Here is a 107,733-nt window from a genome sequence, read left to right on the forward strand (position 1 = left end):
GAGGTTTTTATTTTTTTAAAGATTGATTTATTTATGCATACAAGAACTGGGGCACAGGCCAGAGGTGCGGGGGGTGAGAGGATTCACCAGAGACAGAGTGGGGAACAGAACAGGCGGATGGACTGAAATCCACTGCTGAGGGGAGCAGCGGGCGCGGCAGGAGAGGTCTGCTGCGCCATGTGGGTTGCTCCCTGGCCGGGGATTGAACTCGTGCTGCAGAGGCTGTGGATTGCTCCACAGTGTGGTGCTTAACCCCTTGTGCCACCAGGGAGGCCTGACAATGAGGTTTTACCCCAAATCGCTGCAGCCAGGATGCGCAAGTTGTGGGTGTGGAGGTCACCTCTGGAAGGACCGGGGCTCACTCTGCAGCCCTGAGTTCCCCTGGGGAGGTGGGATGGTGTCTAACCAGCTCACAAAGGCCTGAGCAAGACGAGACACATAAGCCGTCAGGGCTCTGGCGGAGACGAGGGAACTGGAACGCTGACTTGGAGACAGCGGCCAGGAGGATGGGGGAAGCGGGGACCGAGCCGGCTGGCTGTGCTGCTGCCGGGCGGGGGCCTTGCTCCTCTCAGTGCTCTGCGGCTGTGTTCCAGCAGGAATGTTCTAGATGCGGGCTCGCTGTCTCCCTTGCCTTGGCCTGTGTGCTACGCTGGGGCCCCTTCCCACCACAGAAGGTGTCCAGTCTGTGAAGGTCACCGGGCCCTGCCGACCTGGGCCTGGACGGTGGTTTCCCCAGCATCCCAGATCCAGGGGCTGTGTCATTCCCGGAAGGCCCTCCCACCGCGCTGCCCCCACCTGCCCCCTCCGGGGAGGAAAGGTCCCCGTACCCAGCCCCAGCCACCTGCGCGGTATGGAGGTGCTAGGCTGAGACCTCTCGGTCCTCCCCAAATGTGCATCCCCGCTGCCTGGGACTTGGGAACCAGCCAGGGTGGGGCCTTGTCCCAGACAGTGAGGGAGGCTGGAGCGACCTTGTCCTTCCACCGGCTGCCTCTGCTGGCCGGGACCTCAGCCTGCCGACCTCCCGGGGCCCTGTCCCTCTTCAACTTCTGTCCCTAGAGATGGGCTGTTCAGGGAGTGCCCTGTAACCCCCACCCCACCCCCTCAGTCAGAGTTTGGTTGTTTCCATGTTGAGCTCAAACAAACAGAATCCGCAACAGAAACACCAACAGAATCAGCAACCAACAAACGAGTTTATCGGGAAGAGAGAGAGGGCGGAGGGGAGAGCCGTCCCCATGCACCTTCCCCGAGCCAAGGCCAGCAAGCCCCGCGCCAACCTCAGCAAGGCCCGGGCCGGCAGGGACTCCCACACTTCCCTGAGGCAGCGTACCCAGAAGGGGCCCCGGCCCAGAGGGCCTGGGAGGCCCTGGATCTGCGTTTTGACCGCAAGCTGCAGCCCCGTGAGACCAGAGGGCTCATGTCCAGCTGACCAGGCCAAATGCGCCTGCACCCCCTTCACCGCACACCCACTCGCCCTGGAGGGAGACGCCAGGCTGGGGCCGTGGGCGCCACGGGTGAGGGCCTGGGGTGCTGCCGGCTCTGCATGTTTGCCTTGCACGGATGTGAGGAAACAGACCGCGTGTTTACTGGCCCCGAGCTCCTAAGACCCTGGAGACTCTCCAAGCTGGTAAGACGCGGGAGCACCCTTATTCTGACGGCTGGCCTTGGAGCCCAGAGCCTGAGGCCGTCCCCCAATCCCTTGGCACTTCCAGGGCGGCAGGAGGCCTTTTGTTCTGATGGCTTCTAGATGGGGGCTGGTCACAGGGGCCCATCAGGCACTGAATGGCCTCAGCGCCCCCCTCTCTGGAGAGGGGTGAGGGGCTGGAAATGGAGCTAATGACTGACCATGTCCATGTGACGGAGCCCCCAGAAACATCCCCGAGCACGGAGCTTGGAGAGCCTCCGGGCTGGTGGACACGTGGAGGCGCTGGGAGGGGCCCAGGATGGCCTGAGGCCCTGCTCCCTTCCACGGCCTTGCCCTGCTCGCCTCCCTGCAGACCCTCCTCTGCACCCCCAAGCAGGCAAACCACCGTGGTCGCCCCAGACGTCAAGAAGCCCAGTTGGGGGTCCCAGGAACCTCGGATGTGTGAGAATCCAGGGTACCCCAGCTGGAAATTGGGGGCCCAGCTGGGGGCAAGGCTTCTAGACCCCACCAGGTACCTCCCAGGGCTCCCACATGGGGGGCGGGAGGGCTGAGCTCGGAGCAGCTGCCAGCAGCCTGGAACATGCCCCTGGGGCTTCTCCTTCTGCGGGAGCTGGTGGTTCCTGCAGCCTGGGACCTAGGTTGAGAGGCGCCTCCTGTCTGAGGACGCCTCGCAATTAAAGACAGGGGGGCTCACCGGTGCCCAGCCAGGCTCCCGAGCAGACGGTCGCGTGGGGCTGGCCGCTGCCGCTCGGCTGCCCTCCCTCAAGCACAAATGGCCGGTGGCCGGGAAAGCCTCCCCTGGAGCCTCGGCTCTGGCCCTCAGCTTCCATCTGGGGTCTTGGAAAACCTTTATTTCTGGAAGGTGCACATTGTTTGCGTGGAGCAGGGTCCTGGGGAGGCCAAAGCGGGGGGATGGTGGCTTCAGAACCAGAGTGGTGCCGGCCCTGCGTGCCCCAGCATGGGCCTGGTCCTCATGGAGAGTGGGCAACACCCTGAGTCCCCACTGTCACCCCAGTGTGTGGTGGTGGCGGCAGGTGGTGGCAGGTGACGCGGTCCCGCCCGCCCCATGTCGGAAGGGGGTTCCTGCTCCGTGACCCAGGGGAGGGCCGGGCTGGGGCGCCTGGTCCCCGGGCAGACTGGACCCCGTCGCCGTCACAAGGTTACTCGGAGGAAGGGCCGCTGAGGCTGGGCTGGTGGCGCCCCCAGGACGGGTTCCAGAGACGGGGACGAGACCCGCTGTCGCTGGGGACGCCTTGTCCGGAGCCTGGGGCTGTCGCCGGGCTGTGCGCGCGATAATGATTCTCCTTCAAAACAGAAGATGTTCCCTCGCGCCCCTTAATTCCAAGACGTTCGGAATTGTCCATGCTCGGGGACGGGCCTGGCTGCTCCCCGGGCCCCAGCCACGCGCCCCCCAGCGGCCCGGCTCCCGCTTCCCAGGAGGGGAAGAACTTGCAACACAGAGGCCCAGCTCCTGGCCAGGGCCTGGGGCGGTGCGGGGAGCTGCCCAGGGGAGGGGGCTGTGCCCTCCCGGCGGGGCCCAAGGCTGCCTGCTTCACACCAGCGGACACCCCCCAGGACGAGTCTCCCGCCCCGGTCTCTCCCCAGGGACCCCGTCCGCAGCCCACACCCTCAGAGAGGCAGTGGGGAGACATGGCGGGTATGTGGTGTTTAGTTGTGGCTGTTAAAAGAATCCATTTAAAGTATTTCTTCATAGAGGACAGAAGTTAGCAAACAGGCTTTGAAAAGTGAGAGACAACACCGATGTGTGGACAGGAAAACGCGCATTTCTTCTCTCCCGGACCCCGCGGCGGGCCGGGAACACGTCTTTGCTGTGCGAAGGAAAAGGGCCGCGGGCCCAGCCGCCACCAAGGAGCACCAGCTTCGGGGCAGCCCGGTCCTCTGGCGGCCGACGCGGTGATTCCCTCAGCCAGGGTGTCGGGCTGAGCACTGCGGCCCCGGGGCGGGGGGGGGGGGGGACCCTGCTGGGTGCCCCAGCTCCCCGCTGGGCACACGCGCCCCGCAGCGGAAGGCCTGCTCCGCCCCGTGGGGCTGCCGGGTGACCCCAGCCCTTCCTTCCCGGAAGCCTTTCCTCTCCCGGACCCTGACCCGCCTGTGGCCTCGGTCAAAGCTTCATTCCGCAGTCCCCATCTGGAAAGTTCCCATCTGGAAGACTGGATCCAAGAAGTGATGTCACCAGACCTGACATGGGCATTAAATGGGTCAAAGGTGAGGTGAGCGGGCTCAAGAAGGGCCTTCTGGAACCTAAAAGGAGCCGCTCTTAAAAACAACAACAAAAAAGGGAAGCGATATTGGACACAGCAGGAAGCCGCTGTGCAGATTTTGCTACTGCCCCAGCAACCGGTTTTTAAAAGGTTGGGGCAAATCGAATCAAAACGCTGACTATGTGCTCAACGCTGAGAAGGGCACAGAGAACTGTAGACCTTGGTCTTGCCCTTCGAGGAACTGTAAAGTCGTGCCTTGGCTGTCATTTGATCCTGTGGTCGTGAGTTCTCGTGGCTTTTAGCTCCTCAGCCCTTGTCCTCATGGCCCGAGGTGGCTGCTGGGACGTGGCCATTGTGATGACCTCCCAGCCGCCCAGGAGGAGGCAGGAGATGGGACAGAACGCCCCCTCCTCAGGGAATATTGCCTCCCAGGAGCGCCGCTGGTCACTTGGGCTCACGTCCCTTGCCAAGAACTTAGTGACTTGTCCTCTCCCGCGCCAGGAAGCTGCAGTCTTTGTCCTCGTGGCCACATGCTCATGTCTGGGATTTCTGTGGCAGGAAGGGGAGAACTGGTTTGGGGCATAATGAGCATTTAGAAGCATAAATGATGTAAAGAATGTTAAGGAAATGTTGGTGCTTGGGAGGCAGCTGGCATCAGGTTGGAGCTCGGCCATGGCGGATGCCCCGATACCACCTCTGATGTCGTCCAGTTAGGAAGAGTCTTGGGCTCTCGGGCTAAAAGGCCCTCGCGGTCGACTGGGTCCCGTATCCCCTCGCCAACGCCTGGGGTGTACTGGACCCCACACACAGGAAGCGACCCACACCTGTGGGTGTCACAGGGTTGTTGCTAGTGGGTGTCAGCTGTCACCACGCCCAGGTCTGCTTTGTTGCTTTGGCTGCAACAGAACTTCTTATAAAGAACCCCCTGCTGTGAGGCACACTGCATGAGGGCCTGTGCTGGGCAGGGAGGACTCAGGGGCACGGCGGGGGCTCCCCGGGGGTGCACTATCTTGCTGGATCTGGAGGGTCCCGGAGCGTGCTCCGTGGGTGCCCGGGGCAGATGCCCCCAGGGGTTTCCATACACCTTCTGCCGTGGGCCCCTTCGCGGCCCCCAGTAAACCGTGTGGAAGCCCACCGTGCAGCTCTGTCATGGGGGATGGGGGCAGTGGGCATCCCCTGCTCGGCTCCCCATGCACCCTCATCCCTCCCACCTGCAGCTCCTCCCCAGATCCCACATTGCTGTGGACAATGCGGAAATAGCTCCATCCTTGCCCTGCCATCTTAACTGGCCATCCTGATGACAAGGCCTGGGGGTCCGGGGAGAGACACCCCAATATCATGAGAGGAGAGGAGGGTTCCCCCGATGTTCTGGAGCCGGAGGCTGCTCGGGGCCAGTGGCAGGGCAGGCCTCCCCTCCCAGGGTCACCCCCCCATACACACTCCATGGGCTTTTTCCATATTTACCCCTGAGGTTTCCTTCAAACAATTAAAAGGAAATACTCTCCACCCCAGCTGTGCAGGATGCACGTGTCTGCAGCCTTTCCAGGGAGGGGCTGCTGCTTCGGGGTGCTGCCCCAGGAAGGAAGCCCGACCCCACACGCAGGAAGCAATAATCGCACGGCTGTTTCTGGCTGCTTCCCTCTGCTGCCTCGGGGAAGCGCTTCGCGGGCGCCCGGTCTCAGATGGCGGGCCCGGGTGGCCGTCCACAGCAGGCAAGGCCCAAGAGGGCTCTGTGCCCCAGGCCGCGCCAGGCTCCCCTTTGCAGGCATGCACAGACTCCCACCTTTGGGGGGGTCAGGCTCCCTCTCATCTGGGGACCCGCTTTTCCCGCCTGACTTGGAAGGAAGCCTCATTCAGCCACACACGATCCTTCCTTCCCCTGACCCGAGGGCCGCTAGAAAGATCATGAAATGCCACCCGAGCCTGGAGGGCATCCCTGTGCAGGCCCTGGCCCAGGGAGGGAGGGCAGGATGAGAAGCCCCTCCTCGGGGCCCCCCGCCCCACTTTCCCAGACTGAGGAGGCTCTGATTGGGGCTGCCTGCTGCAGGGGCCGAGGCCTGCCCTGGGGTACACTTGCCGCGAGCCCTGCGTGGAAAGTCAGCGGCTGGAGGGTCAGGAGGAGGCAGGACCTGTTCCCTCTGAGGCCGAGAGGGAGGCTCCAGCCCTGGCCTCTCCCCAGACCTCCGCTGCTTTGCCGGTGCCTCTGGCCCTCCCCTGGCCTCGGGCACACGCATCGCCAGCTCAGCTCAGCTCCGTGATGGGACCAGCTGCATCTGCCCGACGGCCTTTTAACTTGATCATCTGCTGCCACCCCATTTCCAAATAAGGTCCACTCCCAGATATGGGGGCTCGGGACGCCAGCATGTGGATTCAGGGGGCGCAGTTCAGGCCTTAACAGCAGCCGAACTCGCCAGCCATGTGGGGCTCCGCGCAAGCAGCCGGGACCTACTTATGCCGCAGAAGCCCTTGCTGTCTGAAGCTCAGATTTAACCTTTTTTTCCTATTGCAATCCCGCTTCAGGCGAATCTCCCTCGTGGCCCCTCAGGCGCCCCGGCAGAAGCTGGGGTGACTGTGTCCTGGTCAGCTGCTGGGTGCCTTCACACAGCAGCCCGGGAGGCATCAGGGCGTCAGAGCCAGGGCCAACACCGCACACAAGTGTCTCCTACATTCCTGTAGTCAAAGCAGGAAGTCCTGCAGGACGCCCCCCAGCTCCCTAATTCTTCAGGGTCCCCCTCCTGTCCTCGGGTCAGGGAAGTGCCCTCTGCTGCCAGGCCCTAAGGACCCACTGGGGAGTCACTGCTGGGTCAGATGAGGTTTTGGCCTTGAGAATGCAGTTTGCTCTGCTGGGGGAGATAGGAAGCACCCCACCCCCAGCCTGCACCGCCTCTGGGACCCTGGACTGCGGGTCCAGGCACTGAGGTCACAGCTGTCCTCAGAACAAGGACTGGGCCAGCCATGCCAGGCTGTTGCGATTCTAAGACAGGACTCCCCACGGCAAGCCAAGGAACTTGCCGCTCCTCAGAAGGCTGAGCAGGAGCAGGTAACACCCCTCCTCACTGGCTGGAGCGGGTAACACCCCTCCTCACTGGCTGGGGAGTGGCTTTTACCTGCGCGGCCATGAGATTCTGCCCCACGACCGAGGGCCAGACCCAAACCCTAATACAAAGACTGGGGGGAGGCGGCGAGGTCCTGTCGGCTCACCTGTGTCTTCAGAGATCAGCTATTGGAGGCCAGACCTTTAAGAGAACTGGCTGAGGAGCCCTCACCCCATCTGTCCACTTCCAGTCTGGCTCCTCAAGATGCTGGTCCTCACAGACACCCATTTCCTGGGGTGTGGAATGCTGAGAGCCCTTCCTCACCCATCCACAAGCTCAGTGCACTGTCTGCTCACAGGTGTACGTGCACAGACAGATAGAAATCAAATTGAATAAAGGTGCTACTATCCAGAATATATAAGGCACTCCTATAACGCAACAACTAGAATACAATTCGGTTAAAAAATGGGCAAAGGATTGAAGAGACTTGTCTCCAGAGAAGAGAGGCAGCAGGTCACACGCGCAGGAAAAGATGCTCAGCAGCAGCACTCGCCAGGGAAATGCAAAGCAGAATCCCAGTGAGACACACACAGGCTAGCTGGCCTCAGATGATACCACCACCACTACTACTACTACTACTACTACTACTACTACTACTACTGAAATGATAATAAACAGAAAATACGGGGTGTTGGTGAGGATATGGGGGAAATTACAAGCCCGTGCATTACAGGGAAGGATGCAAAGTATAACAGCCGCTGTAGAAAATAGTGGAAAATAGTTTAGTAATTCATCAAAAGATACACACAAAATTACCGTGTGAGCCAGTAACTCCACTCCGGGGTATGCGCCCGAAAGAATTGAAAACAGGAACTCAGACAGATACTTGTGCAGCAATATTCACAGCAGCATTCTTCTTAATAACCAAGAGGTGTACGTAATCCCAGTGGCCACCCATGATGAATGAATAAACAGAACATGGTCTATTTCTGCCGTGGAATAGTACTCAGCCATGAAAAAGAATGAAATTCTGACATTGGCTGCTACCACAGAGGGGAGCTTTGAAAACATTATGGTAAGTGAAAGAGGTCAGGAAAACAAAAGCAAATAGGATAGAATTCCACTTCTGAGTGACATCTGAAATTGGAATTTAATTCACAGAGCGGAAGGTGGATTTTCCAGGGGCTGAGAGTGGTTGGGGGAGCTGGAAGTTAGTGCTTAGTGAGGCACAGCGTTCCTGCTTGGGATGATGAGCAGCTCTGGATGGCGGTGCCAGTAGCCCAGTACTGTTAACACGTTCACCACCACTGAGCTGTGCACTCGAACCCAGTTAGAATTGCAGGGCCCCCCACCCCCCGCCCCACCCGGGGAAGGACAGGCCTTTCCCTCTTGGGCAAAAGCCCCAGTTAGCCGAGAGAGGCCAGCTCGGCTCTGGGGGATTGTAGGGGAGCATGTGGCCGGCCCGGGGGCCCCACCTGCCCCTCCCCCAGGTGCTGGCCTCCACGCAAGAGTGCAGACGGGAGGGAAATTCGAGTCGAGCCATCTGCAGGATGTGTGAATCCGCGCGGACCTCCGAACTTGGCAACTGCAGAGGAAATGATTTTAATTTTTTCTTAAGACTCTCATGTAACCTAGACACTCAGCTGGGGCTCTGTTTCCTATTTCAAGACTTTTCCAAACACTTCTGTTTGCAGAGACCTTCACAAACACACGTCCAGGGGAAGGAGTCAGAAGGAAGATGCTTTTCTGGGCCTGTGGCCCAATCCCCCGGGCTCCCCACACCTCCCAAGCGTTGGAACAGGAAGGCGGGAGCAGAGGACCAGCCCCGGCGGGAAGCGCGGGCGTCTCGGAATGGGCTTCTGGGTCTGACCCCAGGAGCGCGGGCGGGGAACAGAGGGGGCGCTCCAACCGGAAGGCCTCCGGCCACTCGGCCACTCGCGCTTGCTGGCCGTGGGGAGCCTTCACGCGGCTCTTTTTGGAACGCGAAAGGCGCGCGTCGCCCGTCCGTGTGCCTGTGCCCCGCGAGGGGCCGGCGAGGGCACCTGGAACCCGAGGGCCTCTGCCTCCAAGCAGCCACCAGCTGGGGCGTTTCCAGGGCGAGGGAGGCCACCCTGACTGGAAAGGGGCGACACGCTGTCCAGAAGGGGCCTCTGACCCTCTCCCCAGGTGGAGGCCACACAGGCGAAACCTCAGCTTCAGCCCCGATGAATCGCTCGCGCCCTGTTTTGTGTTGTTTCATGCTTTGATTTTGCCTTTTAGTAGACTTCATTTTTTCAAACTTTGGGTTTACAGAAACACGGAGGCTGCAGCACAGGGCACCCCCCTGCCTGTGTCCCTGCCAGGGGCGTCTCCCATTTGTGGGGCGTGTCTGTCACCACCTTGGCACCGAGTCCACAGTGTACCCAGACTCCCTTGGATTGGGCCTAGAGTCCTCCTGTCCCAGGACCTGCTAGGACACGGCGTGTCTGCTCGTCACGTCTGCTGAGGCTCCGTGTGGCCAGGACAGTGACTCTGGGTGTCTGTCCCCTCACTGGACCGGGAGCCCCTCTGGGCACCCTGCCCCTCACTGTGCTAAAACACTTTCCATCTGGCAGGTCCTCGCGTGGGGGGTGAGGGTGGCAGCTTCAGCTCGTCGCTGCTTTCTCCCCACAAATGTCCAGAGCAAGAGAGCAAACCAGCGGGTCTTGGGGGGCCAGGGCCCGGGACCCCACGTCTGTGCCGCAGCTCTCTGGCGCCTGAGTCGTTAATGTCACCAGCATGCATTTTTCCTCGAATTATAACAATGAAATGCAATCAGCTGTGAGCTGGGCCTGGAGGCTCCGGAACGTGGGTGGGCACGTCGCCGGGTGCTGAGGGGTGGCACCTGAGTGTGAGTGGCCCCTTGAAGCGATCCATGTTGCTCCAAGGGCCAGAGCCCCGTTCACTGCCCCTCCCCAAACCACCCATTAGGGTGTCAGAAAAGAGCAAGGGCTTTAAAGCCAGCAGTATAGATGCCACCCAACACAAGTGCCTGCACCCCAGTTTCCTCCTAAGGCTTTGGGGCACCCAGACCCCCTCTAGAAAGCTTTGTGTTTGGAATGAGCAGTGCTCCAGAAAGATGGGGGGCAGGCAGCTGGCAGCAGGGCTCTTTGGAGGCAGCACGATGATCCGCTGGCAAAGAGCAACAGGCATGGAGCCCGCCAGGCCTCCCCAGAGAGGAGCGAGGACTAGACGTGGGGTCTGTCCCGAGGCCTCTGTGCCCCACAGCTCCAGGGGCCCTGAGGGCCGGGTGCCAAGGCGTCCCGCACAGGCGGGGAAGCAGACGGAGGGCTGCATGGGGTGGGGCGGGGGGGGGGGGGCTCGGAGGCTGTCGGGGCTGCTGCCTCCTCAGCCCCAGCGGCGGGGCCCTGGGCGGCCCTGGCTTCCAAGTTTTCGAGAGAGACAGGAAATCTGGTTTTTATGTGAAATGCATCACGTTTTAAAGGTTGACAACTAACTCAAGCAAAAAATAGTCCTGGCTAGGCCAGACAGGTCTGCGGCCCGTCGTGACCTCGAAGGAGGAGGACAGGTAGGGCGGCTGCGTCCATGTGATTCTGAGTCACGAGGCGCAGGGGGAGCACACCGTAAGAAAGGGGGCGGGGAGTGGTGGGGTGCAGCCACAGGCCAAGGCAGGCAAGGATTACACAGCCCCCAGAAGCTGGGCCTCGGGGAGCAGCCCTCACACCTGGAGTCCCGACCGCTGGCCTCCAGAACCTTCCTAGTGTTTTAAGTTGTCTGACTTGTGTACCTTGTCTCAGTGGCCAGGTGCCGAGCCCTCCCGTCCCTGGCGCCATCTTTGCTGTGCCTGGTGCTGTAGCAGAGGACGGCTGGCCCCTCACCTCCAGCCCCAAAGCCACGAGGAACCATCTGCTGCGCCGGCCTGCTGGACTGTGGTGCTTTGCCGGCGGCCCTGGCAGCTGACACAGGCCCGTGGGGCAGAGGCCTGAGCAGGCTCCAGGGCTCCACCTGCATGGGGTCCTACTTCCTGTACCCCAGCCAGGTGGCCCTGGCCAGGACAAAGCCCTTCCAAAGGCTCCAAGTCTGCTCGAGACCCAGAGCAATGGCAGCAGGGAGCAGGCCTGATCACCACCAGGGGCGTGTGGTCCTGAGGGCCCAGGGCTGGCTCACAGGGCCCGACTGGCCAGCTAGAGAGGGGCGGCCGGCTCGTGTTGGCCACTGACCCTACTTGTTAAGTAATTCAGCCTCCCTGGACCTCCCATGCCAGCTGACATGGCACTTATGGGGAAACTGAGGCATAGGAGGTGTGTGACTTGCCCATCACGTAGCTGTCAAGAGCTGGAGTTCATTTACCCAGCTTGGTGCCGGCCCCGACCGTGCCCCAGGCTGCAGCCTGGCCTTTGGGAGAGCGCTCAGCCCTCCGCCTTTCTGCAGACTCGAGCTGGCTGCTCGGCCTCCCGTCCTCACCCTCTGCACCTCCTGGCACAGAGGCAGACTTGTCGCAGCCCCCGTGCCATCCAGCTGCACCGCCTGCTTCTCAGCTGCACTGGGCCCCTGTGCAGACAAGCAGAGAGGGCCTGTCCCGTCCGCCTCTGCCCGTGCAGCCCCCGCCCCGTGACTGTGCACACGCGGAGGCTCAGAGCCATTTTGTTTGTACAATTTGCAAAGCTGCAGATAGAACGCATGTTTTCAAGTGTGATGGACAAGACTCTGCTTCCCGTGTCTCCCTCCTTCCTGGCTGATGCGGCCGTGGGCTCTGCCCTCTGGGGACTGGCTTCTCAGAGGCCCCAGGAACGGACGCCCAAAGGCCGGGGCAGAGGCGCTGGGGGAGCCCGCGGTGGGCCTGCCGCGGGGGCTGGGGACGGTGCCGCGAGGACTCGTAATCAGACGCGCCAGCGAGTTGTGATCATCCAGGCGGCAGATTGTGGGGAGACTCGTGACGCTCCAGCCTGGCCTGTGCCGGCCGCTGTGGGTCTCGGGGTGTCCCGAGCACGGGGAGAGGCGAGTCTCCTGCTTCTCACCCACGGCACCTCTCGAGCTGCGTCTGTGGGGCTGGACTGTGGGAGGGGGTGTCAGGAGGAGGAGGGACCCCGTGCTGGAGGTTTGCGCTCAGCAGTGAGGGGTGGTGGTGCCCCAGGCTGGCATGGGCAGGAACCTCACCTTGGCAGGGTCCCCACCGCGGGGCCGTCTCATGACAGTGACTGGCCGTGGGTGGGCCCCGCCAGCCGCTCCTGTAGCATCCAACCTGTGGTCACGTGGGGTGCATGCCAGACCCTCGGCCCGAGGAGTGGGGAGACAGCAGTAGGACCCCAACTCCTGTCGGCATCCAGGGCTTCATCACACGCAGTATCTTGTTCGATGCCCCCAGCAGCTTTTGAGTAGAAACACTGACGCCAACGACATGCGAGGGAAGCCAAGATCCTGCGGCTGGCAGGCGGCTGCGGGCTGTCTGCCCAGGCCTGTGGCCTCTGGGCCTCGGGATCTGGTACCTGGAGCCCTGCAGGGGGCGGCGTGGCGAGCGGAGGGCCCTTGTCACTGGGTGGTTGCCAGCGTTCCTGGACACCCCAGGGACCTCAGCCCCCACCAGGGCGCAGGCCTCACGAAAGGCACTGTCCCTCCCCGAGTAAGCTGCAGCCTGGCCTCGCCCGGTGACACTGCTGTCCCCACAGGGTGCAGCAGGACTCGGGGCTGCCCAGCCCCCCTTCCTCTGTATCTTGAGCCAGGGCTGGCGAGGTGAATGTGGGGATAAGGATACAGACTGCGGCCAGGACCTGAAGGTCTAAGGTAAGCGCCCAAGAAGTGGAGAGCAGAGGGGACAGAAGTGTGGCTGGGGGCCCTGAGGACTGCCCGGCCAGGGCGCACGCAGGCCTCAGCCCCACCCTGAGCTCGCTGCCGCTACACCCACCCCCCACCCCCCCCACCCCCGCCCACGCCAGGGGCATTTGCTGCTCTTCCTTCTTGAGGCGGTGTTTGACCTGGAAGGCGTGACCTTCCCTGCTGGGCCAAACCCTGAGGGAAAACTGATTTTCCACCAGGCAGGCGTTTCTGAAATTGTTACAGCGCAGCCCTGACAGAACACGGGTCCCCTGACTGTAGGTCCTCACCCGCCTGCTTGAAAGGACTTACTCCTCCACTGCAGGCGCACACAATAGGTTAATAAAAGGTTTATTCACAAGGGAAATGAGGAAATGGACAGCTCAGGGAGAAACGTGGGAGATGAAGTCTTAACCGTCCTACTCCCTCTGCCCTGGGATCCTGATGGCGCTCTGAGGGCGGGCCAAGGGCCAGGAGCTGTGAAGCCACGAAGAGAGCCCCAAGGCCCACGTGTCTGGTTTTATACCCACCTGGCTGCTGAACCCCACCCTCAGGTCCCAGCCACCTTCCCTTGGGTGGTGACGGGATTTTCTTTCCCAGTGTCCTGATGGCTTTGGTCTGGGGTGGGGGTGGGGTCCACAAAGCCTGCATGGAATTAGCTCAGGACAACCTTTCCTCCTAACAAAATGATTCTTCAAAGGCCACCCCCACACACCTTCGGCTACAGGGATCCCCCTAATGGACCCGGAGAAGCCCAAGTTCTGGAAGGATCTAGCCCTTATGAGAGCGAGCAAGGCCCACGTGTTTGGTTTTTATACCCAACCTGGCTGCCCAACTCCACCCTCAGGTCCCAGCCACCCTCCCCTTGGTGGTGATGGGATTTGTCTTCCCCAATGTCCTGATGGCTTTAGTCTGGAGTGGGGGTGGAGTCCACAAAGCCTGTATGAGATTATCTCAGGACATCCTTTCCCCCTAACACTTAGAGAGCTGCCGGGTCAGCCCGGCTCTGCTGACCGGGAACCCTGGCCGAGGGGGCTCTCGCTGCCTTTCTGCTTGACCCCTCTGGAACCACGTTCCCCTCCACCTCTCCCCCACCCCAGCATGCTCTCTCACTCCTGTTGCCGTAGCTGCTTCTCACCTGCCAGAAGACTGCTGGGAACCCAGCGTCCTTCAGCCCAAATGCTCTCTCCCCACACCCCCCCATCCCTCCTACCCCCAGCCCCTGGGGGCCTTGTGGCCTTTGCTGAATCCCCAGCACAACCCAGCGAGGCAGACCCAAGGACGGGCTGGTGAGCCTCACTGTCGTCAAGTCCTGTCTCTGCCACTTGCCAGCAGTCCTGTCCCGCTGGGACCTGTTTCCCCACTAGCACTGCCTTCCTGGGTTGGCATCAGGTGCCCTGTGGCAGTACCCCAGCACAGGTGATCCCAGCTCAGCACCAGTCTGCACGGGTCCCCTGCCCCATGTCACCGCCCCCCACCACCCCCGCTTTGTCCTTCCTCCGCTATTTCACTCTCCAAAGCTTCATCTCCGGAACCCGGCCCTTTCTGACAGTCGGTGCGTATCCCCAGGAGCATATGTGGTCCCAGGCTACCTGCAGGGAGGCTATAGTCGCCCCCTCCTCACAGGGCTGCTGTGTGCGGGCATACCTGAGGACTCCAGACTCCAGACTCCGGAGGGGGGTGGGCTTTCAGGTGGTCGTGCACAGTGCACCAGCCTGGCATGCCCCTGACAACCGTGGCCAGGGAGGAGGGTGTGGGAGCAGCCCAGGAGCCAGCGTGCCTGCAGGGGGTGGTCCTGAAGGCAGTTCTGGACACACCGGAGCCTAGCAGTCTGCCCAGGAGGCCACGGGGACCCAGATCCGCTCTCTCCAAGTGCGTGGACAGACAGCTCACGTCTCGTTCAAGAAGGGGAGTGACACCCACCAACACGGAGTCAGATTCTGGGGTCAGAATGCCTCTTGGCCTCTGCTCCCCTCAAACCCAAATCTCATGGACTTAGTCTCATCTACTCAGCTGCATACAAAGAAATCGGACCCGGTGCTTGACTCTCGGTACTAAATTAACTTCTGCTCCCGAGGTTCTTAGCTGGCCCCCAGCCTGGCTGATGCCCTGCGGTAACCTGATACCTGCAAAGCGCTCGGCTGAACCTGGGGCTTCTCCATTCCACTTGCTCATCAGCCTGTTGATTTAGCCAAGCAGGCCGAACCGAGAGCTCACTGCGTGCGCTGAGACCCACGCTGGGCACACAGTAAGCGCTCAGCAAGGAGCAGTGTGGCCCTAAGCACCCATGTCCACCTGGCCGGAGCACGGGCTGCCCAGACATCAGGTAAAACATTCTGGTGTCTTGGACCTCCCTGGTGGCGCAGGGGATTAAGCACCACACTGTGGGGCAGAACGCAGCCTCTGCAGCACGAGTTCAAGCCCCGGCTGGCCGGAAAGAAACACACACGGCGAAGCGGAACTCTCCTGTCTCGCCCGCTGCTCCCCTCAGCAGTGTATTTCGTCAGTCTGCCTGTTCTGTTCCCTGCTCTGTCTCTGGTGAGTCCTCTCAACCCCCTGCATCTCTGGCCTGTGCCCCAGCTCTTGTATGCATAGGCGAATAAATCTTTAAAAACAAAAACAAACAAACAAACATTCTGGTGTGTGGATGATGTTATCCGAATCAGCAGTAGGCCGAATAAAGCAGACTGCCCTCTTGGGCATGGGTGGGCCTCGTCCAATCAGTTGAAGACTGGAACAGAACGAAAAGGCTGCGTCAGAGGAATTCTTACCTCACTGTGAGCGGGGCCATCCCTCTTTTCTGGCCTCCAAACAGAAAAACTACTCTTCCTGAGTCTCACGTCTGCCGGGTCTGAATGGAACTTGTGCTGTTGGGCCTCCTGGGTCTCCACCTTGCCTGAAGCAGCTCTTGGGAGATGGCAGCCTCCATAGCCACTTCCTTGGAGTACATCTCCACCTATCACTTACCTGTCAGTCAGTCAGCTATCTATCACGCTCTCATGCAGATTCTGTTACCTGAACAGCCTGATACACTCAGTGTTACTGGTACTACAGTCTCACCTTCCTTCTGTGCAGGCAGTGGAATGCCAGGCACTGGGGGTTCATTAATTCAGACTCATGTGTTAAGTGCCCACGAGAAACCCTGTGTGGTGCCGGCACCATGGTGGACAGGACGCAGGGCCGCCCGCTGCAGGGAAGGCTGGCAGCCATCCAGCTAGATGGCTCTTCATTACAATAGAAACCAGCAAAATAAAATTTACTTCTTATTGTGAGATTTAAGGCCACACCTTTTTTAAAGTGTGTTTTTCAAACAAACCTGTCGTCATGGTAACCCTCTTAAAACAAGATTCGACCTGGTTTAAAGAAGCTGAAGCTAATTACAATAGCGCTTTATATTTACTTACACCTTTCTTCTCAGGGGGTTAATGGCCCTCACTCATTAAGCCCCACAAACACCCTCTGAAGTCTTCAGGGGACAGATACTAGTAAACCCATTTCACAGACGTAGACACCCAGGCACGGACGGGGCGACTTGGCCACTGGCAGCAGCTTAGCCAGGAGCAAGTCTGGGCCGGGTCAGGCCTCCTGTTTCCTTGTCTCAGCTCATCAACTCCATCCCGGCTTCTGAAAGCCCTTCATCATTACAGGCTGAGCGTTTCCCACAGCGTGGTCTGCGGACCCGTCCTGCTGTCCGTCCACTTGAGCAGGAGGATCCACTCGGCCTGGGGGCCCCTGGAGGTCCGGAGGGCGGGGGTCCTGCTCCCCTGGTGGCAGTGCCTGGCGGGGCCTCAGCTGCAGAGCCAGGTGCCAGGGCTTGGGTGCCTCGTCCTCAGCCTGAGGTGAGGGTGGTCACCGGGGCACAAACTGGCACCAAGTTGCTCCCACCCGCACCAGGAACGCCGGCGTGTCCTGGCCAGTGAGAACACAAAGGCTCTGTCTGCCTCCAAGACCCAGACCAAACCCCACGAGGGCCTCATTCAGTGGTTCTCAAAGTGGGTCCGAGTGGTGGCAGCTGTGATGTTAAACCAGATCAGACACTCTCCGCAGCCCTCCAGGGCCTTCCCGAGGAGTGTCCCCCCAGACTGACTGACCAACTCCCCTTCTCACGTCTTTTCTCAAATCCCCACAGGCCTCTGGGCGCGCAGCCTGGCTGTGCAGTGCTGGGCCATCCACGGGGCCATCCCTTCAGCCCTCACGCTGGTTCCCAAGGTCCAAGGTCTTCAGGGAAGACCCGAGCAGGGCCCTTTGCCGTGTCCCTTGCACAGAGCAGGCCATATATATTGGTTGAACGAACCTCAGTTTTCGCCTCAGGTCACTGGACAGCCACAAGCAGGCCCAGCGCCTGGGTGGCAGGGCTCAGTGAATTTTGTTTGGGGCACACAGACGGAGCAGAGCTGGTGGGCAGGGGCTGTGTATCAGGGAGGAGGAGGAAAGTCAGGTTCAGAGATGCCCGGTGCATGCCAGCCTCTGTCAGGTGGGGAGGGTGAGGAGCCGGCAGGAGACCCCGCTGACAGGGCCTCAGGGAAAAGCAGTGAAGCCCATAAGGAGCCGGCCGGCAGGTGCTTCTGAGAAACCTGGCGTGGCAGCCAGGGTGGGGGCGGGAACAGCAAGCGGCCTCAGCTCCTGTGTTAACTCAAGTGCTGCGCCGAACCGGAGGGAAGGGCTCTTAACCGTTGGGCGTGTGGCAGGCAGGACGGAGGCTAAAGAAAGGTACCCTGTGGCAGCGGGGGTTCAGCTACCTGAGCAACCTGAGTCCTCAGAGTCCAGGAGCCACGAGCCAGCGTCCTGAGACTGAAGAGCACAGGGCGGGGCGCCCAAGTGGCCTCCACCCACTCCCCCCGCCCCTCCCCCCGCCAGGGAGAGCCTAGCAAGACAGACGCCTGCGCTGTGACCTCCTGAAATTGGTTCTGGGCCCTCTGGGCGAGGACAGGAGCCTCCGTTCACCCCGCTGTGCTCATGACGAGCCAAACGTGAAGCTGCTGGGCTTCTTGACGGTGTGAACACTTGGGTAAGTGTCTACATGTGTAAGAGCCGATTTCCAGAATAAAAACCATCATCAGGACTGAAGATTTCAGCAGCACAGCAAGAGAGACATGCAGTGTCTTAAACGATGTTATCATAAAGGCCCAAATATAAGGAACCTCCCAAGAGAAGGAAAGTCCAAATTTTCCTGAGGAAATAAAACTTAAGCCAAACACTTCTAGTTCTGTTGAAGAAATAAAATATCTACTTACAGCATTTATTGTACACTTTAAAAATCACTTCTCCTAATACACTGCTGACCAACATACTCACTCACCGTGGACTTCTTCTGGACAAAAGTATGTGTTTTAAGGGTTCTTAAATGCGGAGAGGAGTCTCCCTTGATGAGGAGATCATGGAGACGGGTTTTTGAAGTAAAACCAGGTCAGGTAACTGCCAACACCCATGTTTGCTTAAAACAACGTAGAGTAAACTTCAGGCTACAGGTCAAGTTCCCGGCTACAGGTAAAATGAGGTTTGCAAATCATTTCGAAACCAAATCAGTCAAATAAAAGCCCAGATATTTAACACATTAAGTTTACCTAGAAACCACAAAACCTTCTGTTATTAATCCCCTACAGCTGTTTTGCTGTAACATCCACTTGCATTTAATTTATGCTGAGGATAGTTATTCAACACACCAGTAAAACATTCACCTTGTGGCTTCAGTTAAACTCACAGAGGCTCCAGCAAGATGTTTCAGGCCCCACTCACTTGGGAATCGGGACAAGGCCGGCGGGCGGGGGCTACTCAACATACTACAGGTCAAAAAAGCAACAATCACAGGCCCGAGGGACAGAGTTTGGAGGCTCTGCAGCCCCCCCCCCCCGCCCCCCGCAGCACACAGGCACACTGGCGGGGGGTGGGGGGCAGGCAGCCGATCCATCAGTGGGTCCTGGAATCAATCCAATGGGTGTCACCGGGGGGAGGCAGAAGGGGCAAAGGACCAGGACTCAGGATGGGATAGAAAACACAGCAAGCCTTGTGGCTGCGAGGCGGCCTGTGGCACTCTGGGCGCCGTGTCTGCTGTCACGACGCCGGTGAATTTCTCACTGTGGGACAGAGCATGAAGACAGAGTGTGAAGAGCACGCGGGGGAGAGGGTTTTGGAAACCCAGCGAGGCAATGGGACGAAGGTGAAGAAAAAGCAGAGCCCAGGCTCAACTTTATTCTCGAAGGAAGCACTTGGTGTTCTCCGAAGCCAGCCGCGGAAGCAGGACGCAGACGAGGGGACCGGAAGGGTAGCTGCTGCGCTGAGGTTCAGCCAGAACAAAGGCTCTGATTTCAGGGGAGCTCGCTGAGCAACCGGGGAAGTGGGACAAGGCGAGGCCGGGAAGGAGACTCACCTTGGGCCATGACCTTGCTCCGACTCCAGGGAGAAAGCAGAAGCAATCAGCGGAGTGCGCTGCCACCTCCGCAGCGGGCGACCACCCTCGCCGCCCACCCTCACACGCCTGCGCTCTGCCTTCTCGCCCAGCACCTGCCGGTGCTCAGGAAGCTGTTCCCGCAGTGGCAGGGCTGGTATGGGCTGAGCGGAGGGAGAAGCCCCGAGAAAGGACCAGGCACCTACATGGTCAGCAAGTTTCTCTCTAATGTCTGCCCCAGAGTCACCCCAGGCCCCCCCCCAGCTGCCCTTTCAGGAAGCCTGTTGCACCAGCACGCATGGGCCAGGTTGGAGGCGGACTCGGGCAGACGGAGAGCCCAGAGCCCTCACTGCATTTTCAGAGCTGTAACGCTGAATCCAGGCAACCAGGCACAAAGGGAAGCAGGGCCGGGCCGGGCAGGGGGGCAGGCAACAACCCCCAGCCACCCACGGGTCTTTGCACCTCTTGCTCGCTTGCCTCGCGCAGGCGTTCTATCTCGTAGTCCTCCTGCCTCAGTGTCCTCCTCGCTGTGCCCCGCCGCCTCCGTCCTGCAAGAGCAGCATCCACACACGCCGCACCGTGCTCTGGGCCCTGGCGCCTGTCACCGTGGAAGGCGTGCAAGACCGCAGGTGTCCCTCACAGGGGCTAGCATGCGAGGGCGCAAAAAAGCCCGATCACTTCATTTACCCTCCAAACCCCAACACAAAAGCGGAGGGGTGGCCCCTGCTCTCGGAACCCTCGGTGTTGGAGACGGGCATGGTCAGAGGCGCCTGCATGGCCGAGGGGAGCCGGCGAGAGCAGCCCACCCAGCACCAGGAGGCTCATGGCCCGGCTCAAGGTTAGCGCCTCCTCACAGAAACCACAGAGGAGGCTTTTATAGGAGAAAACGAGACTCGAAGCGGTTCAATAAATGGCCCACAGACGGAGCTGAAAGCGAGCAGGCTGGCTCCGCAGCCAGCAGCCAGCGTCCAGATGGGCCCAGTGTCCTTGTCGACATGGAGATGCTGCTGCCAGTCTCGGAAGCCCGGCATTTCAGAGCAGTGCACCACCACAGCGGCAGGGGCTCGGTATTTAATTGTGATGTACTGTCTCCCACCTGCCACACGGAGGTACCCCCAAAGGAAGGGCGAGGAAGAGCGGGCTCTCAGGAGGCAGTCCCAAGCACCGTCTTCCAGGGAAGGACTCCAGCCAGGCACGGCCGCAGCCCCTGGGAGGAGGCGTGGGGACCGGAGTCAGGGCACAGGAGCAGAAAAGCCCTTGGGACCGGGACCAAAAGAGGTGGAGGGTCCTCTGACACAGGCTGGGGGCGCCGCCCAGAGGACGAAGGTCTCTCTTTGGTGACTGCCTGTCTCCACTACACAACCCTAGTGCCCCAACCCCCACAAGTTTTTCCTGGAAGCAGATTCCCCCCCAGACAACAGACGTGGACTCACGGCCCATGCTGGCCCCTGCCGGCTGCAGCAGGTCGGCCTGCACAGAGAAACGGCGGTGTGGGGAGAGTGCCAAGGGGAGAGGGAAGGGGAAGCTGAGGAGAAAGGGACACGCTGGAACCAGAGCCTGAAAAGAAAGGGGAGTGAGGCCTGACAACCTGGGGCCTGGACCCAGGTGCTCCTGTGGCCCGTCCCTGTTCGCCGCCTCTTCCCGACAGCCAGTCAGCAGAAGCTGGTCTGCCATTCATGGTCCAAAGCGCCACCGCTCCCGCTGTGCACCAAGCAACTGTAAAGGCCCCTCCAACATCACATTAATATCTGAACGTGAAGGACACACCAACGTAGACTTTCAAATTCACTCAAGGAACGGTCTTTCTTAAAAAAGATGTTCAAATGACAGTGTTTATTTATAAATGTTCCCGGGCCCGCTTGTCTCTACTGGCACTTAAACAAAAAGAGGTGTATTTAATCTTGTTCCAAGCTAAAAGGTAAATCAGTGGCTTCTATTTCTTGTTTTAAATTATATTCTTTTAGTATAAAAGTAGGTTTTAAAAAAACCCAAACACACATAAATAAGCAACGCACACAACACGCCAGCACGGCCGCGCCGCGCCGCGCCGCAGACGGGAGGGGCTCCCGGCGGCCTGGCCCAGCCGGCGACAGGCGCTGCAGGACCAGCCCTCACGCTTCGCGCAGGACGACCTTCCCCTTCCCGGCAGGCGTTTCCCAATGTCAGGAACAACAACCTGGTTTACTTGATTTCAACCAGGGCAAAAGGACAACGCTTAGAGGGAGAGGTGACGGAGCACTCTGGGGGCGGGGTGGGGGACACAGCGGCTAGTTTGGGGTGGACGGACAAGTTTCAAAGTCTGACCCATGAGGCACAGGACAAACCCCCACATCGCTGCCTCTGGAGCTGAATCAGGAATCATCTGGAACTTCACAGATGTGTGTGCTGACGGTGTCATGTGCCTGAGGGGCGGCCAGCACGGTGGCACCTCAGTGGAAGGGCCGCCCTTGCCTGGGTCTGGACTTGAGGTGCCCGGCTGGGCGTCGGAGGCGTTTCCTCTCTTGCCGGTGCAGCTTCTCAGCCTCTTGCTGCTGCTTCTGCTGCTCAGACTAAAAGAGAAGCATGAGTGAGGCGTAAGGGGACAGGGAGCCCCACAGCCCTTTCGCGGCCACCAGAATGCTGAGGGCAGGAGGTGGCCACACCGCCCAGGCCGCGGGCCAAGCCTTCCCCACTGCACACCTGGGGCATCTAACCCAGGGTGAGAGCAGCACCGACATCCCATCTGAACCCCAAAGCACAGACTGGCTTCTTAGCACGCACGACGCCAGAGATATTTTTCAAGGACACGCGCCCCTCTCCCCCGGAGGTGTGGGCACCCCCAGGTGCACGAGCTCCTGCACACGCATCTCTGTCTCTCTGTCCTTGCCTCAGCCACACTGAGCAAGCGCTGCTGTTCCGCGAGTATACCAGACGCGCTCGCGGTCAACCCACCCCCCAGGGCTGGCTTTGGGGACTTTTCCAAAAAATCAAATTCCCCTCCAGAGCCAAGACCTGCGGCCCCTCCGCACCGAGAGGGGTGGGCAGACAAGGGCAGGGGCGGTTGGAGGGGTATGTGGGCTGCTGGCAGGCTGCGCCCCTCAGGCTCAGCGCCACCTGCTGCGCCGGAAGCTGACCGTTCTCCCCTCCGGCCCCAAAGCTTCCGACTGCGGCTCAGGGTTAGAGGAGGATCCACACAGACTCAGGGGTTAGAGGAGGATCCACACAGACTCCGGGGTTAGAGGAGGATCCACACAGACTCCGGGGGGAGGCAAGAGGTGCGGGTTTTAAAAACACACTTTTAATAATACACATGCTCCAGAACAATCCGTAGTGGGTGGAACTACAAGAAGGTAAAACGAGGAGGCGCTGCGGGGCATACGTTTTAAAAGCTGACAAGCAGCGCTGCAGGCCCCCAGGAGGCCTGCCTGCCACCTCTACTTTTTCTACGCTCCTAAAAATACTCTTTCAGGAGCATTTTACTCTTGAAAAAAAAGCCCATCGCTGCCGGCTGGGATTACTCAATATTCCAAAGTTAAAGGACTGGGGAGGTGGGAACAGGGAGAGAGGAGCTGATGTCTAAGGCTGGAAGAAGATGTGTTTCTGCCATTCTAGCAGGAGCCCGAAGTGATTCTGAATCATTTTTTTCCTCATCAACACCGCGTCCAGCTTGCTGCACCCAGGTGCTGTCTCCTCGCTGGCCCAGCTCCGTCTCTGCCACTGGCCCAGCGGGAACGGGGCAGCAGCACCCCGGCTGTGCCTCCCCTCCCCACTCGCCAGCCTCCGCCAGCTGCCAGAGCACTCACCCCCTTCGAATAATCTAACCACAGACTGAGGGCTGGCGGCAAGGCCATGGCCAAGGCCGAAGCGCCCTGTTTGACCCTGGCCCGCGCACGCATAGAGCAGACATCCCCCACACTGACAGGCGGGCAACCAGAAACCACAAGGGACACTGCACGCTCCCTGCAGGCCAAACAGAGTGTTGCCGGGACAGGCCAAGTCAACACACACTGACTATCCAGCAATTTGTTTCTTCATGTGGAAAAGCATCCCTAGAGAAAGTGTTTCTTACCCAAGTCACTTTGGAAAACGAGGTACTAGTTTTCCATAGTAAACAGGGCAGACAGACACTCCTAGGGTGCGTCCATCATTGTGGACCTTTGCTTTGGCGTCCCCCCACAAAGCAGTCCCCAGGCGCGCCCAGGGCTCTGCCATACCTTCCTGAAGGCAGGAGCCGCAGAGGCGCCTGGGAGCGGCAGAGCCGCTCTGCTGAGGCCCTGCCCCAGTTAGAGACCACACTCGGCCTCCAGAGGCCGCGCCGGCCAGCCTGAACACACTTGCTCTGAAGGAGGGGCTGGGAGCTCATCTCCGAGCTGCTTCCCAGTCTCCCCTTGCTCTGTCCCTGACCCCTCTCCTAGAGCCCAGTGCGTGGGGAAGCTGACAGCACAGACCCCCCCTATTTTAGAGAACAGGAGGAAAACTCAAGAGTTTATCTGGATGTATCACACATGTAGTTTAAAGATTTCTACCAAAGCCACACAAATCCCTCGATATTCTTAAATAAAATTGAGATTTAATAAACCATCAATTACCTAAATTATCAAATGATTAAACAGGCATAAGTCAAGCACTGACTTTTGTTTCCTCAAAGCCTCTGCTTGACTCAACCAACGCGGAGCGTGGACGCAGAGGCGGGGCAGGAGCGGCGCCTGGGCATCCTCACAAGGGAGCAGAGCCACCAGCACCAGAGCAACTAGAGGTGGTGAGGAGGCAGGACATGAGGCTCACGCCCCCCCCCCTTCCCTCCCCCACCCGCCGGGGAGCGCGGTCACCAAGTGACCTGCTGACTCCCCTCTGAGGCATGTGCCCACGGACTGCAGGGAACTCAAAGGGGATCTACACAGCAGCGTTTCACAACAGCCCCTCCAGAGAAAGGCCAGCAGCCCTGGAGCAAAGCGTGGCCGTATCCCCATGAGGAGATACTATTCAGCCCTGGCAAGGCTGCCCATGGGTTCACCTCGAAATCTCGCCAGGCACACGCAGCCAGCCACACACAGGAGAACACAGCGTCTGGCCCACCTATGATACCAAACGTCCAGAACAGGCAAATCTAGACAAAAAGCAGCTGAGGCGTTGCCCGGGCGGAGGGGGGGGGGTGGGAGGGTGGGGGGGGAGAGCGGGATTCGGTAGGGGTGGGCTTGTGGGGTGGCTGCTAAAGAGAACAGGGCTTCTTTTTGGGGATGAGAAGGCCCTGGAATTAGTGGCGACAGTTACATGACTCAGCAAATGTACTAACAGCCCTAAATTGTACACTTTCAAAGGGTGAATTTTCATGGGTACAATTTTAGGAACTGTAGCTCAATTAAAAAAAAAATTCTGAGGTGGTGTTTTTGGGGGAACCGACTGTGAATGAGAAAAAGTTTTTTTGAAAAATAAAACCATGCAGTTTTGCTCATGAGATGAGTTACAGGAAATATTAAAGCAGCTCATGCCCCCATAATGCATGCCAGGCGTTACTAAAGTCAGTTAGGATACGGCTCTTACCATCAGCTCAGAACAGTGACCCACTTTCTGAACCCACGGCATCCTGGAGACAGCCACGCGTGTCTTAGAGCTCACCAATTCTTGGTCCTCCAAGTTCATGGAAGTGTTAAGGATTTTTTATAGCCTCGGATGGCCAGGCTTTCCCTTCACAAGGCTGCATCTCTGGCTCCCAGGACCAGAAACCACCAGCTGGTTCCGCACCAGCAGTGCCAACTCTCTGGCCCCCCAGCCTCTGCCTTCCTGGACCCCAGAAACATGCCTGGCCCGACCAAAGACTGGCGCTCCGCTCTCAACCCAGGGGCGGGCTGGGCTAGAGGGAAGGTGCTAGAACAAGGGGAAAGCTTGGGAAGGTTGTTTGGAGGTCATTGTTAGAAGTCCATTCTTCTGTGAAATATAACAAAAACAACTCACCCTCTTTAACGTGAACGTCAACTGTTTGCTGCCAACGGTGGTGTCTGATACACTCAATGTGCCACTCCTTGCTTCCAGTTTCAAACGATCCTCAAGGGTTTTACTAGAGGAAAGTGAAGAGAATGACACATTCATTCATCTTCTATTTTGATTTACCGTTTAAGACAAGTTTTAATTAGGATTGGCCACATGAAGACAAAATTCACTCGTGGTAAAGACAGAACATGATTCACGTCACAGTCCGTGGCAGCATCTGGGTGCGTGCCCTCACCCAGGCCCACTGGCTGCGCAGTAAAAGCAGTTCAGTCTTCTGAATGGCAGCACCAAGTACTTCTACGCTGCTACTTAATCCTGTTTCTGAAGAAATTATTGCCACTGGCCACTAGGCCTCTAAAGCATTTTGTATTACAATGAAACTTAAAATATTATGAAGTAAAAATGTAATAAATCAGGCATTTTCTACTTCAGCTAGGTGGGGGTTAGCGAGCATCTCAGCAACTTCACCTTCAACAGAGGAGTCAAGATAACGAAGCCCTCAGGGCCACGCCCAGGGCAGGGTGAAGCACCAGTGAGCAGGTGCGGCCTTCCCACCAGCTTCCAGACAGGGCACATCCCGAGTGCAAACGACCGCACACATGAACGCGGCTGATCAGAGAAAACGAGCAATTTCCCTGTGGGTCTCTGGCTCAGTCCCGCTCACGGCTACATCTCCGGGCATGTTCGTCCTTTCTATTTCTTCCTTGAATCACCCTTTACATTTTATTTCATTTCTTGTTCATATTTTCCAAGCCCTTCTAGGGTCTCTTGGTATCAGCTGTGTCCTGGCTGTGGGCTGCTGTGCCCTGCAATTCCGTGTCACCTCATCACGGACACCCCCTACGCCCCTCCCAACAGAGACGCGACGCTAGAATCCCGTGCCGACGCGCTCTGCTTCACTGCATGTTGTCACAGTGGCGTTGCATTATAAAATCTGAACACTGGCCCTTTTTGCGAATTTGGTTTGGAGGGAAAAAAAAAAATGGAATTAAGCCTAAAATACGTACTTTCAATTTAAGTTTTAACTAGAAAAGGCTGAAGCAACATCCATGCATCCCTGTGATGAAAGTAGAAGCAAAAAGGACAGGAAGGAAAAAACAAAGAATATGCTTCTTTCTTCTATTCTGCTTCCTCTTCAAAATAAACACACTTCCTTTTTTTAACCCTCTTTTCACAAAGTAATACTGTACTCTTTTAAACTTAATTCTAAAAAAACTGGTTAAGGAAAGCGGGGGGGAGGGGGGTGGGATCGTGTACAGGGGTCTGCTTTCTCCTGAAATAAGATCTTCACAACTAATTACCGAGCAGAACCAGCTCCTAAATGATCCATGAGACAGTGGTGCGCCTTTGAAATTCTGAAGCTGATGTTTGATGTTCACACAGGAGAGATTCACCTCTGGTTTATGGCCACTAGTGACTTACTAAACACACCTTCTGTGTATAATTTGAGACATAAAGTGGTTAGCATAAAAGTGGTGCTCTTTTCTAAGCAATAATGTTATTAAGAAGCACTTTTAAAGTACTTTTCATCTTCAAAGTTCTTTACAGACTAACTAATTAATCCTTTCAACATCCCTGAGACAGAAGTATTTATCCTTTATAGATGGCAAAAAGGGAGGTAGGGTGTTAAATGGCTCGCCCCAGGCCACATAAGGGTTCCAGGAGAAGACCAGGATTCCAATTTAAGAAGTGCTGGTTTCCAGGCGTGTGTCAGACCCTGCTTGATTTATATAAAGTTTTCTTCAGGAAATGTGTCCAGTAAGTATTCTAAGGGACAAGCTTGCACATGATAAACTGAAGGAAATTAAGACTTAGTTTAACTTTTTTTCTTTTAACCAGAATTCAGAAATGAAGTGGGAACGGTCTCCAGCACGCTCGGGCATTGTCAGCCTAAGCAAATTCCCCAACCTGTTCATTTCACTTCTGTTCTTGTCTTTCATAGCCATAAACGCTGAGCTTTCCAAGCGAACAGGACTCCTGAATAACCGTGGAGCCACTGAGACAAGGTGGTACACAGAAGACACTCATTTGGGAAGAAAAAGCCTTCTCAAGCAAATTGTGGGAAATTACTACTCTTTTAAGAATGACCTTATTTCCTCCATGATAGGGTATATAAATTCTGGTTTTTGCTCAATGTACTCTCGACGTGCACTTGTAAAAACTTGTTCTGTCTAGGCTACTTGGAGAGACAAGCTGAGTTTTAGAACGAGCCATGGCAGAAGATCAGACACAGGGACTGAGTGTGGAGATTTCTACATTAAAGCAAGTTCCACTTCCCCCCCTTTGAAAGTCGGCTTAGGGAATGTGGCTGTGAACCAGCACCTCCAAAGCCTGTTACTCCGGGTGGCGGCGGGGAGATGATTTAAGGAGACAGGCACCTGAACATTGCCTGCTGCAACAGGAGGACAGCGGCAGACCCTGCCCCAGCACTGCAGGGTTCTCAGCAGGGACCTCAGCCTGCACCCCCGACTCCCAGTCCTGCTTCTTTCCCAACTAGACTTCAGGTTTTTGGGGCTTCAGGGTATTTTGTAATTAAAAGTTAAAAGTTTTAGTGAAAAATCTCATTGTCACAAAATGAACAGCTGACCAACCCTCCCATTTGGGGAGACTGCTGAGAAGATGGTATGTGGAGAGGGAGCCGGGGGTGGATACAGTATACAAAAGGCATTTATGCTAAGACAGCCTTTAGAAGAGTTAAATGTACTCTAACTAAAATAAAAAAATCAAAAAATAAAGGAATTACCCCCCCCCCCAGTCAATGTCAAGGGAATACAGAGAGAAAGGAGAAATGGATCCACACATCAGCAGTGAATTCAAGTATTTAAACTTTAAAATACGTTGTTTTAAGTGAATGGCTTTATAAACGACAAGTACCGGTAAGGCTACCGGAAACTATGTCCATGCGATGCTGCCTCAAAGCCCTGGGTCGCGCCACAGGTGGAGGACCTCATCTCTGGGCTCAGCTAAACCTGCAGGGCCTTTACCCTGCATGGGTGCGAGCAGGGGAAGCAGGCCCGGGAGGAGGCCAAGAGCTCAGAGCCTTCTGGAGGGCAACATGCTGCGTCTCTCACACCAGCCCTTTGATCCAGCAAGTTCCACCACTAGGTGATAGATTCTAGAGAAATTCCGGCACGTGTGTACGTATTAGTAGCTGTGAAAAAGGCAGGAAAAGGTAAGAAGAAAAGGTAAGAGAGAAAGGTGACAAGAAATAATCCAAACATGTAAACTTAGGGACATGACATAGTCCAACCCATCTGCCCTGTGACACGTGCGCAGCCGCAGGGTGGGCCTTACCAACTCGTACCCACAAAGAACAAATTTCAAAACTTAACATCGAATGAAAAAAGCACGTTAATCAGCAATATGGCTGGAGGACGCCCTCACGTCACAGAAGACTTACAACTACACCCACGTGAGTGTGGACACATACGGGAAAACGGTGCACAGCAGCTACCCGGGGGTGTGTGTGTGGGGGGAGGTGGGGCAAGAGACATTTTCACCTTTTATTCTAAATTATTAATATAATGAAACATGCTTGTATTACTTGAGTAATAAAGTATTATCTTTTTTAAGTAAAAGTTTGGAATAAAATTGCTCTCAAAAACAGATCCGAAAAATGCTTAGACTGGAACAAGACCGCGCTCCTCAGCCCCTGCCGCACCCTCACTGTCTCGAGGGGAGAACGCGCTGCCATTCGCTGGCCAGAGTCTTGCAAGCGGCGACAGCTGCAGAGGCGACAAGCCACTCGCAGGCGCTCCTACCGCCAGGTAAAGACGACGAGTTGTTCAAAGGCGGGAAACACCTAAAAATCTTTGAATTTCCAGGACCTACCACAGGTAGGCACTTCAAAGAATACGTCCACAAACCGAACGGAAAGGCCACCCAGCAGGTAGAATTTATTACTCAAGAAGAGGCGCGAGGCGCAGCTATGGGGATGTGTCACTCCAGCCCGCCGCCCGAGGTCAGCTGTCTGGCAGGGCTGTGTTTAGCCCCAGACAACAGAAGAGGCTGCTGTGCCCGCCTCCGGCTGAGGCCGGCAAGCATGGCCACCCCGGCTTCTTCCTGAGTGTTCCTGATCATGCTCCCACCCCCTTTCTGAAGCTATGTCCTTACCAACGCGTCTCTGCCCCATTTCCTGCTCATGCCCCAGTAAATCCGGCTGCCCATCCAGTTCATTCTCGCCTTTCCTCGCTGCCCCTCCGCCCCTGCCGGCTAGCAGCCACACCCCCGCGCCTAGGAAACCATTCCTATCAAGCTCCCGGTTTTGACTCATTTCCCTCACCGCCAAACTTCGGGAAGAATCACCCGCACTGATGCTCACAGTATTTTTTTGTCTCCTCACTCTTGGATCCATCACAGCAGACAGGCCAAGCGCCCAAAAACCAGTCTGGGAAAGACCACTCCAGCGGCCTCCTCTGCCACGCGACACCTGGACCCGCCCAGTTCAGGCCCTTCTCGCCACACCTGCTCTTTCCAGTGCTCCTCCTAGCTTTCTGACAGCTGGTTAGTAACTCACTGTCCACCGGAGCCCTGTCACCGAGTACCTGGGACAGCCCTACGATTACATGCCTTACTTTGCACAGGGGTACAAAGAAAGGGGTACAAGAAAAATACTTGCTGATTCAAGGACTCCCTTCTTAGTCCTCACACACTTAGACTAAGCCTCCTTCCTTCAGTTACAGCTCAACAGCTCGAAGCTCCAAAGCCAGCGTCTCCGCCCCAACACCTCCCTCCGCTACCCAACACGAATCACAGGCCGTGTGGGCACATTTGGTGCTTCATTCCACTTGTCCGCACCCTGTCCTTTTTTTTTAAATCTCAGTGGCAACACGGCCAGACATTTCCACACCACCCCGGCTCTTCCTTTCTCCTTTGAAATTAAATTAGTACCCAGACAATGTGGTAGTGCAGGCCTATGTTTCCTTCTTCTTAGACGGGCTAATGAATAATGTGCTTCTAAGGCTGGCTGTGCCGCGCCACCCCACAGTGCAGCCTCGCATTGCTTCCAGGAGACCATGGTATAGCTTGTTAGCTGATCTCAGGGGTCCGGTTTCTCTCTGCATTTTGTCTCTAAAACTGAGACATTTTAACAGATTTCTGGAAAATAGAGACTTTATGCCTAGATGTTTTTGTTTTCTCCCACACGTGCTTTTACTAGAAGGGTCCTCACCTTACTTGGGGTGGGCATTGGAACAGATTTAATCATGTTCCCCTTCGCTGACAGCCTTCCCTGGCTCCCAGGCTGGGGCTCACCTCGCCTTCTGGCTCCTTTCCGAGGCGTCCAGAGAGCGACGTTCCCGCTCCCACTCCCCTCAGCCTCCAAGTGTCCTTCGTGCGCACCAGGGCCTCTGCCATCCTTCCCACTCTGCTTTCAGCACTCAAGGAAAGTTTCGTGAATAAGTGGGTGGGTGGAGAGGTTGGCAGTGGGTGGGCAAACTTACAAATATAAAAGATGCAAGGCATGTACATAGGTGCTGACAGACGTGACTATTGAAAGCTGCATCACTGTGCCAGGCCAAGAGAACTCCCCCAAGAACTGGGCGATGATTCATGAGTCACTTTTCCCTTTACCGGAGAGCTTTAAAGCAGGGCACATCCAAGTGAACATGTGAACAATACAGTCACTCTCGATGCTGGGCTTTACTGACTGCCATGTGGCAACTCCCAGAGTAAACATAAGGAGTCACTTCAGTGAATCTCTGAAGGATAATAGTTCAATGCTTCATTAAATAATGTGAGATATTGCAAGTTTGGGATTTGCCAAAACAATCCAGTCAAGACTAGAATTCAATAAGCTGCTTGTGCCAAAATGCCAGTCAAGTGCAGGCTATTCATGCCAAGGGCTTGTACATTAAGCAACAAGATTTTTCTTTTTAAGTTTATGTAAGTATTATGACTTACATAGTTCATTTCAAAAAGAGTATTTAATTTAGTGATGTTTTACTTAGTAAAACTGTTTTACTTAGTAAAAAAAGGCACTAACTTAGTCATTTTCATTAAATACTAAATGTTTATCCCTTTGTCCATTACACTAATGGCCGGCTGTAACCCACAGGCAGGGAGATGGGTCTTGTCTCCCACCCCCAGTCAAGGCGTCCTATTACCATGGCTATACTACCAACAACTGCTCCCAGATTTTCCCGTCAAGGGGTTATGGGGTGAGTGAGTTCTCTTCCAGTAGGTCCCGAAAGGCTAGTTTCCGGAGCTGCCTGACCGTTTTTTCCGCTCTCTCACTGTTCCTGCAGAGGGCTTAAATCTCCTGGCAAATTTTCCAAGCGACCTTTTCAATAACCAGATACGTGAGATGATGGAGATGTAACTGAAACTCTAAGTTCTAAAAATAATACTTTGCCAAGTGACAAAGAACACGCGGCCTGCTATTTACCACTGTACAGAGGCTGCTGCTCTGTAGGGCACAGAGCGAGATAAGAGATCTGTAACTCAGGGAGCCACCGGGGAAGAACAGGACAGCAAACGGGTTTTGCAGTTTCAGCGTTCTAACGCACATCTACCAGTTCTGGTCGGGCCAGCCCCGGACCTGACTGTATGAAAACTACAGCGCAAAAGCTGTTAAAATACTCATCACGGAGCCGGTGTGGTGCTTCCCTCACATTAACTGCAAAGATCAAAATTCCAGCCCAGGGCAATGTGCCAGGACAGAAAGTGCAGACGTCCCTGCGTGCAGGGTACTCACTTCATCAGCTTCTGCTTGGTGGCAGAATCTTTGAAGCTCCTGAATTCTTCTCCTGCTTTGATCTCGTAGAACTGGGGCTTGAGGACCGTCTGCCGGTCCTCTCTGAGCTGCTCCTGCCGCTTCGCTCTTTCCTCCTGGTGGAGAAGCCTGCGCTGTTTCCTGACCTCTTCAACCCAGCCCTTTTCATCATCCGAACTCTCAGAACTTTCAGCATCACTTGGTTTTCCTTCCGGTTCTTCCTCCTCTTCCTGAAATAAAAACAGTAGCAGCAACTCCTTTCCCTCAGACCCACCACTGACCCACGATTCTCTTTTAAGTGGCAAGGACCCTTGGAGCACGTGCCATGGCGTGCTGGGAAATGCCTTTCATGAAAGATGTATTCTAAGCTGAAGGTCAGACAAATGACATCTTAAGTGTACTCAAGGCTCTTCTAACTTACACAGAAATCTTCACATTAAAGAAACAGCAAAATCTACATAATGATGAAGACATCACCTTTTCATGACGTTCCTGTTGTTCTAAGAGTCTTAGTTTCTTCTTCCTTTTTTCACCAATTTTCGAAACAAGAGGATTCAAAAGCCTAAATTCTTCGCTTTCTTCATCCACTTGGAAATCGGGGTTCTCAAACATAACTTTAAATCGATCATCAGTGAGAATATTAGGAAGGCTCTGTAAGAAAAAGTATAAAATTTTAAAGTTAATATTTGATTAAAATCTGATGAGAAAGATGATTGAAAAATATCTTACTGTTATAAATAAGCCGCACAAAACATAAATTATTAAGCCATTATGAAATTTCTTTTATAACTAGTTTCTAAACCTTTGATAGCGCTTAGGTTTTATCTTCTATCTGCACAACTAATGCCATTACTTTATTTTGCAGACAATTTATAGTACTTGGTCCTTATACATCATGAGCTAAGACTGAGTCTTTTTGGTTACCTTTATGCTTAATATATTAGAAAGAATTTTATTCAACTAACACTGTTAATGCAAAAACACTTCTCAAGGAAATATGTCAGTCTCTCAAACAGTATTTAAAGCATTGCAACTACACGGAATTAAAATTACCACGTCTTTAAACTTCATATTCCAAAACCAGGAGAGGACGTAAACATTAATAGCAAGTCAAGAATTACCATGGCAGGGAGCTGGTGGTGGAATGTTAACTCCATCTAAATTCTCTGGAATCATAAGGATAGTCCCGTGCCTGATAGGGTAGCCTCATTAAATTTTTCTCCTAATACGCTTAGCAGTTCTCAAAGGAAATAGCCTCAAGGTCATTTTGACATAATACACTTTGCTACTGAGGCTCACATGGATAACTCAGGACTGACACTAAATTCTTTTTCATTTGTACCCATTTTTGAATAGAATGTGTCCTAGTAGTATTTTAAACTTCTCTGTTCAAATAAACAGATAATCTTACACACTCGGGTCTCTCTTATACCTTACCTGCGATAAGCTTGGAAACCATATAAATCAACTAAATGGTTTGATATGTCACAAAAATGGTTTGTAGAATAAACAGCCTGAAAAAAAGGCTGAAAATGCTAGGTAGTTTGTGGGGGACTCTACTCCATGGACTTGATTTTACTGACTGTTTCTCTGCCACTGAGAGCAAGTGAGCTTGCGGACGGCAGTTCTGACTGCTGCACTTGCGCAGCTCTGACTGCTGCACTTGCCTAACAGAGCTACACAGAAGTTTGGTAAATAATGTGATGTTAAGGAACTGGCTTATTTATCTGCACCGAAAATGCTATGACATGAATTCAAATCTTGAACACACTGACTACATTCCAGATACATCGACGTCCCTGATTAACTTTTACTTCTAAGACAGATGTAGGTTCTAGGGAGAAACGAAGACAAGAGAAAGTTCCTGACCCCAAAATGCTCACTCAAAATCTAGTGATAAAGAAAAAAGTAATTGTTTGCCACAAGGCTCCTTCTGGAAGATGGTGACAGAGTTCACAGCACCCTAGAGCAAAGAGGGAAGAAGCAATTCCAACAAGGGAGATTGAGAAAGGTTCTAACATCTGGCAGGAGGCTTGAAAGATGAGTAGATTTCAAAAAGCTGGAAATCTGAAGAGCATTTCCAGCCAGTGAGAAGGGCTGAACAATCTGATGACACAGAATAATGGCACAATTTGAAAAAACATTTTTGATCATGCCAAATTGTAAAGGATTTTAAAAACAATGACTTTTATGTGGAAGGTTAAGGGGGATGGGCCAGGGAGGAAGAAACGAGAGGAGATGATAAAGAAAAGTGTACCCTGAGAGGCCCTAGGATGGAGAGAGGCGGACTCACTATAAGCCCTTCGGGAAGTCAGGAAAAGAGACCGGGCCTGGATTAGGCCAAGGGAATAGAAAGGCTGGAATACATAATTTTTAAGCAAAAGGTTATTGTGTGCGTTATCACTGAATTAGAACTGTTAAGATACTGCTGTGGGAGACATGGGAGGGCTAGAGTGAAAAAGTTAAACATTTGTCTGGAGTGTCTGGCTCATGAGAATAGAAAGCTGGCAGCACCATGAGTTAGGACCTGGCACTGAAGAAGCCAAGCAGAGAGGCGCAAGTGGCATAAAGGGCAGGAAATCATGTTTCTAGAGCCGAGCGTCCCCCTGCGGGTGAGGAAAGCGAGCTGTGGTGCATTCAGACGTGGGGCACCACCAGCACGATGACGAGGCAGCGACGCGGCGGAAACGCAGATGCCGCCCAACAGCACTGGTGTGGCACTGGCAGGCCTGCCCCTGCCAAACCCACCTATGAACTTTAGCAAGGGAGAGCCCTCGTGCAAACTCTGGCCTTGGGTGGTGGTGATGTGTCCATGGAGGTTCATCAGTTCTAACAAATGTACCCTTAGGTGGGGGCTATAAGTAGTGGGGGAGACTGTGCATTCAGGGGGCCCGGGTTCTATGGGGAAATCTCTGAACCACCCCTCAATTTTGCTGTGAACCTAAAGGTGCTCTAAGAAACAATAAAGTCTTTAAAAAAAAAAAAAAAGTAAGGAAAATAAGAAAAATTAATGTTCCATGGAAGACTGACTACATCTATGATGTAAGGAAAGCCTTATTTGGGTTTGGACAGACCTTGCAAGATGCTTGGGAACAAAATACCAGGTCTCAGGGGAAAAGAGAGAGCTAGAATTGTAAATTTCGGAGCAATCTTTAAACATAGGATAGGTGGTATTGCCAAAGATTCAGATATTTTCAAATTAATAGCCATTTGCCTGTTACACATTGTTAGGTTAAAAAAGCAACCAAAGGAAATTCTTTTCTTTTCATCTTACTGTATTTATTAAACAACCATATTTAATAAATAACAGAGAAGTTTGTTTAAAAGGAATGTGTTGCTAGTAATTGAAGTTTTTTTTCCCTAATTTTAAACAAATAAACTTGCCTAAAGTAAGCTTTCGATGAACAATTATGAAATAAAAACCCTTTAACCCAGCTGTAAAAATATTTCCCCCCGAGATTTCTCCTAGTCTGTTTTCATAACTGTCTTTTTTTTTTTAAGGGAGGGGGTAGGATAAGATGTACTTAGTGATGTTCTACAGTAGTTTACAACAGTCTGGCTAGCGATCTGCCTGTGTTAAGTTCCAAATACTTGTCATCGAATATAAAAAACATCTTCAAGTTCCGCTCATGCCATAGCCCTGGTGGAAGAAGTCCATGTAGATTCAGGCCCCAGTAGGATGCTTGCTATTACTCTGTCCCAACAAAGGAACACATATTAGGGTGACTGATATAAAAAACATTCTTCCAATGCTCTTTGAAATGAAACTGTGCAGACAGCTGAGTAAAGTGGCTGGAACGCCTCGCCTCTGCTAAGCCACTATAACATCAGAAAAGGGGCTTAAAAAAAAAAAAAAAAAGACTAGGCCTTAAGGGTGAGGAAGACAGGAAAGAGCGACTCACCCATTATACATCTGGAAGCAGGAAAGGAAGGCTGAGTTCTTGCCTGAGGCTTCAATGGCAGAAGGAAGACAAAGAGGCTGGGGCAAGGGCTGCCCAAGGGCAAGAGAAACAGGCGGCATCTGATGAGCATTCACCTGCTAGGGTGGAAGAGCCACCTTGGCCTGTATCCCAAAGCTCCCACGACAGCGCCCAGTTCTGAGTGCAGAGGAGGCCAAAGATACGGCGTCCAGTGTGTCACCCAGTGAGCGCCTGGCTAGGTCACCATGCAGGACTGATGAGCCCGGGCCCCACCTCGGAGCTCCCATTCTGCTTTTTGAGACCCTCTCTATTAAACATGAACAACTGAGGATTGCAGTGAGGAAAGACTTCTTTCAGACTAAAAGGACCCACCAAGCGGCCAGCACTGTGGGGTGATTTCTGGATAGAAAACAGCCCAGCGCCTTCTGCAGAGACTCCCCAGCACTCTTCCTCTTTCCTGCACACTCTCTTATTTTGCAGGAGCAAATAAATTCTAAGGAACTTCCAGAAGAAAAGAAGCACACAAGAAAATATGCTGTCGCTGGGAACATGCGTGTCCAAAAATCTCTACACTATGCCTTCACACGGTGCATGCCCTACTGGCCTCTACTCAAGCCAGCAGCAGCTCTATTCTCCTGCCTGCATCCGTGAAGCTGCACAGGGGCCAAAGCAGAAGGTAACTACATCACATTGACTCCAAAAAAAAACAACAACAACAACAAAAAAACCACGAAGATTCTTCTAATTCTGTATCCAGGCAGCTCAGGGCTGAGGCAGAGTGAATCCTTAGGGTGATGGCTGTGGACCTGAAGGTTCTGAAAGGAGCAGAAGGCTGTAGAAGAGGCTTCTTCAGGGAAGTACAGTGATGAGATAACTGATCTTCAGTATCCTGAGATGAGATTGAGACAACTGTCTAGAACTGAGGGTTATTTGATAACTACATGGAAAGCAAACAAAAAAGCCCAGGGAAGAGAAAGGTTGTGCAGGAAATGTGACCGCTCTGCCTTGCTGTGAAGAGCATTTGCAGTTACAGCAGCGCAAATGCCGAACACGGACTGGGTCCAAACTATGACTTCATCGAAGGAAGGTCACCAAAGACAACATCTGTCATGTAAAAGTCAAGGAGGGCTTTTGAGACAGCTTTGCCCTCCAAAGGCCAACATATCTCAAGAGAGGTGAAAAGTTGAGGGGGAGCAGCAAGGAGGAGCCATGGCTTCTGCCTTAGGGATTTATTTGTTTTAAAACTAATGAAAAAGAAAGCCACCATTTTTCAGTGGGTACTAAAAAGCTTTAAAAGTATTATTTTGATCCAAGTCAGAGAGTCTATGTGTGACTATACCTTTTCCCTAGAAAGATGAACTACTGCTCTAGTGCAAATCCGTAAGGGTATGGAACAATCCCTGTGGCTCTGAAGATGCCTCGTCCAGTCTCCAGGCCACAGAATACACTTGGCCTAAAGATGCCAAGCAGGACCACACTCAGCTGAGCTGCTGCAGAATCTAAGGACATGAAGCGTGCCTAGGAAACTTTAAGGCGGTAACAAAAAACTGGCAGAAAAGGCTAACAGGCAGGAAATGACACGTCGTGAAAACTGGCATCACCAACACTCAAATCTTTACGACTCCAACGGATCACTGACACCTCTCAAAGCCGCCTGGGTACACCGGAGCTCAAGACATATTTGCTGGAAGAATTAATGAATTAACTATAAACTAGTATTAATGCCTTGGACAAGGTCCAGGTAACACTTTAGACATTACCCGGTGCGTCACATCCATGGCAGTTCACCGCCAGCCTGGCGCGTGCCCTACTACCCTCTAGTCAAGTCGGCAGCAGCTCTACTCTCCCACCTGCCTCCGTGAAGCTGCACAGGGGCTAAAGCAGAAGGTAACAATACCACACTGACTCCCAATCAGGAGTTATCAGAGCCATTAAATGCTGAGGGTCTGAAGATCCAAGTTCAATGGCAAGTCAAATCGTCTACTGCTGATGGAGCTAACAGATCTTTTGCGCATTCTTTACGATTATAATGAAGGATTCGTCACATCATGAATGATTTTTAAGGCCTTCAATTTAATTAGATAAAACTATTAAATAACAAATCATACAAACTTTGTCTTAACAAGTCTCAAGCTTTTAGAAGACGGAGTATTTCTAGAAATAACTGAGCTCTGATCTGGGTCAGCAAGCCACCAAAAAGCCAATTAGGGCAACTTCACAAACGCCACTTTCTAGTAGCACTTCATCAGGTGACATGGCTGCAAAGATGGCGCCTGGTGCTTCCAGCTTGAAGGAAACTTGTCTCGTGACAGAAGACCAGGACTTCTCAGGTTCTTCCTCTGTTTGTGCTGTTTAAACAGCACAGAGCCTGATTATTCTTCACAGGGTGACCCCATTAATGCTCTGACAAAAACACCTTAAGGGGCAGGGTAAGCACGATTTCCCCGTTGGCCAGGGAGATAGTTTTGCCTGCGCGTGGTCATTTTTACCCACCTGCTTTGCAGTGCACACGGGACTGCCAGGTTATAAACCCTCTGGCTGCTCCCGCATCAACAGAAGTCCATGCAAGAAAGGTAATGGGTTCCAGGGAAGGGGACTTTCCCACATCTTTATAGAACAGCCTCACAAAAAAAGGCTCCTGTGCTATCTATGCTATGCTGCACCGAGTAACAAAATTTAATTTTAACTTGTGTCCCAGGATCCATAACAGGAAACATGATGAGAAGGACTCTGCACAGAACACAGATCGAAGGCTTTTATCTGGAGCCTGGATAGTGCCGCTCTGCCCACTGTAGCAGATGGCGCGGGCTCCAGACTGCTTCCATGAAGCTCATAAAATGACATCATGGAGCTGGAAAGGCATCTCTCTAATCACCTCACCCTCGGCCGACAGGAGCAGCAACATGAGTCCGTGCGGGAAGGAGTCAACACAGCCAAGATGGACTTAAGCGTTCACAGAGACCAAGTCCTCGCTGGCTACCATCAACGGGTTCTTAGAAACTGCAACATTAGTGAAATGACGGATACCAAAGCCAACGTGATCATAGCTGGCTGACATTCGCTAAGAGTTAAGTTCTTCTAAGTACATTTCAGGTCACAGAAACACGACCAACCTTCTAAATAAAGACCACACACATTCTAAACAGTAACTTGCACGCGATCATTGTCACCACTTACTCCAGTTCAGAAACCATGGCGGCCAGAGCCATCCTGGCTGTTCTGGGTCAAGGGGGTAGCCCCGGAGGGGCGGCCCTTCCGTCTAAGGGTGAATACACACACCCTCACTCACTTCGATGGGGACCTCTGAGACATGCAAGTGACCAGCATGCATATCTCTGAAACACCCAGAGAAAACCCCACAGCCTCGGGGAGAACTGCAAACCACACAGTGACCCTGGCCAGAACTAACCGTTTTTCCCTCATCAACATTTATAACCAAACGGCACTATTACAAAATGACGTTATTATGAAACAGCGTCATCTAGGGGATCCACTGAGCCCTGAGATGTGAATGAGGCTGGTGGGTGTGCAACTATTTTGACAGGGTATTTAACTCACATAATGTAAAGAGAGACAAAGTCATCGTGCATTTACCTGAGGAAGGCGTCCAAAAGTTAAGATTTCAGTAGTTATTTACGGAAGATAATAGACCTGGCTGCGAGGATGCAGAAAGGATGAGGGGCAGAGGGTAACAGGGAAAGCGTGAACCCATTAGCAATCGCAGCAGCAAGAATGCCCTTACTGGGACTATCCTTGCATATTATACAAGGAAAAAACCATGATCCAATGAAGACAGCGGTTACCCACGATGACACAGTCAGTGAGCGAGGAGGCCAGAAACAAGACTCCTGAGTTGCAATCCCTTGGCATCTCTGGAGAGGATGGAACAAAACTAAGGACATGAAGCACCCACCCGCATCCACATGGCTTTAACTCTCCGGCTGGAAACCAGAGAGACAACAGAGTGAGAACAGACACACAAACAAAAATCACCCGAGTGCTCAATACCGCTGGCCCAAAGTTGTATGATCAGGCTGCTGCCTCATCATGTTCGGCAGGCTTTGTGGAGAAAACTGATCTTTACAACCTCTTCCAGAAAACAAACACATGTGGTTATCTGCCTGCCAGAGTCAAGCAGATGAGAAAACAGGACTGGTAAGAATGGGGACGTCCACATGTATCTGAGAAAATAAGAAAAATCTCTCTTGACAGTATCAGCTAAATGAAGCACTAACCCTCATTCATTTTATGACTGTGTAGTTTCCTATCAGTAAAATAAGGCAGGTAGCAGTTACAAGCCAGCATGCATACGCCCAATCGTGCTAAATCTAAATAAAAATTGATCACGTCTGGAATTATAGGCAAATCTAGTTAGCACAAAGAAATAACTAGTAATGTAAATGTTAATAAAAGGATCAATAAGTTCTAATACATCCATAAGAATGTGCAGCTATCAAAAATACTTGCAAAGAAATTTTTAATGAAATAGGAAACCCAGTGTGATATTTTATTAAACCAGAATACTTTCCATTGCAATATTATCTTGCTATTAGAGTTTATGATTTTAAGAGAAGACAGGAAGGAAATGCACTAAAATATTAATGATGCCTTCCTCTATTAGAATAATATGGGTGCCTTTTTTTTTTCCTATTCTTTTCTGTTTTCCAAACTTCCCCTATCAAGGATATAGATCTTATAAGCGGGTGGGTGTAGAGGAACTACATGTATTTTTACATAAAATGAAAAAATAAAGATACAAGTTACTATCAAGAAAATGTAGATGCCATTTATCAATATTTTTTCAGCCATATAAAAACTTACCTTAACTTTCTTTTTCCATGTAGATTTTTGCTTCTCCTCTTCTTCCTCAATTAATTTAAGTGCCAGTTCTTTGTTAACTTTTGGCAATTTCTGGTAGAGGGGAAAAAAATGCTAGATTTTAGCTTCAAAACAGTGGCGCTATAAGGAGTGTAACTTCACAAATAGAAGATACCCCAATTTTAAAATTTCACTATTCCCAGAGAAGGACACAGCATGGATGGAGGGATGCCACTGGGGGTCACCAGTGTAGGAACCCTACTGCTGGCAGGGTCACAGGGCTGGCTGAGGTCACAGGGGTTAGGCCCCTGACTAATGCCAGGAGGCCAGATGTTGTAATCTCTGGTTGGAGTAGCAGGGAATCCCTAAAATTCTATTAATAATACTAACTGTACTATTTCCTACTCCTAACAAGGCAAATATCTCCATGTAGGAATGACAACCCTCAGGATAAAGCCATAAGCTGTTTATGTTCTTCTCCACCCAGTGCTTCATGTTCCAGGGTAAAGCAAGTAAGATGCAACCTGACAAGTTCTTCAAGAGCCGGAACAAAAGTGGTCCACGCCCCAGACTCCCTGCAGTTGACACACATTCACCATTTGTAAAACTTAACAATCTGGAAAAGGAACAACAGCCACTTTCTTTGTACTAACGACTGTGTGTATATCTATGCCTCCCCCTGCCCCCACATGGGGGTGAGGATAGTATTTACCTTTAATTGAACTCTCTGCGCACGCGTTTCTTCTATCTTCTGTCGGATCTTATCTTTCCTATATTCTTCATAAGCAAATGGATTTACCATCAATTTCACCTTTTCAAAGTGAAGAAAATAACTGTATTTAGTACCATGTTTCATAGAAACCATGACTGTGAGGCAAAAGAATAGACAGATCTCTTACGATCACCTGCATGTTTTATGAGAATTCGAGCAAGCAGACAAAGAAATGGGTACAGGTCGCTTAGTCACCTAAAACGACTGCCGTCTGTGTGTACCTTGTGGTAGAGCCTTATGTCCATGAAGTAGCCATGCATGTATGCCCGGAGGAAAGGCGATCCAACGAGATGGGTGAGCCCTACGGAAAAGTTAATCAGAAGAGGGCAGGGCCTTATGAAATCTTGATTAAAATTTTAAGGATTAAAATTACTGATTTTTAATAATGGCAACATTTTAATCTACTGCAGCAATGTCTTCACTTATTTTGAAGACAATTACTTGACGTAAAAACGATCAGAAAGTCTTTATGAACTATGACAAAGTGGTAAAGGAAGGCTCCTTATAACAGGCTCTCAGATTTTTGAATTCATGAACCAGTTTGATTTAAAAAATAATAATTTGCTAACTTTTATATTACCAAATAGGGGCAGTCGTTGTGGGTTGGGGGGCATCCAAAAACAAAGGACACTGTCATAACAACAAGACACAGGGGCATGTTCTATCCCGAGGAAGAACAGCTGAAAATTTATACCCATGGCTATAGACACGTGCACGTTAACAGAAATACCGCGGACACACATACTCCACCGTGGCTAAATAATGAGGTCACCACAATCAGTGTGGGGAGTCATGCCCTGAAAAATATATTTCCTAGGGACACTGCAGGTTATATCAACAGGGAGTGGTGCTGGTGACCACACAAGGATGCTCTGCCTATGTCTGAGAAGTTGAGTCTATTCACTGGCTGTTGACTAGTCACAGAGAATGGGCACGAGACTTTCTTCAAAACAGCCTCCAGGCTCTGTGTGATATACCAAGTGAAGAACAGTTCAGGCTGGTATAATACTTTGTGATTGTACATCTAAGGAAAACATTACCCTGATTTCCAAAATTCAAACAGCCGTCCAGATCTGACATTAGGCACTAGGCAAAAATCACAAGGCTATATAAAATACATCACTGAATGACATCAAAAGGCAAAATTAAACAGAAAATCTCAGTACATGTTAGGTTAGCAAAACAACAGCATGTGGATCTCCACAGCGGAATCTGGACGTGGGGGCTGCACGGTAACAGAATGCGCCAGCTCACAACAATGTGCACTGAGGTAGCGGCACAGGTGGTTTTGTCATTTCTGCTCCCTCTAGTAAGTGTCAAATTTACGTTTATGTCACACATTATTCCCATTCCAAGTTAGGCTATAAATAAAAGCCAGGAGAAAGCTTTTCACATTAAAACAGTTCTAGACAAAAGTCTGACAACAGCAGCACTTCCCATAGTGAGCTCCACAGAAAGTCCCGGGAGGCCTTCAGAAGAAGAAAAGGTTCTGTGAGCAATTAAGCTTGGGAAATGTTTCATCCTTTCCTCTCCTTCCTGGAAACAGAGTTTGTGATGATGTTAAAGGCTCAACAAAGTCCATAAAGAAGTGTATTTAACTTTGCTTGACCTAGCGTTTCCCAAACTTTGTTTTTTTGGTGGTTGTTGTTGTTTTTTGCCACAAGTCTCTTAAAATAACAGTTGACATTCACTGGTTACGTTGGACTTGTACTGCACTCTTGGCAATATCTGGTTCATTCTCCAAGCAATCCTACAGGTAGGTACTGATGTTATTTCCATCTTAGAGATGAGGAACACAAGGCAGGAGGTGGTGAAGTAAACAGAGCCACACAGCTACTATGTGGCAAGGGTGGGCTGTGCCTCTAATGCCCGCAGACCAGCCAAGGGGGCTCTCCATCTGCCACTTTGGCACAAGTAATATTCCATGAACCTGTTCTGGGAAAATCTAGGCAAGAGGTTCTGCTAAGAGCCACAGCTGGGAAAAGTTGCAACTTGCAAGAATTTAATGTTAATAAACTTAAGAAATAAGGGAAGTTTATTGAAGAAGGTATTTCAGTAGGTAGAGTCTATCCACAAGGAATTTCTAAAAGGTTGGATATAATTCTTTCCTTTTTAAGGAGAGTACATTAAATTTAAAGAACTATTTTGGTGATGATTTGGTAGAAAATAATTCTGCCTGAACTAATGAGATACAGGTTAAAAATAAAGTTTAAGAATCTCTACTCATAGAATCTCTACTCATAGAATCTTACTACTGATTCTATGTGTTTGGAACATTCAACTGCTATTGTATATATCTGTTCCAAATACAACTAAGTTGCCTGTAAGTTTTCCCACTTTTAACAATTTGCCACGGATCCTTTCTCAAGAAAAAGATGAGCAAAGTGCGTTCTCTTTTTCCTCCCCGCCCATGCCGGGCAGCTGGGGTAGTCAGGCTTTCCCAAGGGGCTGGTGGGGCTTAAAGACCATGGACTCGAGGTTTGAATTCTGACCCTCACATTTACTACCATGAAGCCTCTGGCAAGGTGCTTTACTATCCCCGTGCTTCTGCTTCTTTATCTGAGCCTTTCTTTCCGCCGCAACAAGATATCCTATGCTTAGCATCTCACTCAGCAGAAAGAGGAGATCTGGAAAATCTGTGTGGTGACTCCACCACCTCAATGTTCAAAATTAAAAACAAAAAACCAAGTAGAGATAAAATAACCCCAGACACATTTTATCACCTTTTCTTACCGAGGTTTTCGAGGTCTGTCTTGGTGACGAATTTGTAATCGTCATACACTGTACTCTCCGGGTTCTCCTCCAGCTCCTCCGTCAGGCTGTCCAGGAAGGAGCACCACCGCGGGGCCGGGCCCAAGACCTGCGGGCGGTCAGAGGGTCAGCGACTGGCAGGCTGACGCCGCGTGACTTTGCAGTCTGTTTCCACCACACGCAGGGAAAACTAACCGCCATGCGTCTAACCCGCAAGTGTATGAAATGGAAGAGCATCCACAAAGTAGGAGGAATTTAGGCTTACAAAGGAAAACTCAGTCTTGGATACAAAGATAGTAATGAATAGTCTTACAGTCCTATTATTTAAATACAAATAAATAATTCAGGTCCTTAAATACCATCTATCCATTTATCCATAATCTCTTTCATTCAAAACAGCACCAGAACCTACAAAGGCGTATTTGGTATACAGGATTTAAAAAATTCTGCCATTCATGACAAACAAAAGTCTAAAGTGATTAATCTGTTTCTTTTTAACACTCACTTTCTAATTATACTCAAGCTTGTATGGTTCACTTTAATTCACCCAACTCATTTAAAATTAAAATTCTGTATCTAGAATTCTTCAGACTCTATCTAAAGTGAGTCACCAGGAACAACAGAGGGAATAAAATTTATAACCAACCAACAAAATGTGAATGGTGCAGTTTGACTCCAACTACTTCCCTAAAATCCGGCGACTGCTTTTTTTTACTTTTCTTGCTGTGGACAAAATTCTCCCCCTGCATGTCTCACCCCCCCGAAGCCAATGCTTATTCCTTGGGAAGCTGAGCTGCTGAAGTCCTCCCTTACTGGGGTTTCAGACAGAGACACTGGGTCTGACGAAATGGAAGTTCCAGTGACACCTACTTGTTTATTTTGGTAGTCATAGATTATACAAGAAAAAAAACTTAATGAAAATTATTGAATCTAGTTTAAACTTTTTGGAGAAGGGGGCTAGGAGGGAAAGAGTTATGATGAGGAAAAACGGCCGGGAATATTCTTTTCTATTGGAAAAAAAAGATAATGTCAAACAATTTACTCATATCATTTTGCCTGATTAGAAAGGTGACTCCACCCCTCCCACCAAAGGCTGTGGGGTTAATGAACATGAAAAGCAACTCACTGAGCATAAAAGGAGCTCCCCAGAGAAGTTTCACATAAGGACAATCAATACAATTTTTAAAAACAGAAGTAAAGGGTTTGATATGCTAAGTAGTTTGATTCTAACCACAAAAGACCATTCTTCAAGAAATGCAAGGCATTTTTTTAAAATTCAACGTGGAGCACTTTTCAAAGGAATTGATGATTTTATGAAATTTTAAGACAATAGCTTTAAGCCAACAAAAATTGATACTAAATGCTACTACATGTAAGGCACTGTGCTAGGCCAGACACAGCTGTGGCCTGAGGCATCTAAGCCCAGCCGGAGCAGAAGGCACAGATGTGTGCACATGCGCACACAGAGCTGTGGCGAGCAATGGCGTCCACAGGAAAGGCCAGGAGGGCTGGAGAAACCAGGACAGGGTGGGGGCACCGAAGGTACACACTAGAAAGGACTAGAGGTTGCAGTGAGTACACGAGCAAGCTGGGAAAATCACAGGGTCCCCCTCTGAGAGACTGAGGCACTGGCAGCCGCAGGGTATGTGCTTCCCCAGTCACAGGTCTGGAAATGAGAAGCTCTACCACATAAAGTGCACAACCTCAGGCCAGTCTTCTTTTAGACAGGAGAAAAAGGCACCTTTATCATTTTTCTAGAATGTAAGATCCAAGATACTACCCTTTTGGGAGAGTAGGAATTTCGTCTGTTTTAAATGCTGAACTGCCAGGGCCTAGAAGAGTGCCTGCTAAGTAGAGCGGGCAGAGCTTGGCAGATGCCTCATGAATAAATCTGTTCATAGGTAAAGTACACATGAACGCATTCATGGATTTCATGTATTCAAGGTAGCAGACTTAAGGGTCCTGTGGGGCAAAAGAAATTTTAAAATTAATTCTCCTTATCCAGACAAAAACACTCAAACACCTGACCATAAGACTAGAGGGCAAAGAAACACTCCACTGATGAAAGCCCAGTCTCCTCCGCTTCCTATGCCAGGGGCACTGCCTACCAAAGGAACCTAAAGTAGCTTCCCTTGAAAGCTATACATCAGTTATCAACATGGACTTAAACAACAATGAGAAGAGAATACAGTGTTTACTGATACGTCGTGGGGCGTGAAGGGTAGGAATGCAAAAATTTCTGACCAGATCTGAACTTACATTCACATAGCTTTCCTTTTTTGTTTTTTAAATAATTTTCCATAATTTTCTTTTCAATTAGTTATCTGTACTCTAATGGAACTGTTTTAAACTGCCTCTTGGGGGACAGGTCTGGTTATGGTAAACAATCTCTGCAATCAAATTCAGGGTCATTAAATTTTATAGGAGGAAATATTTCTATCAAAAACAAAATCAAATCTAGTGGGTTGGTTCAGGAAAAAAAAAATCAGAATAACCATAACAAAGTAAAAATAACCGATTTAACTGGTATGAACTTCAGGTTTTATTCATAATAGAGCTTTCCTCAAAGGTCTACCATTTAGTTAGCTGCCCGAGCAGAAGTCAGCTAGCCAAGGAGGGTTTCCCCCTCACCCCCACATCTCAGATGTGCCCATAATGTCTGCGATATTAACTATTGTCTAAATTCTCTTGCTACCAGCATACCCAGAACCTGTGTTAAGCCTTCAACTAATCCTCAAAACTATATTAATTTATTTTCATAATTTCAGGCTTCACAACTTGAGGAAGACCTCTTCACCCACTGGCGCACTGCTCCGCTCATCACAAGTCCCCAGGCTCTGCTCTGCCATCACAGAGCCGCATTCTTGACTTCAGGCAAGACTGATCATGGCTTAGCTGTGTTTCTCAGCACGTGAAAAGTTTTGTTTGTTTCAGGAAACTGGTGAAGACTGTTCTACTTTTAACTTCTGTTCTCTGTTAATGACCTTCCACTTTCAATTCTTAAGCACTTCCTATAAAGATAGTGCGGATTCTTTAGCGACTTTAATGACACTCATATCAAACAATCTAAGTGGAAACACTTGCTCTTCCAAGATATGACAGAATCTTTATCAACAAGCTATGGGAAGGCCCCCACTCATGACCCAAATGCAGTCAAGCACCTGCTTGCTCTAATCCGCCGGCGCAGAAGGACCAATCTTAAGGTGTATGAAAGTACACACCACGTGCCTGAGATCATCCGCCTCTAGGAACACCACCGGTCTGCAGCATGCTAATTTCACGTGCCGAGCTTTAAAACTAAGAATTGTCATATATCCTGGTAATGGACTAAAATGACTAAGAGTGGGGAGGAAATAATATTAATACTAAAATTTTTAGGGGAGCTGACAGAAAAGGGTGCTCCTTCTCCCACTCTACTTTTGAAGAGTCACTGTGACATCTCCCAAAGCTGTGATAAGGCAAACACTATAGAAAGCTTGAGGACTACAGGATGGTTTCAAAAGATCAAAGATGCTTAGTATAAATGCCTACATTTTTCCATTTATTACTGAGCATGACAAAATAATTTCATTATGTTCCTACCATTAATAGAAAAAGTGTAACAGAATAGCAGTTAAACGTGAAATTATCTTGACTTTTAACTAATGATTTAAAAAACAATTAAAAAACTTGTAAGAAAATTCTTAATTACTCCATTTATTACAATTGTACTGACAGACAATATATAACTCTGAACCAAAATGGGCCTATGCATGTGAAACATAAAAATATAACGATATTAGAACACAGAGATGTGTGTAACATGTCCAAGTACAGGTTTCCCTGCCACTGAAAATACTACGTTCCTATTCTTGGAATGCTAAAATTTTCTCTGTACAAATTGATGATAACCATGTTCCCCAAGCTAAAAAATAATCTGCCAAATAGGAAGTTCTACCTTAGGTTAACAGGGAAAACCTACATATGCGTTGATTTTTTAAAGATAGATTGATCTATCTATCTATCTATCTATCTATCTATCTATCTATCTATCTATCTATCTATCTATCTATAAAAGCACTGGGTACAGTCAAAAGCACGGGAGGGTGAGAGAATTCACCAGAGCCAGAGCGGGGAGCAGAGCAGGCAGAAGGACCGAGGTACACTGCTGAGGGGAGCAGCGGGCGGCAGGAGAGGTCTGCGCGCCATGAGGGACCCTCCTCCAGTGGCTGGGGAGCAGCCAGGGATTGAACCGGCGCTGCAGAGGCTGCTTAACCGCTGCGCCACCAGGGAGGCCCTGCATTGATTTTTTAAAGCACCCTTCTACAAAATTCTCAGAATGCACTACAGTACAGCGCCAAGTGTACACGATAACTGGGAAGAACGGTGATGATGAAAGAGAGCACATCATCACAGGGGAAGAGCTCAAGTCATTCTTTTTAATTCTTTTTAACTTCAGAGACTGAAACTAGACCCATTAAATGTTAGGAAGTAGATTTTAATTCAATTCTCATCCATCACCATTTACTGAATCAGATATTGATGAAGTCACAGGTAGAGTATATGCTATAAAAATAGGTAGTAGAACAAAAACCCAACAGGAAATCAGCACCAATTTACTAAAAAGAAAACAGCTCCCAATAGGAAGACCTGTTTCACATGCGGTAACACTTGCATGGAAGGACAAAATGATTCTTAATTTCTTCAGCTTCATTCATTCATTCAAAAATGTTATCTAAGCATTTATTACAAGCAAACTGCTTACTGTCAATTGTAAGTATAACAAAGTTTGGAAAACAAGTAAACAATATATTGTGATTAGTGCCAGAGCAGACAAACTTTAAGTGATTCTGGGGGGGTCCTTTACGCTGAGGTAAGACATCAAAATTGATTTGGATGACACATCTGAAATATCTTTGCTTGAGGTAGGCCTTGAAAAACTCTAGAAGAATTCATATTCCGTAAAATTTTATTGGCACACTACATAGAGTTTAATGCTACATAAAATTAATATATATTTATTATTAATTATAAAGAAGATGCTTGGTTAGAATAATTACTATTTTACCTTTTACTGATCTCTTATTATTATAATCTTAGAAACCCAATGTAACATTATTTATGTTATAATAATACCACTGGGCAGCTAAGAACTACACTTACTAACAAGCCACAATGAAGAGTTTGAATATAAAAGCTTTATCACCTAGCAATTGTATAAATTACCTAATTCTTTTGTGATAGAACTATTTTCAAAAAATTCGAAAGGAGATGTAAACATCAGTTCTGAAATTAGATCAACAGTAAACAGTAACAGAATAAAAAATAGTAACAGCAGTGGCAACCCACACTCTCGAGGTACTGGGTCTTCTCTATGAGAGCTGTACCCACATCTGACTGCAGTCTGTTGCTCTTACCATGAGGCCCTAACTCTTTACCAGGAGCTGTTAGGGCCAGAAAAAGGTTCAAGTCAGAATTTTTTGCATTTCAAAAATGTCACACAGTCTGAATGCTCTGCAGTACCTAAATGTCAGTGGGGTCTGGTCAGTGGGCCATAATCAAGCTCATTAATATCTCTGCAGAAAATCCACACATATTCATGCCAGTGATTTGGGATAAATAAACACTCGCAAGTGTCTCATTGCGTCATGTCAGATTTCAGCCCAAATGAAGCAATTATGCTTATTCAGCCCAAATGAAGCAATTATGCTAATACATAATAAAAAAATTTTAAGGCTCTTCTGACTTCAGAACCGCAGGTAAAAGATGATGTAGATATGCCAGACTGCAAATATCACTGCCACCAGGCCCACGCACGATGACTGCTGCAATCACACAGCCTGTGTCCCGCCAGACTCAGGCCGCTCTGAAGGCCAGTGTGCAGCACACACACACTCAAAGGAAATGCCTTTCCAAACTTCCCCTCCGCTGCTGCTTCAGAGGTTCCCCCGACCCGCATCCTCAAATCCTGACAGCGGGGCCTTAAGAATGATGATCATTAGCCTGGGTGAGAGCTCAAAGCAGTGGAGCCCAGGGTGCAGCATGCATCTAAGCATGTGCCTGTACCCCAACTTAGTGAGCTGCCTAACTGCGCACCCAAGTTTATGTGCATTTTCCTGAGTAACTGTGAGTCATTTGGAGTTGCTCTGCTTGTAACGCTTCTTGTCCCTAAAAATCAAATCAGCAAAGGAGCAATTTAATTTCAACATTTTGAAAGATTTATTTAAAAAGGAAAAAATGATTGCCTGCCATTATGCCAACTCTGATTTAGTTTTTGTAAAAGTAGTTCAGACACTGAAATGAAATAAAAAACAAGACCCAAATAAAAAAAAAAAAAAACCCCAAAACTGAAATAAATATCTAAGCTGATTATGCACTGGCTACTCACTATCAGTTGATCAACACAGCAGTGGCTCTACCCAAGGGGTGAGCGCCTGCATCGAAGGGCCAGGGCCCTGGGCCAACCAAACAAACACGTAAATACAAATTATCTCTTCAGGACAGAGAACTGAAAACACATGTCTGCACGAAAACATGCACAAAAGTTTCCAGCAGCAAATAATCTGTAAAAGCCAAAAGTGGGAAGGACCCAGAGTGTGCCGAAGGCTGAGAGGGTGAGGGCGGGCGTGCGTCCCACCGACCGACTGTCACTCAGCAGCAGCGGATGAAGTGCTCATGGGCAACGCGGGCTGAGCAGGCTGTGGAGAGTGGCCAGGCGAAAAGGCCAAACACAAAGGCCACATACTGTACTCCCCCATTTACGTGAAAGGTCTAGAATAAGCAAATCCACGGAAACAGAGTGTACGCGACCAGCTGCCAGGGGCTGGGAGGAGGAGGAGGTGGGCAAAACCGGCATGAGCTTCCTCGGGGTGATAGATGTTTTGGAGTGAGCCCTCTCCCCTAGTCTGAGAATATTAGAAATTGAATTTTACCATTTAAAAGGGTTAACTTTACGGCATGTAGAGTGTATCTTAACAAAGAAGTTCTTTAGAAGAATCCACAAGGAGTCCACAAGGATCCACAAGCGTCCACAAGGATCACACACTGCGCGGGGTTACTAAGTCTCTCCAGTGTCCTTTCCCCTGGAAGCGCTGCTCCCACCCAAACTGCCTTCCAGGATGCTGCAGTTTTCTAAGGGCGCAGGTCAGATGGTGCACAGGGGCTCCTGCCATCCTCCTCTGCTAAGCGCCCTGGGGTCAGACTCAGTCAGCGCTCCTGGCCGGAATGCACAGGCGAGGGGCTCTCAGGCTGCGTCCGCCTGAGGCAGCGGCCTGCGCAAGAGGAATGTGCTCAGAATGTTTTATCTTCATGCACCATCGTGTTCTGTATTTTGTCCCGCTGGGGAAGGCCTCCGGAGAAGTGGGCCAGGGAGGGTCTGCCTGGAGACGCCTCCCAGGGGCCAATAAGGCCGTCATTTCTGACAACACTGCCTGGGCTTTAGAAAGAGGCCAGCAGAGGGGTGGGCATCCCGCAGTTCTTTTCAGGAGCTGATGTCATGAAATTATAGATACCTTTCCGCAAACTGGCCTGGAAACCCACGCCACAGATACGCCAGCCTGTCTCCCTGTCTCACCCGGTGGAAGACACCCGAGACCACACCACTCTTCTCCTTTTTTAAACTTGCAACATGTACCTGAGGCACTGGAATGTCAGGAAATTTCTGGGAAACCAAAAATAGTTTCACTGAAAACTAGAGGCATAACATTCCCTGGGGAGGTACTAACTTTGAGTTTGGCAGCGCCCAGATCATGCAAGCTGAGGGAGGACCAAGCAGTCCTGCAGGATGAGGAAGGGGGAAACAGAATCAGTCTCCAATGAGCCACTGCAATTTCAGCCAGCAAAATCTTTTCTCAACACCTTGCCATTCCTTCATATAACAAATCTCTTAAAATTCTCTCTTCAGTACTCAAAACTGCATGACGCCTAACCTAAGCCATTCTAATTTGAGGAGGAATGAAGAGCTTTACATTTCTGTCTGTTGTTCATGAAAATGACAACCACCACATTAAATGACTTGAAAAACCCTCAGTTTCCATCTTCCTTCAATTCTCAAGGAAAAAAAACTGAACATGGCCTCAATCTTCTTCAAAGTCCAGTCAGTTAAGCAGGAAAAACACGTTTCCTTCAGGCACCCATTCATTCCCTCCTGAAGAGCCCGGCCTGGCCGCTCTGCTTGTCCTCTCCAATTTCCTAGGCCTGGAGCTCTGTCTGTGCCAGCCTCCCCCACACTCCCCAGGGTGTGCTGAGGCACCCAGCCAGTTTCATCAGATGAGGAGGGGTCTATCCTTTTGATCATGCACCTGGCAATGAGCACTCTTCCAGATCTTGTTTTGCCATTTGATTCCTGCCAAGAGCTCCACAGATGGCTTCAGTGTATTATCCTAGTTACCACATCAGTGGCTTCCTGGCTCTGGTCTATTTCCTTGCAGGCAAAGGTATTTACTAATAATTTTCCAGCACAGTCTTATGCCTTCCAGTTCTGAATTCCATCTGAAAACTAAAGCTATCCTAGTGTTTCAAAATATCCAGGGATAGAAACTTCACAGAAAGAATGGAAGAGTAATATTTTTAAAAACTGTATCTTTTGCTGAGGCTTATACACTGTACTAGTGCTATTTTAGGAGGAGCAGAAACGCATTCTGCCACCAGTTAGCAGTGTTCACCTGCAGGGTGCTCTGCACAGAACTAAGAAATCCTGAAGAATATGCTTCAAAGACAAGCAAAGTAAGACCATCTATACATCCCAGAGCGAGCCAAAGACTGTTAGAGTCACAAAGCAAAAGAAGAGGGTAAAAGAACCCATCTTGGACTTACAATTGAATAAGATGTGCCATGAAGTAAAAGCCCTCGGCGGAACGTCCACCTTACAGCTCTGGGCACACACATCCCCACTGAGTGTGGACGGGAGTCCCCCGCAGGTGACCACGCGAAGGTCGCAGCGAGATCTAGGGCATGTGTGTGAGCAGGGCTGTGGGAGACAACAAACACACATCTCCCTCCCGCCCCCCAGACTCCTCCTCAATCACAACCCTAGGTCCTGCTTCCAAGGCCACCCCACCCGCAGGCGAACAATCCAACACACATCTGGTCGTGCTCCCCTGTGTGTGACCATCAAAGGCACGCATGCTACTTAAAATTAAAAACCAGGCTATGATATAGATTTAGATTTAGGCTCTGAGTCTTCTCCAGCTGTTTCTCTCCTCCCTGCCTGCCCTGGGGAAAGTGCCCCTCTTCCCAGACAGACTGAACAGATGGAGGCCGAGTGTCTTGTCAGAAGCGCCTGTGCAGCCCTCCCTCCTCCACGCCACTGTGGCGCCCCGATCGGTGCTCCCTCTGGCCCTCTCATCTGTGGGAAAGGGACATCTCTCCGTGCCCCTTTAAGACCTTGCACGTACGAGTCCCATATAAAACAAGGAGGAGGCACCCCGGCCCACTTCTTAAATAGTCTTTGCTACCCCAGGACTGAGCACAGGCACGTGAAAGGTGACAAGTGTCTGTTTAATGAATGATGCTCTCCCAAAATGCTCTAAGTAAAAACCAGTCAACTGAACAATCGTGTCCAGCCCATAAGGACACAGTAATAATAAGCGTGTCACCAGGTCTTGGGGAGCGGGGTGAAATATGAGCATGAGAGAATTTTTAGGGCAGCGAAACTGTTCTGCCTAGCACGTGGTGGCAGGGGTGGTGTAAGAGACAACCCCACAGAGGTACCCCACATGCCTCACACGTGTGACTTGTTTCCAAACAAGAACAATGTTCTGCTCCTCCAAAGGTAACATGTATCACCGTTAATGACCTGTGCCCACTCAGGATCACATATGATTCTCATTTAACAATTCTCAACCTTCCAGAGCGACGTAAAGTGGTAATAATACAAACCAACCCACCTCCGTCTCCTGGGTAAGATGAAAATGCTGAGGAGATGGGGAAATGAAGGTTCCCTGTATTTCTTTCCACATGTATATTTGAAACTTTAAACAAGTTTTAAAAATGAAATGTCAACATAGTCATCACTTCAAATCAGCGTGTATCCAGGGGGTGCTTACGAGAACCAGACACTGTGCTAGAGGCGCAGGGACGGCGCGGGGAGTGGCACGCACGCTGTCATCATGGAGTTTCCAGTCAAGCACGTGGGCACTGACTGGAAGACAAACTCCGGGGACTTGGGGACTTGAAAACACCGACCACCAGCGTTAAGACGGGACAAACCCAAGCTCTTTCTTATTACCTGTATAAGCTGGGCCTTTTAAAACTTCTTGACTATTTGCATAATCTGCCTTTTATTTAAGAAAAACTCTCACACACAGAGCGAGATGGGTGAGGGGAGAGAACAGGGATGGGGGATATTAACCAAAGAAAATGCCACATGGTTCAGTGGGGCACATTCAGAGCCTAGCACCCATGCCTGGAGTGAACGTTGCATTCTGTCACCGCCACCTGAGCGCCCTCCCCAGCAGGACACAGGTCTACCTCCAGCTCATGTGTCCACAACCAGAAGGGTGAAGAGGTCAACTCGGTAAACACCAAGATGGAGCAGAGCTGGGCCACCAGACCTTTGGTGTGTATTTAATGCAAAAGAACATCTGGATAGAAGCTGTTGTTTATTTTCAAGAAAACGGGCACGGCAGATGTGTGACAGAAATACCACCCAGCACATTAACCAAACAGAATACATGTCACATGTATAGCAAATGTGACATATGGAAATGACATGCATTTTTACCTACTTGGAACTAAAATTAACTTTTGAAATGTGACAGGATGCTCAGAAAATTACTTCCTGAGTGTCACACATTAATGCTTTCTGTATGTCTGCTGTTCTTGTGACCCAATAAATTGTGATGGGAAATGGAGAGGATTTCCTTTGTTGAGAAAAATGCCAGAGACGCTAGGTTACCGCCGCAAAGTGTTTAGATTAAGATAGGAAGCCCACATTTCCCCTTTGAAAAGGCGCAAACAACAGAAGACTTTATTAGCCACCTGACATTTGTGCCTTACTTCCCATTTCAAAGTTATAAATAAACAACCAAAAACTACAAACAGAGCACCATGCCTTATAAAGCAATTTTATGTACAAGATAAAATTCAATTATGACAGATTCGCTGCGAGCCAGAGCTGAGAGGAAACACTAAAGCACCGCATCTGCTCTGCTTCCCTCTCCCTTTTCGTTAATCAGAAAAAAGGAAGGAAAACACGCGAGTTCAGAACCTCACCCCTCCACCACGTGCCACTTCTGCCTCTAAACGCCTCACATTTTTGTGAACCTACAAAATTAGATCCTTTACCTTTGATGAGGTCTTATCCTTCCAGATCTTTCTTATAGACCTGTCTTTAAAATATTTTTGTGGAGAACAAAACTAAGCATATGTTCCATTTATATTATTATGAATCAAGACACTAAAAATTAGGCAACTCTGAATTCAAAGTTCATGAGTGTTCACTCAAATTCGTCTTTTTCCTCCTCTTAGAAGCTAAGAGGTTACCCCTTCGCCCCCTCCCCAGCTCGCATAGCTCTTCCTGCACTCTCAGCAATGAAAAGTCTTTTCCACAGTCCAGTGCACCATCATTTTCTTTACCCCCCATATGGCACTACTTTTCATGATCTGAAACTTTTCCTACATCTTAAAACGAGCCTCCTGTAGCTGGTGCCTGATAACATAGTCCCCGAACTCTTTCCTGAGCTTTCTCTGACCTTAACCTGCAAGATATTTCTCAAAGAACATTCACTATGTTAGGAGCCCCAAGATGGCCCCTTTATGGCACCACCTCGTCCTTCCCACCCAGGCACAGGTGCCATCACTATCTTCCTGCTTCCCTCTGATGCACAGCTGATTCAACTTTCCAGATCTTTCTACTGAAGCATCTGTCAAGCCCTGTCTTACCCACATGGAACTTGCTAACAACTATTTCTTTTAAATTATTTCCCTGGGGCTACTCTACCCATTGCATTTAGTATTTCTGAAGCGTAATTTCACAGCTTTAAGCTCTTACATCAAGACTGAGCTCTAAGTACAGCAGGAAAGACTACAGACAGCATCCCCAGAGCTGAAGCAGACAATCCCTGCAGGAAGGCCTTCAGTAAGTCTCAGAGTGCACACTGTCGTCAGCTGTTGGAAGACGCTGGGTGGCTTGCCTCTAGTGCCCTGTCACACCAAAGCCCCGTGTCTGACAGTCGGCGAGGCCCTGCCGTGAGGGCACCACAGACAAACACCTGCCCAGGGAGACAACAGGTCCACGCGGCCTTTCCAGGCGTCATTCATCTCAACACAGGACGCAAAAGTAACCGAGTGACTGGTCTTTCTCTGAATTTTCCAAGGAATGACAAGTAAGCAGCCTTTCCTAAATGCACAGCAGTGATGGCACCTGAGCACAGAGAGGAGAGTCGGGGCTTAAGTGTTCAGGTCCTTCCATTGCAATTTTAGCCCGGGACGCACGCCCTTGGGAAGGAAGGGGAGGTTATGGAATTGAAGTTTTTCTCCCCATGACCCTCCCTGCCTCTTGATATGTAAACTAAGTTAGAGCTTAACTACAGGATTTCACTACAACTCCAATCATAAGTCATGAAAATATTCCCACATGCAAAAAATATTTAACAAAAATATCAGCAAGAACACCCCTGACTCGTGGGACTACAGCTGGGCTTTTTCCACCCTGGCATCTAAGCATTAAAAAAAACACTATAAATTGCTTTCATATTCACACACAAAACTTACTTTTTAAATGATCTCCAAGTTATAACAACAAGGGGAAAATATTAATTAAGAGGGAAGAAAGCAAGATCAGAAGCCATATCAACAATGTCTCAGATGGCAGCAACGCGAGGAACGGCCCCTGGGCTGGGATTGCCCTGGAGGTAGTGCCTGAGTCGCCTCTACCCTCTTCACCCGCCTGTTTTGCTGATAAAATGGAGGGAAATGAAGTTCACTTTAAAAAATCAGGTTTCTTATTTCAGCCACCCAATTTCATCACTGATTTCTGTTTCAATAATTAAAAGCAAAATCAATGGCATTCAATAGTTCTTAACATGTATTTTTATGTGATCTGTTAGACTGAACAACCCCAAATCACATTTCTGAAATTACTTTCTTTGTTCACACCATTTTGTCACAACCTTTTTAGTGTCTCTTCACTTTCTTCACTCTCACACTGCTTCGCTAATGGCCCATGTCCACAAGACGCCAACTATTCTTTGCCCTTGGATCCTCTGAGTTTTGCTCACTGCAAAAAAGTGTAAGAGTGACAATCAGCTGCATACCTACTACGTGCCAGATGCCATCCTTAGGACACCATTCCTCTGCTGTGGTTCAAGAAGTGAAGGCTCAGATGAGATTGTTAATTCACTCAAGGCCATAAAATTTGGAGGCAGCAAAGCTGGTATTAAAACTCAGGTAGGACTAATTCCAAAATCTAAGTTCTTTCCATTATGCAATCAGGAGTGAAGAAGTGGAGCCATTATGCTGGATCCACCAACTTATCATTTGACCTTGAACAAATAAATCCCTTCCTTCCTGATCTAGGCACTAAGAGGTTGGATGAGTTACCTTGATGCTCCCTCCTGCTCTAATGATCTGTGCTTCAAATGCACCCCCCTGATCCTTTACATCATGATGAAAACTTCTATCCCATGGAAACATTTCAGCAAGTACTTTCAGCAACTTGTTCAGTTTATGTTCCTTCTTGTACCTCCTTGTATGCTGGCAAACCGCCGAGGGGATAGTTTTCTTTGCATCTGGCACTGCTTCCTGCAGCCACGAGAGTATGTTGAGCGGGCACTACACCACAGTGCGGTCAGAAACCATTCTGTCTCACGTCCAACTGCTCTCTACTTAAAGGAACATTTTAGAAATCACTTTTCCTCTTTAGAATTCTATCGCTTTTAGTGTTCTACATGGACAGTAATATAGTCAGGGTCATTCGACATACAATCCCAGGCCAAAGAGTATCTCATTGGGGAATTCACTAAAGGTCAAATGAGCAAATATAAGAAGTCTTCAGTACTGGCTCTGAATTGAAATGGACGGACTGGGCCAATCATGGTCCAGATTTAGACCACAACCTCAGGGAGGTACAGTGTTCCCAGAAACTCTGGCAGAAAAGCACAGGCCACACAGAAAAAGTAAGGCTGTTTTCCAACTTTAGAACAGGAGAGTCAGCCCTGCCCTAGACACAAAATCCACTCCTGCACAATTTTCAAAAACGGTAAAAAAAAAAAAGCCAAATGTCCTTACTTTCTCTTTTCATATTTTTCTAGGAAAAAGCTTAACCTCTTAACAGAATCACAATCGAATCTTTCTGGACAGGCATTACTTTAGAAAAATTGCTGGTGCTCCGGGCACAATGTTGCATCACACCAAGACTTCTGATCTGGCTGATTACAAGGTTAGCAAGGGATGCGATTCTTATCTGACTATATAAAGAGCATATTCTGGCACAAGCCATTCTTCAGTTTCGTACTCACCGTGGTAGCAGAAACGGGCAAATGCACAATTTGAATTTGGTATAAGAATAGCTAAAAAGCACTGCACACCAGCCACTGTCAAAATATATAAATATTATCCAAGATTCTCCAAATTACAGACATGAAATCCCCCTCCCATGCATGTTTTATTCATTTTTCAACTCCTAATAACTGAATGTTCATAGTGTAGCAGGTACTGATTTAGGTATGGGAAGGACAGGCGGAAGGGATAACTGAAAAAGACAGTGTCTGTGTCCGTGTTTTATATTACGATGGAGAAAGATACACATGAACAAGCAGATAAGTAAATACAGGGAGAATTCTGCAGTTCTATGGAGAGCTAAGACAAGAGCAGGGCTAGCAAACTTTTCCTTAAAGGGCCAGGTCAATATTTTAGGACCGTGGGTCATTCATCTTGGTTACCTCCTCAAGTCTACCCTGCAGTCAGAAAGCGGCTGCAGATGACAAGTAAGGCAATGTCTGCAGTGTATTCCAACAAAACTTTATTTACAAAAATAAGTAGGCCGTGTTCAATTTGCCAAACCCCTGTGTGAGATTTTGACTGTAGGGGATTCACTTTACAACTATGTGAACTGCAGGTAAATGATAACGCAGAGCAATTGTCCACGGACATGCAAATGACTGCAGGCCGATAACCCTTCACACTCTGGGAAAGCTGGTCTGTATCCACATGCACACTCGCAGTTCCACACAACTTTCCTCCATGAAAATCTCTGCCTGTTTACACTTCTCCTTTGATCTGCTTATAACAACATGGTGTCAATCTCCTCATTTAATTAATGGGTTAAATAAAAATTTTAACTTGGGTTTATTTAATATCACAATTTCATTTCCATTTGGAAATTACCCTTTAACAACTTTGGATACCCAGGGGACTCACCTGTTAGAGCCAGGGACCCTCATCACCCAGCGGTACCCTTAAGATCCCCTAAAGTGAGTGGTTCCTAGAGGTGAATCCAAAAGGGCAGGACTCGGCTGACTCCATTTTTCTAATGTTAATTTTCTGCTCTACTAATTTTGTGTTTGTGTTTTGTTCAATTTACAGCCAGTGTTACTTCCCCGTGGTGGCAGCAACGACTGCGGATGTGGTTTGATGTTCTGAGCATTTGGTGGTCTCTGTGAATGGATTAGTGGCTTACAGAGAGCTCGGAGCAAATGGAGTCTCTGAAATTTCAGTCTTTCTGCTGGTCTACTAGGATGTTTTAGGTTCTGAGAGGAGTTGGGATATGATGACAAGCAAAATGATAAAACACTGGAAGGTTTTAAACAGAAGAGTGATACACAATCTGATTGTTTTGTTTTTATATTTTAGATCAACTCGGCGGCCGCAGGGTAGAGAGACTGAATGGGGGGTGGAAGGGGGACGGGGGAGAGGCAGGTCTGCAGGCCCAGGTGCGCACGGGCGCAAAGCGTGAGACATGGCTGGATTTGCACCAGTACTGGAAAACAGAGTCGCTGTGACCTATGGGTGGGGAAGGCGGAGAAGAGACACATTAGGCCACTGTGCTCCGGCCCAACACCTGGGTGAGGAGTGGTGCCTCCGCTGGAGTGAAACAGCGAGCAAGCAGGTATGGGGTGGAAGTGGGGAGCTTGGATCAATGTAACATCCAAGAGGAGAGGCCAAGCAGACTGTTGGACATATGACTGTAGCTCAGAGGGGAGGGAAGGGTGGAGGCAGAAATGTGGACATCACCAGCACACAGGAACCTGCTGGGAATGGGAGAGATAAGGAGTGAGCCCCCGTTGGTGCGGGGAGCCTAGGCCCTGGTTCCAACACAGCGGCATAAGGAACCACCAGAGAAGGCTGAGAAGGGCCGCTGGGCGATGGCAGGAAAGCCAGCAAAAAGTGGCGTTCTAGAAGGCAGCCACAGTGTATCCAGGAGGCTGGGCCAACTGTGTCCACTGTTCCTTAGGCAAAGTTAAGGGATCTGTGTATGAGGTGTACACCGGGAAAAACTCTATCTTCTCTGCTGGTCAAAAATCATCTCTGCTGTTCACGCTGTTTCTAGAGATCGTGGGACAAACTTTTCATCATCATTTTGTCCCAGATATGTAAGACAAAAGGAAGAACAAATCTCTCAACTATCCTATCACAGAGCCATCACTGCCTCCGCGCCCCCCCCCCACAGTGCTGGAAGCACACATCAGTTTATCACACACACACCCCACCACTGTAACTCACAAATACCAGGCATTGAAACTGTTTTATTCACTATCATTCTTGGATCTTAGTACAGTGCTCAGTGTATCTTGCTAAATAAATAAAAGCATTTATAGTTACATTTACATTATAACAGAGGAAAATAAGAACAAGCAAAAAAAAGAGCAAAGAAAGCCACTTACTTTTTATGATGCTATCAAATCTAATAGTAAACTGAAATAACATATTTGCAACTTGGATTGCTGATAAAAATTTCTTAAGAGGTGATGGTAACAAGAAATTATTAGCAAGCACTATATGACTATGTTCTTAAGACATCTGGAAGATTATGTCAAAACACAGCAGAGCAAGTTAGGTGAAATACTGGGCTAAAAAAAAAGATGCCATCTCTGTGGGAGGCCATAAGGGATGATCAACATGCAACCCAAGCACCTAAGAGACAACCTGACAGAGTGGCTGGGTCTAGAGCTAGATCAAGTCACTTCAGCAGACAGAACAGTCAAACTATTGTAAAATTAAACTTCTTTGTTTGGGTCACCAAGTCCATAGAGAAAATATGATTTTTAATTCTTTCCTGCACAGTAACACAATCTGCCCAAATGCAAACTTTTCACGCCACTTCTCTTAAACTGACTTCTACATGCCGCCCTGACTGACCTTGTCTCTGTGGGCACTGCAGACTCGCCTGACCTCACTGGTGACTGAGCCCGAGGCACACAGAGCAGAGGAAGCAGAGATGGGGTCAGAGGCTTCAGTGCTACACAGATGGCTGCAGAGGGGGTGTGTGTGTGTAACGATTCACTGAAGTTAAGACACTTAACATTCCTTGGATGAACTGTGTATTACATTTCACCAGATTTGGCTAAAAATGATTGGCATTCCTTCTGGATTTACATGCCTTTGTGAGGCCATATGTGTGAGGTTTTATGCTCTCAACACCGAGTCATCTCTATTTGCAAATACAGTTTTGTGAGGTTCAAGAGTTATGCTGGGTTAAGTTCAAGTGCTATTTCTAAACAGAAGCAGAAACACTAGTACAGGCTATAAATAATCCTTTGTTTTTTAACTGTCCCATTTGCAGGTACTTTGGCTCAGAAAGTACTTTCCAAATTTAAAGTATAACTTTAAATTACGCAGTAAATACGAAAATATTTAATTGTTTTTTTATTTACCGCAAGTAACAAAAACATTCAATAAACACAAGATAGTATTTTTCCCCTAAAATGTGATACGCACACAAGCTGGGTTTGGTGACATAGCATATAATTACTGCTGCTTACATTCGTATGTCTAAACAAATCCACCATACATACTGAATTCACTGACTTTTATTCTTCTAAATCAGACAGCATCCTAAATAGAAAATGATTTATTTTCCTCGAGTCTCCACATTCATTGACAGCCCAAGTGTGAGGCCGTCCACACAGCAAGAGTGGCCCCAGAGCATGCGGACACACTGTGAGGGCTCAGACACCTCTAGCAGTCAACATCAGAAGTGCTAGCTGTGCTTCTGGGTTCGGGGTGGTACCACAGGGCACTTGGGTTCCCTCTGAGGGTGCAGAGCTGCCAAAAGTGCTAATTATAAAGAAGCGAAGATTAAATTATATTTCAGGGGAAAACCAAACTTGAAAAACTATTCCTGGCATTATTGTGAGGAACTGCAATTGAATTAAACCTTGGAATTTAAAAAGCAAACAAAGTAAGAGAGCTGGCGTCTGGGAGGGACCAGGGAGAACACAGAGGGCGCGGAACGGGCCGCCCAACATCCACGTGGTCGTGAAAGACTGGCGGGCGCGGTGACTCGACGTGGCAGAGGGTATAAACCAGGAATCGCACCCCATCTATAACGACTGCAAGCATTCAAGGAAGATGATATCCAATAGAAGGGCAAAATTATAAGCTAAAGAACATTCTATTGTCTTCCTTTTTAATATGGTCCAAACGGGGGAAGAAAGAGTTTTTGGACCTGATTTATAAGATGTTACTACAAATCACAGTCCAAACCTCCTCCATTTGGCATGAATCACACACTAAACACACTTTTCTAGCTCTGCTGGCCTCCAACAAACCTATGTGCCAAATATCACTTGGTGAGTTTGATAAAATCTTCTGGCAAGTGGCAGGCTTTCAGACCCCCAGGCTCTTGCAGAGCTCCGAAGGATTATTACAGGGAGGAGATTCGAAGTGCTTTATGAAGCAGCACTCGGGCAGGGCAGGGCAGGGCAGGGCACAAGGCAGGCCAGGGAGGAACACCTCAGTACAAGTCTCAGCACAGGGCTCCGCGAGCCAGAGCCGGGGTTCCCTGGCCCCACAGGCAGTCACCTGGGAGTGGTCTCAGTGGGTTTTCCACAGCCTTCACACACATGTTATATGCATTACTGAAAACAACATGCAAATAGGGATGCCGCTCATACCATTGTCAAGGGGAAAGTGGGTGGTTATTAGTTTCCTATACTTTGTAACACTTGGAATAAATAGGAAGAACATACATTGTTTGTGTAACGAAAAAATCTGTGTTTGATCCTTTTAAAGAGTATTTTATAAAATGTAGAAGATGATACCAGAGGAAAAATAATATTTAAAAATTCTTCTACCTCTTCCTGGACACGAGGCACGGCCTCCTGGCCCACACACTTACACAGCAAAACAAGGTTGTCATTTTTGGTTCTTTCCTCTTTTTATTTCCCCCAGCCCCCAGTTAATCAACACCAAGCCCATCTTACAGCCTTAACCACCCTTCAATTCCGTCCCTCTGCCACAAGTCTGAGGCAAGGGTAGGGGGACCGCACCGTGGAAGAGCTCAGAAAGCCACCTCACCCCGCTGTGCGCCTCACCTGCGGGGAAGGGAGGCCTGCGCCTCACCTGCACGGCCTCCGCACATGCTCCTCATCCTACGGGGAAGGGCTCTCTAATCCAAGACCAAGACATCTCATAGTCAGTGACTGTGAAGAGCAAAATACAGGAAGCAGTCTCCAGAGAAGAGACCCCCAGGAGCAGCAGAGGTCGGGGAGAGCAGGCTGACGGCCTCTCCCGGAGAGGCTGCCTCTGGGGAGATGGTGATGTGGGCTGAGGATCGGCATTTTCTGATCTGTGCAAGTTTTCATCGGCGAATGCCTCAGACATGCTATTTGGCAATTCAAGGATAACAAACTCTGAAATTACTGCCTGCGGAGTCAGACCTCCCTTCAAATTACCCCAGAACCCAAAAAGCTCCAACTACTAAAAAGGGAGGGCTGGCACCGGTAATGCCAGCACTACCCTTGCTCCTGGTCTGCGACAGCCTCTTCCCGGGACTTCTGGGTTAGAGCCTGTGTGATCCACTCTCCTGTGGCAGTCAAAGCGACCCTTCCAAAGCAAATGTGGCTTCATACTTCTCACCCCAGAACGACGTCTTCAGAACTCCCTGCCCCACGTCCCCACATCTGGCTCCCCACGCGCCCCTCCATCTGACACCTTACCCAGCCTCTCTAGTCCTTGGCATGGGGTCACGTTATCCCTAATCACCGCACATATGCTCCTTCACCTCCAAGATCTTGTTCCCATTTTGTACCCCACTCCACCCATCCCCATCAGCCACACTCTATAATCGCCCCTCAGGTCTCTCCCTAGAAGTCACTTCCTCTGGGAAGTTCTCTCTGAGCACCCACTACACCTCCAGGCGGGGCTGAGTGTCTGTCCTCGCTGTTCTGAAGCACAGCACCGGTCACACTGAATGGGCCGAGCCTGTTCCGTCCCTCACTCTGACTCTCCGAGAAGAGGGCCGCCCGTGGCCGACACGCTGCAGCCAGCAGGCAGCGCTGCGCCGACACCCGCTGTGCGATGGAGAAATACACTTACTGGACAAACGAAGACGGGAAGGGAGGAAAAACGAAGCCATATCTGTGGGCATCTGGGGTAAGGAATGACTAAAAAGCCAGGAAAGCAGAAAAGTCTGCTGCTGAGTGCCCTTGACTTCACTCTCAACCAGAATACCTTGAAGTGCTTGCAACAACATACCAGCCTCCCGAAACCACAGAAAGTCAACGCCAACAGGAACAAATGTGGGGGTGGGGTGAAGAGGGATATACATGTTGTTGAACTATTTCCCAAAAAACCATCATAAAAATGAAACATTTTCCTATTCCGAGGCTGACAGTGGTTAGAGACCCCACCCCAACAAAGTTCTGACCTTTAACGCCCTTTAACCCCCAGTCTCTCTCCCCAATCTCAGAAGAGAACGGCATCTACCAATCGTCAAGTAATGAAGGTCAACTTTGCACGAAGTGGTTTTCTAGCTAAGAGACTGATTTCCCAGGCACCTTTCCTATTACAAACAAGAACGTTAACAGTGGGGGAGCAAACTCTTGAAGCCGACAAAACGACCTGCAGTGTCTACTTGAACGGGACACGAAGCAGCTTGCTGCAAAGAATGTGGGGGAACACTATTTCACTGGCTCCAAGGAGCAAGATGAACTTGGGAGGGAGTCCCTGTGGTCCGTTTACACAAAGGCCCAATACACCCAGTTTAAAAATACAGTGAAAACAGTGACACCTATTCGTATCACTCACCGGAATGTAATAGATGCCCATCTTCGAGGCTTCGTTGGCAGTGAGGAGCATTCCTAAAAGTAAACACAATGAAAAAAGTAAACAATGGTAAATACAATGAAAGGCAAATACAATGAAAAAGGGGTAAGAAAAGCACCCTTTCCTACCAGCTTACTACATTTTCAAATGCTGAGGCGCGCAGAATAGGATATGGCCGAAGAGCCAGGCCCTGGGAGGTAGGAGGCAGGCGTCAGCCCCTTGCCCTCCTAGGCCGGCACCTTTGGCTGCTGGAAAGACCACCTTCCCCACCTGCAAATGATCAGCCCGTACAAGCTCAGTAAAGCAAAGCAAAGGGCAGTTCTTGCCAGCAAGGTCTGCGCAAAGTCTGCCGTGACCCCCAAGGGAGAACGGCTCACGCTTCAGACATGGACCAAGGCTGTCTCGGTGCACTGCACACGGGCATAACCAGGGTGGGTACCAGGACTCAAAAGGAAGGGGAACCATCCCGGCAGCAACAGTAACCTGTGTCTGTTACTCTCTGGTACAAAACCAAAGAGAAATGTCTAAGTTTTGTTCTCTCTTCTTTGTCCTCTTTGAAAATGGCTCCTCCCCAAGGCTCTTGAAGCAGCTCCTCAGCCCTCAGAGTCTGTTCCAGAATGATGCACTTTAAATAAGACTGACAAGAACAGCCACTGTGGTCCCTTACAGTTCACCAAGCACACTCACGTCTATCATGGTAGTGGACACAGAACAACACTCTGAAATAAGAACCACGGTCAGTCCTGGTCTATAGATTTTTAAAAAGGCTCAAAGGGACCAAGAGTGCCGTCACGTGCTGGCTAACGGTAGCTGTGAAACGCACATTCATGCGGTAGTCTGCAAATGTGACCGAACAAGACTCAATTGCTTTTAAATACTTTTGCGGATGAACTAAATTACATTCATTTAAAAAACCTAGCTGCACAATTCACAGCACTTCAGAGGGAAGACATCTGGACTATCCGACTACACTACCTTTACTAAATAAGCTAAAGATTAAAAGTAAGAGTCTGAATCTGACTGGCCCACAGAATCACATCTTACACCTAACTCCAAAGTGGGAGCCCGCCCTGAACTGTGAGCAGCCCTCAACAACATACACACACACACCCCATGAAAATTGCCAAAAAGCTCGCAGAGGAAGGTGAGGAAAAGCTAGACTATATGCCTAAATGAAAGCAAAACACAAATAAGGGACATTTTTCAGTTGGCAGCTCCTGCATCTTCCATCTGGGCACTTGCTCCGGCCCTGGAAACAAATGCTCACTGAGGTCACAATGGGGGGAACCCTCTCCACTGACTGTGCTCCCCAAGTCTCACAACAGCACTACCAGCTCCTCCCAGCCCTTTACACAAGGCTAAAGACGTCCTGGCGTCTGAAGGGACACATCACAACCCAAAAGAAGGCCCGTGATGCAGACAGCCCGGCTGCACCGGCTCAACTCTCAGCACTGCGCCCTCAGCAATACTCCAGGGAGACGCACCCACCTGCCCGCACCAACTGGCCAGGGCTCTACTCTCACAACACAGAAGAACCCGGGCTGTGTGTAGCAGCCTGCTGGCTACGTGGGGTGAGCCCTCCCTTGGCCACATATGGGTAACGGGCGAAGCTGACTTCTACCAGAACTGAAGTGGGAAGGGTCAGGGCAGAAACCGGTCATGAAGAAGTAAAACCAAGAGGCTCACCAGCCCGAGAAATGTAAGAAGTCTCTAAGAAGAAAGGAGCAGAAAAATCAAACCAGGGAAAGGAAATGCTGGAGCAGCAGAACCAGCATGATCATGGGAAGTGACGTGCCAGGCCCTTTACAGCCACAGAGAAAAAAGAGGCCTCAGAAATGAGATCTTTGGTGCAAGGTCACCACGGAGCTGGGGAGCACAGAGCCGGGGAGCTGCTGACTCCAGAGCCCACATAATGTGGGCGCTCAACCTCCATTTTGTCTCAGGCGAAAGGAAAAGACTCCCTGCAATATCACATAACAAACCCTCAAAGTGCCAACGTAAACACCAATCTAGCAACATGAAAAATGTTTGTAATTACGTCGAACTACAAAGCAAGCAAATTACATGTATAATGTGATGATAATTCAAGACACAAACACAGTAAATGGATTTCTTTAATAATGAAGAAAGTAATGATACTGTGATGAGATCGTGGAACTATGGATGGTTTTTCCTTTCAAGTTTCTTCACAATGAAGTTTATTATGGTTTCAACAATAAAAAGGTGAATTTTAAGAGAAGGGAGTCAAAAGAACACACCCAGTGAGGCAGCCGAGTGCCGGATGGCGGCACAGCGCGCTCGGGCTGGGCTGGCGGGGCACCCTCGGGAGCCAGCACGCGCTTGGGCTGGGGCGGCCCTGGAGCCGCAGCCGGGAGACGCCAGCAGCAGTGCTCTCTGGCAGTGGGATTCAAAGAGCACCTGTGCCAGTCTGCAAACCTGCACTCGGCGGAAAAGAGATGTAGAAACTGAACGGATAACTTAGAACCTTAATATGCTCTCACGGCAATGACATCCAAAGGTGTGATCTTTTTTCTAGTAATTCTTTTCTGCTGTATTTTACAAGCATGAGTCTGCAATGGGCTGGAAATTTTAAAGCACAGCTCAGGCAGATCACCAGGTGGATGTGGGACAAGCCGCATGAGGACACAGGTGGTCAGTCAGCGCCTCGTGTCCCTGTGCGTGCTGGACGGTGCCTGGGGAAAGCCGGGACCCTTGTTCCCTTGTGTTCATTATACGCACAGGGCACCGAGGACACTGATGACCCTACGAGCCTTCCCTCTGCATAGAGAACACAGACGCAAAGGCTACTGTGCACTTAACAGAGGGCAGGCTCCGCAGCCCCTGAAGGTGGGCGAGACACGGAGCCTGGGTAAGTTACCTAATCATTAAGCCTGAGGAAGGGCTTTCTGAGTCGTAAGTCAATCTTTTCTCTCTACCAGTGACTCTGAAATCGGAGATCCTGATTCGACAGGCCTGGGGTGGGGTGCAGACACATGTGAGCTCAACACACTGGAGCTGGAGCTGGAGCTGCTGCCTACGCAGACGCTGCCGAGATGGCTGGATGAGCAATGAGAGCAGGAGCGTCTCGGGAGCAGGGAGGGTGAGAGCATTTCTCAACATTCTGACAGCCTTGGTATTAGAAAAACATTACAACACAGTAATCATGATTCGACTCTAATTACTCCAAAATGAGTAAGTGACAACATAAAGAACGAACGTTTCAGTTTTTCCAAAATATGCACAAGGTCATAATGATTATGCACACACAGAGGAGCAGCGGGAAGGGGGAAGGAGAGCGACGCCCGAGAAAGACAGCGAGGCCCAAGAATCGGCCTCACTCAGGAACCCCAAGCAGCTGTGGCGGTTCCCGCCTCGCTGGGCCCGCAGCCTCGGGAAACAGACCGTCTGGCTAGCAGTTGTGCGTCATGTAAGTTGTCTATCAACACTGGTGATCCCTCCGGCCCAAACAGTGCTTTCACAGTGGTCGCCTTCGCCACGAGCGGGCTTTGTGAAGTGACCCGCGCTCCCGACAGCTCAAGTGCACCCTGCAGCGGCGCGGGCTGGGAGCCGGCCCAGGGTCCAGTCCCAAGTACTGAGGTCCAGTTTCAGATTTGGCTTCTACTTTAGGAAAAAAATACAAGGTGTGGACGAACAACAAGCTACGAAGAACAAGACACCACGAAGAACAGCCACAGAGAAACAGGATGAGGGCAGCCTCGACACCACCAGCCTGACCCCGGGAGGATCGACAGTCAACGGAGAAGGCACGAAAAGGGCGGGTTCCGAGCAGGACCAAAAGAAACCAACAACACGTAACGAAGTCACGTCCCCTCCACCCCTCCTTGATTTCATCCCGGTCCAAAAAAGCAAGCTAAACCCCCGGGGATGGGCTGATGTACAACCCCCTTGGGACTGAGCAGCCTGGCCACCAGTAGGCTGTCCGTCTCCACTGGGCCCACACGACGCTGCCGACTTCCGCCAGACGCACGCATCCAAATAAACCCAAGAGAAAACAGCTATTCCAGGGGGAGACAAAGCTGCCACCCTACTGGGTTTTCGACTTCTCATGATGTTTGAAATTTATCCTAACAAAATACTGGGGATAAAGTGACCCTTCCTTTCTGTGACATGAGTGCTACAGACCAGGGAGCTGCAAGTTGCTTCTGGAAAGTGGTGATTCAAGTGGTGACTACTCCAAGTAGGGTGGCAGCTTTGTCTCCCCCTGGAATAGCTGTTTTCTCTTGGGTTTATTTGGATGCGTGCGTCTGGCGGAAGTCGGCAGCGTCGTGTGGGCCCAGTGGAGACGGACAGCCTACTGGTGGCCAGGCTGCTCAGTCCCAAGGGGGTTGTACATCAGCCCATCCCCGGGGGTTTAGCTTGCTTTTTTGGACCGGGATGAAATCAAGGAGGGGTGGAGGGGACGTGACTTCGTTACGTGTTGTTGGTTTCTTTTGGTCCTGCTCGGAACCCGCCCTTTTCGTGCCTTCTCCGTTGACTGTCGATCCTCCCGGGGTCAGGCTGGTGGTGTCGAGGCTGCCCTCATCCTGTTTCTCTGTGGCTGTTCTTCGTGGTGTCTTGTTCTTCGTAGCTTGTTGTTCGTCCACCGGGACAGCACGGGTGACCCAGTGCTCGCCTGGAGCTGCTCCTGCGAAGAGGCACCGACTGTAAATTCCATACACTTTTCACGTTCACAAACCATTCTTTTTCTCTTTGTTCAAAAAAACAAAATCACTCTCAGCTTACAGACTGCAACAAACCAGGCAGCCGGGCGGATCTGGGCCAGGGTAAGCCCGCCAGCCTGATACGGACTGTTTTTAAACTGCTATCGGTTGAGGATATTTCTGTACAAACTGTCTAGCATTTCTTCACAGGAATTACTTTATAAGTGTACATTTAATCCTAAAATTACAGTACTCTAAGTGTGTAATTAAAATGCTATAAATACATCTTCATTACATAAATGTCCTAGACATTTTTCCCAGAGAGAAACCCTTTTACTTCCCATTAAAAAGGCTATATTATTATTTTTACCATGAATATAAAGTGAACTCATTTATGATTTAATCTGAGTCCCAGGGGAGAAGTCAGATCCATCGAGCAGACATGCGGGTCGCACTAAGCCCGGCTCCTGCTCAGCCAGCTCCTGGCTCCACAAGCCTCCTGTTCGCACGTCAGCCTCAGTCTCCCCAGTCAAAAATGACTCACATTTTTGAGCCACATGTCTCAAAATGTGCAGCCCTGCTTGTCTGGAGGCCTTACTTTCTACCGTGCACGGGACGCGGCTCCCAAGTGCCAGACAGTGGGGCAGGGCTGACGGCAGCATAGCCCAAGAGGGGGCGGCTGGGGCAGCACGCTGCTGGGCCTCCCCTGGATACTCCAAGTCAACATATCTGGGGTAAGGCCAAGGAATCTATTTCTAAAAAATTTCCCAGGGAGTTTCAACGGGCACCAGGCTTGAGACCCTCTGCCACCTGTCACCATGCCATCGCCGCCTAACATGCCAATGTTCACAAAAGAAAACACAATCCTCCCTCCCCCACGCTATCTCTCGTGTCCCCAGTCTCAGCTCAGAGCATCACTTCCTACTCACTTTAGCGCAAAACTCATGTGCCTTTTGCATGGAGAGAGCCTCTGGCAGCGGTCTGCACAGGCTGGAACCCCAGACCAGTCCACAAGCACCCCGGGCCTGCAGCATGTGCCCCACTGCTCTCCTGCAGCGGCCTCGGCTCTGGCACGCGGGGAGCCCCATCCAAACAAGACCCAAGGATCCTCTCCTTGCTCTTCGTCCACAAGTCCCTCACCTGCCAATCCCTTCTCCCAACTCCATGCATCTCTTTGAACTCAGGGCAAGTGAACCTGTACTGGGCTCTCCAGCAGCTCCCACATGCCTTCACGCACTCTCATGCTGTCTGTCCAGGCAGAACAGACTGTACCCCTCCACCAAAACGACCTGAGTCTGTCCTTACAACATGCCGCCCGAGTGGCAACTGCTCTTCTCTCCTCTCCTGCCCCAAAATGCTGCACAGATTGCCTTGAAGGTAACACCTCAAGATGTGCTGTATAATTTGCTGAGAACAGGCAAGACAGAATATACCAAAGCCCACAACCCAGCGAGCATGGTGTGCGTTGTCAGCCAGCCTTCAAGCCCTAGCCCTAGTTTCCACATGCCATTACTAACTGCACAGCAGAGCTAAGGGCACATGAAAATAGCACCTCGCTTGCCACCTACCTCGATGCTGTTACCAGTGTCTCTAATAGCTGGCTGGCTAGGCACTGAGTCACTCAGAGTGCCATTTTCTGAATCATCCACACCACTTCCTGCTCTTTATTTTTTTGAGTACAATATCCAACAATTGTCTGGCCAAGCTAAAACCCTGACTTGCGATGTAAAATGAGTTTAAAACCCAACAAAACATCCCTCAGTGTGTGTCACTGAACAACGCTCTGTTACAAACTGTGTACCTGAGTTGGGGTAGAGGCAGACATCATTGATGTCGTGTTCTGGCTCCAACGAAGTAAATATTTTCCCCTAAAGGAGGAAGCAAAAAGGAATTATTAAAGCAGTAAAAAGAAAACAACTTTGGCAACGTCACAAAAAGAAAATAAAGGCCTCCCTGGTGGCACAAGGGGTTAAGACACAACCTATGAAGCTAGCCGCAGCCACTGTAGCACAAGTTCAATCCCCGGCCAGGGAGCAAACCACGTGGCACAGCAGACCTCTCCTGTTTTTCCGCTGCTCCCCTCAGCAGAGTTATTTCAGTAGACATGCCTGTTCTGTTCCCCGCTCTGTTTCTGGTGAATCCTCTCACCCCAGTTCGTGTATGCATAAATAAATAAATCTTTAAAACAAACAAACAAAGTACACAGGAGCGAGAACTCAAGCACACACTTCTATGCAAATAAACCAAATCACCCAAGTAAATCACAAAATTTAGGTTTAAAAAAAAATCTTAGCAAACTCATTTTGTCAATTTATCAAATGTCACCATTTTGTAGATGAAGAAACTAAACCCCAGGGGAGAAAGATGAGTTACCCAAGAAAATAAATACTAAGATTCAGAAATAACTTCTATACAGTAAGGCTAAAATTTAAAATGAAGTTGTACACCTACTTCAAAAAAAATCCTAGGGCTCTGTTAAATATACCTCCGTTAAATTTGTACTCAAGACAAAAAGGGAAAAAATGGTCAACAGGATAAAATGAAAACAATTATCTGCCATAACAAGGTTTTGAGGCGGACCAAGTAAAATCTTGGATACATGACAACTTACCAAAAATCCCATGGGCACAGAAAATGTAAGTTTAATACCGTTAAAGCTAACTTAACACGTTTTATTTTGAATGTGGAGGGAAATGTGCTATGTTTTTGACAATTAGGGAAAGTTAAAGGCAAAAACAACAAAAGAAGCTGGAAATGGGGAAGGTGGTGAGGTGGGTGAAAGAGGAAGGCAAGTCGAGCACAACCCAGTAAACTGGTGCTGGCCGAGAGGGGTCCAGCCATGGAAACACACTGCCTAAGTACAACTTGGTGACAACTAAAGCAGGACGATTTTGGGCCTCCCCGGTGGCGCAGCGGTTGAGTGCTGGGTTGCGAAGCTGCCCGCAGCCTCTGCAGCGCCGGTTCGATCCCCGGCTGCTCCCCGGCCACCGGAGGAGGGTCCCGCATAGCGCGCAGACCTCTCCTGCCGCCCGCTGCTCCCCTCAGCCGTGTCCTTCGGTCCTTCTGCCTGCTCTGCTCCCCGCTCTGGCTCTGGTGAATTCTCTCACCCTCCCGCGCTTCTGACTGTACCCAGTGCATGTATAAACAAAACAAACAAACAAATAAATAAATAAAATAAAGCATGCCTCTATTAAAAAAAAATTTAAAAAAAAAAAAATAAAGCAGGACGATTTTGAGAACGATGCTGATGAGCCTGCCAGCACCGATGGGTGCTAGAGCATGGGACAGGCGCCCATGCCAAAGGGTGGGGGCACTGACACGATAGGGGAAGAGCGTCGCATCACACCGTGTGATAAACGGCAGCCGAATTCTAATTAAAATGAAATTCATAGAGTTACCTCCTTTCTTCTCAAATTCTCATTGAAATGGGATGGGGGAGGAAGAGAAGAAAAAAGGAAGTGGAAAAGGAAATACAGCATGGAACAAAAAGCAAAGATGCCACAGCTCGCAGAAATCATGCACATTACAGAAAACTGTGCAGTGTGTAAGGACGTGTAACTGATAACAGCATTACCTCGAGGGAGGATAACCTCCACTGTATCAGTAGTTTAGCCATTTTAAAAAATGAAAACATACACATTAAACACAGTTTGAGGGTAAATTAGTTGGAACTGCCAAGAAGAGAGCAGAGGTTCTGGCCTAAGACTCCATGAATCTTCCCAAGAAAGTCTTCAAGACCCTACCAGTGAAAGCCAGCAGGCGTCACCTCCCAGCCCACCACCAGGGAGGTTCTGCCAAGAACGGAGAAGAGCAGGACATCCTCTGCTGAAGTCCCAGGAGCTTGAGAGGCAAAGCACACCCCAAGGACCACGCTGAGTCTCCAAAAATAGATCCAGAGGAAAAATGATGACCAAAATATAAGGAGCTAGTAAAGTGAAAATTTCAAAACACAAGAAATGGTCAAACAGCCAGGGATTCTGACAAGCAGCGCTGTGTGATGGGGCTGCTGGCAGCACCTCTGCCCAGCCCTCCTCCCCAAGACTGACTCTGGGCTTCCAGCAGCTGACATTGAGGCCACTGGACCTTACTCACTGCCCTTCATCCAAAGATTTTTTTTTAAAGTGACCCTTTAAAGGTTAAAAAAAAAAGTGAGGGCCTCCCCTGGTGGCGCAGGCAGTTGAGCGCCGCACTGTGAAGCTGTCCACACGCAGCCTCTGCAGCACCGGTATGATCCCGGCCGGCCGGCAAGGGTCCCACATGGCGCGGCAGACCTCGCCTGTCTCGCCCGCTGCTCCCCTCAGCAGTGTATTTCATCAGTCTGCCTGTTCTGCTCCCCTCTCTGTCTCTGGTGAATCCTCTCACCCTCCTGCACATCTGGTCTATACCCCGGTTCTGGTATAAATAAGTAAATAAAGCTTTCAAAAAAAAAAACGACCCTTTTTGACAAAAGATGTTGTTTATAATTATGTATAAATAACTCTTAAAACTACTATACTGAAAGAACTTGTCCCATTTATATTGAATCAATCTTTTATTCGTCTTTCAAAATACTTAAGTTTTAAAACGAAAAGCAGAAAGCAGATTAAAACCAGTAATAAAGAATTCAGTTAACTTTTTAAATGATACTTGGAACTAAGGAGAGAGAATCAAACGTTCTTTAAAAAGCTGCTTTTAAGAAAAACACTGCAGAAATAACTGTAAAGGTGTCATTTCTACAATCCAACCTTTGAGATGGGGACGGGTATGACATTCAGCTGTATAATATTACTGATAGGGGAAGATAATTAGTAGCTCATAAAGGTTTCTTAAGGCGATGAGGGGGCCTCAAGGTGAAGGTGGGGTTTTCATGAGCCACACTGTTAAACAATCATCTACTCTGCCTAACTGAACATTTAAGAATGCAGTTGTAGCAAAACCAGGAAAAATTCAACAGAAGGACTCTGAACTACTTTACCTAAATATATTATCTACCCTGAAGTAACTGACTTCCTACAGAACTCTGCAGTGGACACTTAGCTTCCTTTTCCCAAGAACACACGTAATTCAAAAAAGGCAAGAAAAAGAAAAGGAACATTAGGAGAATACACAAATAGAAAGTTCAACAAAAAAATACATACTGAATTCTTATTCCACATTTTGATAATTCGAGAGTCTGCAGACAAAATCAAATCTAATGAATCCTGGAAATGAATGGATTTAATGGGCAGTTCGTACTGGTGATCCTTAACCAGCAATGGTTTATCAGAGCGAAGGTCATACAATAAAATCTAAAAGAAAAAAACAAGTTATTTGTTTATATAAACTAAATACTTTCTTTCAAAAAGCAACATCTGAAAACTCAGCTTAATGGCTGCCCATTTGCTTCGTTATCTTTTCCATGAACACAACAGAGACCCTCCCTCAGGCTCTAAAGTCAGTCCGCAAAACACCTCTAGGAAAATCTCTTCCACTACCCAGAGGGCATGTCTGAGGACCACTGAGCTGTATTTAGAAGGAAGCAAAAGGAAAAGAATCTATTTCATTTGTTAACTTCACACACACAGAGGCCGATGGTCAGACCCTGTGACTGAGCGGGAGGGAACCAGAGGCACAACGAGGACAGTCCTGGCCGATTTGCGTGGGGGTGCAGGCTGGGACCATGGGGGCTCCTGGAGAAGCTAGTTATTAGTCCCAAGTGACAGATCCAAGCTTCAGATCTGTTCTGGCAGGAGAGAAACCTGCAAGCTATAGGCTCTGCCTTGAAGGAACCGAAGAAAACCTTGGCAGCGCCTCCCTCACCCCGACCCCACCCCCACTAGCCTTTGCTCAGGTGTTTTCCGCTGACCCCTTGATGCCTGGGACTGGTTAATGGAGCTAGGTGAAAACACACTCCTTGCAAATCAGTGAACACATTTCTCGTCTACAGAATTCTCAGAGCCTTCAATATATGTTCAAGTGCACACTGTGATGGAAGTAAGACTCTAGACCTTTCCAAAGTTCTGGACCACAGAATCTGTTCCACACTCTGGAAAATGTTCTAAACCAGTCAAGAGAGCAGACCCCACCATAACTCCAGTCCAGAGCTTCCAGGCCTGGCACTGGGTCAGACTCGGAAACTACTCAGGTGCTAGAAGAATAAGCATTCTGGAACACTCTCTGCTCTGGCCCACATAACAATGCCTCAGCTTCTGTTACTGCAAAGAAAAGATTTGTGGATGCTTCCCACCATATGCAAGCACTTCTGAAATACTAACATTAAGTGTGAAATTTCTGACTTGAACACACTTACCTGTCCTGTGGATGTTCCCACTGCCATGGTCAAGGCGCCATTAAACTTCAAAGCAGAGATTGTTGGTAAACTGTTGACCCTGAAAGGCAAAATATTCACATCAGGGAAACCTCCTTCTTGTAACAACTCAGTATTAACATCCAATTCCAATGAGGAAAATTTTATTTCTAGGTTTTTTTGTTTAAGAGGTTAATTGTATACAAACTTTCTTATTCAAAATAAATACAAACTTTACATATAAGTGTACTCTACCTTTAAAAACCTGTAGATTATCTTCTTGAAAGATAAAGAAATATGTTCAAAGTAGCTACAAACAAAAAGTTCCTGAAATTTGGAAACTAATTTAAAAGGTTCGGTATGAAATACCCCTCATTTTACTTGTTAGGACAAGGTATTTACAGAAATATCCCTTTTGCTTAAGGGATGATTTTACATTCAGGCATGGGTATGCCCATTTCTGTTTTTAAAGTTAACCCTGGGGAGTGAAAATAAAAAAGCAGTATCTCTTATCTTATGAGTGGTTATGGCCAAAAATCTGGGATATGTTCCTTATTCAGGAACCAAGAGTATCAACACCAACAACCCTCATAGGGGCCAGGACTGGTACCAGGCTGCTGCTGGCGCACACTCTCAGGCCTCTGGTGCCACCTACGGCCTCTGCCAGTGACTACACTGAAGCATCAGTGTGGAGCCTTGAGGCTCACATCCACACCACTTTTAGTCATTTACTCTTGAAAATAAACTTGAGAAAAATCATTTTTCTGTGCAGTAATGTTATTTTTCTTCATTTATTCAAGTTTCTTTGCTTCACATCATTTTCTTCACCAAGGTATTTACTAAGCTTATTGCTCAATAGTTCACATTTTCTGTTATGAGAACTGCCTTCCCTTGTATCTTGCTAAATGAATGGTGATGATATACATCAATACCATTGATTTTGTGGCCACTTTATTTGACTCTCATCCTAGTTTTAACAGTTTTCCAGTTGACTCCATTGGCTTTCTCAGGCAGTCACACCCTCTGCAAATGACAGCCGCCCCCACCCCAGCATTCACACGGCTTTCTCTTGTCCTGTTCTATCTTTAGAATCATCTTTGTGAAATTAACAGAGGTGACAGCTTATAAGAAGAAATATGGCTAAGCATAAAGAAAAATTAAGTCACCTGAAAACAACTGAATCAGCAAGCAAAACTACATTTTTGTACACATCCAGGCATTCCCCTGTGATGACACACTTGTATTCACTCTTCTACCTGTCAAAGTGTGACCAAACTCTACAGGCAACGGTGTCATCTGCTTTTCCACTTAACAGGTATATGAACATCTTTCCCTAGAAAAAATATGCCTCTGCAGCATTAATTTTTATAAGATTTTATTTATTTATACAAGAACTGGGGTACAGGTCGGAGGCAAGGGAGGGTGAGAAGATTCACCAGAGACAGAGCAGGGAACAGAACAGGCAGACGGACCACAGACACTGCTGAGGGGAGCAGCGGGCGAGGCAGGAGAGGTCTGCCGCGCCATGTGGGAATCTTCCTGGCCAGCCGGGAACCTGCGTTGCAGAGGCTGCGGACAGCTTCACAGCGCGGTATTCAACCCGCTGTGCCACCGGAGAGGCCCAGCATTAATTTTTAAAGGCTTACTTACATATGCCGGAACCAATATCTCCTCAGCTGTACAAATACAACAGTAACCATGTCACAAGTGGCTGCTGTATTAAGGTGGCAGAAGTAAAGAACTGAGTGTACCACCTGGCAAACAGAAAGTCCTATCTGTGGGTAATTACGTCTACCAGGTTGTGTTTCAGCAGTATCCCCAGGCTTGTCCAGGCAATTCAGTGGTGTTACACGGAGGGTGGGGAAGGCACGCTGCACACGGGGGCGCCGCTTCCCGTTGGGCAGTTCGGCAACTGGCACAGAAGCCCACACACAAGTTTGCTGCTAATCCTAGAAATCTGTGCTCCAGTTATTTTCTCAAGAAAAACACCACAGAGCTAGAAATGGATGTGTGACAGTGGGCAGGTGAGAGCGGACTAGTGACTCAGGCCTGCTGTGTGCGCAGAGGTCATCTTTACAGCAGCCTGTGTACTTCTGAACTTCTCAGTATCTTTTTATATTAAGTATAAATCAGCTTTACAAATTTTTTTTAATCAACAAAATAACTTCTATCACACAACTGGAAAATGTCCCATTCCCACTAGAAATGTATGGGTCAATATTCTACTGAAGATAAGAAGAGACTAAATGCTTGCATGCTACCAAAGACAATCTTTTTTTAATGACTGTACCTTTCATGGAATTTTGCTGTGAACCTAAAATTCACCCTAAAAAATAAAGGCTTAATTAAAACAAACAAAAAGATGTTTTTTTCCCCACATTCTTTCTTTAAATTTCCCACAACGTAGCTTCTGTTATAATCATGAAATTTAAAGTAGCAATCACCTCTTAAGACAGATTGACAATAACTCCTGTGGGCCCATCTCTTAAATGCCTCCTTCAAGATGAAACAATGACAGTGTGTCCTGGAGCCCCAGTTTCTCTGTGATTAGCCAGAGACAAGGTAATGTTTGAAAATCTCAAATTCTTTTCTTCCAAGGAAGGGGTAAATATCTCTCACAACTGATTTCCTACTTTACAAAAATAAACAGGAGTCTGACTGATTTTCTTTCATACCCGCATGATGAAATAGGATATGAGCGTTTGGGTGGTCCAGTCTATTAACAGACAGGGTAATCTGAATCATTTGGCAGTCTGCACCGTGACGCTTGGTGAGTTTTTCTGCAAATGTATTGCATCTCAAAATAAAAATGTCTAATTCTAAAAGTAAAATAGGTGTATAATGAGTGAATGTCCTCTTTAAAATTGTCTAATACAAAACTGTTCACTGGCATGTATAGAGGAAAATTACTATACTCACTTTAATGTCAAAATTAAAAGAATAATTTTTTTCTTATCATATAAGGGAAAATAAATATATTAGAAAGAGTTATCTTTTTAATTCAGTGATTCTTAAATTTTTTTTAAGGTCAACAATACTTTCTTTACCTGAACTGAATCTTTCTTTTTTATATGCCTTTTTTAAAAAGATTTATTTATTTATACAAGAACTGGGGTACAGGCCAAACGTGCGGGAGGGTGAGAGGATTCATCAGAGACAGAGTGGGGCGCAGAACAGGCAGATTGACTGAAATACTCTGCTGAGGGGAGCAGCGGGGAGACAGGAGAGGTCTGCTGCACCCCGTGGGTAGCTCCCTGGCCGGGGATTGAACTCATGCTGTAGTAGCTGGCGATAGCTTTACAGCGCTGTGCTCAACCTGCTGTGCCACCAGGGGAGGCCCCTGAACTGAACCTTTTAAAAGAAAGAACTGTATGAATTCTTCTCTCCTCCAAATAAGTGACACAAAATTCTTCAATAATTTGGAGGGCTCAGTGTCTCTATAGCCCCGCACCTCCATCAAACACTTGGCTTCCCACATGCTATCAGTTACAAGTGAAGGTCAGCTCAACGGAAATTAGCACATGCTAGTGAAATCATGTAACTATGAGTATCAAGAGCAGAGAGAAAGGGCATTCCAGACCTAATTCCAGCAAATAACCCCATGCTGAGGATCTGACCAAGAGCACAGTATGTAACTGGAGCACAGAAAAATGTCTGAAGGCGGATGTTATGAATAGTGGGATGGTAACCACCCTGGTGAGGGGGAAAAGACTGTGCATGTGCTTCTTACTTAACTCAAGCTTTTAGAGGCTTTCATCCCCCAAGTGTGTGCTATTTTTCTACTTGTTTTCAATGTAGGAATTGGTAAATAAGAAATATCAAAAACAATTGTTTCCCTCTACCTTTGAATTCAAAGCACATCTTTCTGCTTACTAACTGGAGTGGTGGCACCTACTTCCATCACTAGATCCCACAGCGTATTTATTGTAACAAAATTTAGGGCAAATGCATAAATAAGACATTCCGTATAGTACTTTAGACAGGAATCTGGCTTAGTCGCTTATGTAAGTTTTCAAAGGAAAGGACCTGTATGTGAAACTATCACAAAAACCACAACCTCAGCCTCCCTGGTAGCACAAGGGATTAAGTTTCAGAACTATAAAACTACCGGCAGCCAGTGCGACACGAGTTTGATCCCTGGCCAGGGAGCTGATCCACATGGCGGGGCAGACCTCTCCTGTCTCCCGCTGCTCCCCTCAGCAGTGTATTTCAGTAGAGCCTCCTGTTCTGTTCCCCATTCTGTCTATGGTGAAGCCTCCCACCCCCCACATCTCTGGTATGCATCCCAGTTCTTGTATGCATAAATAAATAAAAACAAATCTTTAGAAAACACAACAAACTACAACCTCAGGCAGCTATGTCTCCAGGACATCACCCTTTATCAATCTGCTTTAATTTAGTATTAATATACTGTTTACATCAGAAGTTGATGAACAGTTACACTGCAAATTAATCCCCACTTACTCGGAATCCGCCGTGACACTGCTCAGCGCACAGTCCAGCAGGCCAACCCGACCACGAGTCCGTGGGTCCCAGCACTCCACACGGCCCTAAACAAACATGAAAGTCATTTTAAATAATGGCACCTAGGGCCTCCCTTGGTGGCGCAGTGGTTGAGTGCTGGATTGCGAAACTGCCCGCAGCCTCTGCAGCGCCAGTTCGATTCCCAGCCTCTGGCAAGGGGCCCACGTGGTATGCAGACCTCTCCTGCCATGCCCGCTGCTCCCCTCAGCAGTGCATTTCGTCAGTCTGCCTGTTCTGTTCGCCACTCTGGCTCTGGTGAATTCTCTCACCCTCCTGCACTTCTGACTGTACCCAATGCTTGTATAAATAAATAAATAATTTTTTTTTTTTTAAATGGCAGCTATTGGGAAGGTTTTAGGCATTTTTACCACAACATTGTCTTATTAACACTGATTATTTGAGGGAAATAGAATTTTTAAACTTTCCACTCTATACCCTCCTTTTCAGTACTGTTGAATGTTTTATCATGATCTGAATTTCTTTTATAATTAGAAAAGCCAAGGAGGGAAAAGCTGGGTAAGAAAAAAGATCCAAAAGCAATGCATGACCCTTGACTGGGGGGTGGGGAGGAGGGTTTGGAGCCATGAAAAATATGTTTTGGTATAACTGGGGAAATTTTAATATTCAATTATTATTGTATCAGTGTTAAATTTCTTAGGGACGATAATGGTATTATGATTCTAAAGGCAGCAGTCCTCGACTTTAAGAAAAAAACATTTTGGAAATATTTTGAGCTAAATGTCCTAATATCTACAACTTACTTTCAAATAGCTTACAAACATCTCTCTCTCTCTCTCTCTCTCACACACACACACACACACACACACACACTCACTTTTTCTCTCTTAGAAAATGGAAAGCCAGGGCCTCCCCTGGTGGCGCAGTGGTTGAGCGCTGGGCTGCGAGGCTGCCCACAGCCTCTGCAGCGCCGGTTCGTTCCCCAGCCACCGGCGAGGGTTCCACCAAAAAAAAAAAGAAAGAAAGAAAAAGAAAAGAAAACGGAAAGCCAATGTGCGACACTTCAGGAGGTGTGAATTTTCTAAGAGTAAAAAACGGGTGGGGGGGGGGGAGCAAAAGCAAAAGAAACAAAACAGAACTGCAAACAGAGGACTCCGGAGTGCAGAGGCACCTGATGCCTCACTGCCTTTGAAAAGATGTAGGTCCACATGTACGAGAGACGTACTCATCATGTTAAAAGCAATTTACTTAAAATATATGACCCCATGGTCTTCAAGAAAATAAATTTCGTACATAAAGACCAACAGATTATGAAGTGTTTAATTAAGGAACCAAGATTAGAAAAGGACAGAAGGGAATTAACCTTCTCACTTTTTATTCTTTGACTTTGTAATGATTAAAAAAATTACTTAAGTTTTTAAGTTTTTAAAAATATGAACTACCTTAAAAGCAAGGCCATAAACATACTTAGAAAGTTTGATCTCCTTGTTTGATATTATTTAAAACATCTGTCACAAAGAATAAAGGAGGAGAAATCGTATAAATTGTGAAGCAGGTATATCCAAATGGTCTAGTTCCCTGTCTTCTCAAAATAAGCTTATGGGGGCCTCCCTGGTGGTGCAGTGGGTTGAACACAGCGCTGTGAAGCTGTCTGTAGCCTCTGCAGCGCATGTTCGATCCCGGCCGCCCAGGGAGAAACCCACGTGGAGCAGAAGATCTCTCCTGTCTCGCCGGCTGCTCCCCTCAGCAGTGTATTTCAGTCAGAGTGCCTGTTCTGTTCCCCACTCTGTCTCTGGTGAATCCTCTCACCCTCCTGCACCTCTGGCCTGTATCCCAGTTCTTGTATAAATAAATAAATTAAAAAAAAAAAGGTTTAAAAAAAAAAAGCTTATGGACATAAAAAAAGGAAAATCACATTTCTAAACCAAAAAATGGGTATGCAGCTAAATTCCAGAATAATTACAATTTTTTTTTTAAATCAGACTGGTTTTCTGTGGCCTACCTTGAATATTTCTTTGCCAAGCTGGCACTCATGTACTTCAGACAGACAAAATGCAACTCTTACTCCCCAATGTTTACCAAAGTAACAATAACTCACAGAAGAGACCAAAACTCAACATACAATGTCAAAAATAATGCAAAAAATAACTTCTGAAGTTCAGTCTGACTTTACATATCAAATTCCGAGCCCCCAACCATCAAGTGGTTTCAGGAGGCCCAGCCTCGAGACTCCTGGGGGCTGTCCTCCCCGTGTGCCAGCCCTCTGGGCTGTGACATGGCAGATGTGTGACTCACGACCGCTCCTGAGGCCCAGCCTGCACTGCTCCACAAGGACACCATCTTGAAACTATTTCCCCAAAGAAACCACTTTGAAATATCCCTGTGATCGCAAATAAATACCAAGAGAAAACTTATTTGGCCTGGTTTAGGCATAATAGTATTATAAGAAATATTTGATGAAGTTTTATAAAACTCCATTAAATTGACCTCGATTGCTCTATATCTCAAATCCTAATCTCATAAAATTAATGAGTGAAGAAACCTAAATGGCACCATATGGACTTGTAATAAAAGACAGTACATTAGAACAGTGAAGTCTTATTCATCAGTTTTAAAAACTTACCCTTGTATTATAAGTAATTTTAAGTAGCAACACAAAGGCATACATATATGCTATTGTATTTTATTTATTTATGCATACAAAAACTGGGGTAAGCCAGAGGTGAAGTGGGTGAGAGGCTTCACCAGAGGAGGGAGTAGAACAGGCTGACTGACTGAAATACACTGCTGAGGGGAGCAGCAGGGAGTCAGGAGAGGTCTGCTGTGCCATGTGGGTAGCTCACTGGCTGGGGATCGAACTTGTGCTGCGGTAGCTGCGGACAGCTTCATAGGTTGCGCCTTAACCCCTTGTGCTACCAGGGAGGCCCATGCTACTGTATTTTTAAAAAGCAAATGGAAAGCCATGGCAGAATATGATTTCATTTCTGTAAAACACTTTTATACACATGCACACGTGGACGGACAGAAGGCGTGTGGAGCATTGAGGCACTCCTTCTGGGGCCAGGGCTTTGGAATTGGAGACCACAGAGGACACTTTTTAATACTACTTTTTTTTCAACTGCGTAGTTATCATTATTATAATTTAAAAACACACGCCTAGAAACACTCTTGACAAGCACCAAGAACACCAGTTCACAGATAACGCGGTCCAAGAGAAACCTGCTGCTGCCCTGCGGCTGCATCACATCCCAGGTGCCCTTCCAGGTGTGAGGTTTCCAGAGGGTGTTCCCTGTGATCTTCACCGGGGCCTCTGGAGTCTCCCAGTCACTGAGGACTCGAAACCTCAGGAAAGTAATGACACACAAGGCACTAAGAGGCACAAAGAGTTGGACGCTGACGACCGCCCCCATGAAGGGGAGCAGGCAACTGGTGGCCCTGTGGCCCCTTGGCCACCTGTGCCTTTGGCATCTGGCACAACCATCTTGCGATGCACCTAAGCCAGATGCCTACTTTCACGGACAGGGCACAGTAGCCTCCTCATGCAGAGACCACCCTCACACCAGAGAGCTATGCGGCCAAGTTTATCAGCACCCTGTTGGCAGGGACCACAAGGCTCTCTTAGTAAAACTCTACTCATCATCAAATTACTAAAATATTTAAACAAATAAGGCCTGAGCACACTTACCTCGACAGTTCCCGTGGCGAACAAGCCGTGCACCGCATTTACATCGCAGACATTATTCTCCCTAAAACAGTGGTGCAACAAGAGAGTATTAGCCCCACTTTGGGGAAGCAGGGCAGTCAATAAACTTTCTACATCGACAGTTAACCCAAGCTGTATGAAGACGGCAGGTTCTCTCACTCATCTGCACCCGAAAAGCACTGGGTCAGGAAAGGGCTGCGTGTTGGCACGCAGTCACCAGCTTCTGCTTGCCAGCAGGACACTTGGGGACCACTGTATGACCCTGACAAGTGACTGACCCTCTCCGAGTCAGCTGGCCTCAGCTGCCCCATCTGTAAAATGAAGGTAACAGTTCCTCCCACACAAACGTGCTCCAAAATTCAAGTGGCCAATGTATCTAAAACACTGAATAATGCCTGGCGTGTAGGAAGGACTACTGTCATTATCACTCAGTATTATGATGACAAATTCGGGCCTAAAGGACTTCGGGGGAAAAAAAGAAAAGGTATTCAAAATACTTTTCTGAAATGCTAAAGAAAAAAAAATTGTGTAAACTACAATGCATGCTAAAAGGAGACAATGAGAAAACCTTAAATGTCTACTAACAAAAACAAAGAAAATGAAAACTATAAAATGGTACTCCAAGTTAATTCAAAGCCTCTTCACGAGAGTGTATCAGAGCAAAATCACAAAAGTCTAAACAACAGTTCAAAAAAACTTTTTTACCAAGTTTTTAAGCTGAATATATTATAAAATATGTTTTTAAAAACAACCAGGTCTCTGAACTTTTTATTTAAGAAAAGGCTGATGGTACTCTAACTCCCCCCAGCGTAGCTTAAAGCAACACTGCCATGACAATGTGAGCATTTGGCGCCATCTTCTGGTCAAAATAAACATAGCGGTACTCACGCAGCATCAGTTTGGAGTGGATTCAGATACCGTCCTTGCTCCAAATTTAACCTATAAACTTCAGAGCTGCAAAGTAAAGAATAAAGTTAAAAATCTAAAAAACTACAATAAACTTTTCTTCAAATAAATATACTTTTAGATGTCTGCACATATCACTCATAAGGTGTCACTTCCCTTTGTAACAGATATGAACGTGCACTCTAAATCTAAAAACAAAAAAAATCACCTTATTTGTGAGTTTGTGTACAGAACCGTACCACTGAGTCGCACAGTGTGTTACCGCAGCTAAAAAAAGAGATGTGGGCCTCCCCAGTGGTGCAGCAGTTGAGCGCTGGGTTGTGAAGCTGCCCGCAGCAGCCTCTGCAGCGCCAGTTCGATCCCCGGCCACTGGGTGAGGGTCCCACATGGTGCGCAGACCTCTCCTGCCGCCCGCTGCTCCCCTCAGCAGTGTGCTTCGGTCGTTCTGCCTGCTCTGCTCCCCGCTCTGGCTCTAGTGAATTCTCTCACCCTCCCGCGCTTCTGACTATATACCCCAGTGCTTGTATAAATAAATAAATAAATCTAAAAAACCCAAAAAACAAAAAAACCACACACAAAACTCCAATGGTAGTGGGAAAAAAAAAAGATGTGATTCCTAAATGATCCAAGTACACCCTCAGGCAACCAACTAAAAAGGTGGGGTTGTGTCAAATTCATCTTTGAATCTCTCCCCCAATTTCAAGAACAGATATTGTCTGGCAGGTAGAAAGGAGAAAGGAGAGTGATGAGTCCCAATTACCTTGCACCTACAAAGTACAGGTCACAGGATGGGTAATGGTAAGAGAAATCTCTCCCAAACTTGGGTATTCTGGTCTTGTAGTAGAAGCCCGACTGTGAGTGAAACTCAATGTATCTGTCATTATGTAAGAAGACAATCTGAAAAGTAAAACAGAAGATGTTTGCTTAGGCCTCATAAAATGTTTATTTCATCATTATCACTAAACTGGCAAAGAAAAACTCTGATCTCTCCCCACCTCCCTCTTTCTGTAAACCCATAGGTACACACACATCTCGCCACTGTGATGAAGAACTGAACCTCTCCATTGGTTTCTCAAAGCTTTCTTGCACCTGAGATAGTCTTTCTGCAAACCCTATTTTCTGCGGGCATGCACGTGGTTCCAGCTCTTTACGGGCACAGCCCTCTCAGTGACCTCAATGAGAGGGGTTCTGTTTTACTTAAGAACACATTCTAATAATCTCACAATTATGCAGCGGTTGAAAAACTTACACATTTAATTTCAATATAGTAAAAGGTATCTTAAAAATCTGCAGGTGGCATTTTAAGCATATTCATCAATAGCTAGAGAAAATACACTATAAAACTACTTGTCCCAAAACATGTGGCAAAGAGGCAAAAGTTTCTGCTGTTTATGGAACTGAAGATAATGTATAATGCTATGTCAGGTCAGAAAATTCAATTTTCCTTCAAAATGACATCTGAGGGCCTCCCCGGTGGCGCAGCAGTTGAGCGCTGGATTGCGAGGCTGCCCGCGGCCTCTGCAGCGCCGGTTCGATCTCCGGCTGCTCCCGGCCACCCCCACCCGAGGAGGGTCCCACATGGCGCGCAGGCCTCTCCTGCCGCCCGCTGCTCCCCTCAGCAGTGTCCTTCAGTCCTTCTGCCTGCTCTGCTCCCCGGTCTGGCTCTGGTGAATTCTCTCACCCTCCCGCACTTCTGACTGTACCCAGTGCTTGTATAAACAAACAAACAAACAAACAAATAAATAAATAAAACATGCCTCTATTAAAAAAAAAAATCTTAAAAAAAAAAAATGACATCTGACATCATCAATTTTTTTTATTTTAAGCTAAATAAGGCATTTTACTGGTGGCCAGCTCACTGTTCAAAGGAACAGGATCTGAAAGAGACTCATCAGGAACAGAGAAGAAAAGGGAACCCGCACATCTAGACGTGCTGAGTTGTTTCAGAAGACACTAGGACCGCTGGTGGGTCAGGAAAATAAAATATAAAACACTGCTATTTTACTTTTCATATCTGAACAAGAGGAAAGCGACCTTGCAAATTACACTCGTTTAAATGTAATGATCAAACTCACAAATCTAGAATATATAAGATGGTCTAAAAAAGATGACTGCTACCAATTCTTTTAAACGTGCATAAAACTTCATATGCAATTTAAGAAACTCATTTTGACACTAGACTGGTCAAAGGCCCTCTCTATCACTGTCATTTTTAAAAGATATCAGGCATCAAACATGTGACAAGTTAAACAGATTAACTGAAAATGATAGGCCTTATTTTACCACACATCGATCTTTAATTTATGACTGGGATCATAAAAATATGTCATAAAAATAAATCCCACCCTTATTTCTTGCTATGGCCAGTGCAAGCCGTGCTGCTGAGCATACCTTTGAATAGTCATCGGACAAAGTGTCAAACGTGACAACTGAAAAACAAGAAGCAGTGGGGAAAAGTATATCATCAATCCACATTTTAAGTAAAAATATGACTCTGATATGAAGATTCTAATTCAGCACAAAAATTTCATAGAAAACTGCTTTTATTTCTTTGCTGTCCTTGTTTGAAAAAAAGAACAAAGTTGCCACATTATATTGCCCCCAAAACATCAAATGGAAAATTAAAAGCTTTATATTTTCTCAATACAGATCAATTAGATTTTCTGCAGAACTAAAGCAAATTTAGAAAGGTAATTTCACAAAACAGAATGATTCCTAGATTTTTCCATGGCTTTTCTGAGATGTTCAATATAAAATAAGATTAAGAAACATTCAAAGTGTGTTGCTTTAAGAGAAGGTAACTAACTTGATAGTTATTCACAGCACACCTGCTAGACAAAAATAGAGTGAAAGTTAACAGCACATGGGGTGTCTACTGTTTTTAAAAAGAAAAGGGTGAAACATGCTAGGATATATATCACATTAAATTCTTTTCTCTCGATGTCAAACATGAGGCCATCTGATACAAACAGCAATGTGTTCCCAGGGGAGCCTGTACAGCCACCACCGCCAGAGCACGTCGAAGGCCACTGGTGACCACACCACCTGCTGCAAAGGGGGCGGGGTTAGGGTTACGTGAGCCCTTACAAAGCGGTTTTCTATGGCTGGTGGCCCCAGGCTGATGGATTGTGGGAAACAGTGACCAGGCCCCTACAGCCCCAACAAAGTACATCCTGTCAACAACCTACATGAATGGAAATGGAGTCAGGCCCAGAGGCGATGGGTGAGAGCCTCCCTTGCGGACACCGTGAGTTCGGCCTTGAACGCAGCAGAGCAGCGCCTGAACAGACCTCACCTGCAGAGCTATGAGCTACTAAGTGGCTGTTTGAAGCTGTTGTGTTTGTGGCAACTTGGTACACAGCACAGAAAATGGTACACAACCCCCCTCCTATTTTAAAAAGGAGAAAAGCAGCCAATTACAAAGAGCTACTTTCATAAATTCAAATTTAACCTTTTACTTACCTTCTGAATCTAAACACCTTTCAAACTTCAAGGATAACTGATAGGTGTCATAACATCGAACCCGAGGTTTATATGTTCCTATAAAAAAAGTCATATAAAAGCTAAAGGACATACTTTCTAATTGTAAACACCCTGTAAATAGGTTGAACATATTTTTTGTCTAGAGGCAGGGAGGGATAATTGTAACCATATCAAAGAATTTAAAAGTCGCCCTCCCCAATATCCCATGGAGAAAATGAGCAAAAGGATATAAACAGGCAAGTCACAAAAAATGAAACACAAATAATCAGCTTTACAAATAATTAACAAAAGATATTAAAATAACAACATGTTTTTGGCAGCAGAATGGCAAAGATGAAGGGGCCTCCCTGGTGGCCTAGGGGTTAAGTCTCTGTGCTATCATTGCTATGGCCTGAGTTCCATCCCAGCCAGGAGCTGCTCCCCTCGGCAGTGTATGTCAGTAGACCCGCCTGCTCTGCTCCCTACTCTGTCTCTGGTGAGTCCTCTGTGCATTTCACTGTAGATAGGGACATACAGAACTCCAGGTAATGACTCACATACCGAGTCACTCGAGGTGGAGTATACTGCCCACTGAAGCTCCTTCAGAAAGGCACCCAAAACAGAATGGGCAGAGAGGGGGAGAGAGACATGTGGCAGAGCAAATCCAGCAAACATTACTGCAGAATCTAGGTGTTGGTAAACAGATGTTTACCACAATGCTTTCAATAAACTTTGAAACTTTCTATAAGAACATGTTAGAGTAATAAAAAGAAAACCTGGCCATACCTGCTATGAAGTGTATGTAAATCAACCAAAAACAAGCTTACCGGTGGCTAAAATATACTGTCCATCCTTCGACACCTTAATAGTAGTGCAAACAGTAGGCATCTCAAAATCCTGGATAAGTTCAATTCTCCTACGGACATCTAGAGAGAGAGAAAGGAAGCACCCGGGTCACCACTACGTGCTTGTTCCTCCCACAGGATGGCAAAGCACACAGAGCAGGGATCGTCCTGGTGCCCTGTCCCCCATGACTTGCCAGGGTTCAAACATTATTTTTCTAAACTAAGTATTTCATATTTACTCTTCAAAAAGAAGTATGTTTCATTAACTTTTTTAAAATAGCCAAATAATAATGCATGACATAGTGTTAAGACCTGGATAAAGGTGAACAGAACAAACATTAAACCACGATGACTGCTCAAAAAAAAATTGTCTTGTAAATGTTCAGACATTCAAAATCCTGGCACCAATGATCTGCTGCCAAGAGGATCCAGGCTCAAACACCAGCAGGGACTCGCAAGACTGGCTCCATCTGACAGGAGCGTGCAGCTCTGGTGGTGCCCTCCTACCCCACTGCCTGCAGCAAGGACTGTGACTCTAAAGGGCATGTAACTGCCTCGTGCATTAAACCCAAATATAAGGCACCAACCAAGCAAGTAGGGGGGCGGCTCACTGTGGAAAACAGTGAGTTCGGAGACGGCTAGGAGGAGTCAGCACCCGCTTCTTCCCGCTAACCTGAGTCTGCTCTCCCCCAACCAGACAAGGGAGCAGCGTGAAAGGATCAGATGCCATTAGGCCAGCAGACATCACCAAAGCAACCATTTTGGGTTTCCTTTAAGGTCTGGCTTTCTTTTTTCTTTTCTAAAGGTTTTAATTTATGGATCCTCTCATGAGAATCTGCACAATCACCACACAATCACACCACAGGATCCTCACTCCCCGCTGCCAGCACCAGCTGGCCCTTGCAGGCCCCCGACAGCCTGCATCCTGTTCCTGAGACCCCTCACCATCTCCTTGAGGTCTTGGTCTTCTTTCAAGTCTATGTTTAGGTTCATTTTCCTTTTTGTCACTCAGCAATTTGCAATCATGACCAAGCCAGTTATCTCCCCACCATCAAAGTGGGTTCTGAATCCAAATACAAAGATGACATCCAGGATGGGTGTGCATATTTTAGCCAGTTTTCCCCGCATCTCTCTTAGGTGCTGCTGCCTCCCCAGGGTGAAGGACCGGTCATGTGTTTCCAGTGACAAAACCATAGGGTCGTGACCTTCCTGGCCTGGAGGGTATCTATGCTGTTCATGATGGTGGTACACCTTCAGGCAGCCAGCGAGGAAAAAGCTCAATTTTCTCCCCTTATTTAGGAAGATTACTTTTCCAAGATGTTTGCCTTGGGGTATTTATCTTGGTATTTGATAAAATACATGAGGCAATAAATCATGTTTCATACATGACAAGTTATAATGGAGAAAATCTGTCCCTAATGATTTTAAGTATAAAATCAACCACACACACAACATAAAAGAATCAGAATCTTCTGCAGTGAGTTTTATTGTTCATTTTCATATGTCCTGTATATAAAATACTTAGTTAAGAATACAAATGTTGGGCCTCCCCAATGGCGCAGCGGTTGAGCTCTGGGTTGCGAAGCTGCCCGCAGCTTCTGCAGCCCCGGTTCGATCCCTGGCTGCTCCTGGCCACCGGAGGAGGGTCCCACATGGCGTGCAGACCTCTCCTGCCGCCTGCTGCTCCCCTCAGCAGTGTACTTCGGTCCTTCTGCCTGCTTTGCTCCCCGCTCTGGTGAGTTCTCTCACCCTCCCGCGCTTCTGACTGTGCCCAGTGCTTGTATAAATAAATAAATAAATCTTTAAAAAAAAAAAAAAAAGAATACAAATGTTCACTGTCTCCAAATCTCAAAACCCAACAACTGGGTTTAACCAATGAAAAAGATTTGGATAGGCTGGTGAACAAAGCCATTCCAGAGTCGTTGGGAGAGGGGCTGGGGAAAACGGGACTGCAGGTGACAGGACTGACCCAGGAGTCTTGTGACTTCGGCTGCCATCCATGGAACAGAACAGGCTAGCTGATAGCTTGTAAGTAGGCAGAATCAAATCCCACACCCACCAGGAACCTATCAACCACAGCAAAGTTTTCTTAAGAGGGATAAGGGAAATAATTTATTTTCCACTGCATTTTGTAAACTTATGGCAACAGCAAATGAATGACAGCATCACAATCTGAACCATGAATGTAGCTGAAGAGAAAAACAGTAATACTCACCAACATCTTTCTTCTGTAGGGCTCTCTTCTTCCGGTCAGAAAGCCACTTAAAGAAAATAAAGAGACTTTATTTTACAACTTTTCTTTTAGTCTTTTTCTGCTTAGTCTTTTTCTATTTCTGCAAAAATAATGATCCTCATATGAAAAAAACTGAAACCTTATAGGAACACATAACATAGAAAGTGAAAATATTCTGTAATCCTAACCCCACTATCATATTCTTTTTTTTCTTGATGATATTTAAACCTATTAGACAATAAAATTTTATAACTTTTAATAGAAAACAATTTCATCTAATCAACCGATGAGCAAGTCTCAAATATTAGGTGTTATAACTAATGTATGGAACAACTTCATCTATTTAAGTGGGTTTTTAACAAGTAAGCAACTCTGATCACCCTAAAGCTGTGGTTCTCGAACAGGAAGAATTCTGCTCCCCAAGTACACTTAGCAAGTGTTAAAGACACATTTGGTCGTCACGACTGGAAGGAAGGTGTGCCCCCGGCTTCTGGGTGGTAGAGGTCGGGGCGCTGCCAATCACCCCACAACTCACAGGACAGCCCCCCAAACAGGGAACTGTCCAACCGGACGGTCAATAACGCCGATAATAATGAGGCTCAGAAGCGCTACCCTGGAGAAGCGGGGCCTCCCCGACCGGGCAGCCGGTCAGGGCCAAGCAAAACAGGGCGGCGCAGAGGGGCGGCGGCCCGCGAGGAGGGGGCTCCCGCCGGGGCTCACCTCGGGGAGGGACTTGCCGCAGCTGAGGCTGTAAATCTTCACCTCGTTGAGGCTGGAGACCTGCATGGCGGCGCCGGGGAGCAGGCACCCCGGCTCCGGCCCCGGTCCCCGCTCGGCCCCGGGTGGCTCAGCGCGCCCCACACGCGAGCACCCGAATCCAAAGGTGTCCCGGCGCACGTCCGCCGCGTGCGGCGCGGCGCGGGGTGATGACGCGCTTCCTGTCGCCGGAAGTGCGCGTTCCCGGAAGCGGGAAGCGGCGAGGAGAGGCCGCGCGGCGCCGGGGCGGGCCGGGACCCTCCGCCGCCCCGAGGGACGCCTGCGGGACGACGGGACGGAGCCCGGCGAGCGAACCGGGCGGAAGTGTCTTCTTTTCCCTCCACCCGCGTTTGTCCAACATTACGTTAGGAATAAGCGCGCTTTAGCGTTGGCGCCTTGCAGAGGGGTGGAGGTGGGCCCGGCGGAGCGCGACCTCCTTCCACGGAGGAGGGACGGGAGACGCGAGCTGCGAGCGCACGGCGGGAACGGGAGCGGCGGCCGGCGAAGCCGCGGGTGTGAACCTGCGGGCCGCAGAGACGGGTGCGCGGCGGGGAGGACGGGCGCGGCCCTCGCCCGCGCCGGCCAGGAGGCCCACAGGCCGCGGGTTAGCCCGAGCGCCGCCCTTCCCCTGACCTGGACCCGAGAACTTGAGGGTTTTCGTCTTACTCAATAGAATAAAACGTGAGGGGAAGGCGAGGTTACCTGTGCAGTCAGGCGGCTCCTTTCGGAATGGGAGCTCCACACCCCTTCCCTCACGCGTGCAGGTGGGTCATTTTGAGCAACAGGCTGTATTGCCCGTGGCCCGGGTCAGGACTCCTGGGCTTAGCAATTTTAATTCTGTCACAACAGTCCTTAAAGTTCCAGTGCGTGTTCTGCAATACCTCCTGCCCGAGACTTTCTTGGGGAAGCGTGCAGGACTGCCAGCCTCCTTGGGGAGGCAGTGTGCCGCGGAGAGGTCTGGGGCTGCGTAGCCACCATCAAATAAGTCTGTAAGCAAGTGATACAAACAGAAAACGCTTATTTCTCAAAAACTGTGGAATGATTTCCAAGAAATCCTTGATGGTTTAACACACACAATAGTACTTTTATTATTTTCTAGAATTTATTGTAAAGGCCCACTGACTGTAAAAACAATAGTATTTGTCATTTAGTAAGTGCTGTTTAAGTGTTAGATATAAGATATGCAGCTGTGTCCTGTTACTAACTTTGATAATTAAGGACCTTAGAATGTTTCACTTCAGTCTTGATTTTCACTGACCCCCTAGATTTGCCTTCTGCTTGGGTATGGCTTCACTATTCAGGTTTTGAATCTTTGCCAGTGCTAATCTAGACTCTGGAATGCCCTCCTTTCTACTTGTATCCAGATCCCTCCAGCTTCTCAAAATTCACCTTTTGAATTTTTTGCTCATTCTTGTATCTTGCATGCTTTCACTGCACTGGAAGGTAATGCCTTTTTGGCAATTATGTTTTTAACATTTTAAAAAATTATCCTATACTTTCACTGTATTGTAAAAAGAAATACCTTTGTGGCAATTATCTCTCTTTTTGGTAGATTTTTATTATCAAAAGTCACAGTAATTGAACACATTGCACAAGTACCATAATAATGAACTTGAATGGAATGCAATGCAAGGTGCTATACTTGACAGTTTCCTTCAAGCATTATGTTGCCTTAATTCACCACAAAGCCTCAAGGCTAATTAAATTGTCATTTTTAAAGAGCCCATAAATCACCTTCCTTTGTTAAACTTGGGATCAACTCCTTTTGAACCCGTTCTTCACTCTCTTATTTGCTTAACTTCTCATTTTTATTACTCTAGGAAATGTTTAACATATTTAAAAGTTTAATAGTGTATTGAGCTCCTGTGTGTCTCACCCACCTTCAACAATTCACATTCAGTCTGTCATGTTTCAGGGGTGTGCTCACTACACCCTCAGCCTTACATTATTTTTGAATGATTTTGAAGCAACTCTAGGACAATTATCTTTGTGGGTTGTAATGAGCCTGTCTGACCACCTCCTCCATCTAGACTTGATGACAGAATTGGCCTTAATTTAGTTCTGAGTTTCCCAGGCCCAACCTGGAGCCTGGTAGGTAGCATACGCTCAGTAACTATTTCTTGATAAAAAAGAATCAATTAATTGATCACCCCTCATCCTGACCCAGAGTCCTAATTTTTTGTTCCATTGATTTTGGCCTCTGGTAATAGTGAAAATAGCATAACTCTGTGCCGGATGATTAGTGTTTTAAACCCATCCATGAGACATCTTGTCTCTAGCGGGAAGGTGAGGAACCACACAAGAGGGAACACAGTGTTTTCTGCAAGACAAAATGAGGTGTTCTTTGTCCTTAGTGCCAGGTCAGCAACCTCTCCAGAGTCACTCCCCTGAGGCTTGGAGCTACTGCGCCCTTGAGTGGCTTTGCCCTCATGGTAGACTGCAAGGCAGGGTGCGGCTTCTCCAGTGTTTCTGGGCCCCTGTTGAACACATGCATTCAGTCCCTAAGCCGTCAGCAACTTGAATGGAATGCTTATTAGATGCCTATGCTGGGAGCCAAGAGCTCAGACTAGAACCTGTCCGCCTGGGTCTAAATCCTGGCTCTACCCCTCGATACTAGGATGGAGCAAGTTAATCTAATCGCTCTGCATCTGTTTCCTCATTTATAAAATGAAGATAATAATAGTACCTTCCTCAGAGGGCTGTTGTAAAGATAAGTGAAATATGCCATAAGCCATTGATTCCAGGTCACCTATTTTTATCACCCCTGAAATCAGGATGTGTTTTGCATGTCATGCATGTTTAATTGACAGTATTTTTCCCTTAGTGATGCACGAGGCAGTAGTGCATCTTAGAGTTAAGAGGCTTAAGATTCAATAAAACATAGTGTGTATGAAGCACATAGAACAGTGCCTGGTACAGCAAGCACTATGTATTAGTATTTATTCCTGAGAACCAAACTATTAAAAACTAAGAAAAAACAGTTAAGTTGTAGGCCCCAAATAACCTTAGATGCTTGGTTATCAGTTGCCATTCAGAAACCTTCAGGTAACATTCAAGATTCCTCTCCCAATTCTTCACCTCCACGGCCAGTCCATCTCCAAATCCTTTTGATCCTCCCTTGCAGATGTCAGATTCACTCTCTGTAAGGGCAGGAAGGGACGGAGCAGGTTTTCTATGATCTCAGCAGACGGGGTAAGGGAGGAGTCAGAGTCCTGGAGCCCTCAGTGGCTTTTCAGGCTTTTATTGGGATTTACCAGGTACACAGCAGGCAGGGGTGCTGGGGGGCTGGGAGGCCTGCCAGCTATCTTCACTCTGTCTGGGCTCTCTGGCCTTCTCTGGTGGTCTTGGTCTCCGCTGCTCGTGGTTCTCCTCCTGCTTCTCTGCTTCTCCCCCATTCGTTCTGCTGCTCCTGGCGTCCCCGTGACGCTGCCCTTAAAAGCCCTGTCTTAGCCCAAGTGAATCCCATCACCTCTGCCCACACCCTGCTCCAGGTGCCGCCATCAGGCATGCATTCAGGACCGCAGGGATCCGTCATCTATCCTAATGCAGGAGGGCAGAAAAGCCTGATGTTTTGACCTTACCCTACACTCCCTGTCCCCAATGTGGCAGGTGTGCAAACCCGCCCCCCCACCCAGCTGCTATCGCAGTCCTCTTTTCTGGCATCTCGTGCTCAAATCTGTCTCCTGCAAGAGGAAAAACCATCTCTCTACAGGCCACTGTGATCATGGCACACACCAACCCCAAACACTAGTTCTCCCAAAACCTAAAAGAATGCATCTGAAGACCGTTGCTGGCCCTTAGCATTCCTGGATAAAGCCCCTGGCGCGCCCTCTCCCTGACCCCCTTCCCACCCTCCTTGCTCCCCAGGCTCTCCAAGCTCAATAATTTACAACTTGAAAAATGTGAGACCCGCTCTCACCCCATTTAGGCCTTCGCACCTGCTCTTCTGACTATTTTTAACACCCCCCCATGGCCCTTGGTAACTCCCATTCACCCTTCTTCCCTCCAAGGGCCCTAAATATCTAAGTCTCACTGTGTGTTGGGTACATCTCACTGCAGTGTTGCTTAAACTGGGGCCGACAGTCATATTCTCCAGACAACATTCAGGGTGTTTTTCTTTCAAGAAGAATCTCCTAACAATTGATATAAGCATGTCTGATTATTATCTAGTGGGCCATTGTCTGAAAAATACCAATTGGCATCAGTGCCAAGTTTGCTTTTGAGTTTAAGTTCAGTGGCACCACATGCTACTACTTCCACTGCCTTGGCTCAGTGATTGCGAGAGGGGGCTAGAAAGGTAATGTGATAAGGAGGAGTGTGAGTAAGGTGAGAGTCCAATGATGTCATGGTCTGCTGAGAAAGGAGGTTTTGCAATCGATCAAATAGAAGACAGTGATATAAAAAATTGAGTGAACTTGATCACGCAGGGATAGAAAGTGCGTAAGAATCCATGACACTGTATATTCACTGAGCAAAGTGACAACTGGTTTTCATCAAAAGAATATCAATAGGGCCTCTTTGTTTGGCACAAGGGGGCAAATCTCAGCACAATGAAGCTAATGGCAGCTACTGCAGCACGAGTTCGATCCCCAGCCGGGGAGCTGACCCACATGGCGCAACAGACCTCTCCTGTCTCACCTGCTCGATCTGCCTGGTCTGCTCCCCACTCTGTCTGGTAAATCCTCTCCCCACAACACACACCTCTGGCCTGCACCCCAGTTCTTGTATGCATAAATAAATACATCTTTTAAAAAATAACATTTAAAAAAATAAAATGTCAAACAGACAACAAAACAAAGCCAAGTTGAACCTTATTCACGGCTGAAGAATACTGCTTATGTTATCATTTTCTCTCTACTGCCCATTTCTCCATAGAGTCCCAAACGGCACAGCACGTCATCATCGCTGATGCCTACAGCTGTCTCCCTGCCGCCACCCCACCGAGCAGACGCCTCATGTGTTGGGAGGTTGTTGGAAATAAAATCACCAAAGTTTATTGCAGGCACAGAAGCTGTTCTAAGTTAGATGCTTACATGTTACCTCATTTACTCTTCACCAAACCTCACGAGGGAAACAGTGACTTTTGAGTCAAGTGAAAGTCCAACGATGTCCAACAGGAAACTTGCTCAGAGATGTCAATAATTTTTCAATCTATGCAAGGTATGGGAATGGTTGAAAATACTGTTTCCTCAACTTTTCTGTAGGTTTGAAAGTTTAAAAAGACAGATGAGCAGATTTGTCCCCGGCGAGGTTGGATGCCCGGGAGAGAGACAGGATGCAATCGCTGCCTTAGCGGCTGCTGGTCACTTCCTTCTCCCCCACCTCCCCTCCCCTCTACTCCTCACCCTTCGCCCCTCTCACCCTCCCTCCTCTCGCCTCCCTATCCTCCCTGAACTCTTTCCTCCTTCCCTGCGCCTTTCTCTGTCCTGTGGTTACACCCCTTATCTGCTGGGTCCTGGTTGCCAGCAGGCACGGACCCTGGTCACTTTAAAAAAAAAAAGGAATTTACAGAAAGGCTGTTGAGAAGCCCACACACTCCTCAGGAAAGCTCAGAAACCAAGTGGGAATAAAGGGGGCTGGACCTGGTCTGAATCTACCCCTCAGGGGCTCAGCTGCCATCGCAGCCACACCCAGACTCTAGGTGGCTGCCCCCCACCACCACGTGGGGGTGCACTCCTCCAGGAGGGTGACCCACTCTTCTTTGCGTGACTTCCTCTCGGGTTAGACCCATCCTGCATCTGACCCAGGCCCAAGCTCCCTGGGAGGCTGAGAGGAGCCCTCTGGGGTTCTCAGTTCTGCACCCAGGCTCCCTCTCCCAGCCCTGGAAGGGGTTTGGATGCTGGGCAGGCAACGATGACAAATGTCCAGTACACATGCACCCCAGGCTTGCAGGCAACGTGAACTCCCTTGCCTTTTTCTAGAAGATTCTGGGTAGGCCCTCCTCATCTGGTAGATTGCCCTGGGGCTGGAGGCTGGGAATCTGTGATTCTGGGGAATTCTAAACCTCAGAAAGTACTGAAATCCCCAAACTGATGTCAAATGTCTGTACTGTGTATTTCCTGTGGCGCAGACACGACGTGTTCATCAGCTGAGGTGGGTTCGCCTTCCAGTGTCCCTTCTGTCCAAAGAGTTTCTCGTTTCTGCCAAACCTGCCCCTCATTTTCTCTCCAGGAAGCATTACATCAGGCTGTGGGGAGATTCCAACGTGCCCTAGGGGCCTAGAGCCTCTGAGCTCCCTCTGAGCTCCCTCTGAGCTCCCCCTCCACCCCATTCAGCAATTGGGATCATCACCCGCCAAGTGGCTCACTCCCTAAATCAAATCCGCCAGAAAGTCTTCGTCGCATCTTTTCCAAAGATTCTCTATATTTCTGCACCCCTGCTCCGGGCCGAGCAGCTGCCACCCTCGCCTGGCTGCCTCCCAGCCTTCTGCTCCCCTGCTGGGGTCAGTTGTCTCCTTAGCCCTGGGAGAAATTGTTTAAGAGCAGATGGTATCGATCCCTCATTTAGAACCTGGTGTTCCACATTTTGTTCTAAATTCCTTTCCGTTGCTGAGGAGCTCCCACAGGCCTGTCTTCAGCCTGTGGCTCTGCCCTTATCGCCTGGCGCTGATCGGGCTGATTCCTTGCCTTTCCTGCCTCAGGGTCTTGGCTCTTGCTCCTCTCTGCCCAGATGCTCTGACCTCTGTCTTCGGGGCTGGCTACTTCATCCAGATCTCAGCAGAAATCCGGATCTCACCCCCCAGAGCTGCCTCCCTGGCTCCCAGCGGCCCTCCCCACCCTCAGTCTCCGTCATATCCAGGTGCTTGTCCCTCAGCTGTATGGCCTCGCTAGCTGCAGTGGGTCTGCTCGTCTGCACATCAGCTTTATCCAACACTGATTCCCCCGTGCTCCCCAGAACCTCAGCCCCACGCTAGCAGAGACCCGACTGTATCAGCCGATGGGGACAGAGGTCATGCATGCGACATTGAGGCGGACTTACATGAACGCTTGTTGCCTGCGTGAGAGAGGAAGGCGCAGCTCCGAGCAATGACAAAGACCACGCTCTGCCCCTCTGCCCTGCCGCTCTCTCTTGTCTTTCCGGTCAGCCCCTCTCTGATGTGTCTGAGTCACCCGGGTCGCCTGTGATTTCAGGGAATTCTAAACCTGGGCCTGGTGGCCCAGCCCTTCCTAGCCCAGCCAAGCCCACCCATCCCCCAGTTCCTCCGAATCATCACTCACGATGGCCTATCACCTGGGGAGGGATTTCCACCCCCCCCCACCCGCCTTAAAAATGCCATTGACACCTGAATTCATTTTCTGCTGCTGTGTAACAAAGCAGCGTGCAAGGCTAGGCAGGCAGCTCTGCAGGCGGCTCTACAGGCTGGAGGTCCCCACTGGCCTCCTCAGGGAAGCTGCAAGTGCCCGCCAGACTCGGGCTGGTCTGGAGGCGCTTCCCAGCTTACTCCCGATGGCGGGAGAATTCAGTCTTCTTTTTTTTTTTTTTTTTTTTTTTTAAAGATTTATTTATTTATTTATACAAGCACTGGGTATAGTCAGAAGCGCGGGAGGGCAAGAGAATTCACCAGAGCCAGAGCGGGGAGCAGAGCAGGCAGAAGGACCGAAGTACACTGCTGAGGGGAGCAGCGGGCGGCAGGAGAGGTCTGCGCGCCATGTGGGACCCTCCTCCAGTGGCCGGGGAGCAGCCGGGGATCGAACCGGCGCCGCAGAGGCTGCGGGCAGCTTCGCAACCCAGCGCTCAACCGCTGCGCCACCTGGGAGGCCCAGAATTCAGTCTTCTGAGACCCCTTTCTTGGGGGCTGTCTGCTGGGCCAGCGCAGCCCCCAGAGGCTGTTCTCACGACCTTCCCCTGTAGCCCCCGAGTCCTCTCAGACCAGCCAGAGAAGGTCTCTCTGATTTTCTCTTCTGCATCCAGCAGAGAAAACTCTGCTTCTAAAGGGCTTATGGGACGAGGCTCGGCTCTTTCTCAGTACCAGCTGATTAACAACCTTAGTTACGTGTGCTTGAACTGAACAGGGCAAATCGTGTTCACAGGGGAAGGAGTCGGCCACACATACTTGTGTCATTGTCACTTTTGTTGTGACCCGCACAGGGAACGGGAAGGACTTGAGAAACTCAGTGCAGTACAATGCAAGTAATCCAGCTGCCGTGATGTGTAAACACCGAGTCTGAATTCAACTCAAATGCCTTTATGACTTGCTGTAAATTTTGTGCACTTCTACATTCCTTTAATACCCCAGGAACTGTAACCATGATCATTCAAGCATCTGTTCAACAAATATTTATTGAGAGTCTACTGTGTGGCTGGCGGGGCTCAGACATCTGTCGGTCATCTGCTCCAGGCAGTGAGCTTTGAAGACATATTTCAAATGAAATTACATATATGGAAATTCTTTGCAGATGACCTTGTTATAATAAAGTAAGATATTGCTCTGTCGGCGTTTCTCTGTGGGCTGAGTCAGAACACTGAATCAGAGCAAATGTTAGAGAACGTACCGTATTTAGACAGGTTATGAGGTTTGCACATTGGGGCTACTATGTTCCCCTGTGACCTTATGTTGTGCCTTTGTTCATTTTAAATAGCTTGGGCAGGCTTGGGCAGGCAAGAAAAGGAATATACAGTTCACATTTTTACTGTCAAAAGGATATTTTTGTGTGTGTTTAACTCAATAAATGGGCAATGCCTAAATGAAATATAAAATGTTGGGTCATGGAAATTTATTCCTAGTTCCCCCACACAATAGGCATTCAATGTCTGCTGAATAATAAATGAATGAGCAGCTTAATTTTAAAAAGTAGTTAAGGTTCTATGCATATTATTGATGTAAATTATTATTGTTTTTATCATATTACTGACATGGGCATTTAACTGTCTTAAGTGAGCCAGAATGATTTATTTTCTACATTATGGACAAGGCCAGGTTGAACTTTAGATTACAGTTTTCAGGCAAATTTTCATCAGACCTTATGCACATTAGAACGAAGGTCTGTATGGGGTATAGCCCACACTGCCTAGGAGCTCTCAAGGGGGAAAACAATCAAGTCCAAGCCAGGAAGACAGACTGGAAGTCTTGACCATGAGGCTCCCCCCGCCCCACTAGGTCCTCAGCCCCAAATCAGACCACAGTAAACTCCTTTCTTCCCTCAGTCACACACTGACACTTTGCATAAATATTACCAGTACAAATGTACATTCATTTCCAGTTTGCTTGGCAGGAGACATTCTGGAGATTTAAAGTGCAGAATCCTTTGAAAATTATAAGATGCTGGGGCCTCCCTGGTGGTGCAGGGGTTAAGTCTCAGCACTATGAAGCTGTCCACAGCCTCTGCAGCAGGAGTTCAATCTCCGGCCGGCTGGGGAGTCAACCACAGGGCGCAGCAGACCTCTCCTGACTCTCCCGCTGCTCCCCTCAGCAGTGTATTTCAGTAGATCTGCCTGTTCTGCTCCCCACTCTGTCTCTGGTGAATCCTCTCAGCCCCACACCTCTGGCCTGCACCCCATCTCTTGTATGCATAAATAAATAGAATAAATCTTTTTAAAAAACTATAAGATGCTTAGTGAGAATAAACACAGGCTGATCACACTATACAGAATCCAAAATGGCTACAACGTGAGTCCCGTTCTCGGAAGCCTAACACCTCTACCTTTGTGAAGGACTCGCTGGCTGACACCCAACCACAGGCAAGTCATTCCACGGGAACTCACACACACACACACACACACACACACAGTCATCTGCTGTCTCCAATTTCAGAACTGAGTAACCACTGGACAATAATGCTAGTGAATGTTCTACCTTTAAGAGCATTTAAAATGATCAGGTTATAACAAAAGACAATAGTCACCCGCTTCATGGATGATCCGCCCAGGCCCTCTCAGCTCCAGTGTGACCTGCTCTGTGGAGACATTAGATAAGTGGGGTGTGCAAGGACCCCTGCAGTCACACAGGACCCCGGGCTCAGAGGGGCCTCACCCTTGGTTTAAACTCCACTGTAGTCATCTTGAGAGTCTTCATTTTTGAACAAAGGACCCCGCATTCTGTAGCCACCTGTGTATGTGGGGCATAATGGGCACACCAGGAAGGGAGCCTTAACTCACTGGGGGCATGGGAGAGGCTTTTTTTTTTTAAATATTTCTTTATTTATGCAAATAAGAACTGGGGTGCAGGCCAGAGGTGTGGGGGGTGAGAGGATTCACCAGAGACAGAGGGGGGAGAAGAACAGGTGGATCAACTGAAATCCATTGCTGAGGGGAGCAGCGGGGAGACAGGAGAGGTCTGCTGCGCCCTGTGGGTAGCTTCCTGGCCGGGGATCAAACTAGTGCTGCAGTGGCTGGCGATAGCTTCACAGTGCTGAAAATTAGCCCCTTGTGCCACCAGGGAGGCCCAGGAGAGGCTTTTAGAAGGAATGACCAGTAGCATCAACAAACAGATCACAAATGAGAAGCTAGAGGACAGAAATAGCCCCCAACTTATGAATCCCCTGACTTTCAACAAAAGCCACAAAGCAAGCCACTGAGGAATGGAATTCTTTACAATCCAGTGCTGGCACCTGATAGGGATAAGGAAGTGTCAGTCCTGCTTCACACCATATAAATATGAAATTAGATCCTCAGACCTAAGCCTCAGAAGTCACAAAAGCATAATTTTAAAAGAAAAATTGATAGATTTCATCAAAGTTAGAAACTTCTGATAATCAAAGGCACAATTAAGATGAATGAGCAAGATACAAAAATGGGAGAAGACTCAAAAAACATATAAAGGAATATCATTCAGAATATATAAGGAATTCCTACAACACAACAATGAAAAAATAAGCAATCTAATAAAAAATAAATTAGCATATTAATGACCAGTAAGCACACGATACTCCATAATTAGTCATTAGGGCAATACAGATTAAAACTACAATGAGTTATCATTACACACCTATCTGAATGGCTAGAATTAAAAATTCTGACAATAGCAAGCATTGATGAGGATGTGAAGCAATAGGAACCTTCACACATTGCTAGTGGGTATGTGACTTAACACAATCACTTTGGAAATCCATTTGGAATGATCTATATGAGTCTAACATATATAAATCCTAGGAACCATCAATGTCACTCTTGATATATGTTCAACAGCAACATCAAAACATGCTCATCAAAAGGCCTGTAAAGAATGTCCATAGCAACATTATTCATAATAACCCAAAACTTGAGATAGGCACCCACCAAAATAGGCTATGGTATACCCAACAAGGGTGCCATTGTTCTACCCAAGGACATAAGCTTTCACCAACATAATGTGGAACTCAGGCTAGACTAAGGTGGAGAGTGTCCGATTCTTTTTATAGCATGCAAAACTAGCATCACAGTTCAGAAGAGTAGTTTCCTTTGGACCGCGGGGAGGGAACACAATTTGTAGAGGGCTTCTGGGACATTATTAATGCTTGATTTTTTCACCTGGGTGATTTCTAAGGTATTCCTACTTGTGACTCACTGCATTGTATGACTATAATTTTTCTCTTTCTTGTGTATAGGTTATAATACATGTGATATATATGTATTTTTAAATTGTATCTGTTTTATTTACATAAAGAGTCAACTTTTAGTTGTAACTGACACAATTGTGTTTAAGAATAACTCCAAACAATCAAACAAAAGAAACACAATGAAATTATCTTACTGAAAAAACCAAGAGTTTTTGTCTGGCCTGGTGGTTTTGAGGGTGAGGAGAGCGCATTTTAGAAAAAATAGTAATTTTTGCAGCAGTTTTAGGTTCATAGCATAATTAAGCAAAAGGGACAGATTTCTTACATCTCCCCAAACCCCACACAGACACAGCCCCCCATTATCAATGTCTCCACTGGAGTGGTACATTATTATTACTGGTGAGCCTACATCATTATGACCCAGAGCCAGCGGTCTACATTCTGCTTCACTTCTGATCTTGAACATTTTATGGGTTTGAACAAAAGTTTAATGGCAGGTATTCCTCACTATAACATTATACAGAATAGTTTCACTGCCCTAAAAATTCTCTGTGCTCTTCCCTTTGACTTCCCCACATCCACCCCCAACCCCACTATCCTTCAATTCTTAACAGTGAAGAACAGCTAGTTCTGTGAGAGCACATCATATCTATCTGGGAAGGCATATGCAGATAAGGCTTCTTAATCTATAGTTCATGACACTTGGGTACACTCACAAATTCCTTGATAATATTAAATAAAATCTGTATGTATAATGTACTTTTTTTCTGAGAAAAAAGATCAAGAAGGAATCAAGAGCACTTTACCTCTTTGACCCCTGTGATCCCCCCAAAGTCATGAACCTCCAGTGTCTCGAGAGAGCAGTTGAAAAGAGCCTGGCAATGGGAAAAATGAAGGGAGGTTAGAGAAACACATACAGGGAGGAAACAGGAAATGAAAGGTCATAGGAAAGCATGGAGTCATGGAAGTCACTAGAAGGGGTGGCTCCAGAAGACAATGTTAATTGAGATTATATGGAGCAGGTGGTAGGGATCATTAATCAATATGACCACCTGTTCACCAGGCTTACAAAGGAGGAGAGGGTTGTTTCAGGAACACAGTGAGAGTAGAGCCAGGGGCAGGGCATTGAGGAAAGAGTAGCTCCCACCTCCAGACACCTTTGTTGCTGTAAAATCATTTTGTGTTAGGCTGATGAATTTTGTGTCTTTTAAATAGGGCTCTGGACTTCTAGCCTCTGTCAGCCCTTCTGTTATGTGTTCAGCTGTCCCTTCCTTGCCAAGCATGTGAGGCGTTATTTACCTTCCTCCTGTTGGGGCACTGTGTCTTTAGTTTTATTTGTTTATCTTCATTGTTTAACTTTGTGGCAGGTGAGGGAGGGATGGAAAGTTGGAGTCCGTAAATTCATTCTCAGTCTCAGTGGGGAGAGCAGGTTATTCCAATTGGAGAGGGTTTGTTTTTTTTTAAAGATTTATTTATTTATGCATGCAAGAGCTGGGGTGTAGGCTAGAGGTGTGGGGTGGGTGGTGGCGGCGGTGGGGAGTTGTGTGTGTGAGAGGATGGGAACAGAACAGGCGGATGGGCTGAAATCCACTGCTGAGGGGAGCAGCAGGGAGACAGGAGAGGTCTGCTATGCCATGTGGGTCAGCTCCCTGGCCTGGGATCGAACTCGTGCCTCAGTAGAAGGAACGAACTCATACCTCAGTGGCTGGCGGTAGCTTGATAGCGCTGAGACTTAACCCCCCTGTGCCACCAGGGAGTCCTTGCTGCACCTCAGCAGTGTGTATGCGGTCTCTCTCTTTAGCCCTTCAGCACACAGCGGGAGGGGTCTGGCGGTAGGACTCTAGTGATGAGTCACGGAAGGTGTCTGGAGGTGGGAGCTACTCTTTCCTCAATGCCCTGCCCTGGCTCTACTCTCACTGTGTTCCTGAAACAACCCTCTCCTCCTTTGTAAGCCTGGTGAACAGGTGGTCATATTGATTAATGATCCCTACCACCTGCTCCATATAATCTCAATTAACATTGTCTTCTGGAGCCACCCCTTCTAGTGACTTCCATGACTCCATGCTTTCCTATGACCTTTCATTTCCTGTTTCCTCCCTGTATGTGTTTCTCTAACCTCCCTTCATTTTTCCCATTGCCAGGCTCACTCTTTTCAACTGCTCTCTCGAGACACTGGAGGTTCATGACTTTGGGGGGATCACAGGGGTCAAAGAGGTAACGTTGTTCTTGATTCCTTCTTGATCTTTTTTCTCAGAAAAAATGTACATTATACATACAGATTTTATTTAATAAGACACAACATTCAACAGCCTAACATAAAATGATTTCACAGCAACAATCTTAAAAAGGTGATCCAAAAACAGAAGGGATTCTTCACTAAAGAGATTGAAGACATTTTAGAACAAATACAGAAAGAATAATAAGTAGCCTTAAAACTGGCAGACGAGAGAACTTTGGAAATCGAAGATACATGTGTACGAGTGGAAAAAAAGAGAGAAATAAGGGCCTCCCTGATGGCACATGTGGTTGAGCGCAGTGCTGTGAAGCTGTCTGCAGCCTCTGCAGTGCCGGTTCCATCCTGGCCGGCCGGGGAACTACCCACATAGAGCAGCAGACCGCTCCTGTCTGGCCCGCTGCTCCCCTCAGCAGTGTATTTCGTCAGTCTGCCTGTTCTGTTCCCCAATCTGTCTCTGGTGAATCCTCTCACCCTCCCGCACATCTGGCCTGAACCCCAGCTCTTGTATGCATAAATAAATAAATAAATCTTTTTTTAAAAAATAAAAGAAAGATAAGATTTAGGGAAAATGGGGAAAATGAAGAAACTGAGAAATAAACACCAGATTCCTTTTCAAGAGGAAACATAAGAATAGTGCATGTTACAGAAGACGAAGATATAGGGAAGGGAGCAGAGACCTTATTCAAAGAGATAATAGCTGAGAACTTCTCAAACCTAAGAAGAGAATTTAACGAGGACATCCAGGAAGCAGAAAGAACATCCAATTTTCTAAATGCAAAACAACTTCCACCAAGACACATCATTGTTAAATTATCAAAAGTCAAAGAAAAATATTAAAGGCTACGAGGGAAAAAAAGAGAATGTAACATACAACGGCACCTCAATCAAATTTCATCAGATTTCTCGGCAGATAGTCTCAAGGTTAAAGAGAGTGCAATGACATATTTACAATTCTGAAAGACAAAAACTGCCAGCCAACAATATTATTTCCTGCAAAATCACCATTCAAGTATGATGGAGAAATAAAGGCTTTCCCAAACAGAAGTTAATAGGGTTTGCCATCACCAGACCTGCCTGACAAGAAATGCTTAAAAAGAATTCTTCTACATGAAAAGAAAAAACAAAAGAACACAAAACTTTGGACAATAGGGCTTCCCTGGTGACCTACAGGTTAAGTCTCAGCGCTACCACCACTATGGCTCACCTAGAATGGCCCACCTAGAAGGCCTGAATTCCATCCCCCGCCAGGGAGCTGACCCATATGGCACAACAGATCTCTCCCACCTGGCCTGCTGCTTCCCTCAGCAGTGTATTTCAGCAGATCCACTTGTTTTGCTCCCCATTCTGTCTATACTGAATCCTCTCTCTCACACATACACCTGACCTCTGGCCTACACCTCAGTTCTTCTATACAGAAATAAATAAAATCTCAAAACAACAACAACAAAAATCTTGAACAATAATAAATAGTAATACAGAATCAGCAGTATAAACAAGAATAACTTGAGAC

The 107,733-nt window shown here is 48.5% G+C and overlaps 1 protein-coding gene across 3 annotated transcripts; it reads right to left on the reverse strand.

The window, feature by feature from the left end:
- Positions 1–21,503: 21,503 nt before the first annotated feature.
- On the reverse strand, positions 21,504–92,543 carry NOL10 (nucleolar protein 10; the record flags this gene model as incomplete). Of its 3 annotated transcripts, XM_084234657.1 has the most annotated exons (21): positions 21,504–21,623; positions 25,006–25,108; positions 31,736–31,983; positions 32,231–32,404; positions 40,495–40,584; positions 41,204–41,302; positions 41,485–41,564; positions 43,997–44,123; positions 65,183–65,235; positions 71,663–71,729; positions 74,979–75,128; positions 76,130–76,208; positions 80,591–80,676; positions 84,294–84,354; positions 85,200–85,265; positions 85,978–86,114; positions 87,609–87,646; positions 88,680–88,757; positions 89,507–89,605; positions 91,740–91,785; positions 92,478–92,543. In XM_084234657.1, 21 exons carry the CDS (start codon positions 92,541–92,543, stop codon positions 21,504–21,506), a joined length of 2,067 nt encoding a protein of 688 aa, XP_084090783.1. The 3 variants fall into 3 exon arrangements, with proteins under 3 accessions (XP_084090783.1, XP_084090784.1, XP_084090785.1); XM_084234658.1 differs by lacking the exon at positions 88,680–88,757; XM_084234659.1 differs by lacking the exon at positions 74,979–75,128.
- Between the last annotated feature and the right edge of the window lie 15,190 nt (positions 92,544–107,733).

The sequence above is a fragment of the Talpa europaea genome (genome assembly GCF_964194135.1).
Source record: "Talpa europaea genome assembly, chromosome: 6".
Lineage (NCBI taxonomy): Eukaryota > Metazoa > Chordata > Mammalia > Eulipotyphla > Talpidae > Talpa > Talpa europaea.